This window comes from Trachemys scripta, chromosome 5 (genome assembly GCF_013100865.1).
Source record: "Trachemys scripta elegans isolate TJP31775 chromosome 5, CAS_Tse_1.0, whole genome shotgun sequence".
Classification (NCBI taxonomy): domain Eukaryota; kingdom Metazoa; phylum Chordata; order Testudines; family Emydidae; genus Trachemys; species Trachemys scripta.
The window spans coordinates 37544847-37653380 of NC_048302.1; the positions used below are offsets into that span (position 1 = coordinate 37544847).

A 108534-nucleotide genomic window follows, 5' to 3' on the forward strand; every position below is an offset into this window, starting at 1 on the left:
CACACTGCCTTATCTACACTAGGCTGTTCACACATTAGCGTTAGCTAACCCCTTCCAAGTCCTAATCTAGACAAAACCTTTGTGTCATCGGAGTGGTGAAAATGGGCTTTATCTGGGCCAGAGATGTGGCCTTTAAACCCCCAATGCTATCATCCAACTTTCATTTTCAGAGAGCACAGTAAATCCCAGACAAGATCAATGAGACAGGAACAACAGAGCAGAATAAGAACATGCATACTAATGGTCCCTTGCCTAATCTCGTTTTGTTAGCTATCTTCATTCTCTGGTGCTATGGTTTATTTAGCTTGCCCAGTCAGATTTGAGAAACAGCACAATCATCTGAGGGTTTTTTTCCCCCTCTAAATCCTTTGTCAGTGCACCCTGATGTTACTAACAAGCTGTCTCTTGGATGGGTTCAAGGAACCTACCAAAAGAAATAAAAATAAAAATAAAAATATTCTGGACTTTCCATTCATGTAATGGGGAAGAAATTTCAGGAGATTGATGAACTCTAAATTGAAACAAAATGATCAGTATGATTGGAGCAACCTCACGATTGAATGGAGGAAATCATACCTATTGACTCTGACATACAAATATGGAGGCCATCATGGCACTCTGATCATTGTAATCCTATTGCTATGACTTCTTTTAGGACCTGGTTCTGACTGCACACCATTTTTTCTCTGGTGAAACTCCACTGATTTAATTGAATTAATCCTGGTTTACACTTGTATAAACAAAGTTCAAAATCAGGCCCTTTCTTTTTCATCTGCAATTTGTGATGTCCCTAGTCAAGAACAGAGGAAATCAGTGGACATGCAAGTTGGGGGAAATGGTAGGAGGGCATGATTGCAACACGTGGGATAAATATATTTAACTACTGGGCATGGGTGAAATCCAGCTCTATCCCAGCAAGATAGAAATTAGAAAATAAACATAATTATCCAGCTATTGTTTAAAAATGAAGTCAAACCCTACTCACCTTAGAGAAGTGAATTATGTCTGAGTGAAAAATGCCAGTCTAAAAGTCCCAGAGACCTATTCCCATTGCTATTCATTGTACAACATTGAATAAGCCAGCTAAATGGTTACATAAAGGGTTATATTCCTGCCAAAGGCATTAAGAAATACACAAGTGCTACAATAATTGCAGTTCTTCCAATTACAAACACAGTGATCCTCTGAGCATGCACGTCACAGATTCAACAATCATGGGCTTGCTTCCCTTTGCACTCCATTACAGCACCTCCCTACACCTTCCCTCAACATTCCACGTGGCATCAGGGACCAAATACTTACCCCTACCACTCACCCTCAGGGAAATTAAGGACACTCACAGCTTCACATACACTGACCTGTGAGAGCCATGGTTGCTGTATGTGTTGGTAAAATGCATCTGAATGTTCTTTTTCCTTGATAAGTTCTGTTCCATTAATTTATTACGTTTTTAATGTACTTTTAAAAGTGCTCAGATTTTTCTTTGCACTGGTTTTGTTATTAAATAAAATTCTGTTCTTTGGAAAATAATTCATCTTTATTATTCACAACATATGCTGCAGAGTGCATAGCAGCTCTGAAAGCACCCTTACTTGTTACGGTACAGTGTGACACAGCTCATAGGATCAGTGACAAACACTGTGTAATAATCATAAATCTACAGCAAGCACCACAAAATTAATATATGTATTGACAGTGTTATATTCATAGATCTACACCAAGCACCACACAAATCCTAACTGACCCCAAAACACCAGGGCCAGGTAGAGCACAGTACACCACAATGCATTACTGTAGCTCACTGTTAAAGTGCGCTTTCAAAGCCTCCCTGAAGCATATAGCTCCATGTTAAGTTCTACTAATAGCCCTTGTGTCTGCCTGCTGATAGTGGGGTGGCGACTGAGCATGCTCAGGAGAAGCCAAGCAGCAAATCTGGGGAGCATGTGCCCCCACATGTCCCCCCCACACGTCACCTCAGCTCAGGAGCGCCGCCAGCTTTTCTGCCACCCTAGGAGGCAGAAGGTCTCACCCCAAAATGCCGCCCCCCCACAGAGGCGGTGGAAGGTCCCGCCGCCGAAATACCGCTGTGGTCGCCACCCCACAAATTGTAGCGCCCTATGCGACCGCCTAGGTTGCCTAATGGGTTGTGCCGGCCCTGCCTCAGCTCCATCCTGGTGGCAATTTTTTACCCTTTGCTTCACAGATATTATGCAGGACACAGCAAGCAGCTATAACCATTGGGATGTTTTTTCACTGAGATCCAATCTTATGAGTAAACAATGCCAGCATCCTTTCAATCCATCAAAAGAGCATTCAACTGTCTTTCCACAACTGCTGACCTCGTAGTTGAATTTTTCCTTGGTGCTATCAAGGTGGTTGATATATTACTTCATGAGCAAGGGGTTGGCTGAGTCCCTGAGGATCACTATTGCATTTCATCATTGTCAATGCACCAGTTGAGAAAGAAACTGCTTGTAGCTTTCTGAACAGTCCTGTGTTCTTAAAGATGCAAACATCATGCACCTTTCTTGACCAGCCAACACTGATGTCGGTGAAATGTTCCTAGTGATCCAACACTTGCATAACCATAGAAAAGTAGCCCTTCCTGTTGATGTACTTTGGCAAGATGGCCTGGTGCCAAAATAGGGATGTGCATCTATTGCATCACAACAATTCAGAAACCACATTGCTGCAAATCCATGCGCTATGTCCTGCACGTTGCCTAGAGTCACAGACCTGCATAGCAGGAGACGATCAATGGCCCTGAACACTTACATGATAACAGCCCCCACAACGGATTTCTCAACACCAAAATGACTTCCCACTATCCAGTAGCAATCCAGTGTTGCAAGTTCCAACAGTGCGATTGCCACTTGCTTTTCCGCTGTCAGTGCAGCTCTCATTTTGGTGTCACTGCTCATCTGGTTCGGGTTATCTTTCGGCTCTGCAAATACCAGAGGATCCTGTGTCCTGAGCTTGCAATGCTTATGACAATAGTGCAGAGCTGTGCAGGCTCCGTGCTTCTCTCAGGCTGCATGGCATGAGTGGTGGGTTGCATAGGCCGGGGGAGGTGTTGCTTCCCCAAACCGCCAGGTGTGATCCCACCCCCTGCTGTCACGCTCCCTGCATGTGGCTGCAGCGACAGTCCTCCCGGCTCCAAGTCCAGCCTCCCAGTGCTCTGGGACTGCACGCTGCCTGCCTTTCCATGCTCCGGGACTGGGGCCACACACCGCCCACCCTCCTGGACTGGGGCAATGCACCACCCGTGCTCTGGAGCTGGGGAGGCTAGGCCACACGCCGCCCGACTTACTGCCCCCGGGCTGAGGAGGCTGGGGCCACGTGCCTCCCAACATTCCTTTGGGGCTGGGGGGACTAGCCGCAGGACTGGTCTGGTGGCAGAGGTGGACGGGTAGCTCTGGGCTCCGGTAGAGGGGGGCTTGGCTTGGACAGAGGGGGGCTTGGCTTTGGTGGAAGGGGCAGGGCTGGGAGCTAGCCTCCCCCTGCCAACAGTTCACGTGATGCCCATGCTGCATGCGTGTGTGGGATTTTGAAAAAAAGGTGTGAAAATTATGGGATATAGATGACATTATGCGATGGAGTCTGTCATGTCGGGAAGTTGACTCCTTGAGCCCAGGCACCCTGTGTAACTCATTTCTGCCCCACCATGCATTGCCAAAATTTCCCAAAAGACAATGCACTGGATGGTGGTGGGCTGCACACTGGGTTATTTACTCATGGTGCTCCTGGTGAGCATGTCAAGACTGACGCAAGGAGACAAGTATGGACGTGCACAATAGGTATACTAACTGTGGCAGCTTTATGCCAACGTAACTTGCGTCGATCAAAGTTTGTAGTATAGAGATGGTGTAGTGAGGCGGTGTGGCGCCCCTCCATCCCGCATAGGGCCGAACTTCCCCTAACCCCAACGTGGGTGGAGCCACCAGGTCCGGCGCCTGCCCCTCCGAGGTCACGGCCCCGACCCGGAAGTATGAAAGCCCACCAGCAGAGCTCAGTGGAGCCCAGGCCAGCAGAGAGAGCAGACGTCCCGGGCTGAGCTCCCGCTTAGGAGACAGCCGCAGGCCGCGAGCCACCTGCTACCCCACCGCGCCGGTCGAGCCTACGTCTCGCCCGCTACCCCGAGGAGGACTGGCCAAGCCTGCCCCGGGCTAGCTACCACGAGGAGGACTGGCCAAGCCTGCCCCGGGCCAGCTACCCCGAGGAGGACTGGCCAAGCCTGCCCCGGGCCAGCTACCCTGGTGGAGAGCTGCTGGACCTGCCCCCAAGCCCCGCACCAGAGGAACCGATGCTGCTGGACTGGCCCGAACCCGGCGTGGCCAACGAGGTAAGCCCCGAGGGGGAACACAGAAGTAGCCCGGGGGTAGCCGACCCCGGTCAGGCTGCAGAGACCTGTGAGCCAATGTCAGTGTGTTTCAGTCAGGACACCCCAGTGACCAGCAGCGGCAGTAACCGCTGCTAGGGCCCCGGGCTGGGACGCAGTGGAGTGGATGGGCCTGCGTCCCCCCCTGCCACCCCCGCTCACGGGTGGCAGGCTTCCCCCTCACCCAACGCTCAAGTAGGAACCTGGGCCTCCCCCAAGTGTATTGTTGCTCAACCCCTGCACCAGAGGGCCTGAGCTGTGACTGTTTGTGCCCCGCCCTGATCCTAGGCCTACTTTAAACTGTTGATTATTGCTCAGCCCCTGCACCAAAGGGCCTGAGCTGTGACTATTCGTGCCCCGCCCTGATCCAGGGCCTGAGCTGTGACTATTCGTGCCCCGCCCTGATCCAGGGCCTGGGCCTACTTTAAACTGTTGATTATTGCTCAGCCCCTGCACCAAAAGGCCTGAGCTAGCTGATTGTTTGCTCAGCCCTGCCTGAGGGCCTGAGCTCCCTGAACTGGGGGTCACTCAGCCCCTGCGTAAAGGGGCCTGAGCTTTGACTGTCTGTGCTGTAGTGAGCCGGTGTGGCGCCCCTCCATCCCGGAGGGTAGAGCCCCGGCGCGAACCTACTACAGATGGCCATAGGTAGATTACCAGTATTGCACAGTGATACCTCTGAAAATAAAATACATTAAATTATGGACTTGCAAAAGTTTAAATACCACACATATTTCACATAATGCTAATGTAAACCTGAATTGTCATTATATTACCATCATCTGACTAGAAGCTATTGTATATGTAAAGTGTTCAGCATGTTAATTTAGTATAACAGGTTGAAGATCTCGTGCAGTCAGTAGTTTGGCACATCCATTAAGAGTATTGTAACCTTACATGCCGTTCATCATTGGATTATATATTTACATGCTTGTAAGCAATAGTGGATGAACCTTCTTGAACCCAACAACTTTCATAGAGTAACATTTTTTTTTATAAATATCTAAATACCTGATCAGGGCAACAGTGCCACCCAGTGGCCAGAAACTGTTGTTCGTACTTACTAAAGAATATCCTGACCACCATCACTTTCTGGTATATTTCTAAATTGAATATGAACACAGAATTTCAATGAGATCAAAGGTAGAAAATTTTCAGCAAATGAACTTGACTCACTCTTTGATCATTTTTTATTCCCCTAATCTTCTTTTATATTTTCAACTTTCTATCACAACAATCCTTGGCACCTTCACATTATTGACCAAGCAAACTGAGGTCTAATATGCAATTCAACGGCATTTCTCTATTGTGTGTAATGCAATGCAATAACTTTTTAATGCCACAGCTGAACAATTCCAAAATGTCAGAGAATAATCTAGTCATCAGTGGCCAGAACTCTATTGATTTTGATGAAAATCAGAAAAAACAAATGGGGGAAATGGAGGACACATGGATCTCCTGATACCTGGTTTGCAGAGCTACCAGCTTCAACCACTTCTGCAAAAATACGACAGGTGGGAAGAAGGGAGAATGGGGAGGCAAGTGGAGAGGGAAAAAGGAACACACACAGAGTTCCTTTCTTAGGGGAGGAGATAGGGAGACACAGAGCCCCTGGAATGGGAAGAAGGGGGGCACACAGAACCTCTGTCAGGGGGCAGAATGGGGGACCTAGGTATGGGAGGGAAAGGAAATGGGTGGAAAGGGATCGCACAAAGAGCCCTTGGTATGGGAGAGAAGTACTGAGGTAATGCAGGAATAGGAGGCACAAAGAAACCCTTGCTATGGAAGAATGGGGGAATGGGGAGGCATGGGGGAGAAAGGGGAATGAGAATGCACACATTGCCCCTGGTATAGGGAAAGGGGGGAATTATGGGGCAGTCAGGACCCCTGGGGAATGTGGGCCCTACTGTGGAGGGAAAGGGAGAAATGAGGGAAAGCGGGTCAATGGGGGACACAAAATCCATGGCTTGACAGAAAGGCAGTCAGAGGGGGTCCTGAAACCCATAATGGGAGGGTGACACACAGGGAGTTTCTGAACGGTTGGTAATGGAGGAATGCAAGATGCCCCCAGGTCTGTGCAACACACTATGGACACAGTGTGCAACTCCCTAGGATCCATAAACCAAGGGCATCCTAGGGGCTTCTGTACCTTGAACTGGCTGCTGTCCCTCAGGAACCAGAGGGCAGCTGAGATTTGCACAGGAGAGCCAAACTTTCACAGAAATTGCTCTGGACCAACGCAGGTAAAACACACACACACACACACACACGCTGGAATTCGGGTACAGCCTGTGTATCAGTAACGTTCAGCTAACTGTGCAAAGCACGTGGCAGTGACCTCCCCGGCTGCGACACCGCCCGCGCGGATCAGGGCACGTTGCTGACCGTGCGCACAGCAGCGCAGCCCGCGCCTACGCAGTCATACCGCGGAGAAGGGGGATCTCGCGCCAATGCGTAGCCACGCCCCCTCACACACGCCGGAAGTAGGTCTTGCCGGAAGGGGCGGGGTTGCTGCCTGAGCTAGAGAGAGCCGCGTGGCGGGCGCGCTTGTTCTAGTTGCGGAGGGGCGGTAGTAGCCGCTCGTCGTGGTGGTGGTGGGAGCGGGAGCGAGGTTTCCTGCGCGCCGGAGACTGGGCCCCGTCTCGCTCCCAGCCACGGGGCTACGTTCTTCTGGCGCTCTGCTTGGCGCGCGCTCCCGCCCGGCCGAGGCCTGTCTTCTCAGAGCAGAACATGGCCCCGGGGGAGGGGGGCGCCGGTGGCGCGACCAGAGGCGGTTGGGGAGGGGGCCGCCACCGCCTTTCCGGTAACGTGGCTCATTGTGTCCCTGCAGGTGGGGACGGACCGCAGCGGAGCCGCCGCCGGGGGGAGCGGGATGCAGCAGGTAGGAGCCGTCACGCGGGAGGAGGAGTGTTGAGTTCCGGGGCCCGCACCGCACCATACACTCGCGTCTCATCCGAGGGGTCGGGAGCGAGTCCGGCCCTGCGGCCCCTGCTCTTGCACCGGCCGCCTCCGCGTTCTCCCGCCTGCCGCCAGCAGCAGGTCCGCGTGGCGGCTGGCACCCACCGCGGGCCCTGGGCCTGGTCCCGGCCCCATGTGCGCGTGGGGTGGGGTCGTCTCGTGTCGCCGTTAGCGTCAGTCCATGAATCCGTGGGACCTGTCTCCTGTGGCAGTCTCCCTTCCTAGCCATGGAAGAGCAGCGTCTTGCTTTTTGGCAAAGCTTTCACTATCTAATTGGTGAAAGTATCTGACTGGAGCAAGTAACACGTGTCATGTCCTGCCTCGGCAGTAACGTGCCTGACTGCTAGAGCCCAGCAATCCTCACTCTCTTCCTTCTCTGTGCTCTATTCCAGGAACCTTGCAGACCCAGAGCAGCCAGCAGTTGCCAGGTATGTGCTTTGCTTTAAATCTGGGCTCCAGGGGATGAGATGAAGTCTTGTAATTATTTAAAAAAAAAAAAACTGCTTGGTCTGGGGTTAAGACTGAAATTGATTTGCCCTGTGTTGTGGCTGGTATTAAAACAACTAGGTTAGACTTTACTTTTCCACATGTGGTGGTTTGGACTGTGTATCCTAGTCAAGGACAGGCTGAAACAAAAATCCCCAAACCAAGATAAAATACGTAATTTGGGATAGAAGTCAATAAAAACTGGGGAAATTAAAAGCTAAATTTATATACAAATGGTTTGATAAGAGCGCATTTGGCTATTAATTCTCATAGTGTCTTCCTTACTAATAGGAATAGCCTTGTTCATGTTTTAGCTAGTTATATTTTAGCCATTTCCTGTCACTTAAATGGGAGCCTAAATATGCTGTGCTTTTTTTTTGTATGTGTTTTGACTTATTGGATGTTTCCTATATGTATTACAAATAAACATTTATGTGATTAAAAAGGCTACTGTGTTTTTTCAGACTGGTTAATAAAGGGGACCTCAAACTTGTGAGGCTTTTAGAAAACGTACCCAACTTTTGTTGCTTCGGGACTACTTTTAATGCTTGAAACTGGGTGGCATAACAAAACACCTTTAGAAAATCAAGTAGTGCAAAATTACTTATTTTCTAGTCAATCCAGCAAGATAACTGTATTTATCTAATTTGATTGTAAACTTCAAAACTGCCTTTAAGTAAACCATAGGATGTAGTGATACTCTTTTAATCTTTGTTGCTGGAAGCACTTTCAGTTACTTCAAACTCTATTTTTTGCAGGACAAACATTCCTAAGTTGTGAGGACTTCGAAGAAGGTGGGGTAAACAACACAGCCAGACTTGTAGAAACTTGAAGTAAAACAAGTTTGCTCAAGGGCCATTTAAAAAAAAAAAAAAAACAACCCTTTTGATTGCTGGTTGAAAGGAGAGCCAGCAGTGAAAATTGTACTATTTGCTTTTGAAAGTGGTGCAACATAACCCAACCCAAGAAAGGCTGCAGCCAGCCAGCAACATGAGCAAGTGTTAAAAGACCTGTCTAATAAATGCTAAAATCTGGTTTGGATGTGGGTTGAAAATTGGAGGTTTTTGGATGGGTCCTAAAAACTTGAGATGCCATTTGGTTCATGAAGACTGTGCTTTAAGTGTCTTTTCATAGTTCCACACACAGCCTCCTGGAAGCTGCAGTTCACTGCCTTTAGACTTCCATGCCAGCTGACTTGATGTGGCAGTGTGGCTGGCAGTCCAGCAACTAAGAGGGTAGCTAGCACAAAAGCAAAAGAGTTTCTAAAGCTCCTGCTTCTGCCGCAAAAATCATCTTCTCCCTTCGTCCCCTTTAAATATGTATATACAGAACATGTAACTTAGGTTTAGGGAGAAATTAAAACTTTTAAAATTTTTATTTCTTTCTCCTGTAAAAAACTAATTCTAAAAGTGACTTAATTTTACAGCACCCCTAAATTCTTGTTGAATTGATTCCGCTGACTATTTATAATCCAACTATTGGCCAAATAACTTGAGATCATGTGCTGCATTTGTTAAAGAGGTGAAATTAGAAAGAATAAAGGAAACTGCCACTCTTCAGAACAGCCACAATTCTTCTCAGAAATTAAAGTCCTTGCTAACTATAGCAGGAGAACCACACCACTACAGATATTTAAAGTATTATATTCACAGAAGTTCTAGGCCATTTGAATAAAATGCACTGATTACACAATTTCTTGTATATTCTTATTGCAAGTGTCATACTTTCTTTTTTAGAGTTACTGCCACGTAGGGCCAGATCTACACAAGGAGTGCTGTGCCAGTACAGATATGTCAGTATACAGTTTATACTGGCAAAAGCAGAGTTTTGCTGCTGTCTGTGGTGGGCACTTAGGCCAGCACAACTATGTTCTCAGGTCACACCGGATCACCCCACATTGATGTAGCAAAAATTTATAGTGTAAACTTGACCTAATGCAGCTCATTAGTGCAGGATACTTCCAGAAAACTGAATGTGCCAATGCCTGCCATGGTTATTTTGAAATTTTACAGAATGACCTAAGTCATGAAGAATATGGTATGTTGTGGTTGAACAGACTTCTATGAGAATATTGTAATTAAAGCCCTAGTCCTGAACAGTAGTTGAGCACCATTCCAGGCCCATAGTTAGTAGATACTGAACAACTGAAGGGGAATACTTAGCTCAGGGGTTGGCAACCTACGGCACGCGTGCCAAAGATGGCACGCAAGCCAATTTTTAATGGCACGCTGCTTCCTGCCCGAGTCCCGAGGACATGCAGCCAGTGAGGGGCAGAGCCTGCGCCGCCCCAGAGAGGAGCTGCCTCAGCGGCCTGCCTGTGGGCTCCTGCGTCCCCTCACTTGGCAAGGAGCCAGCTCATCTGGGCTGCCTTGGTGTAGCTGGCCATGGTGGATTGGCGCCGCGCCGCAGGAGCGGGTTCACTGCCGGATCCAGTCCCAACTCCTGGTGGCAGTAAGCGCCGGCTGCTGAGCGTCCCCGGGAGGAGGCGCCCGGCTGCGGCCATGGATCAGTACTTGCTGGGAGGAGTGGAGAGCCCGGCGGTGCTGAGTGCACAGCAGGTGCGGGCCAGTGGGAATCGGTGGTGGCCAGAGAGCCCTGGGACGAGGAGCTTGCATATCGCGGGGTCATGCGCCGCTCAGAGCGGCTCCTCCAGACGCAGCCAGAGGGGACTCTCAGCGGGGGGGCGCTTGTTGCGCTCGTGCGGTGCGCCGCAGGGCCACGAGTGGGTGAACCAGCTGGGGCCCGCAGGAGTGGGGGAAGCCCTCTGCCATGACTCCCCACTCACGCACCCTGAGCCCTGACCCCCCTGCACACCTAGCCCTCTGCCCTGAGCCCCCCACACACACCCAGCCCCCTGCCCTGAGCCCCCCCCCCCCCACCCAACCCTCTGCCCTGAGACTCTCAGCCTCACACGTCCCCCAGGCCCCTGCCCTGTGCCCCACACACACACCAGGCCCCTGCCCTGAGCCCTGTACCCCCTCACACACACCCAGCCCTCTGCTTGACTCCTTCACCCCCCCACGACCCCAGCCCTGACTCTGGCACACCCACACATACCCACCCACACATACCCACCCACCCCCGCCCTGACACCTGCACCCCCCTCACATGCCCCCAGCCCTCTGCCCTGACTCTTGCACCTCCCCCCCAAATACCCAGTGCCCCCACACCCCAGGCACCCCCCACATCCCCACCCTGAGCACCAAATGGGTGCCACAGGCCCCGCTCAGCCCACTGCCAACCTGGGGTTCTGGCTGCTGGCCCCTTGCCATCCGGGGATCCAGCCGCAGACACCGCTCAGCCCACTGCCGCCCTAGGTGAACAGAACCCCAGACCAGCAGCGGGCTGAGCGGGCTGGCAGCATAAGATCAACATTTTAATTTAATTTTAAATGAAGCTTCTTAAACATTTTGAAAACCTTGTTTATTTTACAATACAACAATAGTTTAGTTATATAATATATAGACTTATAGAGAGAGACCTTCTAAAAAACATTAAAATGTATTACTGGCACGTGAAACCTTAAATCAGAGTGAATAAATGAAGACTCGGCACACCACTTCTGAAAGGTTGCCGACCCCTGACTTAGCTGCTTGTAATTTATCATATACATGAAACACATCAAAGGATAACTAATGTTAAGCTCTTAAATAGTCAAGGATTTCTCTTTTAGATTTCAAGGAGGTTCACCTAGATAATTCAGGAAACAGGTTTTGTCATTATTAATGCTTTAAGTCTTTAGATGTAATGAACTACTATTTTCCCTTTTTAAATCTCCATAACAGGAGGGGAGTTTTGCATATGTCTTGTGAGGGAGGGAAACAATGTGCCTTTCACTGAAAGGCATTCTTTTGAATATCTGCATTCAACCAAGCTTTTCACTTATCTGTTGGGAAAGCTTTCGTTTGAACAGATACAACTGTACTGAAATGTTTTCCAATAGTTACTTTTGAAAAGCAGAAAACACCAAATTATTGGTTATTAAACTTCTATTTTTTTTTTAAAGCTTTGCCAAAGTCCATTTAAGAATGCTCAATAAAGTAGCACATCTGTCATATAAATGCTAGTGGTCCTTCAGTTACTCCTCATCCCTGTGTTTGAGCAATGCTCAAACACCTCGTAAAGAAAACAAGCTTTAAACAGTGGTATCTGTTACTGTTAATTTGCTACTTTAATTTTAAATTTAGCAAAAGAGCAGTTTAAGTTTGTTTGGATTCATAATCATGAGTTTTGAACTCAGTTGTTCACAATCAGGCTGTTTTAAAATATGTAACTATGCTAGGTCAAATAGAATGATATCCAATATTAATATTCTAAGCAAATCCCTTAAAAGCAGTTGTTCTTCCATGTGGGAATAAATATTCTTAAAGCACAGCTATTGTACTTAAGCAGAACAAATGATAGTGTTAAAACAAATGTGGTTTATCTAGCTTGAAGCTGGGACTGTACACCCAAACTGGTAAATTTAAAATGGTTAATGGGTAGAATGCCTCATTTTTAATAACTACTTTGGATAGTCATCCTTTAGTCACTCAAAACTCCCTCTAGTAGGAAGAGTAAAGTACGTGGTCATTACAGATGCTGTCTAATCACCCTGATCTATGTAGAGTGACTAATGCCTGAGAGTGTACTTGTGGCCTCTTCCATGCTAGTCAGATTTCCTCCTTTCCCTGTTAAAGCGGAGTCCAGGTGGTGGTGGCAACAGTAGCAGCTGACAACATTGGACTCCCAGGGTCAAAACTACTGCCTGTTTTGTGGGACAGGAAGGGGCAAGGCCTCCACTTCTGTGAAAGAACACTGCAAAAGGACCTTTTTGGTGCGGGGGTGCTGAGGGAATTGCATGCACTACTTCCCATGGGTATTTCTTCCAAATTGTAATTACACCGCAGTGATTACAGGTCACAAAGTTTACCAAAGTGTTGGTAAACTGGAACCATGTGAATGCATAATTAAGAGAATTTTATACTAAGTTTGTGGGATATGCCCATCTTCCACTTGTTCTAAGTGTACCTCTGTTGTGTATTGAAAGGGAGTTGAACACCTGTCAGGATCACTTTTTGTCTGATAGCATAACATCAATGTGTTAGCCAAAAAGAAAAAGCAAATATAAGGCGAAAACATCATCACTGAGAATACTGACTCCTTCAACTCTGATGGTGGATCAGTGGCCATCTACAGAGAAGCAGCAATTCATGGGGTGCTGGGTTCTCATTTTTAGCTGCTTCTATGGGTGAAAAAACACCTGAACAAGCAGCTGTAACAAAGAAACCAGGAAATCTTCCTTCACTAGGGGTTGCTGCTACAGAAGAGAGAAAGCAAGATGCCCTTGCCCATGATCTGTCAAGTACCAACTGCAGCTGCTCTGGGAGAAATTTGGAAAGTGCTATGGGGACAGATCCTTGAGTAGGACTAGAACATGCAGGACAGATGACTGGCTTGACAGCTAGGCAATATGAGCAAGGAGTGTGGAGGAAGTGAAATGGGGCTGAGACAGCTTTTGCAGAGCTCCTGCAGTAAAACATTGGAAGGGAATAGAACTGCACTACAGGGATGCATTTAAGGAAGAACACATCAAAGGAAAAATACCTAAACACTTCTCACGTAGAAATACCTGATAAATAGGTGTACAAATGTAAAGATTATTGAGAGGGGCTGTCAGTGACCACTATTAAGATGTAGTGCAGGCTGAGAAATCTTAAGAACCTCAATAAAGGCAAGCTTTAGGAGTTTATAAATAGTAAATCACTTCTATTTAAAAACTAACAGGTGAAGGTAATGTGCAGAGGTGTTCTCTCCAGTGCAAATATAAACTACAGGGTAATAGCAAACCAATGAGATGCCATTGTTAGTAGGCCTGGTCTGAATCAAAGATCTGGTGAGGTGTGTCAGTGTTTATGAATGTGGGGGAGGGGTGTTGCAAATAATTGAGCTCGGGGAAAGAACATGCAGAGATTGGAGCAGGAAATAAAGTAAATTTTTTCTAGCATTTGTGAACAATGTTGATCTATTTAGGGAAGTAAATACTTTCTAACTCTATTTGCATTTGGAATTTTAATACCAAAAGACACTTAAGCCAGCAACTGGTTACACTAAGACATGTAATCGTTCAACTGCATGGACCTGTTGTCTGGAATTTATTGTAGTCAGTCCTTGACCATTTTTTAAAGCCCTCCTGGCTCAAGTACTATTACTAAATTTTTACTGTCCAATGTTTTGTGACATATCAGAGTTTCAATGTTTTGTAAATTTCACAATTGAGAACCCCAGCTTTCTGATACTCCGCAAGCTCTGGGCTTCGCAATCATTTGTTTCTGATCACCCATTTTTGTCTTAATTTTAATAATTTTAGTGGCTGTTATTCTGCTGTTCAGAGCCAACATCTGCTTTCATACCCTCTGAAAATTTAGTCTTAAGATTCCAAGTGGCTTACAAATATTTAAATCTAACTCTAGAGCTTGATCAAATGTTTTTTTTTTAACTTGGATGTCAACATAATTAATGAGAATTTTATGTCTGCTATTTTGTAATGTGACAGCGCTAATAACCTTGCCCATGGGTGAGTATAAGTATTCCAAGCACTCGTACATTTTTCCAAGCACTGGTTCTGCACATTTATCACTGAGAAGGAAAATGTTTTAATTCATGACAGCACTGTTGTGTTTAAAATAAACAAACTTTATATTGAGAGATTCTATCATGGACCAGCAAGCTCATAGTCCCTCTCTGTACAGAACTGCTGAAACTGTATCTAGAAGCCTGTGTCTAATTGGTGATATCTAAAAGGATGTTGACAAATTAGATAAAATGCATAGAATAATAAAAAGCATTGAGGGGTTGGAGAAGCTGATGTGTATGTTAGTGGCAGGGGGAAGCGGGGGTTCAAATACTACATGCAGCTTGACCTGAAGCAATGTTTCCCAAAATGTGGGGCACATCCCGCAAGGGGGTTGGGGTGGAAAATATATAAATTGAGTTGTTGGCCTTTAACAGTGCATGATGGTGTTGAAGGGGAGAGTGAATGGTTACATTTTCGTTGAGGAGGGGTCAGCTTTCAGAAATGTGGGAAATATTGACTCAAAGGGTGCTTACTAGAGTACATCAAAGTAAGCTAACTTTTGTAGCTGTAATTCTCACTAGCAAAAGCAATGATGGAAACTAGGATACATATCTCTCAGGGGTTTGTCACTAATCTCATCCACTGTGATAAAATGCCCCAAGTCTTGTCTGTGGCTTCCACCATTGCTAGTGATGCATTATTACTCCATTTCATAGCCATAGAGACAAGGTTCTAATATTTTTAACTCAGAGTTAAAAATGGGTAGACCAAAAGTGTGCAAAACATTGGAGAGTATATTGTAGTTAGCAATCCTGCATTGGCAGAGGTATTTATCTCAAGTCTGTATTGTTTCTTAATTTCTAATAATATATCATGACTGGTTTAGCTGGTATTTTAGATTCCAGAAGAAAATTCCACTCAGTGATTATTCCCTAAAGAAAATGAAAAGCTTTGGAGAAAATTGATTCACAAAATTCTTCAAAGTACATTTTTCCACCTATTAAAATTCATACCATTGTTAACTGATTAAATATAGTGTGACACACTTCCTGTATTAAAGTTTGTACATACATTATTCACTGATAATATATGTTGACTTTTACCTATGAGGAAGGGTTCTAATAATGGGGCAGCTTTTATTATACCAGTTCACACTATGCAGGTTCACTGACAAAAAAAAAAAATACATTAAAACATAAGATAAATCCATTTACTTTAGATAATAAAAAAGGCATGTTGTCTGAATAAAAGTTTTAGTGCAACATTTTAAAATCTAGTTCAGCAGTTCTCAAACTAGCAACCCGAGGATCCCCATTTTGATTTAAAATTTTTTGCAGATCCTCATGCCTGATGCTCACCCCCAAGCCCTGCCCCTATTTCACCCCTTTCCTGAAGGCCCCACTCCTGCCCCTCCTCCTCCCTCTCCTGAGTGCGTGCCATCCGTGCTCCTCCCACTGCCTCCTGCGCTCAGCATGCAGGAGGTGCTGGGAGGGAGGGAGAGAAGTTGATCAGGGCCCACGGACCCCCTGCAGTATCCTCACAGAACTCCAGGGTTGTGCAGAAATGCTGATCTAGTTAATTACTGAAGTCAAGCTTCTCATGAAAAGAGCCCAGTAAGCAAAAAACTAATGGCCTGCTAGGAAATCTAAACGGATACTACTCTGCTACATGATGACTTTTCTTAAATTTTCCAAATCTGATCCTTGGTGATTCAGACAGTTCCACCTCCCCACCCCTAGCACCTTTCTTTCCTAGCTTATTGCGCTGTATAGTCTATGTCACTACAAAATTCTCAAATCAATGCACCTTGTATGGCAAGGGTTCTATGATACAGATTTTTTTGTTAAATTTTCTTCCCTTTCATTCAGCAGATTCACTTTAGTTATTTTAAACAAAAAAGATGTCTGTATATAAGCAATGAAACCTTAACTTTTAGATTGCATCAGCTGATGGTTTCACATAATAGTAGGCTCTCCAGATGTCGAACCCAATATATTTATTTGAATTTCTAACATACAGTGTTTTATGTTATCCAAATAGTGCAAAATTACAGAAAGTTGTACAAATACTGTATAAAAGCATCTGATTATACTAATATAGCACCAATTCCAACAAGATGTTTAAATTGGGAATGGCCCTTTAAAACATATTCATTGCCATTAAATTGAGGGCCAAGTCTGAATAAGAATTAAATCACATATAGGGAGTCTACAATATTGCCACAACTCTTGCATGCTAACTAAGGTGTGCAATTGGGTAACAGTAACAGAACTGGACGTGTATATGGACATACAGACATGAGTGTAACACAGTTACACATCTATCAGACATTAGTACAAACATTGCATTTTGTGCACAAAAGGCCACAACACATTGTCACAACAGGAATTTCCACAGTAGGGAAGGGAAACACATACCATTAAATAGTAGTTACTTGTCACAATATTGCACAATCATACATTGGCAATGTGGTGACACAGAACTGCCACATTTCACACACTTGAATGTTCCTTGGCCCACAAAGGCTTCATTACATCTTTTAAAAAGTGATAGTTTGTCAAAGATGTCATGAGCAAAGAAAATATTTGTGTATAACAGTTTAGAATGCCCTTAATGGGCATCCCATGCATCCTAGAAATAGCACAAGTTTCATATTTGTGTATCTTGAATAATTTTGGGACCACTAACAAAGGAAGGTTAGTAGAAATATGTTATAATGTAGTGACTATTTCTTATGGACTAATAAATAATTTTGTGTAATTAATACTTGTATTGCCACATCAATAAGGGTTGCTTTTTTTCACTGTGAAATACTTTTTATAGTGTTTAAACATAGGTTTCTATAGTCTTGAGAATAGTAGAGAATCAGCCGAGGAAACATAGGTGCACATGAATGCTTTTTAGGGGGTACAGGTCTATGCAAACTGGCTATTTTATTATTTTTTAGTCATGCATTTTGAAAAGAAACATCTTAGAAAGTTATACTGCTTTAGGCTCTAATATTTTTTTCTCATGTCATAAATTTAATGTGAGCAAGCCCTTGTGGCTGACTCACCTTTTTTACTTCTTTTCATGAGGACAAGGTAGTTGTCAGTGGATTAAACAATGTACTGCTGAATTCTACACATTGGCAAAAGTCCCCGTACCTGCTGCAATCCAACTACATTTCATTACAACTGTGGCTACCTCCTTTGTCTTAGGCAGGTGCCAGATGCTGAAATTTGCAAAGCTGCAACCTGGTGTATACTTTCACCTAGCACTATGCTCTGGACTTGGCTTCTAGTCTGGATGCCAGATTTGGCAAGGTGGTGCCTCAGTCTATTCAACTAGGAATCTGTTCCTGCCCCCAGGTTAGTTTCAGCACTGATTATCAGTCTATCCCATAAGTGAGAATATGCAGAACCACTCAAAGAAATGAAGGTTACTTGTTTCTGGAGTTCTTCAAGATGGGTCTGCGTATTCATGCCTCCTACCTTCCCTTCTTTGACAGAGTCCTTGTTATTCTGTCTCTTGCTTTGCAGTGGAAGGAACTGAGGTGGTGAGGGCATTCCACCCACCCCCCCCTTATAGCCTTGCTCTCAGTGCATTGTGATTCTGAGGGGAGGGGTGGGGGATACAAGAGCACTCTGGCTCAGTGGTTCCCAACATTTGCTTTGCCAGGGCACCCCTCGAGCTCCAGGGGCTCTTCCCCCCAAGTGGTGGCTACAGCAGGGAAGGGGAGGGACAGAGAAGCCAACCCCTTGCTCACACAGGAGAGGGAGATTGAGCTCTGATTGGTTGCTCCATCCCTGGAGGAAGCAGGGCAGCGAGGGAGACAGCCAACTAGAAGGTGGCTTTCCCCCAGGTCCTCACATGTACTTTTTCAAAAAAATTCCACAGCACACCTGTTTGAGCATGGTGGCATATCAGGGGCATATCATTCCCAGCTGGGAAACACTGCTCTAACTTACACTGTTGGAAGAGGTGTTTGCTGTAAGGCACCACAATGCAGTGAGTACCTATAAGTGTGGAGTACCTTTAAATGTGAATATGCAGACCCATCTCAAAGAACTATTATAAGTAAGTAACCTTCATTTTTATTCAAGGAAAATTTTTGGCTTATTCTGTCTCCTTTAGGCCAGTGCTTTTGGTGCATCCATAGTTGTTAGTGGATGTCAGGATAGGACAATGTAATTCCCACCAAAAATTGCATGTGCCCTGTTTTTTGGCATTTCTTTAAATGAAGATACTCTGTGTTTCTGAAATTCAAATATGCCCCTATCTCCCCCACCTGCTTTTATTTTTTAATCTGGCACCCGTAGGTGTACAGGGCACGTTATTTGCCGGAATTTTATTCTACCCCACTGCACTGACCAGTTGTACTTGGACATTGTGCATTATTTGGAGAGTGGGAGGGACACTAACCTGTGTGGACATTTGTTCTGAAGAATTGGGTTTTAATTATTGGCAGGTCTTGCAATCATCTGCTCTACTGAAGTGTGTAGACCTACTGTGTTACCAAGAATGATCCAGGGACAAATGTGACCTGTGCATGCAAAGCCTGTGCTGTGCTTATACCTGAAACATACATGAGACAGAATAGAAGGACAATACCTTTTTTCAGATTAGAGGAGTTCTAAGTGGGGCAACCATTGAACTAAATAGGTTACGCTGGAAGTGAGGATTATAAGTAATTCTGGGAGGAATCTCAAGCATAAATGCCAGTGCAGTCTTCTCGTGGGGCGTAACTAGTATATTGAACTCTCAAATTGTCCCAATCCAATATTGGAGTAAAATGTTGGCCCCCTTTCCCCTCCAATCTTATGTATATTGCATTTTCCCATTTAAATATAAACTTTTGCTCAACATGAAGGAAACTGCACATTAATAATCTGTAACTGTACAAATAGTGTGAATATGCATCCTTGATTCAACAAAAATAAAAACATGCAAAACAGAAGAATGTGTCCATTTCCCACCCAGGGTGGGCCCAGCTGTGCATTGGCTGTGCTGTTCAAGCTGCCCCGTCTGACTCAGAAACTTCCTTTTATTAATGCTTACTGTTTCTGAGTGATCACAATTTGGTCACACTTTTTATCCAGGGTACAAAGGAAGACACTTTAGTGTAGACACCTGGAGAGTCTTTGATTCCACAGCCATAACCCCAGGAAGTCACCCCATACACAACCCAGCTTTCCCCTGGACGTTCACACATGAGTGGTCCACCACTGTCTCCCTGACAACTGTCCACATGTTTCTGTTCTTGGAGGTTTCCAGCACAGAGCATTCTCCCTGTGAACCTTCTCTTATAACGCTCTTCACAAAGTCTCTTAGGAAGTAGGGGGATGGCAGCTTGTTGTAATGTTCTTGAATAGGCCTTTCCTGCAAAGAAAGGCCAAATAACTGGTATTGAGATATTTATGATCACCAAATCAGGTATGATTTAACTGAATTTATTAATGTGGCTTAAATATTGCTATACAGTGTTACAACATTAAGTAAAAGTGAAAAGGATGCATACCTCAACTCCCTCAATAGACTGCAAATTGTAAGTAAGACATTTGGTTTAGCAGCACTTGTATCACAGATACTTCACAAGACAGGATTTTTTGTTATATTTTAGGTAACTGATTCTACAAAAATATAAGCTGTAATACTTAAATGTAGTGGGGAAGCTATTCTTAGATGGTTTAATGGCTATGGGGCTATTGGCAGAAGAGATTTTCATCTCTAGATCACTGTTCAAAGCCACCTTATTTGGTAATGATAAGAAGTCTTTACCATCTAGCAAGCTACTAGGTGTTAATATATCAAATGAGTTCATGCTTTCAGTCTGGTTCCTAGTAAACAGCTGGCTAACTATAAATCTGCTCTTACAAAAAATTACCATCATTATGTGATAGTCTCCCTGAGAAATTAAAGTCAATGAGACCATTCTACCTTGTTCTCCCAAGAAATGATTCCTCAAGGTTAGAATTGAGAGACAAGGTAGAGACGTTAGCACTGCTACTGCATAAATAGACTCCAGAGTTGTCAGTGTAGCACAGGGATCGGCAACCTCTAGCATGCGGCTCGCCAGGGTAAGCACCCTGCTGGGCCGGGCCAGTTTGTTTACCTGCCACGTCTGCAGGTTCAGTCGATCGCGGCTCCCACTGGCCGCAGTTCGCCGCTCCAGGCCAATGGGGGCTGCAGGAAGCAGCGCGGGCCGAGGGATGTGCTGGCCGCGGCTTTTCACCACCCCCATTGGCCTGGAGCGGTGAACTGTGGCCAGTGGGAGCCGCAATCAGCCAAACCTGCGGACGCAGCAGGTAAACAAACTGGCCTGGCCTGCCAGCGTGCTTACCCTGGCGAGCCGCGTGCCAAAGGTTGCCGACTCCTGGTATAGCACCTTTCATAAACATTACACTTAATTAAACAAAAGTTCTGTCTCAAATCTCAATGTTGTTTCAACATATTTTCAGTCTCATTTTGTCAAAACAAAATATTGGTCTCTAGTAAAGTTCATTCAGAAGGAACTAGATTGTTGTGTAGGCTGAACATTTTTGAATGTTTGATGCACTAAGTAGTGGCAAATCTTCAAATTCAACTAACTTCAAAAGATTTATTTTATGTAAATATATATATAAATATGTGAGAATTTTTGGAATACCCCAAATGGTTATTTCACTTTAGAAGTAGAGGTCCAAGCAAGATTCCATATTTTAGGTCGTTAGAATATTTTTTCTGTAACACATCATAAAAACTCATCTTGTACCTCATGATTCTCTCTCAGTTGAAAAAAAGTGACAGCAGCAGCATTTTTTGTTTTTAAAAAAAATCCTTAATTATCCTTGTATAACAACTTGATTACAGAGAACATTTAAAATCTCAGTAAATGTTGCAGTGATGTAATTTATTGCATTTAAAGTAAGTTTTGAAGTAGCTAGTATTTCCATTTAAATAGAAGTTCTAAGCTAAGTGGTACTACTTCAGAGCTCTTATACAGTGAATTAAATAAAACGCTAAGAGGTGTATTTTTTTGGCAAAACATACAGTACTGCAAACCTTTCTTCCCAGTTTTTAGTTCTCCATATTTTCAGTATGTTCTCATAGATATCTGTGCATACATGCATACAGATTAATGAATGTAAAAAGAGAGAACTGATATTTAACCACATTTTCTTGCCAATTTTAGTGAGTCAGAAGACTAAAGGATAAAAAGTTGGCTTCTTTTTGCACTGTCATGAACCAAATAAAAACATAAAAGTAAAACATGGTTATTAATTTACAAAGGAACAGAGTCCTGGGGAGAAGAAACTCCTATCCACACTCAATAAAGTAACAGGACCTGCTAGTTATCCAAAAATCTGATTGTAAATGTGTTTTGCCTCCCCTGCATCTTTAGTAGATCTTCTTTCACGCAAATCTAGCTGCTGAAATTTGGGATTTGGAAAATGGCAGTGGCAGCAATAGAGGAGAAAGAAAGTGTGCTGGATTCTCCATTACACACGTGCTGTGGTCATTTTTCACTTGACATCCTGGTGTCATTTAAATAAATCAGTATAAGCATTTCTGGTCCTCATTAATAAGACTGAATATGGCAGAGCTGGTATTGTGTTTTTAAAGGGGTGTGAATGTGTGGGCTCCCATTTGATGGGAGGCTGTAGGAGTGAGTGGATGATTTAACAGTACCAATTATGTAATTAATCCTACAGTCTGGGAGAGTGAAGAGACAAGGTTATAAGCACAAACAATTAAAAGAAACTAGTGCTTTTATTCCACAAACAAACAAAAGCTTTTATCCTATTTTAAAATGACGGAACCTGGTACAGTTATTCCACCTTGAATATTAGAAATAGCAAACTGAACAACTGATTGTTTAAGAAATAGTCCACATCTTTATTGTGGGTGAGGCAGAGGAAAATTTGGGTGTATTAATATATAAATCACTCTTACCTGTGTCACCCCACCCAGTGATGTAACAGTTGGGGGCAGTTTTCTGTGGCCTCTCTCGCCTCAGTGGCAAACATGCGGGTAAGACATGGGTGCTGAATCTGGCGCACTGTTCTTCTGGTCCCTGCAACCTCACTAGTGCAATGTCATAGTCGTTGCTGTCAGGCCTGTATTCTTTGTGCAGCATGATCTGTTGGACTCCAATTTCCTCCTCATACTCCTCAGGAACCAGTGTGTGATAATCCCCAACTCGTACGACATAGTTCCGAGTGTTGTTGCCATACCTGAGAATGAGACCAGGGTTCACATCACACAAATTCACAACCTAAATAGACAACCAACTGTGACCAAAGGGTCTCTTTACTAATCATATAGATGACACCACCAAAGTAGTTTTATTAGTGGTAAACCCAATTATCTCAACAGTGGTTATGTGAAAATTCAGAAGTGTCTTGAAATTCCAAAGGGTGCATTCTCCTTCCTTTGAGCCATACAGATAATGAAAGTTTCCTGTATTCATTTATTAGAGTAAACAATTATTTTAAAAGAACAAGCAGGGTCCAATTTTGCTTTAAAAAATTATGAGTATTACAAACATCCAATGTAAAACCACCAGTAAATACTAAACAGTACTGCAATACTCCCAAATAAACTCATGAAAGGAAAACAGTTGTAAAATTCAACCTTGAGTAAAGAAAATGTTGATTAATACTAAATACTTTTGCGGGGGACACCTGAGCATGACGGCCTCTACTCATCTTAACTAAAAATACACTAATGAAAGAGCAGTGGAAAAATTATACAAGGCAGGAAGGACGCATGTCCCCAGATACCTTAAGGCCTTTCAAGCACAGGCAGCTGCTTGTGTGGGATATCCCACACCTGATCATGATTGTTGATATCTGTTTAGTACTGTTGCGGGTTAGGATTTACAGGGCTCACAGAGTTATTTCCAGGAAAAAAAACTAGTTAGGCTGGGAAAGTGTTGGTTTTTTATTATTTTTTTAACCCTAATCTAAAATCACACTTCCTTTTGACTCTCTTCCTGAGAAGGCCCCTTTTATATTAAATAGATAACTAGGACATGTAATAGTTCAACATAAATATGTAAAAATATCAAGCAGACATTTCTCAAAACTCTCTCCACACACCCTCTATTCCACTTATTTTCATGCCCTCCAATGTCTCACTGTTCCCTGGGTATACTTAGCTTTGCTCAAGAGTATGCAGGAAAAGGCTGAGTCCTTCAGGCTGGTCCTGAGCAGCATATAGCCATAGAATTGAGTATCTGTTATAATTAGAGCTGGGCAGGAAAAGATTTTCTTGTCCTGCAAAAAATTTTGAGTTTCAAATATTTTCCAGTTCTTCAGTGGGATATTTCAGACTTTTCAAAATATTTTGATTGATGGAGAGAAATATCTACCCAAGATAGCTGGTGGTTAAGGGACTCAGCTAGAATGTGAGAAACCTAGGGTCAAGTCCCTGCTCTGAATCAGGCAAAGCAGGGACTTGAATTTAGGTCTCCCACATCCCAGATGTGTGACCTAATTACCAGGGCATCAGCTATTCTGGGATCTCTTTCTCTGGTTTGAGCAGAAATTCCATCCTGGACCTGAGAAACTTTCCTGACACAAGTTTAGTCAAAACTGATACATTCCCAGGAAAGGTTGCAATGGATCAGCATTTTCTGATGAAAAAATAATTTAATAACAAATTTCCTGACCAGTTCTAATTCTAAATTCAGGCTGCTTTCCTGGCCTTCCCCTATAAAATGACATGTTATAGGGTCAAATTCTACAGGCCTCATTCAGTTCTTACTCAAGAAAAGCTTGTATTGCTTGTGGAATTCAATGGGAGTTTAACCTGGTAAAAACTTTGCAAGTCCCGCAGGATATGGCCCAATATATTTATTTATTACGTTTTGCTCTAACTAAGCAGGAAAAATTATTTAAAATTGCAACAATTTTAAATATAATTTGAGGTATTTTCTACATTTTATGTGGAGGTTGCTTTGTGGTACTGGAGAAATGAAGTAATGACTGTTGAACACGTCTTTAACAGAAAGCCTCCTTAAAAATACTAATATTGTTCTTTCTTTGTAATACTCTTATCCACTACACTGTACTTCCTTTGTGGCTGGAAATTACAATACAAAAAATTTCAATTGGCCCATAATAGCTGAAGATTATAGAGATGTAAAAACTGATCTTGTATTTACATGGGTCTTTCTTAAAACACTCAGAAAAACTAACCTGTGAGTCTGCATGATCAGAACATACTATTCATGAAACTTTAATAATCTCATCCCTGAAAAATAAACTAATGAAGATTTTTTCTCCAGCTTGGATTTATTAGATTTATTTGAAAGGTATTTAACAAAACACCTTGGGGGTATCTTTTTAGCAATACCCAACTTACTGTTTAGACAACAAAGCATCAATCTGTTGATATCATATCAGTGGATCCACTTTCATTAGGGTGTGTCGTTGGAGAATTCTGAGCATTAATGCTAATGCCAAAGATCATCAGCAACAATAGGAATGTGTCCCTTCAACTAAAGGGAGGGAAAAAATAGTGCTCCCTTTATTGATGTCTTATTTTAGTATATTCAGAGGCTTTTGGTCCTCTCCACCCTGTTTGAGTATTTGCTGATCTTATTTCTAAGGCACCTCTCACCAGAGAAGCTCAGTGGTCTCACCAGAGAATGAAAATTTTAATACGTTTCTAAATCTTCACTGTTAAACACCTCATGGTTTCTCCAGTATTATAATAAAAGCTGCTATTTGACCTTATGGTTCTGTTCTGTGCCTGTTCAAATAAACGACAAAATTCCCACTGACTTCAGTGGGAGCAGGATTGGGCCGTAAGATATCCTATTTACTCTGGAATTGCTTTGAAGGAGATTTTCCACAATAACGAAGTCCATCAGGCCGCAACTGGTTTCTGGAGCATGATACATCATCTGAACTATGACATCAGTGGCGAAGTCCAAAATTCTGCATCAAAGCAGAGCTGTCAAAATCCCCGACATCTGCTGCCTGTCAGTAATGCTAACCATTTCCTGCTCTGAGACTCCCACCAAGAATCCCACTCTTCCATGTCTGGATCACCACATACTTCATTTTAAACAGGGCAAGTCTATTGACTGCACTGAGTCACTACATACAGCATGTGAGTTAATGGTCAGTCTCAGGTGTGCTGATTTAGATGTCTGGGTTACTATGGTCTTTATTTTAATGCCTTATACACTAAAAGCAGTTAGAGTGACAATTGTTGTGTTTTAAAGCAGTTGGCCTAATTTGGTCTTTTAAAAACCTTTATATTCCAATTTTATTATATCACTGATGTGTTCTACACTGGTCTCAGATAGCACTGATATCTCTTCCTGTGTTTCCCTTTTACTGCAACTGTTAACTATTATGTGTATCATGTGTACGAACGTGATAAGATACTAGGTTCAGAATCAGGAGACCTGAGTTCTCACTATTGCCCCTCCTGTGTGAGCCTGGGCAAGTCTATTTCTGTGCCTTATTTTCCCCATCTGTTTTACTCTCTTTCATAAAGCACTTTGAGATCACAGAGTATAGTTTGAATTTTTATATATGCTGCTACAATAGGTTAATTGTGATAAATAGCAGAGTCCCTGCCTCACATAGCTTCATGTTCTGTCTGTTTTCTGATATTATTTCACAATTCTTCTTGACTTGTATAAGAAACTTAAACATCGTGTTTGGTACATGTTGGCTATTGCTGTGGCTCTAGAACCTGAGAGTGGTTATGGGTTTGTTTGTTTGTTGGTTTGTTTATTTGTTTGCTAATGCTGCCGGGGAACTTGTTAGAAACTGTTGTTTATATACAAGTATGTTAAATGAGCTCCAAAGATGGACTAAGCTGTTAAATTTTCATGGGTTGTATGCAAATATTTTCAGCAATATTTCTTGGAAACTATAGCGCTCAAAGTGCTCCTAAATATTCATATAGACGTTCTTTATTAGTGAAAAATACTAGTATGCCTGTAAATATGGAACATTTTAGCAATGTAATGAATCTGTTTCCTTGTTTAATTATGGTATGCCATCTCTGCACAAAAGTGCAGAAGTAATTCAGTAAGCACATGAGCAGTCTTTGCTGCCTGATCACTATAAGGAGCATAGGATAGTAGGCTGCAGAAGTAACGTTGGCACCTTCTGGAGAGTGACTTAAGGATTTCTGTATCAGTTGCAGGGTGAACTCAGTAAAAGGCTATGAGATGTGACATTACCAGATCAAGGGCTCTTTAAGTCAATCAGAGTCATGTTCATTTTAGAAGAAAATGCTTGAGGCTGAGTGCTAGTATATGACACCCCCTCGTAATGAGACTTCTTGGGAGGCTTTTCACACTCTGTTTATAAGGCTTTGATTTTGTTCCCACTTGAAGTTGATGGAAAACACTCCACAGTGATGTACATTGCAACTGGAACACTACCAAAGTCAAACTCCATTTCATCTTTCTTACTTCTCATCTGTGAAATTATCATAACAGCAATAAACATACCTGTTCAGAAACATTTTTACACGCTGACAAAGAAACAACTCCACAGTTATCCCTGTGTAGCTCACCAAGCTGGACAAGGTCAAGGTAGCTGAATGGTTAAGGCTGCACAGTTTGAGCACAGTCTCCCTTCACTCTTACAGAGATTATTTACAGAACAGATGTAATGCTTGGAATGTAAAGAGTGTCCTGACACTGGAATGGATTAGGTTGCCAGCCAAATACTTTTCCTCCAGTGTCACCTCTCCCAGTGGGCGAGTTTACATACTCACAGGATAACAGTTTGGCTGATGTTACCAACATATTGGCCAACTTTTTAAATTTTCACTGAAGAAACTAAGAATCTAGAAAGGAAACTGATACAGAATTTCTCCTTTGTAACAGTAAATGGCTCTTTTAAGTGTGCTCTAATATAAGTGAGATGAGTATATGTTCACTTAAATGCAACCACAACCTACAAAAATGGAATATACATTGTTTTCTTTTGACCTCTCACTTGTTTTCTCTGCTCAAATTTCATAACTCTCTGACTATATATAAACATTTGGTTGACTCTCACTCAGGAAACCAAATAACGCAATACGTGAGCCTAATCAATTTAGGAAAAGATGCTCTTCCCTTTGCCACTTACACAATGCTAGATAGTCCAATAATTTTTGCCTGTATTATTAACTGCTGATCTCATTGCCATTAATAGCTCTCTATTCCCAATGGAAGCCTATACACAGCAACATACTGCCACAGATAATCCTTGATAAAAGTTAGAAAACATTATATTAGTGATTTGATTAGTATTTGTCTGAATGTCCCTATGATATTAGGATAGAAAGATGCAGAGTCACTAGCATTAAAAGTAATACCCGCCATTTGCCTAGTGTATCAGTCAGAGGCATACAAATCATAGGTATACTTTTGTCTGCTTGAATGAAACCCTTGAATAGTTGCCCATGCAGTACTGGTAATTGTTTGGGGAAATGCTCATTTTTTACACAAACAGGTGTTTGTCCATCCATGCACCCATTTTGTACATTCAAATAAGGGTTTTGTGCATACAAATGAGTGCAACCATATACTTTTCGGGTGTATTTTCAGTGATGTAATGGAAATTTAACTTTCTAAATTCAAATGGCAAGAGACACCTCTTATCTTGTATAATCTGAATATTTTTTTAAATTAAAAGGTTACAGTTGCATTTCAGTACATATGGATTTGTCCACAGCATTATAGTGCACAAATTTGAGTTTGTGCCCTAATGTTTGTCACTGAATTCAACATTTTGAAATCTGCTGGAGGTCAGAATAGTGCTAAATATCTGATACCAGCTGTAAGACCTAATGTCCAACATCAAACTGCTTTCTTTCTTCCTTCAGTACAGTTTTAACAATAAGAACCTCATTTTAAAAAATATTTTTAAAAATAAGTTTCTTCTGATTGCTAAACCAGTACTACGGCAAGAAGGAAAGTGGTTTATGATCTCTGATACTGGACTCTATACTGACAGTTGGGGCTCGACTGGTACACATTTAGCTAGAGAAACTTGCTTATCTCTTTGTCCTCTTTCCCCTGCCTATTGAAGGTCGTCTTCCTCACATAACAAGAGGAACTGCATTCTCCTTAGTTTGAGCACTGCTTGCTTCTTGTGTTATGGATGTTGTTAAGTTTTAGCAATATGGTGAAAAACAGGAGATTCAAGAAGGCTGATTTGAATAACAAACTGTAATTTCCAATAAAATGTAACAGGGTGAGAAAGGCATCTTCTCATACAAATGCACAGAAGTGTGAATTAGCTACCATGCTGCTAGACCGGGGCTGAATGAGCTGTCTGAATACTGATTTACCCTACTCCAGTGCACAGGCATTCACACAAGTCCTATATAGACTGCTCAGAATTGACTTTGATCTGTTGACAATGATCTTTTGTTCTTTCCAATGACTCTGAATGTAATTATGCATTTTGCCAAATTTGAACATTGCACAAGGGCCAATACAAAAAAGAAACAGAGTTGTCTAATAGGTAGAGGAAGACCTGGTTCTATTCTCAACTTTGCCATTAACTTTCAGTGTGACACCGGGCATTGAGCTGCTCTGTGCCTCAGTATCCCCATCTGTAAAATGAGATTAATATTAACTTCTCAGGGACATGGGGAAATTTACTTCATCAATGTTTAAAAAGCACTTGGGAGATCCTTATTTCTTTTCATTAAAAGCATTGGATTTGTTTCTGCTAGTTAAGCACTGCTCTGTGTTGGAACATCCTGGCACACAGGGAGTGAATCCATTGCTATATCTCTTAAAGGGATTTGATGTATTCCCTTTGAGTGCTGGTCAGCTTGTGAACATGTGTACTGGGGAGCATTGGGGGTGGTATATGGTCCTGTCTCCTCCCTTACTCTCCTGCTTCTGCTGTAGTGGTTTGTGCCATAGAGGGTGCATGAGGGAGCATCTGAAATACAAAGAGGCCAGAGGCTGTAATTGTTCCCACCAGCTGGATATTCCACCTCTTACATGCACAAGAAGCATCTGGCCACAGTCTGGTCCTTGTTTAGCAACAGTATATCTTATAAGGAGGTAAAGACATCTCTCCTTTGTAGTACATTGCAGAGAGGTGGGGACTTTCTACGGTATAAGTGACACTACATTTAAACAGATAAACACTCGACTACTTGCATTAAATAATTCAGCACAAAGAAATTTAGGGATAGATTTGTGCATATTGCCCAAAAAGGCCCAGATTCCCAGGCTTGGCTGAACTGCACTTAGCACAGAACCCAGAGAGAGGGGCAAAGGTGGCTTAAAATCACCTGGCACTCACACAATCCTGTTTGGCCCCTGGCACGAATTGAGAGCAGCCACAGGACTATTCTAACTGCTTTTAACAGCCCCCAAGAGGCAGCTATGCTGAACAGGGATTGCCAGAGCACAGGCTATTCTGGCCATACACTCTCCTGTCCCCTAGCATTCTCCAACATGTCCACTCTGCTGTAGGATGGAAATAGTGAGTGATATAGGTGTGGCTATTCTGACTACATCAGGCAGGGATTTCCCTTATGCCCTTTTAAGGCAGCTTTATTATCCCCCTTTTACTATAAAGACTGAGGCTTTATGAATCAGGGACTGAGGGTTTGGCCCCAAAACCTGCTTGCATTTGCTCAGTAAAATATGCAATAAGCATACAAGTATTCATAATGTATTCAGTAACAACTTTGAGGCACAATTAAGTCAGTGCACAACTACAGTTAAGTGCATTCGGTGATAGGTACTCTGGAGAGCGTGCCACAAGAACAACCATGCTGGGTCAGACCAATGGTCCATCTAGCCCAGTATCCTGTATTCCAACAGTAGCCAATGCCAAGTAGCCATATGTTCAGAGGATTGAACAGAACAGGCAATCATCAAGTGATCCATCCCATTGTCCACTCCCATCTTCTGGCAGTCAGAGACTAGGGCCACCCAGATCATGGAGTTGCATCCCTCACCCTCTTGGCTAATAGTTATTGATGGACCTATCCTCCATGAACTTATCTAGTTCTTTTTTGAACCCAGTTATAGTTTTGGCCTTCACAACATCTCCTGGCAATGAGTTCCACATGTTGACTGTGCATTGCGTGTTTGTTTTAAACCTGCTGCCTGTTGATTTAATTGGGTGACCACTGGTTCTTGTGTTATGTGAAGAAGTAAATAACACTTCCTTATTCACTTCCTCCACACCACTCATGATTTTATAGACCTCTATTATATCCCTCCTTATGTCAGTGTCTATATATAATCAGTGCAGTATGACAGCACAGAGTTGATTTATTTGGTGATACTAAGAATCCAATCCTGAAAGTCCTATGTGTGAAGAGGACTTGCAGAGAGCTCTTAACCAAGATGCAAATGTAGTCCCAGCTCTAGAAGACAAAATTAGGGGTATAGTTCCTCAAAAGCGTGCGAGCAGAAGACAAAGTACCTTCCATTGCACTAGGTGCTTCAGCGGAACTTTTGAAATAATTCTTTCTTTCCAACAACTGCACACTTTACTCCCTAACTGTGCACTTAATATGGGTTCCTTAATGTGTTTATCTCAATGCCTAAGATAAATTGCTGCCTTGGAGATCTGTTTAGTAATAATTCTGGATAAGATGTGTAAAATGCAGTTGGAAGTTATTTATAAAATACTTTTTAATTAATCAATGGTTAAAGATAGAGTTGTTAAAAAGTTAAGAGTTATTAGCTATCTCATATTGATTCAAGGAAAAGGGAACCTGCAAATTCTGCACATAGTTAGTCTACATACCGTGTTACTATTACTCTTAACTTCCCTCTCCCACTCACCTGTTATGTCTTGTCTTTATTTAGATTGTAAACTCCTCATGCAGGGATTGTCTTTATGCTTTTTGTTCAGCACCCAACATAATAAGACATTTCCTGACTGAGGTCTCTGCATGCTACAGTAAAAGAAATATTTAATCATCCCAATTAAAATGTTTTGTTTTGATTGATATGGTTAGTTTCTGTCCTTTCTACATGAAAAATACTAAGAATGTGGGATATCCTGGCCCAAATCACACCAGTGCAATCTTAATTACACTTCTGCAACCTCCAAGTCAGTGTGCTAGCTGCAAAAGCTGTCCTAGGAGAAGGGGTGTTTGTCACAATGAGACTTCAAAAAGATAGTTCTAAAACAGCACTACTGGTTTAAAAATTCTTCCTTACCTGGCCACTCAATATGAGGCTAATACATTCTCCACACTAAATCGATTGATAACTACTACATGTGCCTTCATTCTATCATTCTCACTGTAAGCCTCTGCGTTCTTGCTTTCCCAGATAGGCTTGAGCGAGAGTAAGCACTGTATAAATGGAAATTTCGGATACAGAAGGCAAAATCAATACCCAGTGCAACCATTCAAATCAATGAAATTATACCAGAGATTAATTTGGGCCATAAAGTTGTTTCAGTCCTCACAGAAGGTTTGTATGTAGGTTTAGGTGCATAGTTGCTCAGCTGCATATTAATGAGCAGTTCACAATGAAGGTGTCTGCTCAGATTCAACCCAAGATGAGATGCTCCAATTCAGTTGCCACATGTGAACAGAAGGATATAATAGGGAAAATACCTATTTTTCTATAAAGAGACTGGGGGGGGACATCATGAGGCTAGATTTTTTTATCTTAAGCCAAAGATAGTCATTGGAGAATTCGTCCTGGGCACAGGAACTCTCTGCTGGCAGAAAGATCATCTGCCACTTTTTGCGCCCCCTAACCCCAGCAAAATGTGAACGGGATAGTGTGCCTTGGGCATTCCAGGGACAAGACGTGTGCAAACTGGAAAGTTAAAGGAGGGGGCAGAGCATCACCTAGTTTTCCACAGATGTAAGCTAGAGCTGCTTCCTGGCCAGTGGCTGAGGATCAGGGAGCCACAATTGGCTTGCTCCTGTCTTCCCCCGTCTCTGCTGTGCCTTAGGGGAGTGTTGATGGGATGAAGAATCTGCCCCCATATGTCCAAAATGTGAAATATACAAGTTACTATTAGACAAGATTTCAATAACAGGAGAGGAGAGAGAGTGCTTTGTTTTCAAGCCTTAAATAAAATGTTCCATCAAAAGTCTTTCTAAAATGCTCTGCTAACCTTCATCCTTAGTTATTACCGTGGGACTCATGAACAGGCATGAAGAGGCCAGCTTATAGTCGTTTTAATGACAGAAACCCAAGACTTTGCACTTTCATTTTCTACAACAAAAACAATTGAATCTCAGTGGAAAGAGTCTGCGATTTAATGAACGAAGTCTGGCCATTAAGGCTTGAACAGTTACCAGGAAGAGTCCCACATGACTGTTGGAAACATGAAAATGAAAAGATGTTGAGCAGCTGCCTCTAAAAAAAAGGTACCAATTTCCATTCATTTTAATGAAAGCAATCTCCTGCCTCTTTTCTAGTGGGAAGTGAGGAAAGAGAAGGGGCCAAAGGTTGAAGTTAAATTGCTCCCAGCACACTTAAGCAAATTTTAGCCAACTTCCTTATAATTATTTTGAAGTTATTCTATATTTCTTTCCCAGTCATTGCTGAAACATGTTGGTCTCAAAATGAAGCTTTCTCCACAGCTGTTTATTATATCCACCTCCTTGCTATTTAAATCAGTACTTGTGACATTGCAGTAACTTCAGTGGCAGTGAACTGTGATGTTACAAATACTGGATTGGGCTGTCACAAAAGAAACTGAGCAGGAAGATCATAAAAAAGAAAAAATGTATACGAAAAGCAAAAATGGGAGAATAAATATAGAAAAGTTAGATGACAGTTTAATGGAGGTGAGGAAATAGAACAGGCCAATTCAGAGATGATTTGTAAGGGAGCTTTAGTTACACATCAAGTGGTAAGTGGGTGGAAGGGAGCTGAAGGTGGTGTAACTTACTGTACAGTAGGCTGAATGACCGGAAGAAGGTGCAAGTTACAGCAGCTTAGAGCCTCTTAGACTCACTCCTGTATTTGGCTGAAGATGTTTTAAAGCTTCCCTGAGTGTGCTGGGGGAATCCTTAAGATGGCTACAAAATACTTGATTCTTGTACACTAAGAAACCACAGAGTAAGGCAGTTGTTGTCAGCCTGGCTGAAGGAATAAGAAAAACTAATTAGTTTTTCTAATCAGACAAGGGCAAGGTGCAAATTTACTTTTCCCTTAGATTCAACAAAATAAGAAGAATGTTTTGATCAAAGAGAGGGTCTTACAGGTCAGCTCAACTAATCTGTAAAATATTACAGGAAAACTGTCACTTAAGTTTCATAGCTGATTGTGCCTTACCGAACAGAACATCAAAATACAACACAGGATCTATGTACTTGTTTGCTTGGTTGTTCTCACCTCAACTTGAAAAGTTAACAGATACCTGTACACTGTGATCTTCTGACGGGCCAGGTCCCTTAGGTGATTATGCTAAGGAAGTCTGAAGTTTTCTCTATAAAGGTTTTCTCTGGAAATGGTGAAATTCTGAACATAAATTTGTTGAGTGATGAATGCAATCTGTGTAATGCTAGAATGTGGGAGTAAGAATAGTTTTAACATATGAGTTAATACACAACTTTTTTTTTTTTTAAACAGACGTCTTAGTCTCTTTGAGAACAATTTTCATTATACTGGTGGCAAGAGTGGGGTTTTGCCTCTGTATCTTTCCCACTGGCCTCACAAAGGTAGCAATGCAGTGGTACTGGAAATGTATCCCATTGTTAATCATACAGTACTACCTCTTAAAACAGTGTGCTGCAGTGAGCACCCAGCAGCTGCTGACGAGTGTGGCGCCACATAAGAGTCTTCCATCACCATGAGATGATTTCAGTCGGAGGGCAACCTGCCAGGGCCAACCGCCCCTAAAGAGAGAATAAATAAGTTGTGTTTTTTAGTATACTAAGCAAAATGGAAGAGTAAAGGTAACTGGCAAGCTGTCTTGAGTGTACAGCCACTATTGCTACGTTGGTTTAAATAACTTAAGACATATTATTTACTGAGTAACAATTGGGAGTCCATTTAATCATGTTAGTATAGCATTCAGAATTCCATTCAACAACCCTCAAGGTTAATTTACAGACTGCTTGGACATCGAACGCTCTCAGCACTTCATCCCACTATGAATCAGTTTAATCATCCCTTCTCAGAATACATCCTTTGTGCCAAAAACATATAATCTGTGTCCCCCACCAAATATTATCCAAGTGAGAGAAGAGGTATAGCAGTTCTAATAGTTACCATATAAAAATATGCAACTGTGAGGAGAAGTCTACCATGCCAAAAATCTGGGTGTGGCGGATGGGGAGATTTCCATGAAAAACTCCCAGTCTGCTTTTCTGTTCCCATTAATGCTAACTGCCCCATCTGCCCTTGACTGGATGTAAACAAATCTTCAACATCAACGGGATTAAGGGAAAAGCAGAAACAACAAGAAATACACAGATTAGCTCCATCTCATCTCTCCACATGTGATCATCTATTCAAGATAAATCCAAACAATTTAGCAGATCAAGAATACATATTCCCAAACCTATAAAGATGGAATTGATAGTGGGATTACAAGAAAAGGACCTAGGGGTTACAGTGGACGAGAAGCTGGATATGAGTCAACAGTGTGCCCTTGTTGCCAAGAAGGCTAACGGCATTTTGGGCTGTATAAGTAGGGGCATTGCCAGCAGATCGAGGGACGTGATCATTCCCCTCTATTCGACATTGGTGAGGCCTCATCTGGAGTACTGTGTCCAGTTTTGGGCCCCACACTACAAGAAGGATGTGGAAAAATTGGAAAGAGTCCAGCGGAGGGCAACAAAAATGATTAGGGTGCTGGAGCACATGACTTATGAGGAGAGGCTGAGGGAACTGGGATTGTTTAGTCTGCAGAAGAGAAGAATGAGGGGCGATTTGATAGCTTCTTTCAACTACCTGAAAGGGGGTTCCACAGAGGATGGATCTAGACTGTTCTCAGTGGTAGCAGATGACAGAACAAAGAGTAATTGTCTCAAGTTGCAGTGAGGGCGGTTTAGGTTGGATATTAGAAAAAACTTTTTCACTAGGAGGGTGGTGAGGCACTGCAATGGGTTACCTAGGGCGGTGGTGGAATCTCATTCCTTAGAGGTTTTTAAGGTCAGGCTTGACAAAGCCCTGGCTGGGATGATTTGGTTGGGAATTGGTCCTGCTTTGAGCAGGGGGTTGGACTAGATGACCTCCTGAGGTCCCTTCCAACCCTGATATTCTATGATTCTAAGATTCAGTTCTTACATCTTCCTATAGACAGATAGAACTAGCAAGAAGGGAAGAGAGAGAACAGCAGCCAGAATATAAGTAGCAGCTAGTTTAATTTTAACAAATATCCATTTGAATAGGAATACTAGAACACAGGAATTGACAAACAGGACCAGAGCAGTGTTTCATCTAGTCCAGTGTCTGACACTAGCAAGTACCAGATGCTTCAGAGGAAAGTAGGGTAATCTGCCCTTCACATAGGTCTCATCCTGGTCTCTAATAGTTAAAAATTGACTTTAAGACCTGAAGCATGAGGTTTGATATCCCTTTCAAAAATTTTATTAGTTATGATTAAGGCTACGAGTTAGTTACGGGTATTTTTAGTAAAAGTCATGGACAGGTCACGGGCAACAACCAAAAAGTCCTATCCAGGACTTTTACTAAAAATACTCCTAACTAAATCTTACCTGCTGAGGGGGGGACGCTGCTGCTCCTGTGTGTGGGGGACAGCCCAGGGCCCTGCTGCCGCTCCAGAGCCGGGAGCGGCCGGGGGCCCTGCCGCCGCCACTCTGGGCTGGAGGGTGGCCTGGGCCCCCCCCCCCCCCCACGGCCACTCCTGGGGGTGGCCTTGGGCTCCACCTCCAGGCCGGGGGGCAGCCTGGGGCCCCACCACTGCTGCTGCTCTTCTGGGCCAGGGGACGACCCGTGGCCCCACCACTGCTCCTCTGGGCTGGGGGGCAGCCCATGGCCCCACCACCACTGCCGCTGCTTCAGACCAGGGGTGGCCCATGGCCCCACCACCACCGCTGCTCCTCCAGACAGGGGCAGCCTGGGGTGTCGCTGCTGCTTCCGGACCGCTGCTCCGGGGCAGCGCCCAGGACCAGTTGCCTGGGGCCTCCGGGTCAGCCGCACCAGCTGCTGCAGCAGTCACCGAAGTCCTGAAAAGTCACAGAATCCGTGGCTTCTGTGACCTCTGTGAAAGACTCGCAGCCTTAATTATGATAATTCTGGATATTCTTGACATCCATATAATATCCAATCCCTTTTTGAATCTGGTTAAATATTTTGCCTCAATGATTTCCTGTGGCACCAAGTGCCACAGTCTAATAAAGCATTGTGTGAAAAAGTATTTCCCTTTTATTGGTTTTGAATTTCCCACCTTTTAAATTTCATACTCTGTCCCCTTGTTCTTGTGGTATAATACTGGGAGAACAGAAGTTCCTGATCTCCTTTCTCTATACTATTCATTATTTTTTATATTTATCCCCTCTTCTTTGTCTCCTTTCTAAGGTGAACAATACCAGTCTTTTCAATCTCTCTGCATATGTCAGTTTTTCCCTGGATCATTTTTGTCACTCTTCTCTGAAACCCTCTCCTGATCTGCAATAGCCTTTTGGAGTTGGGGTGACCAATACTGTGCACGGTATTCTAAATAGGACAAACCATATTTTTATATGAAGGCTTTATAATATTCTTTGTATCATTCACCATCACATTCCTTATACCTTGTTCCTTATTCCTGTATCCATAAGATATTATGAATAGTCTTTGTGGTTGTCATAATTCACAAATATTAAGAAAACAAGTCTATCTGTACTTGCAGTTATACAAGTGTGGGTGGGTGAACATAGGGGGGCATGTTATATACCAATATGGCCACGAACCAACTACCAGTTAATGAAAAGTCTTATTTCACAGCTATATCATCATCAACAAAGTATATTTTACTTTAGAAAAATGATGTTTTTAATGCGTTAATAATACCCAACCTCCTTTCATGCTATTTAGCCTTTTACAGTTCTTTTAAATGCATAGCAGACCCACAGATCCATCGATATGGTTCACAGCTATTGTTCTGGATTTGCTTCTCAGGAGAAACTGAAATGGCTGTTTTTCTAAGGAAAGTAATTTAAGCTGATTAAAGAATAAAATTCCAATGTACCCAAAAGTGAAATGCAATATCTGACCACCGAGTTATTTTTTGATCTGGTCCTCAGATTTGCTTTGAATGTGTTCCTGCTCCCTTTCTGTGTGCTTTCTAGGAATATTCTAGTGAACAAATTCACCAGCAGGAATGTTAACTCAAACAACAAAATTTAAGTGCATATTACAAAGTATTCACATAAAGCAAATTCTGAATTCAGAATCCTAAGATTGCCCACTGGAAATCTGTCTGTAAGAGTTCCGCACAGTCGATCAAGATATTGAAACATGAAATGTGATTTGTGTGTCCAACCAATTACTCAAATTTTGAATATCGCATATGCACATCAAATGGCTCACAAAGACACTAGAAATAAAAAAACATCCTCTATGCCCCACATGAGGGCTGTACAGGAAGGACCGTAGGCAGAGTGGCTTCATGGGAATGTCTGCATAATTACTGTGTGTTACAGGTTGCCTCTACACTGCATCCTTCTTTTGGAAACATGTATTGTGCATACTATGCTAGCACAGGTATGAATAGCAGTGTAGATGGTGAGGCATGGCTTAAGCAAGTAGAGGAAAGACACACATAAAGGATGTGGGTATGTACTTGGGTACATACCCTCCGCAGCTCTCTGCTTGCCCAAACTGTGCTTCCCCGTCTACACTGCTTCCCCACTACTGGAGCCTTTCGCCACCGCAAGAAAAGACTGCAGCTACTGGGAAAGGCTCCGGCAGGAAAGAGAGGCTCCGGCAGTTCTCTCTGCTGGCGCTCTTCCCTGCCACAGAGAAACAGTCCGTCTGTTCCCCACTGCTGGAGCTCTTTACCCATTGCAGGGAAGATTCTGCCAGCCGGGAAAGACTCTGACAGAGGGGAGGCAGCGGGGAAAGGTTCATTTGCTACATACCACAGTGTGGATGTACAGCTACACGTATTGCCAGTGGCATGTAGTGTAGAAGTAGCCAGAGAAAGGTCATGATGCACCATGATGTCCCACAGAGACTGAAGATGAGGAGACAGAGGAAGAGATGTAGGCTGGAACATCAGCCTTTGGATGGGGCTGCACAAAGCTTCACTCACTCTGAATTAATTCATCCAGTTCTAACTGGCCTGGAAAAAACTACACTTGTTGAACAAAATTGTGTTCTTTGTGCCAAACTAAGCCCAACATAGCAAAATTCACATTGTTAATCTGCATTTATTTCATGAGAAGCAAAAAATTTAATCAGTAGCTAAACAAGGCTGAGGGCTTATGGCAACTGCACATCCCACAATTTTACATTGAAAATGACTTTCACTGTACTGAATATCATTTACCTTAAAGAATTTTTCCCACCAATTATCCGTTTCTGTCGACGATGCAGTAACCTCAATCCACAAACAGAAGCAAGGGAATCTAAACAGAAAATAAGGTTTAGGCCTTAAACTCCCACACAGGAACAATATACAGGGTTTGGTAGATAAAAAAAAAAAAGTGTATTTTATTTTGTTTCTTTAGTCAGTAAGGACATGATTCTGTGTTGAGTACCATCACCATCCAATGAACTCAGGGGGAGTTGTGTGCTCAGGACCTGCCTTGTAGGTTCAAACCTTATATTATTCTCAAAGTTTGTCAGTGAAATCCAATTAAAAAAACAATAATCACATACTCCTACATCAAAATTTCATTCTGGTATCTTCATGGTGGATTTTGACTCCCACATTGTTCACTCTCCATACACAGGACTCCCACACAAATATTTTTGACCCACACCTTTTAAAGGTTCTGTCTGAATATTTTCTGAATTGTGATAACTAGGCAATGAGCACTATCCCCCATGCCCTAATAGAAAGCTAAACAGGTGTTCAAACCATTATCTGCAGTCTTTTTCAGTTCACAGTGTAAGAACGAGTTACCCTTCTACATGTGATCCACTAAAAAAGAATCTTTTCATAAATATGAAGGTTATAATATGAATAATACACACAAAGAGCTGGAAATCTTTCCTTATTTATCATACCTGAAGTGATTTAACTATAAGACCAATATTCTGCTCTGAGTTACATCAGTGTAAATCTAGAGTCACTCCTTTGACTTCTACAAAGTAATTTGAGAGACAGGGTGGGTGAGGTAATCTTTTTTATTAGACCAACTTCTCTTGGTGAGAGAAGTTTTTGTGCTTATACAGAGCTCTCCAGGTCTCACTGGATGGGGATGATACTCAGCACCTTGCAGAATCTTGTCCTTACTGACTAAAGAAACTGTAAGCTCAAAAGCCTGTCTCGCTCACCAACAGAAATAGGTACAATACACAATATTACCTCACCCACTTGTCTCTCTAGTACCCTGGGACTGACATGGCTACAGTCACACTGTATACAACAAAGTAATTCCTAATTTACACGGGTGTGAGAGAAGAATTTGGCTCTCTATAGAGCTCAGTCCTCAGCTGCAGCCAATCTATGCTTGGCACAGGTGGTGGGAGGGGATAAAGGTGGTTGTTCACTCACCTTTATGCCTCCCTGGATCTGGTTTAACACCTAGCATAACTTAAAGCCCTGGCTGCACCTAACTGCAACGGTCCCCATGTGGTTAAGCTAGAGGATTCCCCTGTGCCATTTCAATTGGCTTTGTGGTTCCTTTGCACTGCCAGAATGACATAAAGAGCAAGCACCAGACCCACAGATTTTAAGGTATAGATTTTTGTTTATAAATATGTACATTTTTCTCCTGTGAGATCAGATTTTTCACTTCCTTCCTTTTCTTTTTCTAGCAATCATCATCATATACCTAGTTTTGAATCTATTGCCATAAACCTCACAAAGGTATTTCACTTTTATTACTGTTCCCGGAGGCCTTCTTGCCAAGGTAGTCGCAGATCACACCAGCATCTTCACTGTGACGGCAGTTGTGTGTTCCAATATCCTGTTTTATGCAGTCTGCCAGGGATCTCTCATTTCCTGTACATTTCACATTATCCACGTGGATTGGTCCTTTCCCTTCCCCAAAATATGCCATAGTCCTTGCTCTAGCTGAGCCTCTGCAAGCAGAACACCGTTGTTTAATTAAAATGTTTTAAGCATTGTCCTACATTTGCCTAAACTGAAATATATAGAAGAGGATGTGAGTAGGGTACTAAGGATGGAGACTGAGGTTTTATTCCAAGTTTTGTTACTACTTCACTGCAGAACTTTGGACAAGTCACTTACCTTCTCATTGCCTCTATTAACTTATTTATACACTAGAATAATAACTGACTAACTTTGGAGGATTCATTAGTTAATGTTTGTAAAATGCTTTTGTATCCTTAGCTAAAAGCTCTATGGAAAGGGAAAGGATTTTTATATTGTAATAGCATGAAACAAAAACCCATGCCACCTTTTTTTCCATAATCTGTTTAATCCTTGCCTAAACTCAGCATCTGTGTATGCTAAAAATAATTTATTTGTGTTAAGATTTTTTCCGAAAACTAAACTGGCTAAATAAGGAAGGAGACCTACAGTTTATTGGGAACTATGCCTTAAAGTATACCATACATTAATGGCAACTATGAACATAAACCAGGGCAGCATGGCACAGAAAATCATTAATAGTATATACAGAATATAACCTTCAAACTGCAGCACGTTGTACTTTTATTTTAGATGTAAAATAATAATACAGTTAGAGAAAGAGATAAATGTCATTGTTGTAATAATACTTTTGCAAAAAGTAAAGTTCAGAGTTGGATCTTTTCCAGCCACACAAACCATTAGATCTTATTGCTACCATATAATATTGGTCTTACAACTAAGTGGTGAGTCTATCAGATGGAGAATTAATCACTGTGGCATAATCTAATAGAGAAATTATTTTAATTTATTTACCAGTCAGACTTTGCTTTCCCTCAAGCACATCTAAATTGGATGCATAGCACGTTCATCCATCTCGGCAAAGCTTTAGCATGTCTCATTAATATTGTGTTTATGTGGTAGCCAAGATTATTACACACCTTTTTCTCCCAGCCATCCCACAAAAGCAGGTTCTAATGAACACACCAGGATAAGTATGATGGCCCTGATCTTCAGTTGCAGCTGCGGAGCAGCCAGGACTGGATATGTGTGTGGGGGATGGTGGGTTAAATACTTTTATGCTCTGCCAGTCCTGGACTGGCTGTGCACCAGTCAAGTTCCCCAGTGTAAGTTAGAACAGTCCCCAAACTGCTGTAAATTGCACCAGCTGCCAATGGCCCCACACAGTCAATAAAGTAGCCAGCAAAGCCCAGGCCATGTCCCATACCAATAACTGGTAAGGAGCTGCTATGCTGTCTCTGTGCCACCAGAGGATCATCATATAGGTAGCTTATCTATCTATCAATTTAGCCAAGCTTTAATCCAAATATTAGAGACTACAGTGATGCCCAGTGATGGGCATTACAGAAATCTTTAGGTATGTCTTCACTACCTGCCATATCGGAGGGTAGCAATCGATTTATCCAGGATCGATATATCGCGTCTCGTTAAGACACGATATATCGATCCCCGAACACGCTCACCGTCGACTCTGGAACTCCACCAGAGCAAGTGGCGGTAGCGCAGTCGGCGGGGGAGCCACGGCCGTCGATCCCGCGCTGTGTGGACCCCCGGTAATTCGATCTTAGATACTTTGACTTCAGCTACGCTATTCGCGTAGCTGAAGTTGCGTATCTTAGATCGATTTCCCTCCCACCCCCTCCCCAGTGTAGACCAGCCTTTAGATTTGATGGAGTTCATCAAATTTATCCTGGGTGTAACTCCATTGAAATCACCAGAGATTAATTTAGCTTCATAAGGGCCCATTTCTGCAAAGTGCTTCAGTAGCAGTTGAGGACATGCAAAATCTTGAAGTATTGGGCCCTAAATCTGTAATCACCACTAAAAAAAACTTGTGTGAAGCCATTTTGAAATATGAGCTTTTTCATAGGATGTCTAAATCCTGAACTTGGATGATGAAAACAACATTTAAGTACATGAGACAGACATTTATCTGGATAGGTATCAGGCTGAGTATCCATTTGTGGGATTTAAGGCATTTTATTAAAATTTGAAAGTCTGATCCTTACAGATTATGGGCAATACAGTAGCATTTCACTAATGACTGGAAGGCCCATTGTGAATGACTGAATTTTGCAAATTAGCCAGCGAGTGAACAAACAACAAAAAAGCAAGAATAATTCATCTCATCCACTTTGTTCATTTATGTGTTGATTTTTAATTACTTATGATAATGCTTCATAGTGTATTAGTAAATGTTCTGTAGTGTATTGTGTATAAGAGTACAAAGTATTAGTGATCTAAGACATTCCTGCTGGCTTTGCTGAGAAGTGGGTGAGCACACAAGAACACTCTGTGTGAGTGAGAGAATTACAAGTTTGCAGATTAGTAAAATGCAAGTTAGGGTCATTTTGTTGAAATGTACTGAGTGCTGAAGAGCTGTAGGGTGTTGTTATATTATACCATGTGCATATATTTTCAACTAAGGTACGCTACATCTACACAGCAATAAAAAACCCTTGGCACGGAGTCTCAGAGCCTGGATCAGCTGACTCAGGCTTGGGCTAATAAGCTGTTTAACTGCAGTTTGTAGACGCTTGGGCTGGTGCCCTGGCTCTAGGACCTTACAAGGTGGGAATGTCCCCGAGCTCAGGCTACAGCCTGAGCCAGAACATCTATGCCAGAATTAAACAGCCCTGCAGCCTGAGCCCAGGAGCCCACGTCAGCTGGCATGGGCCAGCTGCAGATTTTTAACTGCAGTGTAGACATACCCTTCCCTGAGGCCTACCCCCCTTCACAGGATTTCAGAGCCTGGGCTCCAGCTGGAGCCCAAACGTCTACACTGCAATTTTTAACCCCACAGCCTGAGCCCGAGTCAGCTGACCCGGGCCAGCCATGGCAGTGCTGCAGGTCTTGTAGAGCAGTGTAGACATACCCTAAGGCTACATTTTGAAAAGGAGGACATTAGTATGTGTCCAAAGGGATAACTGTATGTCCAGTGAGAAGCATGAGTGCATTTGTGCAGACTAACATTTCAAACAGGGATGTTTAATAATACCAAATTAGGCAGAAAAATAAATAACACCCCCAGTGTTGGGAGGGAGTAGCACAGACGCAGCTGCACAGGCTCCGCACCAGCTGGGGATTCCATAGTAATGGAAGAATCCCCTTCCACTGGAGAGCAGCACAACATGGCTGGATCAGGGGCCAAGGATCTCTAATGTCCATATAATTTAGAGTGGAGAGTGGTGGGTGAAATGTTCCTCTCTTTTCAGACTTGAATATGCACATCTATATTCCCTATGTGGATTTTTGACCACACTCTAAAGAGGAGGAATAAAAAGGGAATGCAGAATAAAATAAGTGAATTACAAAAATCTGCAAAAGACAAATTTAGAAAACAGCTGACAGAGTTGGTAGCACAAAGTCAAGCTGTCCCTAGACATTTTAATTTGTGTGACCTGCACGTACATGCCAGATAATCCAAAGCCTCGCTGACTTTGGAAGCATTATAGGACAATCTTTACATAATGGGTTTAGAATGATTTGTTTAACTTGTTAGCCACAAACAATGTGTCTCTTCTTGTTCCAAATCCTCCCCCCACACCTCTCTGAACAATTATATTGATTGCAGATACATACACACGACACAAGGAACATACAAACTCCCTGATTTCTGTGGGGAGCTGATGTGTCCATATATAGTATCACAAAACAGTGACAAATTCCAGGCTTTTATTGCAAAATCAGATCTACTTTGGCGATCTCCCTTTAAGAAAACTTTGTCAAGAGCATCTAGTAATGTTTAGTGAGGTATTTTCCTACAGTTCCTCAGGGTAAATTAATTTACCTGATTGTGAATTACCACCTTTCATTTCTAAACCCTTCTAGGAATATTTATTATTTATGGTGTGTCATTGTGCTCATAGTGTTTTATTAAATACTTAAAGTCCACACCCCAAAGAGCTTAAATCTAAATCTCACACAAAACAATATAACATACAAGTCAATAGTTTGTACACAAAAAGATATGGAGGAAAAAGTAGTAGTTTTTAAGGAGAAAGGAGAAGGAGAGAGTGAGATTATTCATTGGCGCAAAGGTTATAGCTGCCAAAGCATCAGAAGTATCAGTATGAGTAGCCTGTTTCAAGGGGGCTTTTCCACACCGTTTCAGGAAACTTTTCTGTTGCCATGCACTGGTGCAGGCTGCCACATTGCTGATAAATTGCTATTCATGGGAGTTTATTCAGTGCACTCCACTTAATCGACACTTGCTTAATCAAAAAATCGGTTTAAAAGGGACATCTCCCAGGGAACAGACTTAAGTCTAATGATGCTCAACAACAAATAGTACTGCTTAATGGGGAAAGTAATTCCACATATTGGGAGATCTAGATATTTAATGTTATTTAGGTCTTAGGCATTTCAGTTTTGTGCTAGAACATGCTGTAAAAACAGCTTTCAGTCCATCTTTATCAGAAAGTGTATATATTAATTACCACCTTCCACTCCAGCTACAGCTACACATGCTGGGTCACCAGAGCAGGTATTTCACAGTTGCCCCAGGACAGGCAGCAGGGTTGGCCCCAGAGCCTCAGATGTATTTAGGTGCTTAACTCCCACTGAAATCAGTGGTAGATAGGCATCTAAATACCTTTGAGGATCTGGGCCTCAATCACTATCTCAGTAGTTCCTCCCGGGTTCATGGCCTTATACAGTAACTTGATGAGCTCTGCAGGGGCATTACTGTTAAAATGGAGTCATCTGTTAATCGGGATATCCTGTTAACTAGTTCAAAAGGCCCCACTCCTTGCTCTTTTGAGTAAGACACTAATTTTAGTACATTTCTTTAATACATATGTATGATTTTAATTTGATTTTCTGTTTTCATACCCTGCTATCATTTCCTGATTGAAGCAGAGTGTGTAGGTCACCTAGTTAATAGTGTCTGGTACAGAGCAGAAGGGGAAGAAACAGCCATGTTTGGATACCGAATCAGCTAGTAAACACTGTCCCCCTCAATCTCCCTCTGAAGGGTTTAATTTGGAGACAGTGAATCAGGGATTTTCAAAGATGCCTAAGGGAGTTAGGCACCCAAATTACACTAAATTACAAGTTGCCATTTGCATGTATATTTTCCTGATTTACACACCCAGCCCTGTGGAAAATGCACATGTAAATACTAATATATATATTTGTGCAAATTTTTTGCACCTGAATATAATGTTTAAAAAGCTGTCCTTTATATCAGTTGTCCTTACTGCTGTGCTCCAGACATTAGTAGAGTGACCTCCAGCCTCTGTCTTCAGTCTCTCATTCATTATCAAGCCATGATCCCAGCTGAGGGGGTCTAGGTGGGATCAATGGGGGCACAGTTCAGTTACTGCAGAGCACTTCTGAAAATTCCACTGTCTGTGCCTCCAATGACATCAGCTGCTACTGCAGAACAAAGAGGGAATTCTGAATTCTGCATTAAGCTGGTATGTAAAAGAAACACAGATAAAACGCGGGGATCTGTACTCCAATATGGTAGACTAGACCCACCAAGCGCATAAGCACACAGTGGTATATATAGATGTTCCAGTTAATGAATACCTTACAAGGACAAAAACCTGTCCTCCCATACAGAAAATGTGCATGGAAAAGGTTGAATGGAAGTTTCTGCTACATTACCAAAACTGTACTGAAAAAAATATCCTAATCTTCATTTCATATATGTTTATATATTCATAACCCAGTTCTTCCAGAAAAGGGCCCCAAATCTTAGAATTTTCATCATGCCAATTAACTTGCTCAACAAGCATAAGAGCTTCTAAAACATCTTTCTTCTATCCTTTTCCCCTATCTATAAAATTACTCTACTTGCTAGTCTTTGTCAGACATTAGGTAATGCTTCACGAAAGGTGCATGTTCTTTCAGTTTTAAGCGTGTTTTGATTAGCCACCGTTAATTTTTTTTATTATTTCACAACTGCTTTTCCCATTAGGAGGATGGCTTTCTAATGTTCTTCAGATTGTTTTTTTGCTACTAACATTAATCTACAAGTATGCAAGCTGGCTTAATGACAGAGCTTTAAAAGTACTATTAATTGGGGCCTAGACATCTTGCCAACTTAGGTTTTCCAGATTCAACTTCAGAAACAAATCTTAATTAAAAAGGTTATTAATGTTACTAATCAGTATTTTGTAAAAATAAAAACATAGTTCCTTGTTAACCATGGAAGTAATATATACAGTACAACTATTAATTAATTTGTTTTACTCTCTATTGCACAAGTCTGCATTTTAAGGAAATCTCCTCTCCCCTGCTGGCCTGAGTCAAAAATATGTATGTATGATTTACAGGCTTCACATTTTCCAGGAAAAAAATGTAAAGTCAGACAACCTAAGTTTCCCAGTAGCAGTGCTATAAGTGGAAAATAATACCTCAGTATGAACTTTTAGTTCCATCGCCATTCTTAATGAAAATTGATGTCAGCTTCAGTATTTAGCTCTTTGCCAACATTTTCCAGAAAAAGACTAGTTTTGTTTCTAAAAAGCAGCACTCACAGAGCCCAATTTCAAACTTCAGTGTGTAAATAGAAGATCTTAACCTTGTAATGGGACACTCAAATCAGCACTCAGACTGAAGTCTGAACCAGCGCAAACAAATATATGCAGTGAAATCCTCGGACCTGATTGTTCTCACATATATATATGGCTGAACATAAGAGCAAAGTCAAGCTCCTGGAGTGTAGCTGTCACCATTTACTGAACAAGCAAGGAATAGGGAAACCAGTCCTCAGCACTGACTTCCAAGTGTGCTGGCTGACTCTTTGAATTATCAGAATCCCCAAATATCCAAGATTTGTACTCTGCCCCGAGTCCTTCAGCTGATATGTACCCTACTATATTGGGAATGAGTGAGTGGGTTTGGTGTGTCTGTGACAGAAATATGAAAAGCCTGTGCATCTGAGTAGGCTGAGGAAGAAGCAGACTAAATGACTCAGTAGGAAATAATACAAATCTATAAGGTTCTTTAGCTTGGAAGTTATTTGAAAAAACATTCAAAGCAAAGCAGCCTTTTCTAGACAATTTTCAGATCTTATTAGCACTACTATAATATAAGTCTGTCCTTGGCCATCACACCTACCTTGATTCCTAGTGCCCAAACAAGAAATTTCTAATGAGCAGTGCAAGGCTGATTGAATGGCTTTGTTCACCAGTGGCATGTAAAAGTTGCAATTTTTTTAATTAAATATTTTTTCCTGTTAGCTCTGTTATTTTATTTCAGCAGGCTTATTCAAGTTATTATCATGTACCCTGCAGCCAGGCTCCTTGTGTTATGATCCCTTCAAATCTCACAAACTAAGCAGGGTCAGGGCAGGTCAGTAAATGAACGAAAAACCTCTCAGTGCTGTTGATTCAGGGACTAGCACTCTTACCTTTGAGTCAGTACTAAAGCAATACCGATGCCTTGTGGCATTGGGCAGTGTGCTGCTGGAGTTGCTATCTTTTGGACTAGATAGAAAATGAAGTAAGTCATTAAAGCCACTTAAGACTTCACAACTATTTGAGGTCTTTCAAGATCATAGCACATAGATATTAATAAAATCATAGTTTATAAAAACTACTTGTGATCAATAAACAATTACATTGAGCTCTTTGCATGAGTAAGATCATTGTCCCTAATAGTTTGGCCAAATTCAAAGCTGGTTTTACTGTCTTGACCATATGTAACTCCTTTGTAGTTTCATTGGGATACACATGCTGTACTACCTTTCCTTTTTTAATGTGTAATGTTACACTGAACTGTTAAATATTACTTTTGTTTCACCCCAAACATGGCTACATCTCAGGTGATAGATAAATTATGTCCATGTGCATCAGTTTAAAATCTTTTGAGATTAAAGGTGTTATATAAATTAAGATAATTGTCATTTATCACCAAAATCCAGAAACAATAATTACAATACAAATAAAATAAAAAAAACAAAGAATTTCTAAATACAGAATCTCTAGATACAGATAATTATTTCTGTATTGACCATTATCTGTACTACTCAACTCTAGACTACACCCCAGGACATTCTTTTTAATGTTAATTTTCTTCTTGTTTCCATTATCTTTCCATTCCTGAAGGATGTGGCAATTCATTTCCTTGAACTTCATTAGCACTTTAGGAAGATTGGAAACCAAGCTCAGTTATAATCGAAGAAGTAAGGTAAAAATAGTTCAGAGCAGGAAAGAATATTGAGCAGATATGTTGAGCCTAATTCTCTTCTCAGTTACATCGGTGCAACTCACAGAAGTTGAGTGTAAATGGGAATTTGGCATATTGTGCATATATAATATGAATAGCCACAAAAATAAGTAAAATATAGGATTTATACAGTAGCTTAGTCATCTTGAAATATTTGGTTTTATTAAACACATTTTTCAATAACTGCTTTTAGCCTACACTTCAGTTGTTAGCTGAGCTTAGTAAAGACAATTATGCTTTGGCATTACTGCCCCTTTTCTGAGGAATATTAGCTTCTTTATGAAGAAGTAGTAAAATTGTAGTATGCTTTACTTTTGTATATTTCAAGTATAGCAGAGTAAAAGTATACTACACAGACAAGTATTACCTAGTCAGGTAATACTCAGTTACACACACTTTGTGCAATCAGATATGGTAATCAGATAACTTGAAGAATAGTCAAAGGATTTTTCTTACTTGTAGCCAAGCTGTCGACAGACCACAGCTGCATCCTTATCAGACCATCCATCATCACAAATTGTGCCCCACTGGCCATTGATAAAAATCTCCACACGTCCTTCTTTCTTATTCTCACCATCCATCAGCCTGATGGGAGGACCTAGGAATAAGTTACACAATAGTAGAAACAAAAACTAGTATTTTAGGTGATTTCATCACATTCCAGGGTTAGGGGTCAACTGACGCTTATGTTCAACAAGATTTCCACTTTAATGATATCATCTGTTAAAGTATTCATGTATTTTGTCATGGAAGGGAGCATGAAGCATTTTATACACATTACAACAAATCATGAAGCTCCTTATGTTGTACTCCTTATGCTTTAAACTGTAGGGTTCATCGGTTTCTTCTATTACATATAAATATGTAGCATAGCTTATAACTTGACTGGAACTTACACAGCCCAGTTTTTTCACCAACAGTAGAGAACAATCTGGTTGATTCTTGTGTTATGAGGCTACACCCACACACTACCCATTTGAGCAGACCATATTCTTCATAGAAGACTTTTACAGGAGGATTTAGCTAAACCTCACCGATAAATACAATCACTCACACAAGCCACACACACACACACAGTATGCTCACACTACAGCCCAGCAACAAATGTACTAGCCCATGTTACTATGAATTTATTACTTATACAAAGTATTTTCCAGCATCTTGACTAGTATACTCTGGAGTATTAACATAATTAAAACTAAACTACATTTGTCCAACTAAATAAAGTATATTCTGTTATAGATTTTCCTTTGCTTTTTTTTTTAAATTATGTTTGTTCATTTACTCTCATTCAGAAAATTTGATAATGTAAAATCAGTCTCCCAGTCATTGATATGAATTAGTGAGATTTTTACTAATTATGTAATCTTACCCAAAGGCCAATTGCATATATTATTATTCTAGCTAAGTACTTGGACTGCAAGTTTCAAAAAACTGTATCATAAAAAGCCCTAAGGGTATAATTCTCATTTACACTAATGCCCTTTTTCAACTCTTGGGCAGAGCCAGAGCCTTAAAGTGGGCATAAATTCAATTTGAGGCCCCTTAACTCTGTGTAAATGAGAATCAGCTCCTAAATCTTTTGGTAAGTAGTACTTGATATATCTCTAATACTTTACATTAGAGTTCTTTCCAATAATTGGACAAGCTATTATTCCTTCGCACTCTCCCACAAATGGAAGACAACTTAGCTAGAAAGCCAGTGACAATTACTGCCTATCCAAGAGGAAGAGCAAATAATGGGCCAGATTTTGCCCTTAGCAAAACTAGTGTTAATTTGGCATTAGTCATTGGGCTGAATTCACCCAGAGTTATCTTATTAAAAGCGAAAAAGCTTTAAAACAGAATTATTTTTAATATTAAAATGTTTTTCACTTCAATTTTTTTATTATTATTTACAGTTTACCATATATTTACATTTTGCAATTAACTCAGGCTGCGCAATTACATTTATTGTTCACTTTCTCTTAGTTTCTAGTCAGTTACATTTTCTGGGTCTTATATACTAACAAACCTTTTTGTTGTTGTTATTGGTTCCTCACCACTCTATGGGAAACATTTGAATTCATAACCCAAACTTGTTAAGTGTAATAAAAAATGAATTACAAATTAACATCTGCAGAGCATTATTTTTTTTAACAAAAATGTGGTTTGTGTCTTAAACCAGTTGTCTGTCTCCCTTTAAAAATACTCTTTCTTATACTCTTCCTCCACTGAATTCCTCTTCAGAGGAAATATTTAATACTTTCTCAAGTGTTAGGAAACAAATAGTAACAATATAGCCTTTGTCTTCTGTCCAACCAGAAACATTACAGCAAATCTCAGTCTCATCTTTATTCTTCTGTTGTAATGAAGTGCTATTCTGGAAGAACATGATTTTAGTGTAAATTATACTCATATTACCCAGATAGGGAAAGAAGATTTTAGCAATAAAATATATGTATTTTATTGTTATCTCATCTTGTTATATTTTAGCAAATAAGTCTAGATGTGTGGAATTAATATGACTTTCAGGTGAACTGAGGGGGATAAGAGAATGTTACCCTATGGATACATTTAACTGAACTGAATCTTGTTCAGCTAGGATTATGTTATATAGTCTCTCAAATGCAGCAGCGTAAATAGTTTGCATCTATGCAGACAGCCGCCATGATTTGAATGCCTGTTATATGGGAGATGAGAAGGTTTATTTCTAGCAAACATACTGTAGCAATCTCACCCATATGTAATCATTGGTTGTATGATACCACAATAATAATAATAATAAATAATAAATAATTTGTGGAGTTTGGGGAGCAGGAGGTTTTGAAGGGAAGAGAAGAAGGAAGAGAGAAGAAAAAGACTGAAGATGTGAAAAAAATGTAGTAAAATACTGTATTATTTTCAAAGGAACCTCAGGGAGTTAGGCACCCAAATCCCTTTAAAATTCACTGGGAGCTGGAGAATAACTTCCCTAGGTTCCTTTGAAAATCCAAGACCCAACAACTACTACAATATACTTGGGTAAACTTTTAAAAATATGGGCAACGATTTTACAAAATATGTATCTAAAGATAAGCTCCTACATCCACATGTAGCCAACTAAATAAGTAACCTTGTTTTCAAAAGTATTGAGCAACCTGTAGCTCCCATGATAGTCAATGTGTGATATTTTTGATAGCCAGACTACTTATGGATTTCGACACTTATCTTTAGGCACACTTTTTTAAAAATCTTGGCCATAATAGTTTGTTTCTTCTCTTTAATGCAACTTAACTATATTTCACATCAGAAAACAACTTCTGTGTTTGTACAGTGCCTTGCACAATGGGGTCCTGGTCCATGACTGTGGCTCCTAGGCTCTACTGTAATACAAGTGACTAATAATGATAATAATACAGAAGTAATTCCATGTTTCTAATCATTTTCACTGTCCATCTCTGAATGCCCTCTATTTCTCCAATCTCTCTTTTTTAGATGGGGTGTAAGAACCTAAGTCCATAGGGAGGTGTACTACTGATTTATCATTCTTTCAGTTCATTACAACTTGCAGAGTACTAAGTGAAAGTCAATATGCCATCAGAAGGGGCTCACTGGGACTAAAACCCCATCCAGACACAGATTTAGGTTTCATTGGCTCTGGATTCACTGCATTACAGATTAACATTGTTTCCTTATGCCCTGTATATTGATGTTCCCATATGCAACCTTAACAGCTCCATGTGCTCTTCAAGGGGAGAGCTTTCTCTCTCCCTTCACATACACATATGCCCACCTCTGACTGACTGAAAGCCTAACTATGTACAGGCAGCAGAATAAGTGGAGATTCAAATTTGTAGCCTCTTTAAAGAGACTGCATTCTGCTTGAATCTGTACATAGAGGAATGCTGACATTCATTAGTTACAAAGAATGCCTTACCCAGTGAGAATCTATGGCTGTCATTATCTGGGTGACAGGTTATTCTGACATCCTCCTGATGGCTGCAGTCATGCTTTCCCCACTCTCTCTTTGAGCACTGAAGGATGGTTGATTCTTTTCCTGAGCAGCTGACATCGTCCAACCAGATAGGCCTAGTACTCTCTTCTGAGAAGCTTTCTGATGCACTTTTTCCATACCTGTGTAACAAATACGTATGCATAATTTATGAGCAATACTGCACTGGGGATATATGATACTTCAGCACCGAAAAGGAAATGATTCTTTGTGGGTGGATAAAACCAACTGCTCTCAAGCACAAAGAGAATAGGCAAATTTAGCTCTGGCAAAAGAAAGTTCAGCTTCTGTTAAAGTCAATGGGAGCTATTTATGCCTTTTCCAGGGTAAATCAGGGCTCAAGGTCTTCTTAAAGAATGACTGTCACGTTCAAACAAATTTGAAAAACATTACCCTTATGGCCCTCATTCATCAAAGCACTTAAACATTGATTTTGGGACTTAAGCATGTTCTTAAAGTCAAGCATGTGCTCAAGTGCCTTGCTGAATTGAGGGCTCATAGACATTATATTCTGTATTCCATTTTCTGTCATTGTTTATTATCAAGCTTTCTCTTTTCTAATTCCCTTTACCTCCTGGCTGATTTATTTGGAAATGCCACAATCCTGGAAGTACTATAGCAGAATTACTTTCTATTGTATCATGAATAATGGATTCTGACTTCAGAGAGTGAATAAATGAAGCAAGAGAAAGGCAATGTACATAGTAAAAGAAATTCCATTTGCTCATAGTTATCTCTGTAACCAGACACAATAGGAAAGGTGATGCAGAATAAATATATGACATCGGAATGGGAGTTTTGTAAAAGATGCACTTTAAAAAATAGTTTTCCAGAGCATGGCTGTTAATTTTTTTGAGCTAGATACAGAAATACCTATACCATGGGTAAGCCTCAGTGACTTTAATGGGAGTTCCATGGGCAAAAGATTGGCAGAATCAAACTTTTGGTTTAGCATGGTGAAGCAGCTTCTCTTTCCAAAATGTGTTTGGCCTCAGCCAGCAAGTAGGATGATAGAAAGGAACTTGGTGCATGTCTAGGGACTGAAGTGAGACAAAGTTTCTGATCTTTCTGTTAAGAGGCCACAAATGTCTAAAAGAGACTGGAGGAAGTGGTGATGGAGTTTTATGGATTTCAGCTCAGTTCTTTGCACATAGCACATATTACATCTCTACCCCGATATAACGCTGTCCTCAGGAGCCAAAAAATCTTACCGCGTTATAGGTGAAACTGCGTTATATCAAACTTGCTTTGATCTGCCGAAGCATGCAGCCCCCCCCCCCCCCCCCCCCCCCCCCCCCCGGAGTGCTGCTTTACCGCATTATAGCCGAATTCGTGTTATATCGGGTCGCACTATATCAGGGGAGAGGTGTATTTCAAAAATTCAGAGGCCCAATTCTCCTCTTCCAGGATAAAAGTGATTCTCACTGAGATTGAGAATGGGAGTTTTTGATATCCTGCAGAGAAGAATCAGGGTCTATGAGTGCAATGTGTCTCCATGAAACACATCTGTTGTAGGTGGCTGTTTATAACTTCAGTAGTATGAAGTTATGGCTGAGCTATGAAGTTCTTTTAATCTCAAGGAGGAATTTTCCTCACAGCCCATCCTGAAAATAACCATTAAGAATTCTCCCAAAAGGCCTGACCAAAGCCCAGGGAAGGCAATAAGAGTCTTCCCCTTGATTTCTTCCTTTACTCATTTGATAGCATAAACCAGGGGAAGGCAACCTATAGCACGCATGCCAAAGGCAGCACATGAGCTGATTTTCAATGGTACTCACACTGCCCGGGTCCTGGCCACCAGTCTGGGAGGCTCTGAATTTTAATTTAATTTAATGTAAATGAAGCTTCTTATACATTTTAAAAACCTTATTTATTTTACATATAACAATAGTTTAGTTATGTATTATAGACTTATAGAAAGAGACCTTCTAAAAACGTTAAAATGTATTACTGGCACACGAAACCTTAAATCAGAGTGAATAAATGAAGACTTGGCACACCACTTCTGAAAGGTTGCCGACCCCTGACATAAACACATCAAACTGGCTCAGAGCAGCACTGTGTTAATGTTCTTCGAAATCTGAAAACAACCAGCTTCATAAATCATTTAGGAAATTACTTTTTGTTTTTTGTTCAGTGTTCTGTTTCTTATTGCAGTGCGATCTACGAAGCTTTTCACAATACAAAACTGATGCTCATGCGAATATTAGGTAAAAAAGACAACACAGCACATTTCATAGTTTGTAGAGTATAGACAGTATTTTGCAAAGTTTTATCACCACTGCTAAACCAAGTGTTTAGTTGTCTCATATAAAAGGATCTTACTTAAATCCCAGCTGCCGACAAACCACCTGTGTATTCAGCTCAGTCCACCCGTCATCACAGACTGTGCCCCACTGCCCGCTGTAATGTACCTCCAGACGTCCTTCATGACTGCCTTTCCGACCTGCTAGTCTTATTGCACCATCTGTGGCATTAGCAAGTAAGAAAAAGCAAGAATCAGTTCTGCTTAAGATGCAATTACCTTGTCATTCCCCAGGAAAAGTAAAAACAAAATTTACGGTATTGGGTCAGACCAAAGGGGTACCATGTCTGGCAATAATGTTTGAACAGAAGGTGAAAAAAAAATCATGTACCTGTCAGCTGTGCAGTGCTTTATATGTAGCAATTGTTCAAGTGCAATGGAAAAAATTTTAAATCATTGATCCTCCCAACCTTTACTCACATGACTAGTTTGCAGAACTGGGCTTTTACTTTGCAATGTCAACGTATACAGTTTATCTGTGGCTCTACACATTCCTTTGTATATTCTCTTTATTTCCAAATTAAGAGCCATATACCATGGCTGCCATTAAAAAGTCAACATTCACTTACTTCCACTACACAGCTGAGATACCACTTACAGAAAAATACTACAGTATCTCATATACCACAGGAGAATGACTGTTGATAAATGCTGACCTTTTGATGGTGACCAAACAACAGCCCTCGCTCCACATCGAAATATCTATTGTTGTTGGTGGGAGAAGTATTACAAAATGAGAGCAGCATATGGCTGTAAATTTATATGAGCCAAATTATGCTCCTGATTCGCATGTATGGATGACCCACAGTACATGGATCTTGCACCTTTTGCATAGAAGGGAGATTGGTTACTCAACTGGTTTCTGAGATGTAAAGGCATCTTGCTGAATAGCAAGACCTTCTGTAGTTGCAAGTTTCACACATGCTTACAGCTGGTCCTGCAGGACAGGGCTGGCATATTTTACTACTGCCTGTTGCTTGGCTTCAGTGCAACCAACAATTCTAAAACATATCACTCTTCCAAATCTCTCAATCCTGGGTCTGTAATTAATCATCAATATGCTAATTGCTCAGGAGACTACCTGTAAGAGGTGTGCAGGAAACTCCTGCATCTTCTTTGTGGCCACAGTTGTGTTCTCGCCAGGAGCTCTTTGGACACTGTTCTATGGACAGCTCGTTCCCAGTACAACGTACTTCGTCCAGCAGCACTGGGCCTGAGCCTTCTCCAAAGTAAGCCTGGCTCCATGCCTTGGCTACTCCCCTGTCCAAACATAATAAGGAAAGACTCAAGAATCACAAGCCATCCGAAAGAGTCTTTAACTTGGTGGTAGTGGCTGAAATGTTGGATACCCTCTGATCAGCGTAATTAACAGCAGCAAATTTTCAAGTAGCAAGTTAGGATTCACAAAAATAGTTATCTGGCTGGTCCCTGGCATTACTTTTTTTAATCTCACAATTAATCGAAATTAATTTTTTTAATCTCTTGACAGCCCTACTACATACATATAACAACAACAACGCTATGTACTTCTATAGTGACTTTCACCTGATCTCAGAGCACATTAATGAAACCTAACCCCTCACCCGCCATAAAAACAAACCTGACATGAAGTAGGTAAGCTTAATTATCCACATATTACAGATGGGGAAACTGTGGCACAGAAGGTCTTGACAAGCTTATACAGCAAATCAGTGACAGAACTGAGAATGCAGTTTTCCTACCTCTAGTCCTGTACTACTTTCACTACCAGAATTTATCTCCTTTTTCTACATAATGCTTCTTCAATACAAAAAACCTACAGGAATTCAAAATGTGCTCTTATATTAAGCATCATAAAAGACATTCTGTACTTTAACACTCAGTGATCTCAGGACTTTTCCATCTCTAATTGCCAGTATCCTATGCATCCATATATTAATGATCTTAATAGTTTGGTTTCTCTCTATACAGTGGTACCTCTGTCTACACTTCTTTTCTCATTTTAATGAGCAGTGATTTTCTGCTATTCTATTATTAGGGGAGTGAGTGGATCTGTGGACAGTTCAGAGAAACAGCTGGCTTTGGGGTTTAAGTACCTAAAGGATTAGTTTAAATTAAAATAAATAGTTGTGTAACAATTTTTATTATTTATTTATTTGTGTATGGGGAAGTGTGCTGCTACTTAACTAATTTGCTTTGAGGAAGTAAGCCATTGTCAGTCATATATTCTTAACTAACAACCACCATCTTTTTGGAAGTAGGGAAGGTTGTGTGTGTTCTTAACTTGGGCAGGCCTTGAAGATTTTGATCTTAGATTTAATCATTACAACCCCTAAATATCTTTAAAACAAATATTCAGATGCTTTACTGTGACTTTTCAGTCTTTATGCACTTAAAATTCAGACAGTCTGACAAGGTAAGAGGTTTCCTTTTCCTTGATTTATCAATTTTAATTAATTATGGAATCACAGAAATAGAGGACTGGAAAGAACCTTGAGAGGTCACATAGTCTGTTACCCTCCCCTTCTCCCCTCCAATCCCCTGTGCATTGAGGTAAGGGAGACAGGGGTGTGGGTGGGGGTGTTTGTATGCGTGCACATGCGTTCAAGTCCATTTAATGCTTTGCTCATCCACCCTGTTGTATGTATCACTGAGTGCACTGCAAGCAAAGACAATGGGCATATCTAGACTAGGAAAAATGGTCATGCTTTAAAATGTGTTGGTAACTAATTAGCACCATTTTAAACATAACTTTGCATCTTATATAGAGAGGGCAGATAATGTTTCAAAACATGAAAACACTTGTTTATGGTCAGCTTGTTAGCTGAGGGGCCAAGGCTTCTGGGAGTTGCTCTTCTTGTCCTCTCTCCTGGGTGAATACCTCCACTGATTCAGCTTCCCCTGTGGGCACAGAGGGCAGCAGGGTGTGGGGGGTCAGGGTCTTAACATTCATTCAATGGAGTTGCACCAAGGAATAATTTGACCGAGTAGGATAAAGTAGGGGGTAACAGTTTCACAAGTGCCTAGGTGACTTAAGATCTTAAAGTTGCATTTTCAAAAGTGAAAGTCATTGGGATTTAGGCTCCTAAGTAACTTTTAAAAATGAGACTTAAATTTCTAGGTCACTTAGACCCAGATTTTTAAAGGTATGTGGTTCTAACTGATTTAGGAGTTTACGTTTCATTTTCAAAAATGATTTAGGCACTTATACGCCTAAATTCCACTGACTGTCAATGGGATTTTGGCTCCTAAGTACCTAAGTCTCTTTCAAAAATGAAAATTAATCTAAATCAGTTATGCATTTCAACACTGACCACAGCAATACCAACATACTTTTAAAAATCTGGTCCTTAGGCCACGTCTACACTACCCATTGGATCGGCGGGTAGTAATCGATCTATCGGGGATAGATTTATCACGTCTCATCTAGACGCAATAAATCAATCCCCGAATCGACGCCCATACTCCACCTCGGCAAGAGGAGTAAGCGGAGTTGATGGCGGAGCCGCGACGGTCAACTTGCCGCTGTGAGGACGGACAGGTAAGTCAAACTAAGATCCTTCAACTTCAGCTATGCGAATAGCGTAGCTGAAGTTGTGTATCTTAGATCAATCCCCTCCCTCTGCCCCAGTGTAGACCAGCCCTTAGACATTTTGGCATATGTTACCCACATCCATCACAGTAGCTTTAAATTAGAATTTTATTGCACTCTAATGTTATCTAGTGTTTAAAATGTAGCTTTTTAGTATGAGAGCTACAGTAGAAAGAAAGAAAACGTCTGCAACAAAATGTTACCTGATACTTTGTGTACTTCCAAGAGTATATACATAAGGAGTGGGGGTTTTTTTTAAAAAAGGTAGCATACTGCCATCACCTTGGCATCATTCTAAGTCTCAACAGCTATTGTTATGGTTTGTTTTATTTTAACATTGCAATCACATCATTTTTTGGCATCTTACAACCCTAAGAACTTGTCTATGTGCAAAAGTTGTACCACTTTAACTATACTGGTAGAGTTAAAGTGACACAGCCCAGCAGTATAGATACTGTTATAGAAGTGTTTATACCATTATAGTTATTCCCATATGGGAAGGGAAATAAACTAAACTGGATAAGGCATCCTTATGCAATTATCACTATCCACATCTGGGGTTGTACAGATAAAAAAAAATCTGATAAAAAAAAATCACACACTGAAATACAGTAGTTATGCTGATACAAAAACGGTATGTGGGCCAGGCCTTCAATACCCAGAACTCAGATAGCCTGATCTCTACATAGAGTAAGGATATTTAATCCCATTCACCTGCATGCATAAGGATGGTTTAGAGTAAGAATGGATTGGGGGGATCTAACAAATCCACTTTATTTTAATAATCTGATACTAAATACTTTGCTAAAAATGTTCTTGTATCCAAGTATTACATGACACAGCATATAATTTGTAAAATAAAAATAAAAGCTACATTTATTTGTATACCAATCTTTCAGTCCATACTGCAGCAAAACTTTTATCCATACTAAATTATTATACAGCTTTATGCCTCTTCCTCCCAACAACATCCTCTGAGGGGTGCTCAGAACTTTTGAAAATTGGGATACTTACTTAGGCACCCACTCTTTAAAATCTAGGCCTTCCCCACCTAGTTTCTTGCAAGTGCTGCAGCATCTTGGATTTGTGCCTTTTTTTCAGCATCCCTTGTTTCAACATTTTTTCACCTTCATTTCTTTTCCCCCACTCTTGGTGTTGAGGGATCTCCCTTATCTTTCCCTATTCTGTTGATAACCTTTTAATATCCCATCCTAAAGCCCATGCATCATAATGATCCTCCCTCTGACTGAAAGTTGGATGGAATTCCTTCTAAGTACTACTTCTCTTAATTTGAATGGAGAAGTGAGTATTGGACCTCCCTAGAAAAGCATCCCAGGGCAGCCATTTTAGGAACCATTGAAATCTGGTCCTCCAGCAACTAGAAGGACTAGGAATGAGCAACAGCCAATCAAGGCCCAACAGGCCATAATAAAAGGAGCTGTTTGCTGCAAGCAAAGCAGCTCCTGATGGCAACTGTGGAGTGAGTGTTCTTTAGTGTATATCCAAAGGAACCAGGCTGGGCTAAGGCCCTTTGCTACCACAATTGGCGGCAGGAGGTCAGTAGCAACACTGCTGATTCAATTCTAGAGAAGGAATTAAGCCCCAGAAGGGTAAGAAACCATTTTATTTATAATTGGCTTGGAAGGGCAAGGAACTTCTTCCAACTGAGTTGTTGTACCTGGTTGGAGTTTGGAATGTGTGTCCCAGCTAGAGAGCTCAGCCACAGATCTGCTGAGGTAGGCTGACAGCCTGCAGGGGTGCTGAAGATAGTAGCAGCACCATGCTCTCAGAGGCAACTATAACCCACCACAGTGTGCGTCTCATTTTGTGAGAGATGCTTTAGTTAGACATTATTGTCCTTGCACACTTCATCACATGCATTAGGAACTTTGAGTTCTAACAACAGATATCTTGCTCTTATATCTTGCCCTGGGAAGTGGTACTCAAACCAAGTTTGGAAAATACTAATTTAACATGTACCTAACATGTTTCATTTCCCCAGACCTTTGCAAATAGTAATAACCTATCTCAGAGGGGTGAGGTGAGGATTAAAGTAATGTCCCCTTGTCACAGAAGGGGTAGAGAGCTCAATGGCCTACCCAAAGTCACAGAAAGAGTCAGTGTCATAGTCCAGGTTAAAGAACTCAGGAATTTCTGGCTCCTAAGCAACAACTCAGAGCTCTTGACCACACTTCCCTAAGCTAGTACTTCTCTCTTTTATGCCTCTCTTGGGAAAGGCACTCATTTGAACCTGTGCTGTGTGTTATCACAGAAGATGCCACTGTTATGTAGCACAATTGCCAACTCTTTACTGCAAGTCTCATGGTATCTTGTGTTTTTTCTTAAAGCTCCAGCTCACAGAATCATGTAAATAATGAGAATCTCTGCTTTTTTTCCTTTTTTTAATGAATTCTCTAGCCCTCTAGGTTGTGGGAAAACTTGAAAACATTAAGCCTTTAGGCTTTAAAATCGGAAGGCAAATAAAGATAACCACATCTATTATTCTTAAAAATCTCATGATTGTAGGACCTGACTCATGACTTTTCAACGCTTGTATTAGGTAGAGAAGTAGCCACTTCAACCAGACCTGTTCTGTTTGTTATACTTCATAAAGTGCTGTTTTATTAAGTGATACAAATTTGGGTTAGGTACTATATATTATGAATCTGTAGTATGTTATATTGCAGGGGTCGGCAACCTTTGGCACACGGTTCGCCAGGGTAAGCACCCTGGCGGGCCGGGCCAGTTTGTTTACCTGCTGCATCCATGGGTTCGGCCGACTGCGGATCCCACTGGCCGCGGTTCACCGACCCAGGCCAATGGGGGTGGTGGGAAGTGGCGCGGGCCGAGGGATCTGCTGGCTGCCGCTTCCCGCTGCCCACATTGGCCTGGAGCGGCGAACCGCAGCCAGTGGGAGCCGCGATTGGCCGAACCTGCGGACGCAGCAGATAAACAAACTGGCCCGGCCCGCCAGGGTGCTTACCCTGGCAAGCCTCATGCCAAAGGTTGCCAACCCCTGTTATATTGTGTGCTGTAAAGTGCAAAAATACACTAAGACCAATTTTTCAAGATGAGGTGGCTAATCCATATTTAAACCATTAAATAACAGTTGCCCAATCTTCAAAGATGCTGAGTGCCTTTACTTCCCATTGATTTTGAGGGGCTTTGTGGATGCTCAGCACTTCTTGATATCAGGCTATATTTATATACATGGCTAAATATGGACTTAAGAACCTACTTTTAGGGCATTCGCTTTTGAAAATCTTGGCCTCTATATATTATTTTTTCATGAAATGTATTACTTGTGCTCCCTGCATATTGGCAAACTACTGGTGTAAAAGTACTATTTTGTACAACAGTAAGACTGGCCTACTGGTAGACTTTTAGAGGGCATTATTTTAACACAACTGAAAGCTCACTTCAGCATAAGCACATCTTCTTCCAGGGTCCAAATACAATGCTTTACTAGTAGTAAAGCTGTCATGGGTTCTCCTTGAAAACTCAGACATTTGTAAACATCAATCTCTGAGCTAACTATAACCCCTATGCCACTATTTAGTGTATATCCAGTAAGGTGTGAATCTTTGGTACGACTCTTATTAGTATTAGATAGCATCTTCCAGAGACAGTACTTCCAAGAATAATGTTAGAATGGCAGGGTGGGGACAGTGGTGTGATACATTACAGAATCATGTATTAAGATGGTATGCATGGGAACCAGTCAGTATAGAAAATTACATATATTTAATAAGGTAGGAAACTCTGCAATTCCATTATCAAGAATCAAAAAATAGTTTCCTTGCTTTGGAAATACGTTTATCCAGAAGATTTCACAAAATGACAGGGTAAGAAAATTAGATTGGTGCTTAATTCCCCTCCTGCCACCTTTGCAATTTTAACATGATATAAAATCTCATCTCTTGCCTTTCCCAGAAGCCTTGTTAACATCTTGCTTTCATCTCCCAGGCAACTTCACCAATATTAAAAGGTCTTCAACCTTTCTTTTAAAAAATTAAATTAGGAGTTAAATTGTAGATGATATTTCAGTTTTAATGAACTGTCCTTGCTTTGCAATTATAAAAGGTAGGCAAAATATAGAGGCCAGAAGGAGAGCAGCCCCAGACTCTCACAGGTCCTAACTGCTGGGCTGGGATAACTGTGATAAATTATCTGACTTCAGTTTATGGAGTAACATTTGCATAGCATGCTAACCACATGTAAAAAAAAAGCCTCTTCCAGTATCTCCTGCTTCTTGTAGGTCTCATTACACAGCAGACGGAGACTACGGCATGCAAAAGAGAGAAATTTACCATCTGCTAAGAGGCCTGCAGAAATCGGGGAGATAATGTTTCAACTCCTGACCGTGAAAACAAAGTATATTATATTCTAATGAGACTCTAGATTTCCAATGCATCAGAGACCACAAATCCCACTGAAATAACAAATTGATGTTTATCAAAAAGTATATGGGGAAACCAAATAATGAAATAAATGAGCAGTAGTTTCTGCTTATCACCAGAAGATTAATCCTCTGAGGTTTTATATTCTAGTAATGCTAAAGCAAAGCTGAAAGAGCATGGGATACTATTGCTGAGAGGGTTTATTTTACACTTTGTAGCACATTTCCATTTGGATTAACTGTAGGCAAATGTGGATGTTTGCCCTATTTTGTAACTGCTGTGCCTGCCTCTGTTGGTAAAATTTCAGCCCGGGGATAAAAAGCACACCTGTCAAGACATCTTGCTTCTTTGGGTACATCTACGCTATATCTGGGAGCATGCTTCCCAGCTTGGGTAAACAATCAACATGCTAGCTCTTCTCAAAATAGCAATGCAGCTCAGGCTAGCTGCCTGAATACGTACTCAGGGATCCAGGCAGGTTTGGTCTCAGGCAGCTAGTCTGAGCTGCTGCCCATGCTCTCCTTGGCTTACCCTGCTATTTTTAGTGCATTAGCTTGAGCAGAGCTAGCATAAGTCTGTCACCCCAAGCTGGGGGGAACACTCCCCTACATGTAGCCTGTGAGATCATGTACAACTGTAAACTTTTTTTTCAAAAAGTCTAAGCACCATCCAAATACACGTGCTCCTATTAATCCACTTTTACTTAGAAAACAAAAGGAAATCGGGTCCATCCCAGAAATAAAATCTATAGAAATTAACCAAAAGCAAACACATGTTCTAATGTAATCCTGCCAGGCACAATAGTGATACTGCAAGTAGCCCTTTCCAATGACACTATATTAAATGCAATTCACTAGCTTTTGATAACAGCCCAGTAACATTTGAGCATCATAGAAAAGCTCATGAGGAAATGAATAATTCTGTATTCAGAGCACAATTTGAATGGTATGCTCTAAGTCAGGCCTGGGGCCACAAACTGAATGAGCAGGATACAAAGAAATATTGAATAGCTACCCATTCAATGAGCACCATCCATTCTGTCCACTGAATCAGATAGGGGTCCTGTGGGAAAAAATAGTGTGATGGGAGTAATTAAAGACTGTATCCTAATCCACATGCACAATTAGGTTAAAACAAATTAGGTTACACAGGCAACCTAAATTCTGATATTTTCTAACTTTTGAGTGCTTCACTTTGCCACCTTAGTATTCTTTAATGTAGCTTTAGTATGTAATTTCCTAGGTTTTAAAAAAAATTCAGATTTTTTAAAATGTGGAATTTATTGAGTCTCTCATATGAGTGATCAGCAGGGTTAGACCTCTTAGATTCACCACCCAGACTTCTGCCACTTGAGCTAAGTAATTGATAGCAGTAGTAGACTGTCATTCTCTATGTGGGCCAGCCACTAGAGGAAGATGAGACACATATTTTACTTACAGGTTTCACAGGTATTTGTTGACAGGAGACTTAAAAATCCTGGGTTCTATTCCAGGTTTCTGAAGCCACTGTATTCTAGTGACCATTGACCTATGCCTTTGGCCCCTGCAGTCTGTGTTCCAGTTCTAGTCTCCCTCCAGCACAGCTCTCCTCAGCTCCTCATTCTAGCCTATCTCATCACCATTCCCCCATAGTTCCACATCCCAGTCTTTCTCCACCCTTCTGTTTTGTCCCAGTCCTTCACCACCATCCCTCCAGCTTATCATCTCAATCCCTCCACCCTGTTTTCCCCCAGGTTGAGCTCCTCATCCCTTTGCATTCCTGTCAGGTATCTTTCTCCCTTTCTCCCTCACTGCTTGTGGATCAGCAGGGAGAAGACCGTCTCACTGCTCTCAGTTCATGTGCCCGGTGCCACAGTCATCCCTGACTGCCAGAAAGAACAACTGCAGAAAAAGTACTGCTCACCCTCTACATCCCTGGGATGGATCATTCTCAATGCAGACAGCATCTTCGGAGAATTTAGCTGCCAGATGTTAACAAGTCTCTAGCAAACACATGCAAACTGACACATTCCAGAGGCTCATAACTTGGCCAAACTTGGGCAGATTTTCACAGGGATAGCAAAAGGCAGGGCAGCACCCATACCCAAATTAAAGTTCCTGCTCCAAAGTAAAGAGGTGCTAGGCCTTTAATTAAATGGTTGTACATTTTTTTTTTTTACAAGAGTGAAACATTTTTTCTTAACCTCATGACTGGAAATGACTGAATGGTTTTTGATCAAATTTTCTGAAAAAAATCTTTACCCCGAAATAGTCCCCCATCATGGAAAACTTCATCTCAAACTGCTAAAGTTTAGTTAAGTTATAAGCAACTGAAAACAGGGTATTATGATGGAAAGTGTCAGGCCTCTTTAACTACAGGCATGTATAAATGTGCCATATATAATTTTGGTGGCTTCACAGTGTAAGTGCAATTTTTAAATGTTCTCCTTTTGAAAGCATTGTGTATTGTTTCTTAGCTTTCCTTCTTTGTTAGGAGTAAAATGTATTTAGAAAAACTAACCCAAGGCCAAGCTGCCTACAGACAACTTCAGCATCTGCATCATCCCACTGGTCATCACAGACAGTCCCCCACTGGCCAGTATGGTAGACTTCCACTCTTCCTTCATGAGCATTGCTCCCACCAGCCAGACGGATTGGAATAAAGGCTACAGTTAAACACAAAACAGAGGAAAAAGTCATTTATTTCCCAAAATGATAATCAAAGCTATACACAAATGGAGAGCACTCAACTTCAAATCAAAGCTATACACAAATGGAGAGCACACCAACTTGGCTTTGGTCAAGTATTATGCAACTTCTTAACTAGCTGAAAATCCTGAAACTGAACTGGTTAGAGAAGCCTAAGTGCTTGCAGAATTTTAGGGCTATAGGGACAAATGCTGCTCTCAGTGAAGTGGGCGGGGTGGTGGAACTGCACCAATGTATGTGAAGGCAGCATTTACTCCACAGAGTCTCGATCACATAGGGTGAAATCCTGGCTCCCCTAAGTCAATGGCAAACCGCCCACTGATATGCAGTGGGGCCATGATTTCACCCAAAATATCTTCTGGCACTGATCCCAGTCTGTACCATAGTCAGTCAATGAAAAGTCACTCTATCTGGATTATTTTAACTGAGGAGGGTTTTCCCCTTAACCTCTATCTGCAGTGAGTCTTCCTTGTTGCTCAAATTGGGGGCACAAGGTTCCCTCCAGCTGTGACTCCTGCACAGTTTTCCTTTCAACGGCTACATATCTGAGCATGAAACTACAGTGATGGAAATGATACGAAGTTATATAATGCACTTGAACTATTTTGATGTAACTTTTTAAAAGATTATATCAGTATCAAATATCTGGATGACTAAAGTGTGACTCAGTTCAGTTTACACTCTCCAGCAAATTAACTTTACCCTGTTATCTTTCCATTTATTTGCCTGCTGAAAGTGAGCATTTTGGAATTTCTGAAGACCCGCTCTGAACATTTTACCAGCCATGAAAGATGATGATTTTTCTGATGAAGCTTTCGTAGAAAGGCTAGTGGTGGCAAGAATCTGCAAAAACACAAGTCACTTCAAATAATGTTACCTAATTAACTTCAGTTTATATGAACTATAAATCAATCTTCTTCTAGCACTCTTAAAACAAAGTTATTTTATTCCACTATGCCTAAATGAGCCCTCTAAGCAAAACAAAGAGGCTTTCTGTTGAAATTTCAACTTCCTTTGAATGGAAGGGGAAACTTGGTGAACTAGGTAGTGTGACTTTCAAAATCTGTATTTTTAATTTCTTCATGTATTATCAACCTCATAAAATTGAAAGCTTACTTGCCCTGGAAATAATATGTAGGAAACTTCACTCTCAATTGCACTAGCTTTAAACTTCACAACAAAGGATTCAATCCAGCACTGACATCAATGGAGTTATAGCCGCATCAGGAATGCAGAATAGGGACCAAAGTGTGAATATTTGCCAAAAACAGTAAGATTGTAAACACACTCTAATGACTTTTTGAAATCTGTTCATGCATACATAAAACATCAGTATTTTAATGCACCTCCATAGTATGTGGGGCGGGGGGAAGGGAGGATGGCAGAATCTACAAAACAAACGGTAGCTACTTGTATAGTCTTTCTTTTCTGTTTTGTGCAAATAATAAGGGTCAAACGTTTGAATTCTGATTGACCTATTTGTGCTAGCAATTCTTTGCCAATGCATTCACTGTCTCTTGGACACTCATGTACCTGATTTGCAGGTATAGTCAAGTACTTAAATATTCAAGAATCTGAAATTATATCCACAGTTATTTGAGGCCACACTTATGCAGGTAAAAAAAAAAAAGGAAAGCCTAATGAAAGCAAGACTGAAAACTTGACCCTAAGTGTGGCTGAACACAACTGCTTAAATGCCTAATATAACCTACCTCTTATGGAAATTATTTATCCTCAAATATATAATTGTTCACTTAACTTGGTGGAGTTAGGGCTAAGGGAAAAGATTTAAATTGTTTAAGTAATACATCTATTTTTAAAATATTTTTTTTAAATAAGAAGCACAGGCTACCTACAGATCCCAAACATATTCACTCTGATAGCAAAAGTGAAGAACTCTGTTTGTGTAGAATGTATACTAGGAGTTAAATCTTGATCCCATTGAACTCAATGGCAAAATTCCCATTTGGCCTTCAGTAGAACATCATTTCCCTTACTTCAGTGGTCCAGTTTGTTTTCGAAATTAACTGGAATACTGCCCCCATTTCCTGTACAACTGTGAAGGTATGTATGACCAAAACAACTTGATCACTTACTCTTTGAACATTTTAAATATCAAAATATCCGTCATAGGAACTTGGGCAAAAATGTGTCCATCCCAGCATGGGCCATAAGGTAGAGATGGGGAAGAGAGGGTACAAAGCCTTACACTTTCTTGTAACCCTGTGCAGGGGCCATCTACAATCACAGCTCTGCTCTAGTGCCAGTGGTGTTAATTCCTCAAAGACGGTAAGGTGAGGATGGAATCATGACCCCCCAACACCCATCACAGAGCCCAGGGGAGCTGCTGCATGTGGAAGCAGAAAGCACACTGCACCCTTTCCAAGAGTGACAAAACTCACTCCAGCATCTGCAACTGCCCTAGACCCTCTGCCCCTCTGCTTTGGAGAAATTCTGGCTAGTTCAAACAGAACTCCCTCTGGGATCCTCACTGCTGCACAACCTACCCTTCCTCACAGCCTGTGTTTTAAAGCAACAATTAGCTATTTGCTGCTCTCAGAATGTGGAAGGACTTTTAAAAAGTGAATGATACTATGCTACATTTTATTTTAGATCTTTTCTTGGACAAGGAAATTAAACTCGGATTGTTTTTTAATGTAATCGTGTACATTATAACTGTTCAAATAAGGCAAAAAGTTCATAAAAAATTATATACTTTTACCATGGGAAAAGCTACACATGACAGCAGCTGCCATTTTTTGAGGACATGTTCCGCCCTGCCAGATGTCTTTTTCACACAGCAGTATATTTTCTTCATCACCATGGCAACGTACATCACTCCAATAAACAGGGATAAGGCCCAGTCCAGAAAATGGTGTATACTTTGCTGTACCTCTTTTGCTGTAGAAGGAAAGATCAGCATTGGATATTGGGAAATATTTGTTTGAGATGTTCACTCTCAAATGCATGGGAGACCAAATCCTGGGGTGCAGGAAAAGGATTTTGCTCACCAAGAAAAAGTTGCAGGGCAGAATCCTTGTCTGCAGTCAGTCAGGATGTTCATGCATTTGGGCCCTCACCACTAATACAGGATATGCAGAGGAACACCAAATGTAGCCTGTTTTTCCCCATTCCAGTATAAGATGATTTGGTATAGTGGAGCCACACTGCACATGAACCAGTTGGGTCTGCATAACCTCTGACCCAATCACATTCCCCTTTCCTGTATGCTGAGTGGCAGAGATCAATCACAGAGATCTCTTCCACAGGCCACAAAAGGGCAGCTTCCCTACATGAGACCTTCAATGCTCTTGTTCCACTGTACAGCTAACACAGTTTTTAAGGGTATGTCTACAGCATAACCATGCGTTGTTGTCCACTCTTATTTGCATGGATTCTTATTTTTAGTCATTCTTGTTTAAATGGTTCTGTCATTGACACCATCACTAAACTTTCCTTGCTGATAAGGATCCTATACAACCAAAATACTCTAAGTGCTGAAGGTAGGAACCAGTTAAAATGAAAACAGGATAAAGAAATATTGCATGTAGGCAGCTGAAACCATAAGCAAAATCACAGCCTCCAGATGGGCTGAACTTTTATCTCCTCTAATCTGCATATTTTTATAAGTTGGCTTGGTGTATGCAGATTAACATTAAACATTCCAAACAGCTTAGATTCAGTTCTGACTGGCACTCTTAAGAGTGGAATAATCACCAGAAATGTCAGAGTGCAAATATTGCATATTAACACCCAGAGCCTGTAGCAAACAAGATGACATTTGATGTACAGCTGAAACAATGTCAGAAAGGCAATAAAGCCACCATATTTTGAGAGTTACTATGAAACTGTAAACTGAATGGGATATTGAGATGATTCAAGTAATGGGATTGGCTAATGCACAAGGTATTGATTCTTTAGAAGCCTAAATTGCATTATCCATGAAAAAAATCCATATACTTATGATCATTTCTCACCCCCCCACACACCCATTTTCATCTTATAATAATTATACCATCTATATAGGCACTTTAGAGATAAATGACTGGCTAGGGTTAATGGAGCACAGTTCAATAATTCCTAGCTGGTAATTATTCCCAGAAAATATCCTGAAAGTTATTATTTAATTAATCAAACCACTAGGGAATATTCATAGCAACCTACTGAGTATGATATGATAGTCACACCTGCCTGTCAGATCCCGTAATTTAGACAGTCATTCTCCTGTCTCTGTTAGAGATAACTTTACAGGTAGTGAAAGGTGAAATATACACATGCCTTCCCCCGCAAATAAATTTGGAGTCTTGACAAAACAATTTGTTTTCTATTTTCTTCAGGCATCTGGTAGAATAGATAATTTCTGAATAGACAAATACAGAAATAACTGCTGCTCGCTAGGCCCAGAAAGTCCCAGGGACAGTAGGAGTGCTGAGGTGTTAGCCTAATTCAGGGCTTCTCAACCTGTGCAACATGACTAAAATTCTGTAAACCTTCTCCATGAAAACCATGGCACTTCTCCTGATTTACCTCATGTACAGTGAAGTCAGAATCAGGACTCATATTTCTTCCCCCCAGTTTGTATTTATTCCCCTGATGAGTCTAGAGACCTGAAGGACCTACTGACCAGATGAGCCTGTTAAATTCGCAGGGTTGTTGTGAGTATGTATGCATCAAGGATTGCCCCACATCTTAACAATATCCCTCAGACTTCCCAATGAGCTTTCTCCTTCAGACAAATTCTCAAGACATCCCTTCTTTTCATGTGAGACATCAAATCTACAGAGTGGTAGGGAAGAAGAGAAGGGGGTTGCTTGACACTCTTCACTCGCTATCCCATGCACTGCTCCCCAGTTCCCATGGAAACAGTCCTTGCATGCCCTAACCTTTCATAATCAGATTCCCAGTTTTCAGTGTGAAAACCTGGTTACCATCTTTGCCTCCCATTCTTTTCAGATGCCAGAAGCAGCCTTACAAACAATATGTTGATTCTCAGAGCAACTCCTTTGAGACATTACAAGAATTGGGGGTAAGGATTCTGGGGATAACCAGCTTTAATATACAAAGCAGAACAGGTAAACACTTCAGGCAGCAGATATTAGTGGTTGCAACATGCTTACTACCTAGTTATTGTGTAACTGTGGACGGGTGGGTTAGAGAGGGCACTTTTTTACCTTGCCTCAGGCAGCAAATGCTTGGTGCATCTGAGGAGTAACAGTTGTGAGTGTTTGAATGTTGGGTAATGGAAGGAAAGATATTAAAACTCAGGCCTAATGTTATATCGTGGCATTGCTTCACAGATATCTTAATAGCATTGGACACACAGTTATAGATTCAGCTGCAAAGTCTGTAACACAATACCCATTTCTTTCTCTGAAGAAGTCATATAAAGGTTTTATGTACACATTCCCAACTCTCTGACTAATACCTTTGCTAAGTGGGTGTACCACTTCCTCTGTCATTTAGAGACTGTATCAATTGAGAATGAAGCCATCACTTAAGAGCAACACTTTTTTTTCCAGAATAATATCCCATTCCTAATGGATTTTAAAAATATTTATCAAATCCAGAGCTCCTAAATATGACATTGAAATAAGCTGGTAAATTTGATCTGGGACTAAAACTTACCCAAGCTCAAGCTGTCGACATATGACTGATGCATCATTATTGTCCCAATGACTGCTGCAGATTGTTCCCCAAATTCCATTCAAATAAACTTCAACTGTGCCTTCAAACTCATTCTTGCCACCTCGAAGTCGCACTGACCCTAGATAAGAGAATTTTAAATGATTTAAGTAAGATGTTTGCTGTTCATGACTGAGTTAACTTGTGCCATTTGAAGGACATGCAGTCTCAGCTCCACTCTGCTATAAATATTTTCATGTATCATGTACTTGCTTCAAGTTCATTAAAGAGGGTGCTTCTAATTAGCACTATCTGGTATCTAATAATTCCTTTCTGTTGACTCAAAAGGAGGTAACCCATTCCATACAATAATTTAATGAGGAAACATCTTGATTCTAACACTGCAGCCAAATATCAAAGATGTGGGGAGAGGGAGTATATGTACATATCAATATAAATCGCATTAATGATAGTCTATACATAAATTTTGTTAACATAATCTGCAATGTTATAACAAGGAAACAAAATATTATACACAAGTGATATATTTTTATCTTCCATCTGATTTAAAGGAATTATAAAACAATCACATGGATTGCATAGCTTCTGTATTGACCCGCATAATATATTATGCATGTCATGGATGCCAGCAGTTTATTTCAGGCCAAAGAATGCATTTGTTCTTACTTGCCATCAAACGCTTGATGTAGCTATTACAAATTCATTATAGGCCTGTATCAAATTTCCAAATAAAACAACCTCAAAACATAATCATAACACACATTCTTTTCCAGTCCTTGTGTGTGTATCATCAAAATACAGGTTGAGAGCACAGAACACAAAATCAAGAAATTGAATAGTATTATAGTAGATACCACAGTATTCTCTTCCCAACAGTGTAAAAAGTCCCTACAGCTACATGCAATTCAAACACCAACTGCAAAAGTGTGAAACAGTCACAGTCATATTTGTTATCCTACAAAGGGAGAGCAAACAATGAATGTGCCATAAAAATGCTACTAATTTGACAAGAAGGTAATATATTGTAGCTGTTATCAAAAACTATAGATGGGTATTGCATGAAATATCAAGTGATCCACCTGCCTATACTCTGCTCTATTTAATAGCATAGCATAGACCCTTTCCACTCTGTAATTTTTTAAGCAAGGGGAAAAAAAATCTATTTATTATAATGGCTAGGTTAAATTTTTGTTCCCTCCCCACAAATTTCACTGCAAGTCTGTTCTGTTTTGAATGCAGTTCTCCAGGGTTATAAAACCTTGAAGGTGAACCATTGCCAAGTAATTCAAGTCTATTAACCTCAGACTTGATGTATGTACTTTTTTGCCCGTGACTTATTTTCACCGCATGTAATACAGTAATATACAAGTACCGCTTATTAAATCAATTTTATAAGGTGATCCTTTTATACAGAATACATGATTTTGTAAAGATTTAATTATAACAATACTATATAAAAGCACTGAAAGAACAGCATTTTGAAGACTCTACTATATATCTGAATAAATCAATATTTTACTCCATTTATAGCCTTCCCCGTCACACACAGACATAGCCAGATACACACACTGGAATTTTATCTCCTATATCTGTTCTTTCCAAAATCCTTCTGGATAGACTATTATTTTAATCACAAGACATCAATTGCAGACACAGCAATATTTAGAACAAAGTGATTCTTGACATACCAAAAAGGGGGCTTTAATAGTTGTCTGTCTTTTAAAAAATAAAAGGGTTATTTTTGTACAATGATCTTTTTCCTTTCACAATCATGTGGGACACCCATGGTAAGCAATAAAAGTGCTTCCTGCATAAATATTGCAAGACCTTTCTGTTATCTGGATAAGTAAATACTTGAAGAGTAAAAATTCTCCTTTCAGAGCCACAAGATAGATCTTGACTTCAATATTCTGCTCTTTCTGCATCTACAGAATTCCCACTGGCAACACTGAGACTACTCATATACAGAGAGTAGACTAAAGTATCAAGATTAACTCTGCACATTGGAGAATTTTGCCCTAACACCTTAAGTCCTTTGCTTGTCTAATATTCTCCAAATTTTACAAGTTCTCTACAAAAGTTTTATTTACAGGATGTCTGTTTGCACAGTATCTGACAAAAGTAAAGTGATACAGTACTGTATGTACTTCATATGTTATTCATGCACTCTAAAGAATGTGTGAGTATGTATCATGTGACTCGTGTCATAATTATGTAGTGGATAAAACTAGTTCGCAAATGAACTAAAACAACTTCCCCCAAAGTTTACTTAACATGTTGCAGTATTCTGGCACATTGGTAGCTGCTACTCTGAATTTGACTCACTGGATTCATATAGTTTTAAAATACACAAATGACAAAATGTGATACGTAATTTCTATATGAAGGAATAGAACTAATTTTAAATAAATACATCAATCTTTTAAACATTTTTTTTGGTTTGGCTCTTTTTTCTATAGATAAAACTCTTGATTTTGTAATAGGCCTAGTCTCTTAATATGAGATGTATGATGTACCATGGTGGAACAAGGAATTACATTTATGAACACTAGTATATGTTCATAACGTATTGCTAATTAGCTATTCATTACTATACCCTTATAAAGAATAAATGGTCCATGATAATGTATTTTCCTGAGTATATGTGATTCTGTGCATGCATTTAGGGCCCCAGTCAGGTTCTGTTAAGTCAATGGGAAAACATCTGTTTACTTTAATGAGTGTAGGATCAGACTCTTAGTTACAAGAAAACAATTTAAAAGGCCATCAGCTTAAGAGTCATATATTGTAAACCTAAACCCCAAAAAACTGTTACTAATAGTACCTTAAAAGAAAAAATTAAATTTAAAAGTGCCATTTACTTTTCTCTGTTCTGTTTTTTCAATTTCATCTTGAAAATAAATCAATTTCACTTTTATAGACAGTTTCAATTTCAGACACTGCTGCTGTGCTTGGGTCTGAAAGAAACAGGGGAATTTTGTTTGTTTGTTTAAAAGCCTAAGATTCCACTGGAACCTTGAAAAATTGTGGAAACACTTCCATTGGTTTTAGGTTTTATAAAAGCTTGTTTTTTACAAAATTTAAACTTTGGCCCAAATTTGTGGAAATAGTTAAAGCAGGGATCGGCAACCTTTAGCATGCGGCTCGCCAGGGTAAGCCCCCTTGGCGGGCCGGGCCAGTTTGTTTACCTGCCGTGTCCGTAGGTTCGGCCGATCGCAGCTCCCACTGGCCGTGGTTCGCCACTCCAGGCCAATGGGAGCTGCGGGAAACGGCGCAGACCGAGGGATGTGCTGGCTGCCACTTCCCGCAGCCCCCATTGGCCTGGGATGGCAAACCACGGCCAGTGGGAGCTGCGATCAGCCGAACCTGCAGACGCAGCAGGAAAACAAACCGCCCGGCCCGCCATGGTGTTTACGCTGGTGAGCCGCAGGCCAAAGGTTGCCGATCCCTGCCCTAGACCATAGAGCAAGGCCGCCATAGAAGCCAAGCCCATTGGCTACTTCCCTGGCAGCTGTGACTATCCCCTCTCTGGAGGGGTTACAGGCTCTGGAGTAGAGTTACCTCCTGGTAAAACAGCATTACCTCATGTGTGGATTTCTGCCCAAACTGTTGGGTTAGCAGGAGAGTAGACTCAATTTTAAAATGGTGATTTAAAAAAAAAAAAAAAGAAAGAAAAAATAAAGTTGACCAGCACTGAAGAAAGCATGCCACAAAGAACTACTGTTTGTCTCTGCTACCATCATACTCATCATACACATCCTCTCAGAACCCACTGAGTCCTGACCATCACCTAGAGTGGCTTTTCAGAAGGTAGAAACACACACTGGAGCTTCTGCTTCTTCCTTCTATTCTCCCTGCCCCATCTCACACCAGTAGCTTCAAAGGATACAGATAATCCTTTTTGACTAAGAAGGTGTTAAGTGAAAGACATTGAACCAGGCTCAAATCCACCTCTACCACATCTTTAACAAGCTTGCTTCATACAAAACTATGTGGATTAAAAACTGCAGACAGAGAAATAACTGTCAAAAGTAACAGTGGAAACAGGGCTGGATGAAGATGTAAATGCCCCATGCTCCCACAGTCAAGTGATCTCATCAGAATTTGTTTCATTTACTTAAAAATATAGCTCTGTTGGTTGCAAAGTAAAGCTTGAAAATGTGGCCTGAACATAACTGATACAGGTATCAGAGTAGCAGCCGTGTTAGTCTGTATCCGCAAAAAGAACAGGAGTACTTGTGGCACCTTAGAGACTAACAAATTTATTAGAGCATAAGCTTTCATGGACTACAGCCCACATCCGAAGAAGTGGGCTGTAGTCCACAAAAGCTTATGCTCTAATAAATTTGTTAGTCTCTAAGGTGCCACAAGTACTCCTGTTCTTTTTGCGGATACAGACTAACACGGCTGCTACTCTGATACCTGTATCAGTTATGTTCAGGCCACATTTTCAAGCTTTACTTTGCAACCAACAGAGCTATATTTTTAAGTAAATGAAACAAATTCTGATGAGATCACTTGACTGTGGGAGCATGGGGCATTTACATCTTCATCCAGCCCTGTTTCCACTGTTACTTTTGACAGTTATTTCTCTGTCTGCAGTTTTTAATCCACATAGTTTTGTATGAAGCAAGCTTGTTAAAGATGTGGTAGAGGTGGATTTGAGCCTGGTTCAATGTCTTTCACTTAACACCTTCTTAGTCAAAAAGGATTATCTGTATCCTTTGAAGCTACTGGTGTGAGATNTATTAGAGCATAAGCTTTTGTGGACTACAGCCCACTTCTTCGGATGTGGGCTGTAGTCCATGAAAGCTTATGCTCTAATAAATTTGTTAGTCTCTAAGGTGCCACAAGTACTCCTGTTCTTATAACTGATACAGTGATATCTCCCTGAGGCTGCAGGTTGCCTGAAACAGTGCTCTAAGAGGTGCATCTCAATTGGGTGTTATCACTAAGACACTGTTCTAAGGAGCCCCTCAACACTACCCCAGTAGAGGATTCTGTGCATGGCAGGAGAAGAGTGCTGCGAGTCTGCTGTTTCCCTGAGTAATTTAACGCCCAGCCGCTGTGTGTGGGAGAGTGGACCTGTGCTGCCACCCCATATGCTCTCAAGGGAAGGGAGACCTTGTTGCCAATCTTGGGAGGAAGAAAGGGGGCTCTGCTTGTCTGGGAAGGGAAAAAGCCTCATGGCATAGGGAAGAGGCACAAGGGCAGGACTACTGGGTAGGGGAGGTGTCCATGTCCCTAGTGTGTCTATGACCTCAGACTGCCTTAATCTAGTTCAGAATGAAGAAAGAGGATCAGAAAATCACATATACAGGACTATAAACCTACACACTCTCAACAGAAACTCCCTTTCACTTCTACATGTTTTATATTACTGAGGAAAAACATTTACATTGTGTTTCTCAATCAATTTCACCCAACGTTACTGACAGTCAATTGTGTTTGTATACAGTTCGGTAATTTTAGTTGCTCTGGGATCTGCCCCAAGTCACATGGGTTCATAGCTGGTGTTACCGTTTAAACCAGGTTGGGTTTGCTTCTAAATGCAAGTAAGGGTATCTGTTCAGCTATTGCTGAGACTTGCTCTGCAACACCTGCCACATAGGCTCAGGATGAGACACTGGGAAAAAACTCTCAGCCAACTTTTAATTAACTCTAAAGAACAGATGGGCTTCATGTTTCTTGCAGCTTGTAAACAATATGACTGTCCCACTTGCCCCTCTTGTTAGTTTGCTCCTAAATCCAAAGATTCTAGCTGTCTGTATCCTACATCTAATGAAGAACAAGTGTCAGGACAGATTGTATTTGAATCAAATGAGATGGGGATCACTTCCAATTGCTGCAGACATGTTTATGGTGTTAGCTAAAGGTGTGCCAGCATTTCCTTTATAGACTGCTACTATGTTCAAAGGTTTGTAACTTGGATGTAAATCTATTTTTGAGAAGCTGGATGGAGGCTGATACTTGATACCCTTAGTTCTAGTGCTGGTTGTTCTGAAGTTACAAGGGTAGAGCAAAGCACAAGAAACATCTTAAGTTTGGAATCAAATGCCAACATCTAACATCTGTATTATCATTTACATTTTGGAATATACAACACATTGTGGGCTAGTACTTAATGAACTGTTAAAAACGTATGTTTAAATGGTGGAGTGGGTAGTGCCCTGAAAAGTCATTGCACTAGCCTTTCATCCCTGAAGGCCTGGGATCAATTGCTAGTTAGATCCAAACTGAAAATGAGTTTGATGGTCTTATCCTTGTACCTAATGGTCATTTTTCCACACCATTTAATCCCCTGCAGTAATTCAGCAAAGATAGAGAATGATCCAAGACTTGCAAAACTGGGCCTGTCCTAATTAAGGAGTGAACTGCATTGACTGGTCTGTATGGGGATGTTAGTGCAAGAACTGCTTAGGTTATGGGCCCAATCAAACACCCACTGGAGTCAATGGGAGTCTTTTTGTTGACTTAAAGGTGTGCTGGGGGCCTGATCCAATGTCTGCTGAAGTCAATGGAAAGACTCCCATTGATTTCAGTGGGTATTGGATCAGGCTATGCCTCCCTATAGCCAATGCTAGTAATACCTCATTTTCATGAGCATTAAACTCAGTCTAAAATGATGATCTAATCCCAGTAGTTTACCCTTGGGAAAAAATTGATATTGTGCATCCATGAGAATTAATTTTTCAAGAACTAGCAAGGGATTTTAGTATACAGTCTTACTGCACATTCAGGGATCTTTAAGACGGAAGATCCCTAACTACTGCATGTATTGGTTGAAATAGTTCTTTGGAGCATTATGGTTCATCATGTCAATGGTCAATGGCTTAAAACTCCTTTAAAAATAAATTTAAATGATAGGCATGTAATGGAGCTGCAATTATCTAGCTAATTGGATAATCAGGGGATAGTGTAGAACTGTAATAAAAATGGCTCCAAAGAAGTTGCTTCTGTTTCAGAGAGAAATATGACTTTCAGGTATAATTTTTAACCCATGTGTTTTTTTTTTTTTAAAACATTACAGGGCGGAAGTATAGACTGATCAGCCAGGGGCTTGATCCTTCTCTCACAACTGTATAGAGTGGTGGTAACTCAACGGGCTTTAATGTAGTTACTCTGACACAACTGGTATAAATGAGAAGAAAATCAGGCCCTGAAATTCTGTAGACCTGGAATTTATTTCCAACTCTGCCACTAATTTATGCAATTTTGAGTAAGTCACTTAACCTCTCTGACTTGTTTTCCCCATTTGTAAAATGGAAGAGAAAGAACACTTCTCTCTGAGATTCTCAAATGAAAGATTAGAACAGTTTTATGTTGTACAACCATAACATTAACATTGTGTATACTAGCATTTTCTTATTAAGTATTTTGACAGGGTAGTGTTGTAGTCACTTATTTTAATGGATGGTTTCTTTGGCTAATCATGAACACCTTTTTTGTTAGGTTGCTTTCAAAAAGTAAGTAACATCCAAATATTTATCAATTCAGAAGGAAGAAAATGGAATAAATATTTTAAATTATAAAAACTGGGATTACACTGATCAGACAAAGCACAATTTAAATGAGATTTTTTTTGTTTGACTAATGTTAAAACATAAAGCAGTTAACTACACACACACGTGCACTAAAGGTCTGTCCTATTAACATTAAGGATAAGACAAACTTAAAGCCAGAAACTCAGAGTAAAACCTTTACACATGCCATAGTGTCTAGCTATTGCAGATGCCTAACTATGCATGAGCTTCCATAGCACATGTGCAATGAGAGTGATAGACTGAGTGAGATTAACTATGAACATCCTGCCTTTTCTTTGTGTAAATCACATATTTAACATAGCTGTATTCTTTTTCTTTTTACAGGAAACCATTTATTTTGAGTCAGTGTTATATTAGTCTTTGTAGAAAGTGGGGCTGACTTGTTGCCATGTTCCATCAGTCACATTCTGAACACACTGCCTAGAATTTTTGGTATTTCTTTGACAAAGGTTTTAGACACTTCTCCCATTAGAATCAATGGGAGTTTGCTATTAATTTCAAAAGGACCAAAAGACTGTCTTTAGCTGGAAAGAGTTAGCTACTAACCAGTAGCTATGTCCTCTATCTGGACTGGTACTAGACTTAAATTTCTTTTTGTAAAGTGGTAGCTTAAATCAACAAAGAAGCCAAGTTTAGACCAAATCTTGCCCTTTAAGAGCATTCTGCTAAATAAAACTCCCATTGAACTTAAAGTGAGTTTTGCCATTGATCTAAATGGAAGCAGATTGTTTTTTTTTTTTGTAGAATCTGACACATTAAAAGCTCCTGACTATTGGTCTAAGGTGCTCACGAAGACCATTGAGAACCAGATTTAAAAATTGGGAAAAGAACTATTAAAATTAAAAAATAAATAGGCCAACATGCAACCCTTTATCAAAATTAGGACTGTATTATAAGGTGGGGGGTATTTTTTTTCTCCCTGTGTGTAGTTATCTATTCTCCCGCAACTCTCTTATGAGCTGCCTGGTACTTTCCCCAAGGAAACACCTATAATACATAACCACTTTCTATCTTCTTGTAAGGGTATAGAAAATGTTGTTTGATTTTGAACATAAATTTCAAATAGGTGAATGAAGGGAGCCCATCACTTTTATTAATATATAAACAAACAATGTAGCTGCTATTGCATCATAGCAAAAGGGATAATTATCTCATAATTCACATCACCTTCTCTTTCTCATTCCCAACCTCTATCACACACAGTGGTATTATTGTTGAAAAAGAGAGAAAAGCACTCCCAACCACTATTGTTGTGGGATCTGAAAAGGAAATCAATCCTTAAAAAAGAAAGAAAAGTATAACAAAACCCCAATAAACAAAATCAAATCAAAAATATCCTCCTCTACCTCCATTATGATGTTCCCTTTCATGTCTTTTGCAACTTGTACAACAACAGGCCAGCTAAATTTTTTCTTTTATTTCTTTACAAAAGTTTGAGCTTATTTTGGGGGAAACGGATGTAAATAGAAGACAGACTAGCCTGATCTAGAAGGAAATGTTTACAGCTAGGGAAATAATTCAAGATCCGATTATCTATGTACAAATTTGATCCTCTGGAATGCTGCTAAAGGTGGTGAAATGTACGGCTGGTCTACTGCTGAAATCCCTCCTCAGTCCTCACTCACTCAGTAAATAATAAGTGCATGCAATATCTGGCCTTCTGGGCTGGTTACACACGTACAAGTTATCAAGCAGCAGCATTAACTTGTACACCCAATTTTCCCAAGGTTTAAAAAATAAATTGAAAGAGAATAGCTGCAAGCTGCCTGATTAAAGCAATTCCTTCCTATTTTGCTTAGCAAATTCCCAGAGAAGTGTACCAAAGTACAAAAAGGAGATTGTTGTAAATTGAATTAGTGGTATACTTGATGCAACTTTTCAGTTCAAACAGTATAAGAAATATATTACCAGAAACATATATTACTAGGACACACCAGGACCCTTCTGCTGCAAGACAAATGTACTGATGCCTTAAAAGTTAAAAACATCCTATCAGAATCTCTCTTAAGTATGCTATCTTTTTTTTTATAAGAGATATATGTTTTTCAATTTCCTGTACCCTGAAAGGTCTGTTAGCAGGGAAATTGGTGTTAACCTCATCCACTTCCACAGTGTGGTGAAAATGAAATGCGGTGAGTTCAGCTTAGCTATGTACGACTCACTGAAGGAAAGTCATTATCTATCTGTACAAAATTCACTTCTAGTGAAATATGGCTCTGCCAAAATCCCCTTTACAGAAATGATCACTTGCACACACTTAACACGTGTACATTCATTCTGTAATAGCACAGCCAATTCGTTACAGCCTTTCCTAGGGAAATGTGTTCAATACACCAGCACACCCCCAAGGCACCAAGTGCGGACACACAAATAGCTCAGCTCACAGCATACCCATATCAACCACACACATACACAACCCAGACAAAACACACAGCAGCCAACACACGCTCATTTCTGCAGTTCACCCACTCACGCATAGCAACCAAACGGACACACACTGCACACAAGCAGCCGCTACACGCACACGCACCCCCACCCCTCGGCACGCAATCAACCCACTCTCACAGCATGCAATCTCGACACGCACGCAATACACCCAGCTGCCAGCAGCACATACCCACCCACGCAATCGATGCAGCCGCCTCCACAGGTATCCGGCTGAGGACAGGCTGGAGCCAGCGTGCCTGCTGCTGCCAGTGCAGCGCTCTGCCTCTCTCTCTCTCACACACACACACACACACGCTCACCTTGTTTGCAGTCACAGTAGCCCCAGTCCACCCTGCCCCGGCTGTTCCTGTAGAAGCACCAGGGTCTGCTTCTGCCGTCGGGGTTCCTGCAGAAGTTGTGCTGGCCCCGCAGCCCCTTCCCCTGGGGGGTCTTCTCCAGGAAAGTGGGCACCTCCGCCCAGGGCAGGCACTCGGCGCCGAACTCGGTCACGTTGACAAAGCGCCCCCCTGACCCTTCGGCTCCAGGGCAGCCGGGCTGGTGCTGGGGGGCCGGCGGGGCGCGGGGCGAGCGGGAATGCTGCGGGCCATGAGCAGGGGCAAGGGGATGGTTAAGAGAGGCCGCGTCAAAGCTGCCTGCTGCGGGGGTCGTCCCTAAAATCAGAGCCACCAGCAGGCTGGGTAATGCCATGGTGCCAGTGCCGCTTCTCCCGGGCCATCTCCCCCCTCGGCTCTATCCCAGTGTGAAGGGGGAGGGCGGGGCCGCCGCTTCCCTCTAATCCTGCCCCCACCTCCCCCGGCGCGCACACACCCTTCCCCTGGCCGGCTCACGCTCCGGAGCAGCAGAGCCGAAGTACTTGCCCCCAGAGCGGAGCGGTACTTGCCCCCGCCCGGCTCCCCGGGAGAAAAGGGGTGTGTGGGGGGGAGAGATGCGAATTGCTGCTACCTGCCTTGGCAGCTCCGTGCCCGCCGGGTGCCTGGCCAACCGAGGGTGCGGGCCCTTAGCACACACACACACACACGCTTCCTTGCAGAACTCGGGGTGGCCTCACCCTCCTGCCACCCCATCAGCTGGGCTGCCTACACCAGGTACCCACGGAGGGCCAATTCGGCTTCCTCCCGCCAGCTCTCCTGGGCGCCACCCTTTGGGGGCGTCCGGGCATGGAAGACAATTAACAGCTGCCCGGAAAGTAGGTGTGAACGTCCCAGGGAGCCTCGCTGGGGTCCCTCCCCTGCACTGGTGCTGGAGGTGCTGGGGCACCCCTTGGCTTGAAGTGGTTTCCATTAAATACAGGGCTCTCAGTACCCCCCAGTATAAAAATTGTTCCAGCACCCCTGACCCCGGCCTCCCCCACGACTGCCTCCTCAAGCCACTGATGAGGTTCCCGTCCCCACTCCCACCTCCCTCTCAACTCCTCTCTGCTGGGACCCCAAATCCCTCCCTGCCTTGGTTCCCCCCCCCTCCAACTCTCCCCTCTTCCACACTCTCTCCTGCTTCTCTCCCTGGAGTCTCTGCTGTCCCCTTCCCCCTGAAATCCCTGCTTTGCTTTCTCCCCAGGACCCTTCCTCCCCTGGAGCCCCGTCTGCTCTTCCCCAGGAGCGGTGCCAGGATTTTTGGCACCCTAGGCGGGGGTCCTTCTGCGCTCACGGTCTTCGGGGCACTTCGGCAGCAGGTCCCGGAGCGAGTGAAGGACCTGCCGCAGAATTGCCGCTGAAGACCCGGAGCGCGGAAGGACCCCCCCACAGCCAAATTGCCGCCGAGGGCGGTAAAATGCCACCCCCCCAAATCCTGGTGCGCCTGCCCTGCTCTTCCCCCACTTCTGTCTGCACCCAGCACATTCGCTCACTTTGGTCCTCCTCTCTCAACCTGTTTTTCTCTCCCTTCATCACATCCCCAAACTCCCTGGGGAATCTTGAAGTCTCTTTGACACCATCACAAAGAGCTGCAGGAAGGGCCTGGACACCATTTCACAACAAAACCTCGGGGATGGGGAGTGTCTAGGTTGAAAGACAGAGAAATACACCCAGCATCAGGATCTGGGAGAGAGAGAGGCAGAGAGATTCCAAAACAGGTCTGGAAAACACGAAGAGGGGCTGAAAACAAATGCAGTAGGGGAAAATGTCTTCAAGGGCTTCCTGCCTCCCCCAGAACCATGTGCTTTGCATAGTAGTAATCCTCCCATCCCCAGGGATTGTGGGGTTCCACATGATCTAGTAATCCTTGATTTGCTCCTCTTATCAGTTTGGCCATCAGTTTGCCTTTTGGTCACAGACTGTTCATTTAAAACATGAGTACTTGTGGCACCTTAGAGACTAACAGGTGCCACAAGTACTCCTGTTCTTTTTGCGGATACAGTCTAACACGGCTGCTACTCTGAAACCTGTCATTTAAAACATGCGTGCACAAACCCCATTTCCATTGTTTTTTTAAATCTATACTATTAATATTTTACAAAGTCTGAGACTCTTTGGTTAAAGAAGTATGCTTTACTTGGCAGCTCTGTCTGTAGCATGAATCTTTGGATTCTCTTATCTGTAGTTTTCCCTCACTCCCCAATGTTTGTTGCAGCTAGGCAGTGTCATTCTGGGTTGAATCTGTCCACACTTAGGTTGCTCTTGTATTCTGAGTAGATCTCCACAGAAAGTGAGAGAAAGAGAGATTAGTTTTCTTCTTCAATTGCACTTTCCAGTTCTCCACAAAGTCCCCAACACACACCATCACATCCAACAGAAGTATGTCTGTGACAGTTGTCCCTGACTGAGTGAAAGGGGCAAAAAGTTATGGATTTAAGCTTTTATTCATAAATAGAGAGGGGCTCAATGCACAAAATTTCAGTCTGGATCAAGATCCTGGTGTCAGACATGAATGACAATGCTTGTGATATCTGGATCCAGGGTTTTAGTTTTGCTCCTCTCTGATTAAATCATTTTTGCAGCTTTGTGTTTGGTATATTAAAAATAAAGAAATTCTAATTTACGGTTTCCACAGCAACCTTATTTTTACCCTCTTGCACATAATCATTGCACTATAATATGAACATGAATGCATATATTGTTCTCTCTCTCATAGAGCTTCTTTTTGAGCATATATATTTGCATTGGTGTAGTTATGAGTCTATCAGAACTGAAAAGGGTTATAATATGACTTTACAAAATTCTATACTTAAATCTGACATACAAGACTTTAGCCTAGGAGCAAAATCACTAGGACCACTTGTAAATTGTGTGTAAGTATACCCCTATAATAACAGCTAGTTGGCCTAGTGCATTAATATGCTTGATTTTACCCTATGCTTCAAATCATGCTCAGCCAACTTGGGCAGTATCATCCTATTTCCTAGAGAACATTTTTGGACATAATAATAAAACCAATGTACAGTTTTCCCTAACCTGAAAGCTTTTTTTCTTTGCCCATGACCGGAAAGGGACAAAGGGGTTCTGCAGGTCAAGACTGAAGGGAATTGGTAGAATTGTGTGGTGAAGCTTGCCAGCAGGACCTATACTGCCACACTTGAGGCAATGCCTTTAGACTCCTGGTTACTTTAGCACTGTAGTTCAATTTGTCTCCCCAAGATGTGTGAGCCTGCAGGGTATCTTCCATTAAATGATCTTCTTGTGTACAATAAAGAGTGTTCCATCTGAGTCATCCAAGCCCCTTCCCTGGTGGCTCCTGGTGGAAATATCTCCACAAGGGGTGGGTTTGGGATGTAACTGGGGCTTCAGCACTGGATGCATCCCACAAGAAGGCAAGCCTCAGAAAAGTAAATGCATCTCCTTTCCATGCCCCCTCAAAGATCCCCTCCTCAAATCACAAGGTGGCTCAGTTTGGGATTACTCATATGAGTAGGTTTGGTCCTAAACTATTTTTATTGTGTTTACCATGGTTGGCTATAATCTTTGTAATCCTACTAGTAAAAATGGCTTCAGTTTTAAAACAATGGTTATAAATTAACTCACAATAAGATTAAAGATCTCTTGATGTTCCATATATTGAGATTTACCAGCTAGGGGCCCAATCTTGCTCCCATTTAAGCCAATTACATTGATTTCAGAATAAGTAGGAGAAGGCCCTATGGACTTTCTTTGTCTTTTTAAATTGGGAGACAAAGCAATTTTAACTATCAAAAATATCCATTAAAGTGACATTGAAATAAATGATTCAGCTCCCACCTAAGTCAATAGCAATTCTTTCTTTTGCAAAACATGCATCATCTGATAAATGAACATAAACTTAAGGACCAAATCTTGCTCACTGTGAGCAAGTGGTCCTATTACAGGAGCAGTCCTATAACCAGCAGTCCCATTGAAGTCAGTGGAACTACTCACATGAGTAAGGCAGGTTTTGGCTCTTAAGCCGATCCTGCAAATGATTGTAACCCCATAGATATAATTACCTGCATAGAGCTCAGTGGGGCTCTATGTGGGTGCACAGGTCCAGCTACGTGGAGTCAGTTGCAGGATTAGGGCCTTAGTATGTATGAAATGCCAACAGGATTGGCTGGGCTTTGTCCATGCCTAAGCATTTCATGGTCCCAACATCAAATTATTGACAAGGCAAAAAACCAAGAGAATGATTAGCTTGTATGATCTGACCATCTCAAAAGAATCAGTTTGTCCCCATTCATTTAAAGAGTGTTCAGTAGCAAGAATTTAAAATTTGACTGGGGAGTAAGGACCCAGTGCTGCTCCCATTGAAATCAATAGCACAACTCCCAGGTCAAAATTTTCATAAGTGGTCACTAAATTTGACTGCCTCCATTTTTGAGATACCTTGTGCATGACTGTCAAATGTGCTGAGCACCAGCAGCTCCATTGATGTCAACATTCAAGAGTTAATGTTCAGAAGTAGGGACCTGATCCTCTGATTTATTTACCCTGACACCAAAGGGAGCAGCATTGGGCTACAAAAATGTTTATTTTGATTTACCTATGGCCCAAGCCTGCTCTCACTGATGTTAGTCGCAGTCAATGGAATCATGAATTGTGAATATTTAAAAACAGGAATCTTATTTATTGTCAAAACTAGAAAAATGGAAAACATCTACTGATTTATTTCTTGGATTCATTTGGCTTACTCGAAGGCAAAAAAAGTGTGAACTTTATTTAATTGATCCCTGAAATGATGTCACAAGAAGTGATTCTTTTGGTTTTGTTTAATGATTCATACAGTGGAGCTAAGTTAAAATAGAAGCGTTTATAGTTTTAATTTTGTTTAAATTGTTTATCAGCTCAAATGTATGGTAATAAAATCATAACCTTTAAAATATATACATGTCAAATCTCTTCTCACCCCACACTGAAAGGTAAAATCCAAACACAAAGTGACCAACATAGTTTGTTAAATAAATAAAAGTTTTGTGTAATAAACCATTTGTTCCACATCCAGTGTTTATTAAAAACAATCAAAGGACAATTTATTCTTTCTGGTCCCCACTATAGTGGTCTTATATCTGCACTATGGCTCTCTCTCTCTTGCATATCCTGTATTTGTTCTCTGTGCAGAACGTCCAGTGTTGCCTATGGGAGGATTGCAAGTGGAACAAGGGCAAAATATGCAATACAGATCCAGTGTGAAGAACTCCACACTGTGGACTGAAGAATAGGATTTTGCCCAAAAAATGATAAAGAAAAGAAAAGAAAAAAAAAACTTTAGGTGTTCAAACCTCTAAGACAAGATACAGAATTGCTGCTTGTGCATGTTACAAGACTGGCTACCTGTGCACAAACTATACAGTGTAACTATAGTTATTCCTCATGTTACTCGGTTCTCCAAGACCTTACTTCTTTTCCACCCTGTGCAAAGCAGAAAAAGGGCCATGTGGGCAGTAGAGAGGGGGTGACAGAGCCCAGACAAATTTACTCCTCTTAAACTGGATATGGAGAATGGTTGTACCATACCCATTTCATATGTATAGGGTTACTTCATCGTCTAATACTCTAATACTTTGTGACTTCCGATTGGTCTGAATTGGAAGATGTATATTCGCTGCTCAGTGCCTATATGCGTTTCCTATTAATTTTAATTGGTCTATACATGCTTACTGACAGAGTACATTTTCATTTGTTCTTCAGATTTCTTAAATGTGAGTCAGCACATATAACACATCTTATTTATTTATTTATTTATTTTAGCAAATGCTTATTGGCAGACATGAAGACCGAAGTCCTCTATTTATCAACTGAACAAGTATAGCACTGGAATCAGGAATGCAGAAACTGCCATCTTTGAGTTTCAACCCTGTGACCTGACCAGCTCTAGGTATGAGAAGCTGGAGTGGTGGGTGAGTTTTGTGATCTGGACAATTGTCTAATAGGAACCATATTGAGACTTCTAACTCATTTAATATAAGTCAAATAAATTTTGGTCCCTACTGACCAGGTCTAGATTCAAACAAGCAGCCTAAATGTGAAAGAGTAGAGCAAGGGGTGGCTTCAGGCTGCGTGGGAAAGTTTGATACTAACATGTCCAGCCCTACAATTTCTATGATTCTATCATATGTAAAATTCCCAGGGGAAGTAAATACAGATATAATGGGATGGGAAAGGGGAATGCAACCAAACAGGCACATACATCACATTGAAATGAGTTTGTAACTTCCTAATACTTCCCTACATTATTGCTTTTTAATGTAACCAAGCATGGTGTGCCCAACTGGACACCTAACTAAGTCAATGCAAAAACTCCCTATGACTTTAGTGGGCATTGGCACAGGCCTTATAATAGCTGCAGGGAAGATTTGGAATCAGGATTGGGAGAATGGGTGGAGGGATAGTTTACAAGAGGATCTCCACCTTAAGAAATGGTCCACAATATAAAACAGTTTGAGAACCACTCCCATATATGATTCAAAATATTTAGGATATAAGTCAGTGCTTCTGCAAAATAAATTATCCTATTTAATTCCATTATCTCTGCCAAACTATCATAGACAGTAGAAATTTGGAGTACTGCCAAGTCTGAGTTATAGATGGATTTAGTTTTATACTTGTATAGAAGAGAATAGGCCTTTTGTCCGTGATAATAAATAAACTCAACAGGGTGACCCTGCATTACACAGGCTATAGTTGAGCAGGCGGTAATTGATGGGATTTCCATTACTGCATGACACAGTCTATGTCATAATGAGATCATAGGAGAAACTTTTTAAAACTATTAAATACTATCTTGTACAAGGCAAGCAAGATTTGTATTTAAACATAAAAGGCTTGATTTACTGTAACTCTTTAGTGATATGGGTGTAATACAAACTGGCTTATATAGGCATATGTGAAATAATTTCTTTGAAAATTAAATAGAACATTGAGCTATGTGAAATCGGTGCATGCTTGTTGTGTGAAATGGTGAGTGAAAACTTTTGACATTTTGATCCAGATCATTTTGACCCCACAAAAGTATTTGTATATGAATTTCAAAGGAACTATAATTTTTGCATAGAAAAAAAGTAAATATTTGAATTATTATATGAAATATGGAGCAATTTCTGCTTGATAAATGGCCCCACAGAGCAAAATTTTCAGTTAGAAAATTTTCACAAAAGGAAGACCAGATTATATCTGTAACAGCATGTAAAAACCTCAGTTTCAGATACAAGTTTTTCTTTCATTGAGTGTATTTTGCACATTACTGGAAAATGAAGCCACATTTCCAGAAGTGTGTGCAAGCATTTACACAATCAAATATACATACACTTTAAGTTCCCAATTCTGCAAATACATACACATATGCTTAACTTTATGTACTGTGAGTAGTCCATTGACTTCAGTGGGATGACTCTCAGTGCATAAAGTATGTGAATAAATGTACATGAATAAGTCTTGGAGAATTGAAGCCATAATTTGCACATGCAATTGCCACAGTTGCACATGCACTCATGGTAACTGCACATACAACTGACTATACTGGTAGCAATAATTACCACATGATGGTTTCTAAGTTACTGTATTATTTCGTTATACTACAAAATAGGTATGATATTACATATACTGTGGTGTGTTAGCTGTTGGTAAAAACTGAAACTTAAAAGTGGTGATTACTGTAAAGAAAAGGACATTTAAAGACACAAACACCTTTTAATTCAGTTGAAATACACAAGGCAAGGAGGATATTTTGGAGAGGCAGAATGGCAAATAATATCTATTAAATAGTTTGGTTAAAAAACATGGACTTTCCTTTCTCAACAGGGATGCCTGGAATATGTGGATTTTATTGGGTAGATATATATTGAGCCCACACCTCATATGAAGTTCCACAAGTGATTTATTCCAGTCTTATACTGGAGAGACAACCCTGTCCAGACTAAAAAAAAATCAATGCACTGGCCATAGATATTTTGTTAAATCACTTGTTGATTCAGATACAAAGATCCGCAGTGAGAGACACTCCTTTATATGAAGTGTCTATGCTCTTTCATGTAGAAAGTGTCTTCCAGAAGCCAACAACATTTCTCCTGATTAGCACAGCCTGCTACAGGGCCAGAATCCTTATTCATTCAAACCTCCCACTAAAATCAGTTAGAACTGTGCCCAGTGGCATTAGAACAATTTTTATAGTGGGGGTGCTGAAAGCCATTGACCAAAAGTGCAACCCCTGTATATGATGGAAACCAATCCTGCATCTAATTCCAGCACTCCTGATTGTGCCTGGATATGGACAGCTGGTTCATAGAGGGAAGACAGATAACTTTTCACAATTTCTCTGACATTAATGGTGTAGAAGGCCCTGTTGGGTAAATAGTGGGTTATAAATGTAGTTGCTTTGATGAGTTAGTCACCTATTAGTAGTCCAGGTAGTCACATCACACTGATCTGTTTCCCTCTGAACCTCTAGGAGGTGGGTGTCCCCACTCAGGCCTTGGCTACACTTACCAGCTAGTTCGACGGCTGGAAATCGAAGTTCTGGGTTCGACTTATCGCGTCTAGTCTGGACGCGATAAGTCGAACCCGGAAGTGCTTGCCGTCGACTGCGGTACTCCAGCTCGGCGAGAGGAGTACCGCGGAGTCGACGGGGGAGCCTGCCTGCCGCGTGTGGACCAAGGTAAGTTCGAACTAAGGTACTTCGACTTCAGCTACGTTATTCACGTAGCTGAAGTTGCGTACCTTAGTTCGAATTGGGGGGGGTAGTGTAGACCAAGCCTCAGTCTGGAGTTATGCCTTTGGATATGAATCCTTTCCTATGTACCTTAACAGTGTCTAGCTCAGAATATAGCACCTCATTCTTGTGAGAAGTAAATTAATATGCAGTGATGACATCATGGCACAGACAGATGAGTAGAGCACTCTTTGTTTCTTCTTCCACCCAGTCCAAGTGTCAGCCTCTGATTAGCAACAGTGATACTAGGGCATTTCTAATATTTCCGGCAGGTGCTTTCTCAGATGTCCTATAGGAAACCTGAACCCAATTTATATATAAAATGTAAATGAGAGTAATTCCCCAAGGAACTACAAAATCTCTGAGGGATAGAGGAATTACCTTAGAACTAATCTGCAGCTGGATAAATGCAATAACTCCTCAAGTATTCTACTCATCTTCATTTCATCAAGTTACTATATTAATGGAACAAGAACAAGTATACCCTGACTCATATATGCATTTGAATCTGTCTCTATGAGAAATCATGTATATTTATATATGAAAAAGTATCACTATGATGTACAATAAAATGAAAAATATTTCTAACACTTATTGAAACATGCAGAATAGACACATACACAAATATGTAAAAAGGTTGAATACTAGTTGGAGCTGGAATAATTTTGTTAGCCTTAAGAATTGGCAGCAGTTCTAGATTAGCACAGTGCTTGAACACCTTGCTATGACTATAGCTGGCCCACATGCAGGAATGCAAAAGAAGGAAGGCTCCTTTTGCCCTCTCTACATTGTTAAGCATCCATATAGGTACTCTGGCCCTATATGTTTTATTTATAGAACAAAACAAACAAACAAACAAAAATCCCAGATCTTTTCTGTGAAATATCTGTTAAAATCCCGACAAAGTGGGCTTATGTTTCTGCAATTTTCCAATAGCTATGTGCCCATCCCTCTGCACTTCTCTGTTTAAAGTATAACTTAGTAGATTTGATTTATTGAGATCATGTAAAATGTCCTGATTAACATGGAAAATGTTGCCTTATTTTCCAAAGCACTTCTCATTGCATCACTCACTCCAGGGGCAGGAAAGAATCAAATCTAGTTCTCCTGGTGCTTTTTGATATTTAAATTTGGTACTCTGTCTGCCTCTAAGTGCTAGAGACACTGACAGTGTAAAAACTTCCATGTCCTGCATCTGAAGAAGTGAGGTTCTTATCCACGAAAGCTTATGCTCCCAATACTTCTGTTAGTCTTAAAGGTGCCACAGGACCCTCTGTTGCTTTTTACAGATTCAGACTTACACGGCTACCCCTCTGATACATGTCCTGCTGAAATTTGTTTTATGTCTATTTTTTTAAATAAGACCACTGAAAATCTTTTCAAAATATTTCAGGAAACAGCACCACTGCACATAAATCAGAAAATTGAGCTGTTTAACTCAATGGTTATAACTCATTAGGAATGATTGAGTGGGGAAAAGGTGAGGGTTATTACACTCTATGTTGAAAATGGTGCCTGTTTCCAAGTCACTGATAACTCTGAAGAAAATGATCTTGAATGCTTATGGATCAGTGCCTTAACTATCTGCAGTGGGTAACATAGGCTGGGGGAGGCAGTGTCTCCCCAAACAGCCAGGCGTGGCCCTGCTAACACTCTGCCCCCAGCTGCCCTCCCCCCCCCGCCCTAGCCCTCTTTTGCTCGGCACGGCTGTTCCAGTCTCCCTGTGGGGTGGCCCTGGCTCAGGCCATGCCACCCGCCCTCCCAGGGCTGGGGCCGCATTGCCTGCTCTCCCATCGCTCTGGGGCTGGGTGTATGGTCTGCGGCTGTGCCGCCCATCCTCCCAGTGCTCTAGGGCTGTGGCCGTGCTGCTCGCTCCGGGGCTGAGGGAAGGGAGGCTGGTGACACTAGCCTGGGGTGGGGGCTGGTGGCTGGGGGGGGAGAGTTCTGGGCTCTCTCTGGCAGGGGTGGGGGTCCGGGAAGGGGCGGGGTCTCAGGCGGAAGGGGTGGGGCTGGGGCTAGCCTCCCACAGCCGGTGGTTCACATGCCGCCCATAGCCTTAACATATAAAGAACAAGATAGGGTATTAGTTAGTGAATTCTACAGACCACTAAATCACACTAGGGAATGGGATGACCAACTCCTTATTCACCTATTTATAATGTGTAGGAAGAAAAGCCTCATGATCATGGGTGACTTCAATTTGAGTGACATATGCTGGAGGTTTCATGCTGCCAGTACTAAACCATCCTTGGAATGTCTAAATATTATAGATGTTGGTTTCCTAATAAAAAGTGTTGCATCAAATACAGGGGAATTCTATATTAGATCTCATCTTGACAGATACAGAGGAACTGATCAGAGAACTAAAAATTAATAGTAGCTCAGGTACAAGTGATCATGAGTTGATTACATTTATAATGTGCAAACAGAACAAAGTTCAGACCAGTAATATATAGACACACTTGGTCCTTTAAAAGGGCTGATTTCCCACAGCTGAAAACAATGATGAGTCAAATCAGCTGGGAGCAAGAATTTAATGAGGAAAATGTACATGATAATTGGGAATAGTTTAAGAACACTTTGCTAGACTCCCAAAAAGCTACAATATCACAATCAAGGAAGAAGGCCATAGTGGCTAAAAAAAAATGACCTGGTTTAGTGGGGAAGTGAAGACAGCTATATAAATATATATATACATTTAACAAGTGGAAGAAAGGGGAAGTTGATAGTAATGAATATAAATCAGAAGCTAAGAATTGTAGAAAATTGATAAGGGAAGCAAAGGGACACAAGAAGAATTTTCTGACCAGCAGAGTTAAGGACAATACGAAGGAGTTTTTAAGTATATTATGAACAAAAGAATCCTAATAATGGCATTGGTTAATTACTAGATGGAAGTGGCAGAATTATCAATGATAATGCAGAAAAGGTAGAAGTGTTCAATAAATGTTTCTGTTCTATATTTGGGGGGAAAAACTGATGCTATAGTCATATCATATGATAACACTCTTTCCATTCCACTCATCTCTCAGAAAGATGTTAAACAGCAGCTGCTAAAGTTAGACATTTTTAAATCAGCAGGTCCAGATAACTTACATCCAAGAGTTTTAAAAGAGCTGTCTGAGGATTTGCTTTACCATTAATGTTGATTTTCAGTAAGTCTTGGAAGACTGGGGAAGTTCCAGAAAACTGGAAGAAAGCTAAGGTTGTAGTGGATGTAATAAACTTCTGTAAAATGTTTGACTTATTACCACATGATATTTTGATTACAAAAGTAGAACAATATAAAATTAGCATGGCATACATTAAATGGATTAAAAGCTAGCTAACTGATAGGTCTCAAAATGTAATTGTAAATGGGGAATCATCATCAAATGGATATGTTTCTAGTGGGGTGCAGCAGGAATCAATTCTTGTCCCTATGCTATTTAACATTTTTATCAATGGCACATAAAATCATTACTAATAAAGTTTGCAGATGACACAAAATTGGGGGAATGGTAAATAATGAAGAGGACAGGTCACTGATACAGAGCGATCTGGATTGTCGGGATAATCTGGGTGCAAGCAAACAATATGTGGTTTAATACAGATAAATGTAAATGTATATATCTAGGAACAAAGAATGTAGGCCATACTTACAGGATGCGGGACCCTATCCAGGGTAGAAGTAACTCTGAAATTTTTTTTAGGATAATCAGCTGAACAAGAGCTATCAGTGTGATGCTGTGGCCAAAAGGACTCATAAGGGGCAAGGCTGGGGAGGAAGGCAGACCTACCCTGAGGACCCTTGAACAAGGATGCCAAAGAAGCCTTACTGTGAGGAAGAAGACTATCTGCTGATCATAGTGGGGGCTGAAGGTTTAGTTGTCTTCTCTTTTCTTTTGCTATCTTATATTGGACTTAAAGACTTTTGGGGAGACAGATGGTAAGAATTGATCCACACTGGCATCTCTGAAACAATCTAGAGTGCCTAATATTATTGACCCTCGGAGGGCCCTAGTTCAGAGCCTGATGGAGTGGGATGGCCCAGGCTCCCATACCAACTGCCTTTGTTGCAAGAGGGGCATAAACCTCATTTTTACTCCACCTTCACCTCTAGTAAGGAGAGCGTAAGGACACTGAAAATGCTGAGGTGAGGATAAGCCACATATAAGTATTAGGAACTAGACTGAAGGTCCTGCTGGGAGGCAAGAAACTGAAAACCAGGTATGCTAACCACTAGGCCACCTAGCCTTCCAACTACTCTACTAGAGATGCATAAATGGAGGGAATCTCAAGTAGGAGTAGAGAGGTCATTTTACCACTGTATTTGGCACTGATGCAGCTACTGCTGGAATACTCTGTCCAGTTCTGGTGTCCACAAGTCAAGAAGGATGTTGATAAATTAGAGAGGGTTCAGAGAAGACCTGTAAGAATGATTTAAGGATTAGAATATATGCCTTGTAGTGATAGATTCAAGGAGATTAATCTATTTAGATTAACAAAGAGAAGTTTAAAGGGTGATTTGATTACAGTCTGTAAGAAACTATATGGGAAACAAATACTTGACAGTGGGCTCTTAAATCTAGCAGAGATGGGTATAACATGAGTCTATGGCTGGAAGTTGGAGCTAGACAAATTCAGATGGAAATAAGGCATACCTTTTTAACAGTGAGGGCAATTAACCCTTGGAATAATTTGCCAAGGGTCATGGTGGATTCTCCATTACTGGCAATTTTTAAATCAAGATCCTATGTTTTTGTAAAAGAAATGCTCTCAGAATTGTTTCAGGGAAGTTCTATGGCCCGTGTTATACCTGAGGCCTGTGTTATACATGAGATTTTCCCTTCTGGCCTTGTAATATACGAATCTGTGAAAATAAAGTCTGACCACGCTAGAACTGAAAGTAAATCAGTCTGTTGCCAGTTCTTCTTTTCCACCATCGTTCATTTTCTAGCCAAGGCTAAAAGAAGAAAATTGAACTACTATAGAGTGTTCTTACTGCATAACGCCGCATTTCTGCAAGGTGCTCTGCATCTGCACTCTCAACTCCCATTGAAATTGATGAGTGCTCAGCATTTCTCAAGATTAAATCCTAAATATTCACACCACAAATCCCTCATAGACAATTACATTTTTAAAAACATGTGGCAATTGGAATATGAAAGGAAATGCAATCAAAATATATAGTAAATGAAAAGCATATTTATAGGTTTGAGAAAAAAAGTCAAAGCAGCTGCATTCTATAATCATTAGTAATGGTACTGGATAAGAATAGTATATGCCCCTTCCAGAATTTATTATTGTTTTTAAGGAACACAATTTCTTTGATTTAAAGGGTGGGGGGAGACAAAAACAGTTTGATTCTACTTGCCTTCAGGGGGTCTGACTTTGTTTTCATCACTCGTTGAAGGATTTAAACACTGTGTTACCAACAAGTAATATTAGCAATGGTAATTCTCATCTCAGGAGGCACTGGGAGCCTATTCAATGCTGTTCAATCTTTTTTTTAAGTAATATATATTTTTTTAGTTCTTTCTTCCAAGGGCTGCTGCATTTTCAAATACTCCCTCCCCCCAAGAACTGAGAACAGGCTCAATATAAATGATGCTATATACAAGTCTCTGCTATTGGAAAGAAGTGTTAGGATTAGGGTTAAATATGCTTTGTGTTGTTTTATTTGTAGTTTTAGTTAGCCGAAAAGTGTTAGTGTTTAAAAATGTAGTGTATTGTTGGCTGTGTTACTGAGCCAAATCATCTTTTCCTTACTCATAAGTACTCTCATTAAAATCAGATGGGCTTCTCGTGTGTATTTTGACCACCATAAGAAGGGACATTACCTCATTTAGCCATAGGTATTACTTTTGATTGTCTTATTATCTGAATCTTTTGTGTGAAAAACTAACACAAACTGCACAAAATAATGTATTTTTAAAACTTAACATTAAATATAAATAATCATGGTGCTTCCCTTAATTTGATTCTACAAATGCACAAAGCTGAACAAATTGTTAAAACATTTCATGTTGACTAACGTATTAGACCCACACAAGCACAAAGATGCACTTTGTTACAGTCCCCTATACTGGTGCCTCCTTTTTATATTTTGGTTGAAATTCTCAAATGCAGTTCTATAAGCATAATAATAAATGAGGCTAGGTTATTGTTTGGGGTAAAGGGAAGAAGGTATACAGGGTGGGATCTGAAGTGACCTTGCACTATTGAACCAGCCCCTTGTAGCTGGAACAATCCTGGCATTGTTTCAGCCCTATAGTGGATGTTTGCACTTAGAACCCCCTCATTGTCATAGAATGTTGAGAATGTTCATCAGAAACTATGAGATATCCAGGGAAATGGAGGGTGCAGAAGGGGGGAAGATTCACTACCATGATACATTGCTTACTTGTAATCTTCACTGTTGACTTAATTGTCCCTAAATCTCTCCTGACTCCTGACTGACCTCCCTTCCTTATCTATTCTCTAAGTCCTCTTTGCCCCTCTGTAAGCCATATATTTCTTGATAACAGTGTCAATAACCTAATGACAATGTGGAAAGCTAAATCCTTTGCCATTCCAGTTTAATTCATCTTTACATTTCTAGTCATCTTGGCTGAGATGATAGTCTGCCATTCAGAGATAAAGAAAGGAAATGAGTATTACCAATACCTTGACACACAAACCTTAACTAAAAATCTCAATAGTTACTTAGGAGCCTATGTTTAATTGAAAGTCAATGGGACTTAGGCTTGTAAATCTCTTGGGCACTTTTGAAAATTTTACCCCTTGTATAGACAAGGATAAAACTTATGCTGTTAGAACTTGTTAGCTAACGTGCTTCAAAAGGTTAATGTAGACCAGTCACACTGCTGCCTACAACACACAAAAAAACTAATTGAGTTAATACCTGGTTGGGAGCTTTGATCAACTTAGCAGGTTATTTATATTTAAATATAATAAAATTTTACGATAGAGAATATACTACCTTGTCTTTATTAGACTTTTAAACCATGACATGTTCTAACAACATACCATTAAATCCTAATGTAGATATGGCAAAATACTATGTCAGCTAAAATATATTGTTAAATTTAATGGCCCTAAACATCACAAAACCTCTCTGTTTTCGGTATTTTTCCCTTCGGGGAAAGTTTTGTGAGTTTTGCCATATTAGACTAGGACTTGGACTTAAATGAAGATTATAAAGCACAAGAGTTAAATTTTTTTTCTCTTATCTCTGATTTCTGGAGCTGTATGAGACTGATGTTTCTGTTTGCAGAGGTTTCATGTTTGCACTTTTTTTGTTTAAATTTACATGGGTTTTCTCTCTCCTGGAGTTTTGCTTTGAATTTCAGATTCAGAAGTAACCCCCAAATTCAAAGTGAAGCTGAAATGACCACATTGTATCTGGTTAAGGGTTCCATCACTTTTGACACAACTAGACTGATTTTGGGGCTGAATCTGAAACATTTTTGGACTACATTTTAAAATCTAGTATCAATCTCCAACCTGATCTCCTTCTTTGAGAAGGTAACAGATTTCTTAGACAAAGGAAACGCAGTGGATCTAATTTACCTCGAATTCAGTAAGGCATTTGATATGGTTCCACATGGGGAATTATTAGCCGAATTGGAAAAGTTGGGGATCAATATGAAAATTGAAAGATGGATAAGGAACTGGTTAAAGGAAGGACTACAACTGGTCATAATGAAAGATGAACCATCAGGCTGGAGGGAGGTTACTACTGGAGTTCCTCAGGGACTGGTTTTGGGACCAGTCTTATTTAATCTTTTTATTACTGACCTTGGCACAAAAAGTGGGTATGCGCTAATAAAATTTGCAGATGACACAAAACTGGGAGGTAGTGCCAATACAGAGAAGGACCGGGACATCATACAGGAAGATCTGGATGAACTTGTAAACTGGAGTAATAGTAATAGGATGACATTTAATAGTGAAAAGTGCAAGGTCATGCATTTAGGGATTAACAACAAGAATTTTTGTTATAAGCTGGGGATGCATCAGTTGGAAGTAACAGAGGAGAAGAAGGACCTCGGAGTATTAGTTGATCACAGGATGACTATGAGCCGCCAATGTGATATGGCCGTGAAAAAAGCTAATGTGGTCTTGGGATGCATCAGGTGAGGTATTTCCAGTAGAGATAAGGAGGTGTTAATACAAAGCACTGGTGAGACCTCATCTGGAATACTGTGTGCAGTTCTGGTCTCCCGTGTTTAAGAAGGATGAATTCATACTGGAACAGGTACAGAGAAGGGTTACTAGGATGATCCGAGGAATGGAAAACCTGTTTTATGAAAGGAGACTCAAAGAGCTTGGCCTGTTTAGCCTAACCAAAAGAAGGCTGAGGGGAGATATGATTCCTCTCTATAAATATATCAGAGGGATAAATACCAGGGAGAGAGGAATTATTTAATCTCAGTACCAATGTGGACACAAGAACAAATGAATATAAACTGGTCATGAGGAAGTTTAGACTTGAAATTAGACGAAGGTTTCTACCCATCAGAGGAGTGAAGTTCTGGAACAGCCTTCCAAGGGGAGTAGTGGGGGCAAAAGACATATCTGGCTTCAAGACTAAGCTTGATAAGTTTATGGAGGGGATGGTATGATGGGATAGCCTAATTTTGGCAATTAATTGATCTTTGACTATTAGCGGTAAATATGCTCAATGGCCTGTGATGGGATGTTATAGGGGGTGGGATCTGAGTTACTACAGAGAATTCTTTCCTGGGTGTCTGGCTGATGAGTCTTGGCCACATGTTCAGGGTTTAGCTGATTGCCATATTTGGGTTCGGGAAGGAATTTTCCTCCAGAGCAGATTGGGGATTTTTCACCTTCCTCTGCAGCGTGGGGCATGGGTCACTTGCTGGAGGATTCTCTGCACCTTGAAGTCTTTAAACCACAATTTGAGGACTTCAGTAGCTCAGACATAGGTTAGGGGTTTGATACAGGAGTGGGTGGGTGAGATTCTGTGGCCTGGGTTGTGCAGAAGGTCAGACTAGACGATCACAATGGTCCCTTCTGACCTTAAAGTCTATGATTCAATGATTCTATGATCCTTCAGAGATAGTATATTATAAAAAACTGGGCTGGGAACAATCTTACTGTAAAAACTTCAGAAAGACAAACTATTTGTAATAATAAGTAATAATTGTACCCCTTTTGGCCCAAGTGGTTACCCAATATTCAGGATAACAGTTTTTTTCTATTAGGAGAAATTGATGATGGAATCAGGTATTTCTTTGATGCAATCCTCTTTATTTACAAAGAATATATACAATATATAATATTGATTGCAAGTTTAAACAAAGGAAATGTATTGAGTATATGAGGGTCCTATATAAAGTTGAGTTTTCTGGTATATAAAGGCTTTAGAATATTATAGTAGGTAGTGCAGCTTTGTATATCTAACTTTATTATTATTATTGTATTTAATAAAAGCAATAAGGAGAAGAAAAGTAGGGCTAGTATGGCCCCATGAAATGGCACAAGTAAAGTATGTTAAAGAATAAAAAATGTTACCACATCAAATCATAAGCATGACAGGACACGATATAATTGGCAGTATAAAATAAATATATTTTGTGTAAAACAGAGATAGAGAAAAAATTATACATGAAATGTTTTCTCATCGTACTGTTCATGGATTTACATCTATAAGTCAGTGCACACCGAGGCGAATGAAAATATGTCTCTTTGATATTTGGAGCATAATGAATTTACATTTTTTTGTAGCTTCTAAAATTAAAATAATAAAGCCAGCAGATGTTATGCAATTATGTTTATACTGCCTTTGAGGAAAATGGACCAAATTCTGCTCTAAGTTACAATGAGTAACTCCATCAAACTGTGGAGTAACTCCATTAAAGTCAATGCAGTTAGTCTAGATTTGCATCTGCATTATTGAGAGCTGAATTTGACCCAAAGTATTTAAAGTGTGAAAGAAATAAATACAGGGCTAGATTCAATACAACATCCATCTGGCTTCAACACAAAGCACTCCAGCATGCTAGTTTTTGAAACGTGCAGCTATTTCAGTTAGAAAACTAGATGCATTTTTTTAACTCATCCTCACAGAGCATAGCATGGAGCCATTAATGTTCACGTCCCAAGTGATGCGCTGAAGTGGACTCTTGCGGACTTGTAGTACATTTTTGGTTAAAATATGACAGTACTTTTGGACGGAGGATTGTGACTTAATTCACATGGTACTTTGGGTTTATCAGAAGAGGGAACATTTTTATGGGAGCTGCTTATTAAAATATTTGCAACATAGCATTGATGGACTTTTTACAAGCTAGCTGGATGTGACTGTTGTATAATGTGTATGCAATATACTACAGTGATGATGAGGACAGTGTCAGATTGTAATACCCTTACTCACATTAGTTAGTATCTCTGTGAATAGTCCGATTGTCTTCACATGGAGTAGGATCTTATGTGAGTTAGGGTATTACAATCTAGTGGCCTAATCAAAATTGGAATTTTTTGACTTGTCTAAAGTCATATGTGAAGTATGTGAGACATCCAGGAATAAAACCCAGACTTTCTGAGTGCTAGTCCTGTGCTCAAATCATACTAGACCATTTTCTCTTTCTTTGATTTGAGATAAAAGATGGCATTCCATCCATTGCATCTATTTGATCATTCAGTGGTCTTAATTTAGCAATTTAATCGAGCATTTAATTGGGCATAATTTAGTTTTGGCTTTGCAAAGGGAAGGAGGGTTGAACTGAGATAGTGTTTTATTAAGACAAGAGCTTATGCATGATCCTCTGCACCTCGTATAGTAATTTACGCCAGTGCAGAGTGAAATAGCAGTGATTTATTAACCCAATATATTGGACCTGGTTCTGTGTTGCCCTGCACCTTGCATAGTAATTTACATCAGGGCAACGTGAATGCCAACTGGATGTAAAATGCTACCATTCTTGTTTAGAAGTGTTTTATATCCACTGGGCACTCATTTTGTACCAGTGTAAATTACAAAAGGTTACTCCTGGGGGAATTCTGTGCCACTGCACATGTGCAGAATTTATGACCCCCACAGATTTCTTTGCTTCCCTGCAGAAAGCAAAGGTAAGCCACAAGAGCGGTCATGTGACCCTCCCCAGCAGTATGTTTTGGGCAGCAGGCGGAAAGGTAAATCATTGTGGGGCAGGTAGCGGGACTGGGAAAGACCCAGCTGGTGACTCCTATCCTGTGCCAGCCTCAGCTGCTAGTCCTGGCTGGGCTGGGAGGACGGTACTTCCTCTTCCTTTGCATGGCATCCGGGGCTGGGTCAGACCCACCCCCAGATTTCTCCCCCAGATGAAGGAAGCTCTGCAAACTCCACCCCTCACCCCCGCTTCCTACACCCATTGCTCCTGGGAGGGATCCCTGTACCGGGAGCTCCTCTGCCATCCGCCCAACCCCTCATATCCCTTGTATCCAGACACCCTCATACCCAGACCCTCCCACCGAGTCTCACTCTCCCACACACTCAGAACCCTCCCCTCAATGAGCCCCACTTCCCCTGCACCTGGACCACCCCGACGAACCACCCACACCAGGATTCCCACCCCACCAAGCCCCAATCAGCTGCATCTGGACCCCCCACTGAGCCTCCCCACCTCCCTTATCCACCTGCTGAGCTCTATCTGCCCCACACTCAGACCCCCGCAACTGAGCCCCAACCATTTAATTGATGCTTCACATGGACCCCCTGCAGATTCCCATTACTGTTGCACCTAGAACCCCCCAACATGCCCCTGTACATCCAGATTACCCCCTCACAGGATCCCCCACTGAGCCGCCCACACCCAGATTGCCCCACACAGAACCCTCTCAACCCACACCTGGATCCCCTGTCCACTAAGCCCCTCCACACATGGATCCTGCCTTGCTGAGCCTGCCTGCCCACACCTGGTGCACCTGGATCAGAGGGGCAGGGTCCTGGGGTGTTTTGGAGCAGGCCCGGTCCTTGTGCTGTATCAGGGTTGGGTGCGGCCTCACCACTGAGTCCGTGTCCCCGGGGGGGGAGCGGCACAGCAATCTCCCACCTCTGTGCAGCGTGGCCTGTGCTCTCCAATGTCATTCTGGAGTCTCCACATTTATTTGACAATTAAAATGTGCAGAATTTTGTAAAATTTTAAAATATTGTGTGCAGAATTTTTATTTTTTTGACGCAGAATTTTTAATTTTTTGGAGCGGAATGCCCTCAGGAGTAAAAGGTGAAGAGCAACAGGGAGTCATGCCCTTATTCTCTGCATCCGGCACTATAAACAATATACTCCAAGGTTAGTTGTCAAAACCAAAGCCATAGGCTGAATTGTGCTGTGAAGTTTGCGTAAATGCAGTTACCTTTGGCTTCAGATTGGCCTATTTTGGCCCAATATTTATTAATAGAAAATAACTGACTACAACATACATATAATGTAGATACCTCAGAATGCCTAATGGCACCACATACAAAAGAAGAGGAAAGGGCAAACAGCATTTTGCAATAATATTAACTTTTTATTTTAAAGCAGTACAGATACATAACATGACCTTCTATTTTCCACAGCCTTTAGAATAGCATTAAAACTAGCTTGTCTTACCAACCAGCTCTAAAAATAGCATGCAGTCTCATACAAACTTCTCCTTCATCATAGCTATATATATTTGTGGAAGTCCATATATGCAAGAGGAAGTGATTTTTTTTACTGTGTAGGGACTTCTCCTGTATTCATTACAGCCAACAGTACTAGCAAAGTATACAGTAGTTTGAAATAGCATTTATTTTACCATAGATGGGATGGTATAAGTAGTAACCTAGTCACTAAGGGAGATATTAAATCATCTTATAGAATTCAGAGGTATAGTAGTATGAAATCTCCATCTCCTTGAGAAAAGTTAATGAGTGAAAATATTATTTTTCTGCATTAATCCATACTGCTATAATTTCCTTGTCTCAGTTTTAGATTTGCTCTGCATCAAATTGTTGACATCAAATACCCAGAATAACAGCTGGTACTATAGAACCATGGAGTAACATCTGGCACCACATTAGAATACTGCATGGTAAAAGAACACTGTCTTTGGTTATAACAGAAAACTAAATACTGCTATTCTCCAGATCTTGCTTTCACATTTTCTGGTCTGACAAGTGTAGGAACAATTGATCTATTTGGGGAGAACAAAGATTAAAATGAGTTAGAATTACTGTGACAATTTTTATTTCCTTACTGTTTCATCAGTTTCCCTCAGGAAGGCACCAAGAACTGAAGCCTATTCAGAGGCATTTGAATCAAGCATGATTGACCCTTGTTTCATTCTTCCATTTGTTTCAATTGCTAATTGACCAAAAATAGGTTTCTGTGGTACAACCATTTGGAATAAATTCAATAAGAATGAATAAAAGGTTAAAATACCAAAAATCAGAGAAAAAAAACACTATAAAAATTCTGCAAGGAACACCCTTTGAACCATCACAAAAATGCAAGCAATGTGTAAAAGATCAATGCTTTAGAATCAATGAAACTAGATAAGGAAAAGTCAGGAAAACATAAGTATTCTTAAAAGTCATTTTAACACTAGCACTGAGAGAGAGAGAGAGAGAAGAGCTCCCAGTCTTCAGCTCAGAGGTATGTTGGCATGTTGCAAAGATGCACCCAGGGTTCATAGGAGACTATAGGAGACAGAGCATAATTTAGAGCTGCCCTAATTTACATACCAAGCAAGGCAGGCTCCTGCATAGCACAGAATACAGGGAGCATAAATATGATTTAAAGCCATCTTCCCCCATACACCCCGTCCTCCTTACCACATGTGCAAGGATGAAGTAACTGAGAATAAGACTTATTATTTCTAAAATAACCAGGAATCAAATTTCCCTTTAGATATGCAGGCCTGAAGCCCATTGGGCCACTCATGTTTAAAAGTGATTTGGGTTTAATTCATATGTAATGCATCAAAAAGCTTCTTGTTTGTTTTCTCACAAAGTGAAGAGTACTGGGACTCTGCAGGAGGATTACTGCCACATCTGTGTCACACTCTGGAGACTTGCCTCAGTCACAGTTCTACTCTCAAACTGTAACATAAAATATTTTTAAAAAATCAAAGTGCTTGCATTTCTTTTTTCTAAAATATTTTTGCTGCTGTACTCACTTGCAAGCTCCATGTGGTAGTATAGCATGGTAATGTTGTTTCAATTGTTTACATTCCATTGGGAGAACAGGTACTTCATTGGAACTTAATGTATTGTATCTGCTATCTGAAGTACCACTGGAAAAGTATTTTGTCCCAACCTTTTTCTAACAATCAATAATATGCAGTACATATGTAAAAAGGTTATTGAAAATTAGGCAGCACTGAAATAGTTAAAATCTAGGGGGAAATTTACAGTCACACAGTGGGAACTTTCTGAGCATGGGACTTTTACAAGGATCAAGTAACACACCTGTCATACCTCAAGGCAACTGTACCTGTATATCACCCTTGTGATCCAGGAAAGGCATCAAATCTCAGGCTTCCCATTGCTGTCTCCTCTCTTACGGCAAAGAAAGACACGTGTGTCTCTCCCTTCTGACAGGGTATTTCCAGGCTGCACAGTTCCCTGACTACATTGTGAATCCCCCAGCAATAGAGATTGCTTAAGCGGACCTGCTTTGATTTCTCAGAGGCAATAAACAGCATAATTGCTACTGTTAAGTTACCACACAGCTCTTTCAAAGCAAGCATATTTATTCTTAAGGCAAAAGCATTACATAAAAATATTAAAAACAATGAAAGAATCTACATGCACACTAATAAGCTTCCTAGAGATCACCCACTGACTCCCAACAAGGCTCTGGCCAATGAACATTAAAATCCATCACCAAGGGGTTTTTCTGTAGTCACAATTCATAATAGCTCAGAACAAACACACCCATGAATCTGGGAGTCACTCTTTTATCCACTTTGGGTCTCTGGTCTGGTCCTAAAGAAACAGATGATCAGCAGACAGTGAATTTCTCCTCAGGCAGCATCATCAAAAGGATGGGTCTGGAAGTGAGAAGTGGCTTTCTCCTCCTCCCAAGTGTTTTCTGGGAATCCCATTTAACTTTGTTTATCTAGCTAGCACATTGTTTCAAAGACTCCTATGAAGCTCATAACACTTCCTAAGATTTACGTTAGTCATGGCTCGTAGAGAAGTTACATATAGTCCACAGTAATATTTACATTTTTAATACAATGGACTCCTAAAATGCTTAAACTTAATTCAATAAGGTTTGTCCAGGAGGATTGTTGCAGGAAATTGCCATATCTGTCACAGCATCCTTTTGAAGAAAAGCCACCATTAGACCTGCAAAGTAATATGTGTAATTACTCCATGATATGATGATGCTTACACATTTAAAGTTAGGTTTATTATTTAGAATTCCCCCAATATTTTCTTGACATTTTAGCCTACATATTACCTCTCCTGCAAAATACTGCAAATTGCATTTATTCATGGGAAAACTGCTCCTTACACTCACTCACTCTCTCTCTCTCTCTCACACACACACACAGTTTCATGGTAATCAAATCCTCATTAAATATCATCTCAATTCTTGCTAACTAGGCATTTCTGCAGAACTGATGTTTATCCCTTACGCAAAACCCTTCATATAAATGACACAGTTGAAAGGTCAGTACTGGCAGCAGCTGTGAATGGGAGATTACAACTGTGTGTTTTTAAAGGGATTTCACCTAATTTTTTTTCTCTCTCTCTTTTAAATTTAAAACCAGGAATGAACCCAAGAAAAAGCCATATGTTTAACTACTCCAGGGACACATACAGCAAAAAATGATGGATGAGTGGCCTTTTTCTTCATGAAGATTTACATGGTTGTCTTGGAAAGCATTCATCTTATGGCATTAATTCTATCCCAAAATGATATACTTAAGGGTCATTAAGCAGTTTCAGCCAGCCAAACATTTGGTAACTAGGATCCAGTTCATACACTACTCTCCTATTGTTTCTCCTTTGTCTAACTACAAGACAGCCTAGTCAATAGTCTGGTCTCTTTTACCTTCCATGAATGATTTTCTTTGATCAATTTTGTTTTCTTTATCTAAAATATGCTTAAATAGCTCCATCTATTACTGGTGATGGCTTTCATCTCAAGATTTCTCAGGCTACAAAGCTTCTATAGATACTAGAGTATAGATACCAGTCTGTTTCCCCCTCCCCCTCCACACTTTTGTCTCTCCAAATCCATTTTTCAGATTAACCAGGGATTGGAAAATGTGGAATAACTGAATAAAGCTGACTTTGCAGCATTTTGAAGAGCTACTTTCCCTGGGAGCATAGAGCTGTGTTGAGATTAGAGGAGGGAGGGATTCACTGCAACAGAATTAAGATGAGGGAGTACGAAGGTGGTGACAGCAGCTTGAAGAGGGGGGAGCCGAATTTCTTGCTTTCCCTTTATTTGCTTCTGGTAGGCCCTACTATCTTCAGGATTTTGCTTTTGATATTTTCCCTTCAAATCATAGGCTGTAGTTGGGGTTATTTCACAGCCAACTGTGAGTCTTGCCCAATAGGCTGAAAAATACTGGTGTGATTCGCTATCCAACAACTAGTATCTAACAATATTTAAATACTGATGTGATTCACTATCCAACAGATGCTGCTCAGTTACAGAGCCATTTAAAAGCTATGGTCATAGGGGCCATATAAGAACCTAGATTTGTAGACAGATATGGCATAAAAATCTCAGCTATTAGGTATGATAGGATGGGGAGGCAAGAAGCTGACAACAATTGTTGGAACTGAACTATACAAGGAGAGAATGGATGTGAGAATTCATGTACAATTGGATTCTGGTTCATGGCTTTGTTGCAAAAGCTGAACACGGTAGTCCATTTACTTTCCAGTAATTTTGGCAATAGAATGTTGCATTTTTAATGTGGATGTTGTGTTGCAATATGAGAATGTTGCATTGTTCCACATTTGAGTTGCACTGTGAAGTGAGGGAGTTGCGTTGTGATATGAAATTTTATTGCAATGTGGTGATATCAGATTGTGACAGTTTTGTGTTGTTGCACCCTGGGATTAGTGCTGACTTGTGAGACTGTAAGACATATCATTGCTAGGGCCCTACCAAATCAATGGCTGTGAAAAATGCATCACGGACCATGAAATCTGATATTCCCCCTTGTGAAATCTAGTCTCCCCTGTGAAATCTGGCTAGTGTAGAGGAGGGGCAGAGCTGGCGGTTCTTACTGTGTCCTGGGCCCCAGATGCTAGTCTGGACAGACTGTGGAGGGATGGGACTTCCTCTTCCCCTGCAGGGGCCACTCTTGGGGCCTGGTCAGACTCACCTCCGGGATCCTCCCCAGACTGCAGTAACCTACACGGTGGTTATACTGTGACCCCCCCGCCCACAATAGCCTTGTGACCCCCGCTATGGTCCCCTTTTGGGTCAGGTCCCCCACAGTAACAAAACTGTGAAATTTCAGATTTAAATATCTGAAATCATAAAATTTACTACTTTTAAAATCCCATGACCAAGAAATTGGCCAAAATGGAGCATGGATTTGGTAGGGCCCTAATCATGGCATGTCTGTCTCACAGGTACAGCTGAGAGCCAAGGAAATACAACAAGGAGTCCGGTGGCACCTTAAAGACTAACAGATTTATTTGGGCATATGCTTTCTGAAGAAGTGAGGTTTTTTACCCACGAAAGCGTATGCCCAAATAAATCTGTTAGTCTTTAAGGTGCCACTGGACTCCTTGTTGTTTTTGTGGATACAGACTAACACGGCTACTCCCTGATACTTGACACCATGCAAGGAAATACAGGACACGAGTGTGAAAACTAAGGAAGAGAGTTTACTTTCATAATGTGCACTAGCACGCAGGGCTGGATCCAGGGTTTGAGCCGCCCAAGCAGCCAAAAAAAAAAAAAAAAAAAAAAAAAGCCGCAATCGCGATCTGCAGCGGTAATTCAGCAGGAAGTCCTTCTCTCTGAGCAGGAGTGAGGGACCGTCCACTGAATTGCCGTTGAACAGCTGGATGTGCCGCCCCTCTCCGAAGTGGCCGCCCCAAGCACCTGCTTGGTAAGCTGGTGCCTGGAGCCGGCCCTGCTAGCACATATGGTACAAAGTCGGGCACGGTACAAATCGGACAAACAGCGCATTTCGGTTGGCTCTTATTGAAGTACCGCCTACGCTGCACGCACATGGCTCTGGGCTGGGAGGTGTCACCAGAG

At 41.0% G+C, this 108534-nt stretch overlaps 1 protein-coding gene, 1 long non-coding RNA gene and 1 other non-coding gene across 10 annotated transcripts; 2 read left to right on the top strand and 1 right to left on the bottom strand.

Moving 5' to 3' along the window:
- The first annotated feature begins 7510 nt into the window (after positions 1–7510).
- LOC117878635 lies at positions 7511–7641 on the top strand. The gene has a single exon (XR_004646038.1). It is a non-coding gene; the product is annotated as a small nucleolar RNA SNORA24 (small nucleolar RNA).
- Positions 7642–16354: 8713 nt separating this feature from the next.
- Positions 16355–82003, bottom strand: PRSS12 (serine protease 12). 7 transcript variants are annotated; one of them, XR_004645790.1, is made up of 14 exons: positions 81550–82003; positions 71241–71379; positions 68338–68516; positions 65428–65572; positions 56039–56217; positions 54978–55119; positions 52578–52774; positions 49136–49277; positions 40262–40467; positions 38765–38843; positions 34038–34160; positions 33683–33826; positions 33212–33405; positions 22485–22570 (listed from the first exon to the last, which is right to left on the bottom strand). XR_004645790.1 is itself a non-coding variant. In XM_034771013.1 (13 exons), the coding sequence occupies exons 1-13, from the start codon at positions 81935–81937 to the stop codon at positions 19429–19431; spliced, it is 2478 nt and encodes an 825-aa protein (XP_034626904.1). In that variant the 5' UTR covers positions 81938–82003; the 3' UTR covers positions 16355–19428. The 7 variants fall into 7 exon arrangements, 6 of the variants coding, with proteins under 6 accessions (XP_034626904.1, XP_034626903.1, XP_034626902.1 ...); XM_034771013.1 differs by lacking the exons at positions 33212–33405; positions 33683–33826 and adding an exon at positions 16355–19736 and having other exon boundaries at positions 22290–22570; positions 40292–40467; XM_034771012.1 differs by lacking the exons at positions 33212–33405; positions 33683–33826 and adding an exon at positions 16355–19736 and having other exon boundaries at positions 22290–22570; positions 40271–40467.
- Positions 78297–94663, top strand: LOC117877686. 2 transcript variants are annotated; one of them, XR_004645791.1, is made up of 3 exons: positions 78297–78477; positions 87379–87527; positions 94027–94663. It is a non-coding gene; the product is annotated as an uncharacterized LOC117877686 (long non-coding RNA). The 2 variants fall into 2 exon arrangements; XR_004645792.1 differs by having other exon boundaries at positions 87379–87505.
- Positions 94664–108534: the final 13871 nt, after the last annotated feature.

Coding starts and splice junctions, on each gene's coding strand:
- PRSS12 (XM_034771011.1), bottom strand. CDS start 81,937: ATGGCATTACCCAGCCTGCTGGTGGCTCTGATTTTAGGGACGACCCCC. Junction 34,161..38,764: donor GGTGGGAAAAATTCTTTAAG/GTAAATGATATT, acceptor TTCTCTCTTTAG/GGGCGGTTGGCCCTGGCAGG. Junction 22,571..34,037: donor GCAGCACACTGTTTTAAGAG/GTAGTACTGTAT, acceptor TCTCATTCTCAG/GTATGGCAACAACACTCGGA.